General features: G+C 45.4%; 1 protein-coding gene across 2 annotated transcripts; it reads right to left on the bottom strand.

Annotated features, from left to right (window-relative positions):
• Positions 1 to 55,935: 55,935 nt before the first annotated feature.
• On the bottom strand, positions 55,936 to 115,022 carry LOC120924624 (gamma-crystallin-3-like). 2 transcript variants are annotated; one of them, XM_040335620.1, is made up of 4 exons: positions 115,007 to 115,022; positions 112,307 to 112,430; positions 57,445 to 57,687; positions 55,936 to 56,277 (listed from the first exon to the last, which is right to left on the bottom strand). In XM_040335620.1, the coding sequence occupies exons 2-4, from the start codon at positions 112,361 to 112,363 to the stop codon at positions 56,002 to 56,004; spliced, it is 576 nt and encodes a 191-aa protein (XP_040191554.1). In that variant the 5' UTR covers positions 112,364 to 112,430; positions 115,007 to 115,022; the 3' UTR covers positions 55,936 to 56,001. The 2 variants fall into 2 exon arrangements, with proteins under 2 accessions (XP_040191554.1, XP_040191555.1); XM_040335621.1 differs by lacking the exons at positions 112,307 to 112,430; positions 115,007 to 115,022 and adding an exon at positions 65,223 to 65,301.
• Between the last annotated feature and the right edge of the window lie 29,157 nt (positions 115,023 to 144,179).

Below are 144,179 nucleotides of genomic sequence, written 5' to 3'. Positions count from 1 at the left end.
ATGGACTGATGGTGTGTACGCGGCCTTAGACAGGTATCTGCACACCCCTCCCCCCTGAAAGGTGCCGAATGTGACACCGGGTGGGGGGGGGGGGGGGGATGTTGGGTTTGGTCTGATGAGCGGAAGTTCCACTTTAGGGACATAAAAACCAGAAATGGTAGCAGGTACCGTTTCCATTTCATTAGATTAATCCAGGCAAACATTTTTAACCACTTCCCGACGGCCGTACGAATATGTTCGGCCGCAGGGTGGTTCTAAATCTCTAACAGGACGCATATATGCGTTCTCCGCTCTTCCAGGCCACTAGAGGGCGCGCGAGCAACGCTGGCAGCGCGCGCGTGCCCGCCGCATTACTGAGATACCGATGCGCGTGCCTGGCGGCCGCGATGTCCGCCAGGCACTCGCGATCGGCGGCTACAGGGACAAGACGTGGAGCTCTGTGTAATGATGGGGTGTAATCACAGAGCTCCACGTCCTGTCAGAGGAGAGGAGACCGATCTGTGTCTCTTGTACATAGGGACACAGCATCGGTCACCTCCCCCAGTCACCCCCCTTCCCCCACAGTTAGAACACACCCAGGGAATACATTTAACCCCTTCCATGCCCCCCTAGTGTTAACCCCTTCACTGCCAGTCGCATTTATACAGTAATCGGTGCATTTTTATAGCACTGATCGCAGTAAAAATGTGAATGGCGCCAAAAATGTGTCAAAAGTGTCCGATGTGTCCGCCATAACGTCGCAGTCCCAATAAAAATCGCAGATCGCCGCCATTACTAGTAAAAAAAATTAATAATAAAAATTTATAATAATTCTGTCCCCTATTTTGTAAGCGCTATAACTTTTGCGCAAACCAGTCGCTTATTGTGATTTTTTTTTTTTTTACCAAAAATATGTAGAAGAATTCGTATCGGCCTAAACTGAGAAATTTTTTTTTTTTTTTTGTTTTTAAATGGGATATTTATTATAGTAACAAGTAAAAAATATTGGGCCAGATTCAGGAAGCTATTGCGCCCGCGCAACCATAGGTTGCGCGGCGCAATAGCTGTTTTGCTCCCGCGTAGCAAATGCCCCTGATTCAGGAACATCGCTACGCGGACTGCAGCCTAGGATATGACAGACATAAGCCTCCTTATGCCTTCATATCTCAGGCTGCATTCTTGCGTTGGCCGCTAGGGGGCGCGGCCATTGTGATCAGCGTATAGTATGCAAATTGCATACTACCACCGATTCACAAAAGTTGCGCGGGCCCTGCGCACGCAAGGTACGGAGTTTCCGTACGGCGACTTTAGCGCAAGGTTGCTCCTGCTATAGCAGGGGCAGCCAATGCTAAAGTATAGCCGCCCTTCCCGCTCGTGAAATTTAAATTTCACGTCGTTTACGTAAGTGATTCGTGAATGGCGCTGGACGCCATTCACGTTCACTTAGAAGCAAATGACGTCCTTGCGACGTCATTTGCCGCAATGCACGTCGGAAAAGTTTCCAGACGGAGAATGCGCTGTTCGCTCGGCGCGGGAGCGCGCCTAATTTAAATGATTCCCGCCCCCGGCGGGATCATTTACATTAGGCGCCCTTACGCCGGGCTATTTAGCATAGCGCCCGCGCAATTTACGGAGCTACTGCTCCGTGAATCGCGGGCATATCAAAATATTTGCGTGGGCGCAGAGCAAAAATCGTTGCCCTTTGCCCACGCAAATATTGCGCGGATCTAGCTGAATCTGGGCCATTGACTTTTTTTCAAAATTGTCGCTCCTTTTTTGTTTATGGCGCAAAAAATAAAAACCGCAGAGGTGATCAAATACCACCAAAAGAAAGCTCTATTTGTGGGGGAAAAAGGACGCCAATTTTGTTTGGGAGCCACATCGCACAACCGCGCAATTGTCAGTTAAAGCGACGCAGTGCCAGAAGCTGAAATTTCACCTGGTCAGGAAGGGGTATACGTTCCCAGTAAGGAAGTGGTTAAAAGCAAAATAGGAACATCCAGGCCATAAAATTCTGATCTTTGTTTACACAAATGTATCTGCTCATCTCTGATCCAACCAAGACCATGAAACAGAAAATCGCAATTGCTTGCAAATCAGACGGGTAATCTGAACTCTGTCTGTACTTGGCAGGAACTTACGACCCTACAAGACTTTTCCTTTTAGACAAATATAATAACAATCAGATTGTGTCTTTCTGGTTGAGAATAGCATGACAGAGCATGTCCATACAGGCCCGGGTCATTGCAACATGTGTGCCTGATTATACAACCATTTCCCACGGGGCTGGGATTTCTGCACAAATGCTGGACGAGTCCAAGACATTCCAAACTTCTAATTAACAGGCTGATTGGAGGTGACCACGGACAAGTAGATTAGATTACCAGGGTGAAACTCAATCTGGAAAAAGTCAACTTGTACTGTGATATTAATCTGATGGGGTCCTATAGCGGATATGTGGTCAGGGATATTGTGTAGAGAAAACATTGAGGCTACAACAAAGAGTGCTGGGATTGTGACCAATAAAATAAATGACTGTTGGACATCATTCAAAATGAGTAAAGAGTTTAGACTGGTAATGGAAAAAGCAAAAATAAGGGTTGCTTCAGTAGAGGGACCCCCAACAAGAGGAAGGAGGGCCTGCCCCCCATATATAGTGCTTTTATTTATCACTAGAAGGGTAACCAACATGAGTAAAAAGGCCATGATTCCTTTCTATAGATCTTTAGTTATCCTTTGAGGGATGACTCGCAGGAGGAAGGAGGTCCCGATTCCTCTATATAGATCTTTATATCACTAGAGGGATCACCATCAGGAGGAAGGAGGTCCCGATTCCTCTATATAGATCTTTATATCACTAGAGGGGTCACCAGCAGGAGGAAGGAGGTCCTGATTCCTCTATATAGATCTTTATATCACTAGAGGGATCACCAGCAGGAGGAAGGAGGTCCTGATTCCTCTATATAGATCTTATATCACTAGAGGGGTCACCGGCAGGAGGAAGGAGGTCCTGATTCCTCTATATAAATCTTTATATCACTACAGGGGTCACCGGCAGGAGGAAGGAGGTCCTGATCCCTCTATATAGATCTTTATATCACTAGAGGGATCACCAGCAGGAGGAAGGAGGTCCTGATCCCTCTATATAGATCTTTATATCACTAGAGGGGTCACCAGCAGGAGGAAGGAGGTCCTGATCCCTCTATATAGATCTTTATATCACTAGAGGGGTCACCAGCAGGAGGAAGGAGGTACTGATTCCTCTATATAGATCTTTATATCACTAGAGGGATCACCAGCAGGAGGAAGGAGGTACTGATTCCTCTATATAGATCTTTATATCACTAGAGGGATCACCAGCAGGAGGAAGGAGGTCCTGATTCCTCTATATAGATCTTATATCACTAGAGGGGTCACCATCAGGGGGAATGAGGTCCTGTTTCATAGCAGAGGACGAGAAGAGAGGACTGGAGAAGACATTGGGGTGCGTGGAGGACACGGTGGTGGCGTTTGATGGGCACAGTGGTGGCAATTGTTGGGCACATTGGCAGCATTTTGGCACAGTGGCGGCAACTGATGGGTACAGTAGCTGTGTTTGAGGGCACAGTGGTGGCAATTTATGGGTACAGGGACTGCATTCGATGGGCACAGTGACGACAATTGATGGGCACAGTAGCTGCATTTCTAGCAGCAGTCCTCTCCAAGACACATCCACCAATCACTGAGCAATCTAGAGACACCTTTTACATACCTTTCCAAAAGAGTTGCCCCCATTATACCTCGTTAAAATGAGTAGTTTGCATGAAATTCACCTTTAACATTGTGGTTATCATGTATCACAGACTCATTTTAAACTCTTAAAATGTTAATGACTATTTATATGTGCTATGTGATTTAGACTTGATTGATATTCTATATGTAGCGCCCTGCTCCCAAGTGACTGGGCGCTATATTAAATTTAGTGGGTGTCTGAGCCGATAATGTGACTCAGACTGTATGATTTATTCTAAATTAGCCTCTGTCCTGGCAGTGGCTATGCCTGATAGCATTTTCCCACTGTTGCCTGTAGGTGGCGATACCCTCCACAGGTCAGTGTTGGAACACGGGCAAGCCATAGGTCCTTGAGTATCTTTCCTCAGGAACAGCCCAGTGGGAGTGGTGCCCCGCTGTGCATGCCAGGAAGGGATACTTGGGCAGATGCCATTTTTTTAGGTCCTTCGCCTAGTGGCCCTCCTGGAACGAGGTATGTGTTGTGTGATTTCCAGCCCTGGGACCACATTGGCCCGAGGCTGCATCTCTACCAGTTATGCTGACCAGGGTCTACGAATCAAGAGGGATCCCAAGCTATCCTTCATAGTGAAGGAAGCTACATTTAATGAAGGAAACCAGGGGAGGACCTGCCCTGGAGGAGACCAAGTGGAAGGCTTATGTCTTAGGCCCCGTACACACGAGAGGATCTATCCGCTGGAATTTATCCACGGATCACTTTCAGCGGATAGATCCGCTGGTGTGTACAACCCAGCGGATATTTATCCGCTGATTTTTTTCGGGCCGATGGTTTTCCAGCGGATCAAAATTTCTTAGCATGCTAAGAAATCGATCCGCTGGAATCCAGTCCAGCGGATTGATCCGATGGTCTGTACAGATTTACCGGATCAATCCGTCCGAATCCATCCCTCGCATGCGTCGTAATGATTCGATGCATGCGTGGAAGTCCTTATATTACAGCGTCGCGCACGTCGCCGCGTCATCATCGCGGCGACGGCGCGACACGTCACCGCGGAGGGAATTACGCGCGGATTTTGATCTCATGGTTAGTACAACCATGAGATCAAAATCCCCCAGAGGATTTATCCGCGGAAACGGACCTCCAGACCGTTTCCGCGGATCGATCCTCTCGTATGTACTAGGCCTTACAGTTTCGCCGGGTCGCCTTAAAGGCTCTCTAACTGTACGGCTGGAAGTTTGGGTATTACATCCTGTGGCAGAGGATTCTGGACTGTTCATTTTGTTCTCAATCAGTCTGTGGCATAGACTGTTATCGAACTGGTTTGTGCATCATTCCGGCTGCTAGGCCAAGTGAAAGAAGTCTATCCGGGTGAGCAATACCCACTCAAGTGGAGTGGCGAATGACTTTGGAGTTTAAGGGTTTTCCCCCAGTGTTCTGTACCGTGTACCTGAACCTTCCCCTTCCCCTCCATCCTTGTACCTTCTTCACAAGTTTTGAGCAAAAGAATAAAACCTGTCAGTTGGAGGTTTTACATCTTGTGTGGACATTGGAGTTCTTTCAGACTTTCTTCCCCTAGACGACAAATGTTGAGGTAACGTGCAAGGCCCGAAACCTAACCAGCAGCTACATATATAAACAGGAGTAAAAATGTATATATCTACACTAGTTATCTTGTGTAGATGTGTATAAAATATTTATTTACTATGTGTATAATGGTTTTCAGGTGACTTTAGAATCCAGAATGATGGCAAATTTGACTTCAGTGAACCAGTATACAACCTATATTAACAAAACATTGCAAACCTAATTGGAAACGGCCTTGCCCAATATCAACATTGAAAGCCAGTTTGTTGAAAAGGGCCGGGTCACAGTTTTATTCAACTTGACATCACAAAACCATTAACATTAAAGCTAAATTCTGGACTCAGTAAACAGCTTATGTACTTACCAGTCATACACTTTACTTGTTGGTCAAGGAACATCATTTAGAGCCCAACTGAACTTTCAGTTTAAATCACATAATACTTTCCAGGAGGAAGGAGGTCCCGATCCCCCTTAGTAAATCTATATATCACTAGAGGGATCAACAGCAGGAAGAAAGAAGGTCCTGATCCCTCTATATAGATCTTTATATCACTAGAAGGATCACCAGCAGGATGGAAGGAGGTCCTGATCCCCCTTAGTAAATCTATATATCACTAGAGGGATCAACAGCAGGAAGAAAGAAGGTCCTGATTCCTCTATATAGATCTTTATATCACTAGAGGGGTCAACAGCAGGAGGAAGGAGGTCCTGATTCCTCTATATAGATCTTTATATCACTAGAGGGATCAACAGCAGGAAGAAAGAAGGTCCTGATTCCTCTATATAGATCTTTATATCACTAGAGGGGTCAACAGCAGGAGGAAGGAGGTCCTGATTCCTCTATATAGATCTTTATATCACTAGAGGGGTCACCAGCAGGAGGAAGGAGGTCCTGATCCCTCTATATAGATCTTTATATCACTAGAGGGGTCACCAGCAGGAGGAAGGATGTCCTGATTCCTCTATGTAGATCTTTATATCACTAGAGGGGTCACCAGCAGGAGGAAGGAGGTCCTGATCCCTCTATATAGATCTTTATATCACTAGAGGGGTCACCAGCAGGAGGAAGGAGGTCCTGATTTCTCTATATAGATCTTTATATCACTAGAGGGTTCACCAGCAGGAGGAAGGAGGTCCTGATTCCTCTATATAGATCTTATATCACTAGAGGGATCACCAGCAGGAGGAAGGAGGTCCTGATTCCTCTATATAGATATTTATATCACTAGAGGGGTCACCAGCAGGAGGAAGGAGGTCCTGATTCCTCTATATAGATCTTATATCACTAGAGGGGTCACCAGCAGGAGGAAGGAGGTCCTGATTCCTCTATATCAGGGATATGCAATTAGCGGACCTCCAGCTGTTGCAAAACTACAAGTCCCATCATGCCTCTGCCTTTGGGTGTCATGCTTGTGGCTGTTAGAGTCTTGCTATGCCTCATGGGACTTGTAGTTCTGCAACAGCTGGAGGTCCTCTAATTGCATATCCCTGCTCTATATGATCTCTTTAGAAGACTGACAGCAGAAAATGGTGGTCTGTTGACTGGCTGAAGTCTATTCCGAGCAGTGCCTACCCTTTTGTTTATATAATAATTTCTAAGACTAGTTTTGAACTTTCCTCCTGTTAGTTTGACATTATGTCCTTGTGTTCTTCAAAATAAATGCTAATTGTAAATTTACATAGACTGATAAGTGACTCAAAAATAAAGTGTATTCAGTCCTTGAAAAAAGTCCATATAAAAACCACTGTGGCATGCAAGGGCGGATCCTGGGGGGGGGGGGGGGGGGGGGGGCTTCAGCAACGGGTTAGTTGCCCCTCCCGAGAAAATATTACGGACTCCAAGGCTCCCTCCCTCTGCCCTCTCACTACAGCAAAACTAAGAGGTAAGGCTGTAGGGGCATATGTCCCAGATGGAGAGGTGCCCTGTAGCAGCCATCCCCCCTTAGTTTCACCACGGTGTGTGGCAGGGGGAAGGAGTCCCGGATGTAGCACAGGGGTCCCCAACCACTAGGCCTTGGCCTTTACTGCAGCCGGGCTGCACGTGTGGCAAGCCGGCTGGCAGGCCAGAGAGCGGTGATGACTGGTGAACGAACAGGCAGGCCCGTAAGTGGGCAGGCGGCCAGGCCAGTGAGTGGGCGAGCGAGCAGAGAGATAACATCTCTTGATAACATCTCTTACCGCCCAGCCTGCATCACCCCAGTTCCACCCTCACTGTGCAGTTGGGGGCAGCAGGAAGATTACATCATCTCTCACTGCCCACCCTCACTCTGGGACACAGCCACTGGCAAGTGACACTCCACATCTTGTAGCAAGAAACAATCCGCATCTGGTGGCAGGCGATGTGGCAATCATCCTTAAACATGGTGCCATGATGATTGAAGCGCCAACACCAGCAATTGCCACAGCAAATTGCACGTGAATACCGACTTCTGGGTTCCTTCAGCGGTGCTCCTGGCTTCTCCCCTGCCTTGAGTGTCAACATTGGAGAAGCGCTCTCCGTGGTGGACATGCATGCGGGTGTGCTCCTGAGTCCTGCATCTGTCGATTCATGCAGGACTCGCCCCCGACCCCCCCCCCCCCCCGGCACCGCGTTATTGGATTTGATTGACAGAATTTGGACCTGAAACGGACCAAAAGACACGCAGGGCTCCTGTGCAAATTCGCACTGGAGCTGCACCGGCTCCATAGAGAGCGGGTGAAAATCCCCTTCTATTGCGAATTGGATGCAAAGAACCCCGTCTGAAAGTCTTTCCATTCCTGCCAAGTGCTATTGAAGTGAGTTGGTCTGTCTAGTTTATATGAATGTGGTCTACATGTTCTACCCGCTCCTTCAGAGAAGATCTCCAAAGTTTGGAGAGCAGAACTTGTGCTGCATTTATCAAGTGTCTGGATGAGTGTTTGATTGAAGGCCATCTATTTCAACATGGAGTAAGAAGGTTTCTGTGGAGTAAGGGAGGTTCAGATCTGTGACTTGCCTAACCAATGAAGATTTTTTTTTTCCAGGTTTGTAGTAGTAAGCAATAGACATGTGCACACTGAAATATTTTGTTTCGTAATTTCGTTTTCATCCGAAAAATAAATTTATTTAGTTACTCCCGAAATTAGTTTTTATTTATTTAGTTTTTCATTAAAAAAATGCATTTGTCCAAAAATCCAAATTAACTACTTAACCCCCGGACCATATTGCTGCCCAAAGACCAGAGTACTTTTTGTGATTCGGGACTGCGTCATTTTAACAGACAATTGCGCAGTCGTGCGACGTGGCTTCCAAACAAAATTGGCGTCCTTTTTTTCCCACAAATAGAGCTTTCTTTTGGTGGTATTTGATCACCTCTGCGTTTTTTATTTTTTGCGCTATAAACAAAAATAGAGCGACAATTTTGAAAAAAATGAATATTTTTTACTTTTTGCTATAATAAATATCCCCCAAAAATATATAAATAAACTTTTTTTTTCCTCAGTTTAGGCCGATACGTATTCTTCTACATATTTTTCGTAAAAAAAATCGCAATAAGCGTTTATTGATTGGTTTGCGCAAAAGTTATAGCGTTTACAAAATAGGGGGTATTTTTATGTCATTTTTATTAATATATTTTTTTTACTAGTAATGGCGGCGATCAGCGATTTTTTTTCGGTATTGCGACATTATGGCGGACACTTCGGACACTTTTGACACATTTTTGGGACTATTGGCATTTTTATAGCGATCAGTGCTATAAAAATGCATTGGATTACTATAAAAATGCCACTGGCAGTGAAGGGGTTAACACTAGGGGGCGGGGAAGGGGTTAAGTATGTCCCTGGGTGTGTTCTTACTGTGGGGGGGGGGTGGCCTCACTAGGGGAAACACTGATCTTCTTGTTCATACATTGTACAGTATGAACAGAGGATCAGCATTTCCCCTGCTGACAGGACCGAGAGCTGTGTGTTTACACACACAGCTCCCGATCCCCGCTCTGTACCGAGCGATCGCGTGTGCCCGGCGGCGATCGCGCCCGCCGGGCACACGCACGGGAGTCGGGGGCGAGCCGGGGGCACGCGTGCGCGCCCCTAGTGGCGGCTGAGAGAGAGGATGTTATACTACGTGCTCTCGCCCAGCCAAGCCGACCTGCCGACGTAGAACGGCGGTGCGCGGTCGGCTAGTGGTTAAGGTCGAAGCTGTCATTGAATGCTTATGGTGTCTGTTGAATGTTCTAAGGGCTCTTTCACACAGGCGGCCCGTTTAGGTCCGCCTGCCAGTTCTTTAGGCGGACCTGAACGGGCGCTCTGTGCTCCTCTATGGAGCCGCGGATGTCAGCGTTGACATGCCCGCTGACATCCGACCCGCTCCGATCCGCCAAAGTGTGACGGAGGAAAAACCTACTTTTCCATCCGTCTGGCGGATCAGATCAGGTGAACACGGACAGACGGTCCGTGTTCATCCGATCCCCCATAAGGGAGAGCGGAGAAAAGACAGGGCGGTCCTTGCACAGTGTGCGGGGACCGCCCTGTCATCCGCCGGCTCAGCGGGGATCAACTATTGGAGCCTATGGGGAAGCCTATTGGAGCCTATGGATCTAATCAGGCACTTCCAAATACACCCCCGCCGCTGTAATTCAGATGCCCGACGCGCGACAAGGGGACGGACACCTAAATAGTGGGCGGCAGCAGGTACAATAGATAGATTCATTGCATGAATCTATCTATTGTTGATTGACGGGTGCAGGAGAGAGGGGGCGGCACATCACAGTGTCTGCAGCTTTCAAAGTCCCACTCAAGGGGGAACAGTCCTTTTGTTCTATTGCTTTAAGTATATTCTTGTTTTGTAACAACATTGATTCTTTCTTAAAAACGGGGGGGGGGTGCAGTTTGCCATCTTCGCCCTGGGCTCCAAATGGCCTTGTCCCAGCACTGGGTGAGGTAGAGGGAGAGGGGACAGGAGGGAGGAGAGAAGAGAAAGGGGTGATGAACATAATGGGGGGACAGGGAGATAGGAGGGTTAGAGGGCAGAGGGAGGGGGCTTGAGAGGGCAGAGAGGGATAGGGAGAGAGGATAGAGAGGGGGAGTGTAGAGAAAGAGGGATGGAGAGGAGAGAGTGCCCAAAGGGAGGGGGAAAGGATAGGGAGAGGGAAGGGGTGAGAGTGAACAGAGGGAGGGGGAGAGAGGATGGGGGGCAGAGAGAGGGAGGGGGGCAGAGAGAGGGAGGGGAAGCGAGGACAGGGGGAGAAAGGATGGGGAGGAGAGAAAAAAAAGGGAGGGGCGATACAAATAATGGGGGGTAGGAGGAGGGAGGGGAGGTAGAAGGGGGAGGGGCAGACATGTGGTAATTGGGATATGTGGAAAATGTTGTACCTCTGTAGTGTTTCAAATATATATCAGGGTGTTCAAAACTCCTCCTCCGAGTCCCCACACTGCAAAACTATCCAGACACATGTTATCTCACCTACACTGGGGTTGGGACTGATACACCATACTTCCACCTCCAGCCTCACACTAAGTGCACCTTCTCCATAGACATGCTGGACATAGTGGTCCCATAGACGCCCCTCAATGTGGCACACATCTATCCCGCTCAGCCTCCGCCTCTATCACAGACAGCTCTGTACTCACCGAGCATGTCCTTCTTCCTTGGTTACTCCCAAGTCCTGCTACACCGCCCGCAGGTCCTGTTCTCCTGTACCAGCACTCGATGTAAACGTGTCGGGCTGAGATGACTCTGCCTGACAGGAGACTTTGACAGAGAATTGGGCAGCCTCCATGTTCAGTGCAGGCCGTGCTGTCAATCATGTCCCAACTCCCGCATTTGGCTGGGGCATCGGACCCAGGAACAGCGCGGGTCCACTGGTTGCCCACGCTACTCCAGTGCTCCTCCCGTAGCTAAATTAGGCGGCCGCGTCGCCTTAGGCGACCGTTTAATTTGCCTAATTACAGAGCTGTCTCTGTCTGTAGGAAAGTAATAGCGTCCATTTCTTGAGGCCCAAAAATGCCAGGACAGTACACATACCTCCATGGGCGTCCGCTCCATAGGGCAAGGGGGGTCATTTGCCCCCCCCCCCTGGAATTCGCCAGGGAGAGCCAGGAGCAGGGCCAAACTGGCCCTGGGGCCGCTTTAAGCGGTGACTGCAGCGCTCCCCTCCTTCTGTCCTCCGGCGTTCGTATCGTATGTCATGAAGCTGGGACTGTGTGCAAGGTCCCGCCCCCCTAGTTCGGCTCGTCTTATAGTCTTTTAGTGTTCCGCCTATCACACAATCCGAACTAGGGGGGGGCGGGACCTTGCACACAGACCCAGCTCCGTGACATACGATACAAGCACCAGAGGACAGAGGGAGGGGATCACTGTTTGATATTGTTTACTAGGCATGTGCTTTGTTTGTTCCAACATCTGTTGCCACAGGTAACACTAGACTATTTTCTGATGTGTTTTTAGCAAGTCTGGAACTGCAGAGCAAACACAACACAGAGTTGTAGCCTATGGCATAGTTTCTAGTTGTCCCTTATTTAGAGTGCCTGTCCCTCTTCTGGAATCAAATCCATTTGTCCCTCATTCCAAAAGGTTCCTCTTTTAGACCTGAAATAAATATACTGTCAATATAGTGTAGTGTTTCAGTCAAGGGAAAAGGGTGCTGTGTAATGTAAAGGGGCACAGTGGTGCAGGGTGATGTGTAATGTAAAGGGGTCCAGTGATGCAGGGTGCTGTGTAATGTAAAGGGATCCAGTGATGCAGGGTGCTGTGTAATGTAAAGAGGTCCAGTGATGCAGGGTGCTGTGTAATGTAAAGTGGGCCAGTGATGCAGGGTGCTGTGTAATTTGAAGGGGGCCAGAACGGTGCGGTGCTGTGTAATGTAAAGGGGTCCAGAGCTGTGGGGTACTGTGTAATGTAAAGGGGTCCAGAGCTGTGGGGTGCTGTGTAATGTAAAGGGGTCCAGAGCTGTGGGGTACTGTGTAATGTAAAGGGGTCCAGAGCTGTGGGGTGCTGTGTAATGTAAAGGGGTCCAGAGGTGCAGTTGTGGAGAGGGGGTATACAGTAGTGACAAAGAGATATTGAAAGATGCAGGGGGCACAGTGGGGTGTTTTTACATTTTAACGTGGGGGCGCTTTTAACCACCGCTAGCAGTCGAAGAAAGGGTAAAATGCGACTGTGTATCGCCGCTGCCGAAGCGCCCCCCTCTGAAAAAATTTCAGCGGACGCCCATGCATACCTCCCAAATTACCCCTTTTTTGGCAAGTAGACAGTCCAAGGTATTTAGTAAGAGGTATGGCGGGTCACCAGTGCAGTATAGAGTCATTATATAACGGACGTGGCGGTGATCAGGGACACTGACTGGTGACAGTACGAAAAAAAATATATATATATAATTTTTCAATTTTTTTATTTTTTTTGCCTATCTTTTTTAACACACTTTGACCAGAACAATATAACATTCTCATAGTAATATTGTACCACTCTGGGGAAGCGATCAGCATTTTTATTTATTTTTTGTGCACATTGTGGGCTGGATTCAGATACAATGGTATATCTATCCGCCCGGCGTAACGTATCTCAGATACGTTACGCCGCTGTAACTTTGGGCGCAAGTTCTGTATTCAGAAAGAACTTGCGCCCTTAGTTACGGTGGCGTAACGTATGTGTAAGGCCGCCTAATTCAAATGGGGATGTAGGGGGCGTGTTTTATTTAAATTGTAGTTGACCCCACGTTTTTGACGTATTTTTTGAACGGCGCATGCACTGTCCGTAAAATATCCCAGTGTGCATTGCGCCAAAGTATGCCGCAAGGACGTATTGTAATCAACGTGAACGTAAATGACGTCCAGCCCTATTCGCGAACGACTTACGCAAACAACGTAAAAAATTCAAAACTCAGCGCGCTAACGACGGCCATACTTAACATTAGCTACGCCTCATATAGCAGGGGTAACTATACGCCGAAAAAAGCCGAACGTAAACGACGTAAAAAAATGCGGCGCCGGGACGTACGTTTCTGAATCGCCGTATCTACCTAATTAGCATATTCCTTGCGTAAACATACGGAAGCGCCACTTAGCGGCCAGCCTGAAAATGCAGCCTACGATACGTAGGTGTAAGACACTTACACCTGTAAGATCTTAGGAATATCTATGTGTAACCTGATTCTCTGAATCAAGCGCATAGATACTACCTCCCGCACTCAGAGATACGACGGTGTATCAGGAGATATGCCGTCGTATCTCTATTCTGAATCTGGCCCAGTGTTTGCATAGAGCAATGAACTTTATTGCTATCAGTTGTGTCTGATGGACAAAGCCGGTGACAGGGCATGATCATATGACGTCCACCCGGATCGACAAGAGGTTCCCGCCGGCGTTATCTTGCTATAGGCCGGGTGAGGAACCGGTTAAACAAAAATATTTTTTTTATCCTTTTTTTTTGTCATTATGGCAGATTAGGGTGGGAAGGGATGGGACACGCTCACCTCCATTTTTCATAAAAACTTTGGACAAAGGGATACCGAATTGATATCTTTCTATACGCAATTAAGGAAAATACTTGATATCAAGATATCATACTTTTGGCACATAAAATCTTTTGACAATTATCTCAAAGATAACAATAACTCATTTGGTCTAAGAATACAAATTTTTCCAACTCAAGACAACAATCTGGATCCAACATTCAAACAACAATGGGAAGAAAATCTACGGAATTTTGCTACGGAAATCTTCTAATTGAGGAATACAATAAGCAAATTAGTGAACTTTATTGAAGGAGATTGATAAAAATCTATTCCAAAAGGTAATCCCTTAAATCACATCCTACATATTCGCTACAAGAGACTTTGTTAAACAAAAATGTAGCAAAATTAAGATATCTTAATTAAAAAAGAAAATAAATTCCACAGGGAGAAGGTAGCATTTCAAGAAAACTGAGCTTTTCGGGGGCCCTCTTTTCCCGTGTTTTGTAATAGACTTTAATGGAATCACACCAGAAACGCAAGTGTTGTAATTGTGATGCAATTTTTGCCCTGTTTTGCGTTTTTTTGCTAAGGAGCGGGGTCTTATCCGCTCTCCGGGGTTCTTCTCCGCTCTCCGCGGGGTCTTCTTCCGTCTTCTCCGCTGTCGTCTCGGCGCTCCCCGGTTCTTCTCCCGCTCGCTCTCCGGTGCCTTCTTCGGGGCTGAAGCTCTCTTACTAGCGGCGGCCAGCCCGGTCTTCTTTGCTGCCTTCTGCCTTCTTCTTTTCTTCTTATGTTGACTCGACGCTTCCTCCCGCTTCCTCCCACAAGCGAGTTGTGCTGTTCAGTGGGGAGTCGGTCTGAGGTGAACCCGGAGGCAGGCGATCCAACAGGGCTGAAGCGAACCATCGGGGATCTGGGTGACTGGACACTGACAGGTTGTATGCGGCAAACTGTTGGTCGGTGACCCCAAAAGTATATACTGGGAGGATTCGCTCTACTATCTGAACTTTCAAATACTAGGCCTGTGGCAGAGGTCTCATCTTTAAACCTTAAATCCTATTAGAGCCAAGTCTGTGGCAGAGACTTGTTCCTTTCCCAGAAGTTTAAGTGGCGCTCTGGCTGCCAGGCCTGTGAGAGAGGTCTGCACAGGGGGCACTTTACCCAGTCAGGGTGGAGTGGCGACGTGAGAAAGTATAACTATTGGAGGCAGGACTGCTTTCTTTATCCAAGGGCTGAATCTGTGAAGTTGTTCTCTTTTCACCAACCTCTACTGTCTACCTCAAGTTGACAGTTGGTCGTGTTGACCAGGAATAATAAAAGCATTGAAAACGTCAGCCAACTGTCTGGACATTCCATCATTGCTCTCACCGCCATCATCACCCCTAGACACATCACAGAGGTAACTTAAATACGCCGATCCTAAATCTGGTCAGCGGCTCCTCCGGGGGTGGCGCTACATAATCAATGCATTTTTATAGCACTGATCGCTATAAAAATGCCAATGGTCCCAAAAATGTGTCAAACGTGTCAAGTGTCCGCTGTATTGTCGCAGTACCGAAAAAAAAATCGCTGATCGCCGCCATTACTAGTAAAAAAAAATATTAATAAAAATGCCATAAAACTATCCCCTATTTTGTAAACGCTATTAGCTGCATTCAGGTAGCAGGGAGCATCTTTGAGGTGGCGTAGCGTATCGTATTTACGCTATGCCGCCGTAAATCAGAGAGGCAAGTGCTGTATTCACAAAGCACTTGCCTCCTAAGTTACGGTGGCGTAGCGTAAATGGGGCCGGCGTAAGCGCGCCTAATTCAAATGAGGATGAGGGGGCCTGTTTTATGTAAATGATTGGTGACCCGACATGCGCCGTCCGTGTACATATCCCAGTGTGCATTGCTCCAAAGTACGCCGCAAGGACGTATTGGTTTCGACGTGAACGTAAATTACGTCCAGCCCCATTCACGGACGACTTACGCAAACGACGTAAAATTTTCAAATTTCGACGCGGGAACGACGGCCATACTTAACATTGGCTAGGCCAGCTATTTGTTGGAATAACTTTACGCCGGAAAAACCCATATGTAAACGACGTAAAAAAAATGCGCCGGGCGCACGTACGTTCATGAATCTGCGTATCTAGTCATTTACATATTCTACACCGAACTCAACGGAATCGCCACCTAGCGGCCAGCGGGAAAATTGCACCCTAAGATACGACTGCGTAGGAGACTTACGCCGCTCGTATCTTAGCCTAATTTAAGCGTATCTGGTTTCCAGAATACGCTTAAATTAACGCCGGCGTAGATTCAGAGTTACGACGGCGTATCTACTGATACGCCGGCGTAAATGTACCTGAATCTGGCTATATAACTTTTGCGCAAACCAATCAATAAACGCTTATTGCGATTTTTTTTTTTTTACGAAAAATATTTAGAAGAATACGTATCGGCCTAAACTGAAGAAAAATTTTTTTTTTTATATTTTTTTGGGGGATATTTATTATGGTAAAAAGTAAATATTCATTTTTTTTCAAAATTGTCGCTCTATTTTTGTTTATAGCGCAAAAACTAAAAAACGCAGAGGTGATCAAATACCACCAAAAGAAAGCTCTATTTGTGGGGGAAAAAAAAGGATGCCAATTTTGTTTGGGAGCCACGTCGCACGACCGCGCAATTGTCAGTTAAAGCGACGCAGTGCCGAATCGCAAAAAGTGCACTGGTCTTTGACCAGCAATATGGTCCGGGGGTTAGGTGGTTAATAAACATTAAAAATCCCTGGAACTTCCCCTTTAAGTGGTTAACATTGTGGTTATCATGTATCACAGAGTCATTTTACCTTCTTAAAAAAATGTTAATGACTACAAAGTGATTCAGAATGAATTTGTGGAGTGAAAAGTTACAGTATTTATGTACATTAGTTATTTTAATGACCTGTATATAAAATATTTATTTACTATGTGTATAATGGTTTTCAGGTGACATTGGAATCTGGATGGAGACGCAATTTGACTTCTGTAAGCCAATAGAGAACCTATATTAGCGAAACATAACAATCCTAATTGCAAACAGCCTTTCCCAATATCAACATTGAAAGCCGGCTTGTTGAAAAGGACCGGGTCACAGTTTTTTTTTTCAACTTGACATCACAAACCCATTAACATTAAAGCTGAACTCCGGGCTCATTGAAAAGCTTATGTGCCCAACAGTCATGGGCCCGGATTCAGATAGCAGTTACGACGGCGTATCTCCAGATACGCCTTCGTATCTCTGAGTTGCGTTGTCGTATCTATGCGCCTGATTCGTAGAATCAGTTACGCACAGATTTCCCTGAGATCCGACCGGCGTAAGTCTCTTACACCGTGGTATCTTAGGCTGCATATTTACGCTGGCCGCTAGGTGGCGCTTCCGTAGATTTACGCGAGGAATATGCAAATTAGGTAGATACGCCGATTCAGAAATGTACATCCGCCTGGCGCATTTGTTTACGTCGTTTACGTTAGGCTTTTTCTGGCGTAAAGTTACCCCTGCTATATGAGGGGTATCCTATGTTAAGTATGGACGTCGGGCCAGCGTCGAATTTTCCGTCGATTACATAAGTCGTTCGCGAATAGGGCTGTACGTAAGTTACGTTCACGTCTAAAGCAATGACGATTTGCGGCGTAATTTCGAGCATGCGCACTGGGATTTTTTCACGAACGGCGCATGCGCCGTTGGTAAAAAAACGTCAAATACGTGGGGTCACAATTAATTTAAATAAAACACGCCCACATCATCCACATTTGAATTAGGCGGGGTTACGCCGGACCACATACGCTACGCCGCCGTAACTTAGGGCGCAAGTTCTTTATGAATACGGAACTTGCGCCCTAAGTTACGGCGGCGTAACGTATCTGAGATACGTTACGCCCGCCGATAGATACACCATTGTATCTGAATCCAAGCCATACACTTTACTTATTTGTCAAGGAACATTAAAGCCCACCTGAACTTTTTTAGTTTAAGTCATCTTAACCACTTAAGACCCGAAACCATTTTGTTAAATGACCGGGCCACTTTTTGCGATTCGGCACTGCGTCGCTTTAACTGACAATTGCGCAGTCGTGCGACGTGGCTCCCAAACAAAATTGGCGTCCTTTTTTCCCCACAAATAGAGCTTTCTTTTGGTGGTATTTGATCACCTCTGCGGTTTTTATTTTTTGCTCTATAAACAAAAATAGAGGGACAATTTTGAAAAAAAAAACAATATTTTTTACTTTTTGCTGTAATAAATATCCCCAAAAAATATATAAAAAAACATTTTGTTTCCTCAGTTTAGGCCGATACGCATTCTTCTACATATTTTTGGTATAAAAAAAACTGCAATAAGCGTTTATTGATCGGTTTGCGCAAAAGTTATAGGGCCAGATCCAAGTAGATCGGCGTAATTTTAAGCAGGTGTAGCGTATCGTAGTTACGCTACGCCGCCGCTACTTTGAGAGGCAAGTGCTGTATTCGCAAAGCACTTGCGTCTAAAGTTACGGCGGCGTATCGTAAATGTGTCGGCGTAAGGGCGTGGAATTCAAATGACAAAGATGTGGGCGTGTTTTATGTTAATTCTACTTGACCCCACGTAAATGAAGTTTTTTTTTTAACGGCGCATGCGCCGTCCGTGGGGGTATCCCAGTGCGCAATCACGTCGCAAATCATCAATGCTTTAGACGTGAACGTAACTTACGTACAGCCCTATTCGCGAACGACTTACGCAAACTACAGTACATAAAAATTTCAAAATTCGACGCGGGAACGACGTCCATACTTAACATTGGATACGCCTCATATAGCAGGAGTAACCTTACGCCGGAAAAAGCCTAATGTAAACGACGTAAAAAAAAAGCACCGGGCGTACGTACGTTTGTGAATCGGCGTATCTACCTAATTAGCATATTCCTCGCGTTAATCGACGGAAGCGCCACCTAGCGGCCAGCGTAAATATGCAACTAAGATACGACGGCGTAAGAGACTTACGCCAGTCGGATCTTAGGCAAATTTCGGCGTATCTTGCTTTCTGAATACAGAAAGAAGATACGCCGGCGCAGATTTGAATTTACGCGGCTTATCAATAGATACGCCGTCGTAAATTCTTCCTGAATCTAGCCCAATATTTTTTACTTTTTGCGATAATAAATATCCCCCAAAAAACATATAAAAAAACATTTTGTTTCCTCAGTTTAGGCTGCATTCACACCTCCGCGACAAGATACGCCGTGTACGCGGCGTATTTTGCCGCGAGTGTGTTTACTGGAGATCAGTACCAAACTGATGGTGTCAGTAGGGGGAATGGTGCCCCATCATTAATGTCAGTTGGTGGAATAGTACCTAAAGGGCCAGATAAAGGCAAGCAAAGATTGGTTGGAGACTACTGGTGTAAATGTTAAAGTGGAACCCCCTCCAAAAAACAAAAAATGTCATGGGGTCCATCCCCCAAATTTATACCACACCCTTCAAGTCTGGCATGAATGTTATCCTTATCCAAACATGCATTAAAACCATGGTGTCAGTAGGGGGAATGGTGCCCCATCATTGGTGTCAGTTGGTGGAATAGTGACTCAAGGGCCAGATAAAGGCAAGCAAAGGGCCACATCTGGCTCCCAGGCTGCAAATTGGTTGTAGACCACTGGCGTAGATGTTAAAGTGGGACCCCCTCCAAAAAACAAAAATGGCATTGGGGTTCCTCCCCAAAATGTATACCATGCCCTTCAAGTCTGGCATGAATGTTCTCCATATCTAAACATGCAATCTGGCTGCCCAGGATAGGAGGGGATGAGCCTGTGACTCCCCCACCATATCAGGCTTCATGCCCTCAACATGGGGGGGGGACCCAAGTTAATGAATAACAAGGGCCTCTTCCCCACAACCCTGGCCTGGTAGTAGTGAGGGTCTGCATTGCATGGCCACAAGACAACCCAGAAGAAACAATCAGCACCCCTTGGTGATGTCAGAAAAAGATGGTGGCACAGGACCGTGTGTGTTCTGGTGAATTAGCAGATTCCTAGGGAACACCGCTGGATCTCTAGGTGTGAGACTATGCTTCTTTTTTTGCCCTACCCAGCTAAAGAGGGGAAGCAGAACAAGGGAGGGGGCAGTATAGTTTCTCTTTAAACTAAAGTTTAACCACTTGCTTACTGGGCACATATACCCCTTCCTGTCCAGGCGAAATTTCAGCTTTCGGCACTGACAATTGCGCGGTCGTGCGACGTGGCTCCCAAACAAAATTGACATCCTTTTTCCCCCACAAATAGAGCTTCCTTTTGGTGGTATTTGATCACCTCTTTTTTTATATATTTTTTTTCTCAGTTTAGGCCGATACATATTCTTCTACATATTTTTGGTAAAAAAGAAATTGCAATAAGCGTTTATTGATTGGTTTTCCCAAAAGTTATAGCGTCTACAAAATAGGGGACAGAATTATTACATTTTTTTTTCACTAGTAATGGTGGCGATCAGCGATTTTTATTGGTACTGCAACATTATGGCGGACACATCGGACACTTTTGACACATTTTTGGGACCATTCACATTTACACAGCGATCAGTGCTATAAATATGCACTGCTTACTGTATAAATGTGACTGGCAGGGAAGGGGTTAACACTAGGGGGCGAGGAAGGGGTTAAATGTATTCCCTACTAGTGATTCTAACTTTGGGGGGGAGGGGACTGACTGGGGTAGGTGACCGATTTGTGTCCCTATGTACAAGGGACACGGCATCGGTCTCCTCTCCCTGACAGGACGTGGATCTGTGTGTTTGCACCCACAGATCCACGTCCTTGTCTGTGTAACGGCCGATCGCGGGTACCTGGCAGACATCGCGGCCGCCAGGCACGCGCATCGGCACCTCAGTGACGCGGCGCCCGCGCGCCCCCCCAGTGGCCGGAGGAGCCAAGGACGTCAATAGACGTCCTCCCGGCATTTGAGAACCACCTTGTGGCCGTCTATTGTCTATGGCCGGGGCTCCAAGTGGTTAAAAAAATGTAAAGTAATGTGGATCATTGTTGGCTATTTCAAAATTACTACTACTAATATTGTCCTCGTGATCATCAATATATCACTTTACTCAAAACTCACTTTGTTTATAAAATAAATCTAATTATCTAAGAAAGTTTATAGTGGTATAAATCCTCTTAAAGTGGCAACCAAATCCTGATTTATGTACATAGAATCCAGATACATCTTCAAACATATGCAGGGACAGCTGCTTTTGTATGTATACACAATTCAGCCATTAATACCGCCCACTTTTTAACCTCCCTAAATACATAGCCACAATCTCAACCCTAAGCAAGATGAGTTATGCAATTTATATATAAGCCGTAAATCTGAACATACTGTAGATATACGCTATTCCTCTTTTCAAAGGCAACACTGTACATCTCCAGGACAGGAGCATACAAGTTTCCATCAACATTTCTGTAAATCTCTGATACGTGAGCCAACATTATATACTTCATTCCAATGTAAAAATAGGAACAAAGGGCCATATTCTGAGTATAGTTACGATGGAGTATCTCAGGATACTCCGTCATATCTCTCTTTTTTGGCCCGCGTATCTATGCGAGTGATTCTTAGAATCATTTTCGCATAGATACGCTTAAGATCCGACATGTGTAAGTCACTTACACTGTCGGATCTTAAATGTAATTACCCAGCCGGCCGCTAGGTGGCGTTTACGTTCAGGTCTCATTTGTTTATGCAAATGAGCCTGATACGCCGATTCCCGAACGAATTCGCGTCGCGTAACCGTCGCTAACGTCGTTTGCGTAAGCGTAAGGTTACCCCTGCTATATGAGGGGTAACCTTACGCCAGTCCCACGTACGCCATGTTAAGTATTGCGTCGGGTCCGCGTCGTCTTTTCCCGTCGGGTACGTCGTTTCCCTAAGTCGTTCTTGAATACGACTTTACGTCAATGACGCACACGTCGGCGTCATTGACGTTTTACGCCGAGAACTGAAGCATGCGCACTGGGCTATTTTAAAGCCCGGCGCATGCGCAGTTCGTTCGAATCGGGGGCGCGCTTAATTTAAATAGAAGCCGCCCCCTTGGATTTACGCAGGGATACGCCGGGCCAATTACACTACGCCGCCCCAAACTACGGAGCAAGTGTTTGGGGAATACAGCACTTGCTCCTGTAGGTTGGGGCGGCGGAGTATAAATGGCTTACGTGACGCCCGCCCGAAATCTACGGGAATATATTAAATGGTGATCTTTCTGTCTAAATAAGGGAACAAAACAGCAATCTTGTAGGTGTGTAACTAATTAATTTCTCTCCCAACTCCCAAGAGTCTGAGCACTCTTGGGTTTTTGGGAGATATAGTTCTGGGGGCATGGCTGTGTGATAATATCCAGGGCTGTTGCAATGATTTTTGACACCCTAGGCAAAACCTCATGTTGCCACCCCCCCCCCTGCTCCACCACTGACCCCCCCCCCCCCATTTGCCCTGCCCGTGTAAACCCCACCTTTTTAATGAAGTGCCCATCAAATGCAGCCTCACCAGCACCCATCAAATGCAGCCTCACCAGCACCCAACGAATGCAGCCTCTCCAGTGCCCATCGAATGCAGCCTCACCAGCGCCCATCGAATGCGGCCTCTCCAGCGCCCTTCGAATGCAGCCTCTCCAGCACCCATCGAATGCAGCCTCTCCAGCGCCATGGAATGTGGCCTCTCCAGCACCCATCGAATGCGGCCTCTCCAGCGCCCATCGAATGCGGCCTCTCCAGCGCCCGTCGAATGCGGCCTCTCCAGCGCCCATGGAATGCAGCCTCTCCAGCGCTCATCGAATGCAGCCTCTCCAGCGCCCATCGAATGCAGCCTCTCCAGCGCCCATCGAATGCAGCCTCACCAGCGCCCATCGAATGCAGCCTCTCCAGCGCCCATCGAATGCAGCCTCACCAGCGCCCATCGAATGCAGCCTCTCCAGCGCCCATCGAATGCAGCCTCTCCAGCGCCCATCGAATGCAGCCCCTCCAGCGCCCATCGAATGCAGCCTCTCCAGCGCCCATCGAATGCAGCCTCTCCAGCGCCCAGCAATACATTTTTGCTTGCTTCCATTCATTCGGGAGTCGGGACACAGTCCTCCACTGCGCCTCTGACACTATGTGCGAACAGAGTGGCGGCTTTGTTGCTTGCTGCAGAGAAAATAGAGTAGGACCACCAGTGGCAGGGCGCCCCTAGGCAGCAGTGCGCCCTAGGCGACTGCCTAGTTTGCCTAGTGGTAGCCCTGATGATATCACAGGGAGTATTAAAAGATGTTTCTGACTACAGAAACAAGGTAAAAAATACTGCTGTGACAAGATCTAGAGGAGGAGAGGGAAGTACACATTACCACTTAAGCTGCTGACTTTTAATATAAGGACATTTACCTATCCAGGGTGCCCGCAATGTCGGCAGCCGAAGCTGATTTGTCACTCGGCTCTCGGCTGCTGCCGCTTCTAACCTCGGTTCCCTACTGCGCATGCGCAAGTTGTGCTGCACATCCTGACTGGTCCCTGCTGTCTTCTGGGAACTTTTTTCAGGGGAGGACATCATTTTAAGGTCATCCATGCTCGGTCCCTTTTTGACAATGTCATGAAGGGGAGGGGCTTAGTCAATGGTGTGGGTACAGCGTGGCTCTCTGGTTGGTGCGGGTACAGCATGGCTCTCTCTCTGGCTTCCCCCAGCATGAGCACATTATTCTCTTTTCTCCTCTTGTAACCCCCCCAGCAGAGTGCTTGCATGCTGGGGGCTTTAGCATGGTGTCTGTGAACACGCTGGGGGCCGCCACTCTTAAGGGACTACATTTCCCATGATGCCCCCAGTCCCCAGAATCTTCTGATTGGCCCTCTGCTGTGGCCAATCATGGCGAGGAAAGCAGGAAGCAAGGCGGCGGCACAGCAAATCCAAGTAGAGCCGCTCTCTCTCTCTCTCTCTTCTAGCTCCAGCTGACAGAGAGTGGGAGGGGGGCGATCGGGGGAGATATACAGTACAGCCAGCCCGCGGCTCTCCTCTCCCTGTCACAGCGCAGCTGCTCCATTTACCAGAGAACTCGACAGTGGAGCTGTGACAGGGAGAGGAGACGCGGGCTGGCTGTACTGTATATCTCCCCCGATTGCCCCCCTCCCCCTCTCTGTCAGCTGGAGCTAGAAGAGAGAGAGCGGCTCTAATTGGATTCGCCGAGCCGCCGCCTTGCTTCCTGCCTGCTGTTTTTCTCCCCGAGGATCATGGCACTGGTTTCTAGGGGGGGGGGAAGCGCCCTCCCTTGCCCTATGGATCGGACGCCCATGACTGTATGTACTGTATGTATGTGTCTGTCTGTGTGTATACTGTATGTACTGTATGTGTGTGTCTGTATACTGTGTGGCCCCATAATCTCCTATTGCCCATGGGCCTCATAATCTCCTATTGCCCAGGGGCACCATAATCTCCTATTGCCTGGGGGCCCCATGAGTTGTCAGTCTGCCCCTGGGTACATTGACCCTTTAATATGTTCTGGCCAGCATAAGACATCTGTATGTAAATCACACATTGCGGCACATGAGGTCTCAGTCCAGTTCTAATGTCTGTTACGAGATCTGGGATTTCAGACCATTCCAGTCACCACCTGCTCTGCACCTCCAGACACAGCCAGATCTTTATAAGTCCATTTAAATAAACTATTATACAGCAAACACCGACTTTGTCTACTGAGCTATCATCAGCAAATCTAAATATTTAATGACAGTTAATAGTTCATCCAGAGTTTACAGATAACCCTTCCAATCCTCACTAATAAAGTATACAGCCTGAAAAAGAAATTGCTGCACGAAACATGTAATTCCTTTAAACTGGACTTTTTAGGGTATTAAGGCTGTCCGTGATCAAAGGTTTGGAATTTTTCATGAAATAAATAAATCAATAACATCTGCATCCTGGTTGAGCATTGTTTAATCACTTCAGCCCCGGAGGATTTAGCTGCACAATGACCGGGGAATTTTTTTGCGATTTGGCACTGCAACATTTTAACTAACAATTGCACGGTCGTGCGACGTGGTTCCCAAAGTTGACATCCTTCCCCCCCCCCCCCCACAAATAGAGCTTTCTATTGGTGGTATTTGAGCACCTCTGCTGTTTTTTTATTTTTTGCTCAATAAATATCCCCCAAAAAAATATAAAAAATATTTATTTTTCTCAGTTTAGGCCGATACGTATTCTTCTACACATTTTTGGTAAAAAAAAAAAAAATTGCAATAATCGTCTATTGATTGGTTTGCGCAAAAGTTATAGCGTCTACAAAATAGGGGATAGAATTATGGCATTAATATTTTTTTTTTTTACTAGTAATGGCGGACGATCAGCGATTTTTATTGTGACTGCGACATTATGGCGGACACATCAGACACTTTTGACGCTATTTTGGGACCATTGTCATTTACACAGCGATCAGTACTATAAATATGCACTGATTACTGTGTAAATGACACTGACAGGAAAGGGGTTAAGCACTAGGGGGCAAGGAAGCGGTTAAGTGTGTCCTAGGGAGTGATTCTAACTGTGGGGGGGGCTGGGCTACCAGTGACACGACACTGATCACTGCTCCCGATCCCAGGGAGCAGTAAATCAGTGTCCTCTCACTAGGCTGAACAGAGAAATACCTTGTTTACATAGGCATCTCCCTGTTCTGCTGCTCTGTGACACAATCGCGGGACACCAGCGGACATCGAGTCTGCGGGTCCGGCAGGCACAGTCACGGAGCTCGCAGCAGGGGCGCGCGTGTGCCCACACGGAGGCCAAATCAAAGGGATGTACAGGTACGTCCCTTTGCGCAGCCGTGCCATTCTGCCAACGTAAATGTTTGTGCGGTGGTCGGCAAGTGGTTAACCACTTAAGGACCAGCCTCCGCAATTGTACTGTGGCAGGTTGGCTCCCCTGCGCGAATTGGTGTCATTGTACGTCTGTTTGCGCACATCCAGTGTCACATTTGGCACCTTTTAGGGGGGAGGAGAGAGCAGATACCTGTGTAATACAGGTATTTGCTTCCACTTACTGGCATAGATCACTGCGGTGATTGCGGTGACCTATGCCACTTCCGGCACCTACTCTGTCCTGTCCCCCCCGCTGTCTTCTGGGAGACACACAGGTCCAGAAGACAGCAGGGGCCAGTGAGGAAGCGCAGCACGATTCACGCATGCGCAGTAGGGAACCAGGAAGTGAAGCCACAAGGCTTCACTTCCTGATTCTCTTACCGAAGATGGCGAGAGCCGACGAACAGATCAGCTTCAGCTGCCGACATCATGGGCGCCCTGGACAGGTTAGTGTCCATGTATTAAAAGTCAGCAGCTGCAGTATTTGTAGCTGCTGTCTTTTTAAAAAAAAGTTAAGCTGCATTATGTAATATATTTAATTCCCCAAAAATATTTTACATGCAGAACCCCCAAGTTCCTGTCCAAACACGGTCCTTGTTAGGCAAAACAATCCAGTTTAACCGGTTAACGACCGGCTCCTGCACATATATACGTCAGCAGAATGGCACGGCTGGGCAGAGTAACGTATATTTACGTCACCGGAGGTGCGAGCTCCGTGACCGTGCCTGTGTGACGGGCTGGGGTATCACTTGAAAGACAAAACAGGCACCCCATAGCCTACATTCATTTATTTTTATTGTTATTTTTTGATATCCTGCTATTCTATAAAACAACCAGTAGATGGCAGAGAGGGTACCCGAACAGAGTCTATATAAGGCCACATGCACCATGTGACTAAGTGAAACACATTTCACATCATAAAGAAGCATGGTCATATATTTTCCTGTTCGTGTATTTTTGTAGGTATGTACTTTAAACCATTCTCATTCTTACTAAACTGTACTAGAAAGATTCCTAAACATCTAGAGCAGTTGCAGGAGAAAGTTTAAGTAGATGTTGTGCAATAGTTTGGCTGTAATTAGACTTTCAAAGCAGCATGTGTTGAGAGCAGTGAAAATAGCGAAAAACCCTAGGACTATTGTACTGGTCGGAGTAACTGTTTATTGCAAGCACTAGACTGTTATATATGGGTATATTTCAACCCGATTTATGCAAAATTACATATATTAGAAGCACATGTTAAAATTAGATGAATAGCCACATGGAAAGGTTATACACTGCTTGTACATTTATGCAAGGTGCGCCATCTAGTGGTCAAAAGAGAGAATTGCTTCAGGAAATGTATATATTTATAAGCAATGCAGTGTAATTCTCATTATGACACAGCTAAAGTGTGCCATAGAGATAAAGATACGTGTCTATAACACACAATAAAAGGTATGTGTATTAAAATATAAATGATGTTCATTGTTGTAGCTATGTTTTAAAGTATTTCAGTCCAATCTGTACTGTTGTTATGTTGGCAATTATGAACATGTAACTATAAAAAACTGTATGTATTGTTATGTAAAAGTGAAACACATGTTAGTCATAAAGAAGCATGGTCATATATTTTCCTGTTCGTGTATTTTTGTAGTACCCGCCGAGATGATCACATCACATCAGTACATCTACAATCATCGGTTCCCTTAATCTATATTTTGGGACCGGTAACATTTTGGGGGCTCGTCCGGGATTCGTTGTGTACCAGTGAGAGGGAAACGCGAGAGGAGCGTGAGTCGACTGCAGAGCTACAAGGAGAGTCGCGAGTGTCGTCTGCCGTGTGAGTGCAAGTTGTCAGAGTGCAACAGAGATGGCGTCCCCTTGTCGTGCGCTGATGTGGGATATCCGGAAACAAATTCATCTGCTGAGTAAAGAACAGCTGTATAGCCTCGCTATTACGCTGAATGATGAAAGAGACGTGGACGTTCCATCAGTGACTGGTGCAAACGAAATGGAATTCGTTGAATTTATTGAAGACTACATGAGAAGTGATCAGCTGGCGAAGTTAGAAGATCAAGGCATGTCTTACCTGCTCATCATCCAAGACAAGATTGATGAACTAAAACTCAATAAGGAAAGGACACCAACTGTGAACATTGCAACCACTGCTAAAGAAATGAGTAGTGGGACTGCAAGGACTGAACAGGGATCGGAGGTGGTGAGATTAACTGATGTTGTTGCTTTATTGCCACGTAGGGAATTCAAAATGCATGGTGGTGTAATTTCAGATCATGGTTCGGACATGAGTTACAGTAGCGTGTGCCGTCAGATTGACGAGGGTCTAAGTGAAAAATTCACTGAATCTGAAATTATACGCACAGTGTTGAGGATAATCAAACCTGGTCATTTTAAAGATATGTTGACTGACAAAGAGGATCTTACTGTTGTTGAATTGAAAAAGTTTTTGAAGTCAAATATGAGAGAACGAAGTGTTACTGAGTTATTTCAGGAACTTAGCAATGCTACACAGCAAGAAAAAGAGACAGCACAACAATTTGTTTACAGGCTAGCAGGGTTAAAACAAAAAATTCTGTCTACATCACAACATGATAGGCTAGAGTTTAACTATGACAAAAAACTAGTGCAAGGCGTATTCCTTCATACACTGTATCAGGGACTAAACGAGAAAAATTCTAATGTCAGACGAGATATCAAGCCTTACAGGGCCGGATTTTACAGTAACTGATGACTTTGTCATAGAGCAGGTCACCAGATCAGTTGATGAAGAAACAGAAAGGCAGAGATGCTTAAACAGTGCACTTAAACATAAACATCTTACTGTTCATTTGTCACAGACACCAGGGAATAGTGAAAAAGAAACAGTGCAAAGGAGAGTTGAGGGAGATGCTAGAGCAAATCACACTGCACTAATGGAACTAACAACACAGGTTTCGGCTCTCACGAAGAACCTGGAGAAGATGATGAAGCAAACTCCTGTTGTTGAAAACCGAATCACTAAGCCACTAACCAATGTTCAAGTTCCAGATACAGCTCACTGCAAGCCCAGGTGTGATGATTGCATCAAACGAGAGATTCAGAACTGCTACCATTGTTTTTACTGTGGCTGGACAGGACACAGAGCAGTTGATTGCTTGAAGAAAAGAAGGCAGTCGGGAAACGACAGACGGTCACTGGGAAAGGGACAACCAGTGACCACCTCAAATAATCTGTCCCATGCTAAGGTAAATAGGGTATTCACCCACCGGCCAACTAGAACACTCCCAAAAGAAAATGGATGCTCCAAACAACGCGTAGCACAATTAATTGGAGGAAAATGCCTATTGTCTTGTCGGATGAATGGTGTTCCGGTTGACATGTTGATGGACACAGGAGCTCAGGTCAGCATTGTCGGGAAGGCATGGTTAGAAAAGTTTCTACCCAGTGTCTCTATTAGACACATACAAGATTTACTTTGTGACGACAACTTATCCATTACAGCTGCAAATGGTTCTATCATTCCATTCATTGGATGGATTGAAGTCCTCCTGGAATTCGAAAGTAGTGGACATGGAAACTCAGCCATCCATGTGCCAATACTGGTGAGCGACTGCTGTAACGACAATCCACTTCTTGGATTTAATGTTATCGAAGAATTGATTAGAGAAAACCGTGACCGATCAAACAGCACCCAAAACCTGACTATCTTGCTAAGTGAAGCCATGAAAGTAAGACAGAGTGTAGCGAATAACATTGTCAATGCTGTCAGTCAAGCAACTGACCCAGGAGAAATATCCGATAGTCGTGTGGTCAAAGTGGGGAAGAAAGGACTCCAGATCAAAGGAGGCGAGCTTGGTGAAGTCAAATGCAGAATTAGAGCATGGCCGAAAGGAGGAATCATGTCATTTGAACCACTTCCAGAATATCCAGTTGAAGAAGGACTTGAACTATTTCCTTCAGTGGTAGATGTACCAAACGGTTTCTCTAAACTAGTGAAGATACCCATACTGAACCGTGCTGAACATGATATCTACCTTCCACCCAGAACAGTATTGGGTACCATTTCTCCAGCAGCTGAGATTCTACCGTTTTTTCCAAATAAAGACGATGAAAAGGGAATTGACCAGAAGGAAAGAATGTTTCATGTAAACCAGTTGAATCAAGTGGACACTGAAAATCAGCTACCCACTAACGAATTTGTTAAGTGGCACCCACCTGTCAATTTGGATAATCTCTCAGAAGAAGAACAGGAGATAGCGAGACAAATGTTATATGACGAATCAGATGTCTTTGCTCGAGATGAGGGAGACATAGGAAGCATTCCAAACCTGAAACTGAAGATAAATCTGAAAGATGAAACTCCTGTCCAGAAACGCTACAATTCGATACCGAAACCCCTATATCAGGAAGTGAAAGAATATGTCCAAAACCTTCTTGACCAAGGCTGGGTAACGAAATCTTCTTCCGCATACTCGTCACCAGTTGTCTGTGTTCGGAAGAAGGACAGAAGCCTACGACTATGTGTGGACTTTAGGGAGTTAAACCGGAAGACTATTCCAGATAGACATCCACTACCTAGAATACAAGATCTGCTGGATAGCTTAGGAGGATTTACATGGTTCTCAATCCTGGACCAGGGTAGTGCGTATCATCAAGGCTTTGTGCATGAAGACTCCAGACACCTGACAGCTTTCAGCACCCCCTGGGGACTCCTGGAGTGGAATCGTATTCCGTTCGGATTAACTAATGCCCCAGCAGCTTTTCAGAGATGCATGGAGAATGTACTAGAGGGCATCAGAGACAAATGTTGTTCTCCATACCTGGATGACGTACTTTGCTACTCCAAAACTTTTCAGGAGCATGTCGATGATCTTAGGCAAGTGCTTAGTCGAATGCGTGAGCATGGTATCAAACTTAGACCGAAGAAGTGTGAACTCTTTAAACGACAGATTCGATACCTTGGGCGAATGGTGTCAGAAGAAGGCATAAAAATTTACCCAAATGATCTTGAAGCGGTATTGCAGTTGAAAAGGAAAGAACCCAAAACAGTGGGAGGAGTCAGAACTTTGTTAGGATTCCTGAGCTACTACAGGTCCTTCATTCAAGACTTCTCTCGACTTGCTAAACCACTGTATGAACTTTTGCAGAACACTGAGAAAGAATCCGCTACATCCATCACCAAAAACCGGCGCGGGGAACCTACAAAGAGAGGCGGGAATAAAACACAAGTGCCATCTAAAACACCGATCCAATGGACACCCAAACATCAAGCTGTGGTAATCAGATTGGTGGACATGCTAACCAATCCACCAATACTAGCATACCCTGATTTTGACTTACCCTTCATCTTACACACTGATGCTTCCAATGAAGGCCTAGGTGCTGTACTGTACCAACGACAAGGAGAACACCTTCGTGTTATTGGATTTGGCTCCAGAACATTGACCCCAGCGGAACGCAATTACCATCTCCACTCTGGTAAACTTGAGTTTCTAGCTCTTAAGTGGGCAATCTGTGACAAATTCAGAGATTACCTGTATTACGCTCCAACATTCACAGTCTATACAGACAACAACCCATTGACATATGTCTTGAGTACTGCCAAACTGAATGCTGTGGGTCATCGCTGGGTTGGTGAGCTAGCCGATTTCCACTTCGATATCAAGTACAGGCCAGGTAAACAGAATGCTGATGCGGATACACTGTCACGATTTCCGGTGGAAATCACTGAGAATCTGAGTGAGTACACAGAGCTTGTACCATTCGAGGTTGTGTCAGCTATGTGGCAAGGGAGCAAAGCTGTCAACGAAGAAGAGGCACCATGGGTGGCCTCATTGACTCTTCACTCAGAAAGTGATGTGGCAGAAGAATTGCTGAAAGGACGGACAATCTGCCTAGTGACTCAGGAGAATATCAGAGCATTACAAGAAGACGATACCAACATTAGAGAAGTGGTCTGGCTTAAGGAGAACAATTGGACTCCAAACCACAAAGAAAAGGAGAGTATGACCAGTAAAACAAGATGTTTGATACACGAATGGAACAAACTCATAGTGGAGGAAGGAATCCTATATCGACACTCTGGAACCCGAAAACAGCTAGTTCTACCAGAAAAGCTAAAACCATTGGTCTTAAGAAGTCTTCACGATGACATGGGTCACATTGGCACTGACAAGGTAATCCACCTAGCACGTGAACGGTTTTACTGGCCATTTATGCAAAGAGACATTGATGAATATGTGCTGAAGACGTGTAACTGCATCAAACAAAAGCATCCAAATATCCCAGAAAGAGTACCTATGGGTGGGATTACTACCAGTTCACCCTTGGAGCTAGTATCCATTGATTACCTCCACTTGGAGAGAAGCAAAGGAGGATATGAGTATATACTCTTAATGGTAGACCATTTCACACGCTTTGCACAAGCGTATCCAACTAAGAACAAATCTGGAAAAACGGCAGCAGAAAAGATTTTTCAAGATTTCATACCACGTTTTGGATATCCAGAGAAACTCCACCATGATCAAGGAAGAGAATTTGAAAACAACTTGTTTCAGACATTGCAACGATTGGCAGGGATTTCTCATTCAAGAACTACCCCATACCATCCACAGGGTAACCCAGTGGAGAGACTGAACCGTACTTTGTTACAGATGCTTCGTACATTAGCGGAAGAGAAAAAGTCAGATTGGAAAGAACATCTTCCACACATGGTTCATGCATACAATTGCACCAGGCATGAAGCCACTGGATACTCGCCATTCTTTCTATCGTATGGGAGATCTCCTCGTTTGCCGATTGACCTAATGCTCAATCTAAATTTGGAAAGGGAATCAGAAAGTCAACCAACATTTACTCAGAAATGGGCATCCAGAATGCAAGAAGCTTACAAGATCGCATCCGAGAATAGCCAAAAATCATCTGCCAAAGGGAAGAAGTACTATGACAAGAAGATAAAAGGAGCACCTCTCCAACCGGGTGATCGGGTCTTAGTACGAAATCTCTCTGAAAGAGGAGGTCCTGGTAAACTTTGTTCATACTGGGAAGAATCAATACACAAAGTGGTAGAAAGAATCAAAGATGGGCCTGTGTACAAAATTTAGCCTGAAAGTGGTAAAAAGACTATTCGAGTACTGCACAGAAATTTGTTACTACCAGTAAATGACCTACCCATTGAAAGACACATTCCAAGAGTACCGATGAACAAAAGACAATCAAGTAACAGGAAAGAGACTAGCATGGATCTGAACCAGGAGAAGGAAGGTTCCGATGATGAAAGATGGTATTATTCTTATGTACCGGAGACTACAGAAAGTCATGATCACGTTGTGCCTCAACAAAACTCTCAAAACGTACAGAAACCGCCATTAAGAATTTCTGCTCCAGAGTTCTATCCTACAACTACCACACCCAATCTTGAACAAGAACAAAATGATGGAACAGTAGTTGGTGACCAAGTTTGGGCTTCAGACACGGTGGAACTAGACAATGCAGAATTACCCCCATTAAGTCAAGACTTGCCTGTGAGCCAAGATATGCTAATGGAGAATGATGTTGATGGAGAAGACTCAACTCCTGTAAGAAGATCTACCAGGCAAACTAAGTCTAAAGAGATCTTTACATATGATACACTAGGTCAGCCAACCTACAGACCAAGTCAGATTCACACCGTACAAACTCCTACAATGCTAGCTACTCCCATGACATACCAGGTAGTCAACATAGCTCCATGGTGGCAGCGAGTACCTATTTGGGTTTCTTAAATCACTCAATAGAGTTCAGAGTACAATTCAGTGTAATGTCAGGAGCCATTAACTAAAGGAGGGGAGAGTGTGACGGGCTGGGGTATCACTTGAAAGACAAAACAGGCACCCCATAGCCTACATTCATTTATTTTTATTGTTATTTTTTGATATCCTGCTATTCTATAAAACAACCAGTAGATGGCAGAGAGGGTACCCGAACAGAGTCTATATAAGGCCACATGCACCATGTGACTAAGTGAAACACATTTCACATCATAAAGAAGCATGGTCATATATTTTCCTGTTCGTGTATTTTTGTAGGTATGTACTTTAAACCATTCTCATTCTTACTAAACTGTACTAGAAAGATTCCTAAACATCTAGAGCAGTTGCAGGAGAAAGTTTAAGTAGATTTTGTGCAATAGTTTGGCTGTAATTAGACTTTCAAAGCAGCATGTGTTGAGAGCAGTGAAAATAGCGAAAAACCCTAGGACTATTGTATTGGTCGGAGCAACTGTTTATTGCAAGCACTAGACTGTTATATATGGGTATATTTCAACCCGATTTATGCAAAATTACATATATTAGAAGCACATGTTAAAATTAGATGAATAGCCACATGGAAAGGTTATACACTGCTTGTACATTTATGCAAGGTGCGCCATCTAGTGGTCAAAAGAGAGAATTGCTTCAGGAAATGTATATATTTATAAGCAATGCAGTGTAATTCTCATTATGACACAGCTAAAGTGTGCCATAGAGATAAAGATACGTGTCTATAACACACAATAAAAGGTATGTGTATTAAAATATAAATGATGTTCATTGTTGTAGCTATGTTTTAAAGTATTTCAGTCCAATCTGTACTGTTGTTATGTTGGCAATTATGAACATGTAACTATAAAAAACTGTATGTATTGTTATGTAAAAGTGAAACACATGTTAGTCATAAAGAAGCATGGTCATATATTTTCCTGTTCGTGTATTTTTGTAGTACCCGCCGAGATGATCACATCACATCAGTACGTCTACAATCATCGGTTCCCTTAATCTATATTTTGGGACCGGTAACACCTGCGAGACCCGTGGACTTGATGTCCGCTGGTGTCCCGCGATCGGGTCACAGAATTGCAGAACGGGGAGATGTCAGTGAAAACAAGCATCTCCCCGTTCTGCCCAGTGACATGGGATCGTATACTCCCTCTCATCGGGATCAGCGACGTATTACTCGTAGCCACGCCCCCTAACAGATAGAATCACTACCTAGGACACACTTAACCCCTTCCTAGCCCCCTAGTGGTTAACCCCTTCCCTGCCAGTCACATTTATACAGTAATCAGTGCATATTTATAGCACTGATCGCTGTATAAATGTGAATGGTCCCAAAAGTGTCCGATGTGTCCGCCAGTGTGTCGCAGTCACGACAAAAATTGCATATTTCCGTCATAACAAGTAGAAAAAGAATAATAATAAAAATGCCATAAAACGACCCCTATTTTGTAGACGCTTTTGCGCAAACCAATCAATATACATGTAGCGCTACCCCTGCAGGAGCCGCTGGTTAGATTTGGGATCTACTCTCACTAATCTATCCACCCCCTTTAAGTCGCTCGAACCCGCCCTTGGCACACCAAGCAATTTGCAAATATATTGCGAATCCCACGTGTAACTATAATAATACACAAATAAAGTATCTAGAATAACATGCAATATTATTGTTACCTTTCTTTGATTGCAGACTTCAGGAGCAAACACACCTCGCAATAAATGCAGTTAAACCAAGAAGAACTTTATCAGGCCTAGCCTGCTCAAATCCAGAAAGTTCCTCAGCGACGAAGTCTATTTGTAGGCTCGTTGGTGCACTTTTTAATATATTTGTAATCCACAGGGGTCTTTAAACTCAGTCTAATGTGTGATCAACGCAGGTGTAATGTACCGATCCGCCAGTCAGCATCAGTCAACATGGCCAGCGTGACTTTCAGACATTCCTTAACAGATCAGTAAACAGTATACCTTTCTGAGATGTGAGGCGCTGTAAGTCACAAAGCTATTGGCTATGGAAACTTGGGCAAGTGCCCTCTCACCCGAACAGGCCTAGTCCGCCTGTGTTTCTTGCTGTAGATAAACGGTTTAGCGGCCGCGTCACAGCACACGATCTCCGGTGTCCGGCTTTCCGCAGCTCCAGTCGTCAGTGAGTCTGTCCGATCTCCCGGAACACGAGCTGGATACACTTAATCTTGTCCCCTCCGGATGGTTGGTCTTCCGGTGGATCCAGGCCCAGGCTTCAGGCCTAAAAGCTCAGCTGTGGTGCTCTCCACAGCTCCGCAGAGGGAGAGATGCAGACCCCAAGAGAGCGAGTTCGGCTCCACCCAGTCTTTAAATAAACTCCCCCATAAGTCTGTGCGGGGGTGTCATGTGCTCCAGGAAGACAAGGCATTGTGGGAGCTGTAGTCTAGTTGTGCTAATTGTCAATGGAGTCTGTTTCTCCTGGTACCTCTAGTCCCACAATGCATTGGTTTCTTTTTGAAGAGATAAACAAAACAACTAATATATATATATACACAGGTAACTGGAACCCCCGCTACACACGCTAATTGTGATTTTTTTTTTTTTACCAAAAATATGTAGAAGAATACATATCGTCCTAAACTGGAAAAATGTTGTTTTATATATTTTTTAGGGATATTTATTTTAGCAAAAAATAAAAAATATTATTTTTTTTTCAAAATTGTTGCTTTTTTTGGTTTATAGCGCAAAAAAACCCCCCAAAAAAAACGCATCAAATACCACCAAAAGAAAGCTCTATTTGTGGGGGAAAAAAACATAAATTTTGTTTGGGAGCCACGTCGCACGACCGCGCGATTGTCAGTTAAACCGACACAGTGGCGAATCGCAAAAAATGGCCCGGTCATTTGGCAGCCAAATCCTCCAAGGCTTAAGTGGTTAAGATCTAAATGTTCAGTTTCATTCTTAAACCATGTTGGGACTGGTACTCTTTATGTGGGCCCTTCAGTTACATAACAATGCAAAAAAATGAGTTCAGGAACATTCAGAGACGTTGTAAATCCCGATGTTTACTAAGCTGTTCAACGTCTTCCAGATGGATAATATGTTGCAACATTCCTGTTATGTATTTATATTGGTTTCTGGATAGATATAAATCTTTATTATCCGCTTATGTGCGGCAGATACTATAGATGGCCTCAGGGCCGTCTTAATAGCATCATGGGCCCCTGGGCAAAGTGATGCTCTGGGGCCCCTACAATGGAGACAGTGCAGGTAAACAGACATCAAGTAGGTAGGATGCAGACAAGTGGAACTTCCCCTTTTGGGTGGAGCTTCACATTAACTACATGAACAATCATTCTGTACAACAAAGAAACAGTGGGAAAATACTACATACATAAAGTAACAAAGCTGTCCCGTGCATATAATATATCTGCTAGGTTGATGCCTCCCCAGCACTTTTGCCCCTCTAGATCCCAGATATCCCCCCCCCAGCACTCTGACCCCTCTACATCCCAGATATCCCCCCAGCACTCTGACCCCTCTACATCCCAGATATCCCCCCAGCACTCTGACCCCTCTACATCCCAGATATCCCCCCAGCACTCTGACCCCTCTACACCCCAGATATCCCCCCAGCACTCTGACCCCTCTACACCCCAGATATCCCCCCAGCACTCTGACCCCTCTACACCCCAGATATCCCCCCAGCACTCTGACCCCTCTACACCCCAGATATCCCCCCAGCACTCTGACCCCTCTACATCCCAGATATCCCCCCAGCACTCTGACCCCTCTACACCCCAGATATCCCCCCAGCACTCTGACCCCTCTACATCCCAGATATCCCCCCAGCACTCTGACCCCTCTACACCCCAGATATCCCCCCTGCACTCTGACCCTTCTACACCCCAGATATCCCCCCAGCACTCTGACCCCTCTACACCCCAGATATCCCCCCAGCACTCTGACCCCTCTACACCCCAGATATCCCTCCAGCACTCTGACCCCTCTACACCCCAGATATCCCCCCAGCACTCTGACCCCTCTACATCCCAGATATCCCCCCAGCACTCTGACCCCTCTACACCCCAGATATCCCCCCAGCACTCTGACCCCTCTACACCCCAGATATTCCCCCCAGCACTCTGACCCCTCTACACCCCAGATATCCCCCCAGCACTCTGACCCCTCTATACCCCAGATATTCCCCCCAGCACTCTGACCCCTCTACACCCCAGATATCCCCCCAGCACTCTGGCCCCTCTACACCCCAGATATTCCCCCCAGCACTCTGACCCCTCTACACCCCAGATATCCCCCCAGCACTCTGACCCCTCTATACCCCAGATATCCCCCCAGCACTCTGACCCCTCTACACCCCAGATATCCCCCCAGCACTCTGACCCCTCTGCATCCTAGATATCCCCCCAGCACTCTGACCCCTCTATACCCCAGATTTTCCCCCAGCACTCTGACCCCTCTACACCCCAGATATCCCCCCAGCACTCTGCCCCCTCTACATCCCAGATTGGTTTGCGCAAAATTTATAGCGTCTACAAAATAGGGGATAGTTGTATAGCATTTTTATTAATATTTTTTCTTTACTAGTAATAGCGGCGATCAGCGATTTTTATCGTGACTGCGACATTATGGCAGACACTTTTGGCGCTATTTTGGGACCATTTACACTTATACAGCGATCAGTGCTATAAAAATGCACTGATTTACTGTGTAAATGACACTGGCAGGGAAGGGGGCAACCTCTAGGGGGCTAGGAAGGGGTTAAGTGTGTCCTAGGGATGTGTTTTAACTGTTAGGGGGCGTGGCTTACTGTGACACGTCACTGATCGCTGCTCCAGATGACAGGGAGCAAGACGGTCAGTGTCCTGTCACAAGTCAGAACAGGGAGATGGCTCATTTACACAGGCATCCCCCCTGTTCTGCCATTCCGTGACCTGATCGCAGGACACCGGCGGACATCGAGTCTGCGGGTCCCGCGGTCACGGAGACCGAGGCGGGCGCACGCCTGCAAGGCGGCAGATTCAAAGCAATGGAAATTTATACGTTGCTTTGCCTGCCCGTGCCATTCTGCCAACGTATAAGTGCGTGAGGCAGTCGGCAAGCCGTTAATGAGAAAATGTTCATTCACAATAACTTGCCAAAGCGCCAATCACACTTGAATTATTTCAGATAAAAAAAAAGACTAAGCATCATTCCTTCACAATTGAAAGACAATTTTTTTTATGAGTTTAGATTATGGGTCTCCAAACGTACTAATGCCCCGTACACACGATCCGAATATCGTACGAAAAAATGTTGTCCGAGGAAGAATCGTTCGATAATCGGATCGTTGGTACACAGCTTTCGAGAGCCGATTATGATAGTTCATTCTGGGAAACACACTGTTCCCAGGAGAGAGCAGGGACCAGAGACGGCGCTCCGCGCTACTCGCGCATGCGCAGTAGGGAACCGGGCAGTGAAGCCGCGAGAGCCCGTAGTATAACGTTGGCTCTCGAATCGGCCACTAGGGGCGCGTGCGCGCCCCCGCTCACTCCTGACTCCCGCACGCGTGCACGGCGGTCGCGATCACCGCTGGGCACCCGCGATTGCTCGTTACATAGCGGGAATCGGGAGCTGTGTAATGTAATGGCACAGTGAGGCTTGAAAAAAGCCTGTTTCTGTCAGCGGTTGTTCCTGTCAGCGGTTGTTCTGGCTAACCCTCAGCTTCCAGAAAGACTAGTAGGAAGGGGGTAGTCTTATACGGCGAGTATATCCCAAAACCAAAAATTTTCCTGGAAAATTAGGGGGTCGTCTTATACACCGAGTCGTCTTATACGCCGGAAAATACGGTAGTTATCATTTTCAAATTTATTTATTTTTTTCAAATTTGCGAATTTACGAATTTTTATTTTTTACGTTCATAAACAGACAAATTTGAAAGCAAATTACAAAGCCTATAATTTAATAGTTAGTAATAGTTAAGTTATTATTTGTTAGTTATTATTTCAATTTAAAAAATAAATTGGATTTTTCAATTTTCTAATTTTCTAATTTTTTAATTTGTATTCCTTACATCATAAACAGCCACATTTAAAAGCAAATTCCAATACCTATAATTTAATAGTTAGTAATAGTCAAGTTATTATTAGTTAGTTATTATTTCAGATTTTCACATTTTTTGAATCTCGAATTTCAAATTTGAGAATTTATGAATTTGTATTCGTTACATTCATAAACAGTCAAATTTGAAAGCAAATTCCCATACCTATAATTTTATAGTTGGTGATAGTTAAGTTATTATTAGTTGGTTATCATTTCAAATTCTAATATATTTTTTTTTTTTTTTGGATTTTCAAATTTGCGAATTTACGAATTCGTATTTTGTTACGTTCATAATTTGTATTTGTTACGTTTATAAACAGCCAAATTTGAATGCAAATTCCAAGGTCTATAATTTAATAGTTAATAATAGTTAACTTACTATTAAATTATAGGTATTGGAATTTTCTTTAAAATTTGGCTGTTTATGAACGTAACGAATTATGAACGCAACGAATACAAATTTGAAAATGTGAAAATTGAAAAATCCGAAAAAAAATAAAAAATTGAAATAATAACTTAACTAAGTTATTATTAGTTAGTTATTATTTAAAAAAAAAAAATTCGGATTTTTAAATGTTCAAATTTGTATTTGTTGCGTTCATAATTTGTTACGTTCATAAACAGCCAAATTTGAAAGTAAATTCCAATACCTATAATTTATTAGTTAGCTATTATTAGTTACCATATTTATCTCGCTATAACGCGCCCCGGCGTATAGCGCGCACCCCCGAACTTCAAGTAAAATTCCTGAAAAAAAAAAATACTTACAGTTTGGATGCCCCTCGTCGGTGTCTTGCCCGTCGTCCATCGCGTCCTGCCCGTCGTCCATCGCGTCCATCGGCGGCCTCGTCCGGTCCGGTGTCCTTCTGCGGCCATCGTGGTGTCCTCTCCGCTCGATCCCCGCTTCCCGCACTGTGTTTGAACCACTGCGCCGACATATACCGAGCGCAGTACACTCGGGTATAGTCGGGCAGGTTCGGCTCCTCTCGAGTAAAGGACGTACAGGACGCACAGGACGTGACCGCGAGAGGAGCCGAGCCTGCCCGACTATACCCGAGTGTACTGCGCTCGGTATATGCCGGCGCAGTGGTTCAAACACAGCGCGGGAAGCGGGTATCGGCGTATATCGCGCACCCACGATTTTGCCCTGATTTTCAGGGAAAAAAAGTGCGCGGTATACACCGATAAATACGGTAGTTATTCTTTCCAATTTTCTTTCTTTTTTTCAGATTTTAGAATTTACGTATTGCGATCATAACGAATGACCCGAAAAACGAAAAAACAAACAAACAGACAATAAAAACAAATGAAATGAAAACAAACTTTTTTTTTTTAGTAGTGTACGTCTAATAGATTGGGGACAGTGGTAGAAGGGGAGGATCAAACAGCCTTTTTACACAATGTGCAGGATTAACCCCTTAGGTTCCACAGGGAGTATAACAAGCATGTATATACAGACTGATTTTACTGTTGTGGGTTTAGTAACGCTTTATGTGATCTGGCAGATCCAAAAGCACTGTACCTCTTCACTATTCACGCCAATTACGTCGGAATGTTTTCCCGGTAAAGTTTGTCTGCACTCCACGAAAGTGACTGATGGAGCCGATTTGCTGAATATCACTCATCAGTAAACACGAGTAGACAGGAGAAGCAATAATAAATCACACTGTTTATTTTACAATTTGAAGCTCCAAAACATAATATTGGCAGTGCAAGAAGAGTAAGAATATTTAAATTAATATTTTTTTCTTTAAGTATTTTACAGGCCTTTGTTTTACTTTTTTTACATACAGTATCTCACAAAAGTGAGTACACCCCTCACATTTTTGTAAAATATTTTATTATATCTCTTTATGTGACAACACTGAAGAAATTACACTTTGGACCCAATTTGGACATTTTCACTTAGGGGTGTACTCACTTTTGTTGCCAGCAGTTTAGACATTAACCACTTAAGGACCCCTTCACGCTGATATACGTCGGCAGATCGTCACGGCTGGGCACAATCACGTACCTGTACGCGTCTCTTTAAGGCCCAGCCGTGGGGTCCGAAGCTTCGTGACCGTGCCCACGGGACCCGATCGCCGCCGGTTTCCGGCGATCGGTCACTGGAGCTACAGAACGGGGAGAGCTGTGTGTAAACACACCTTCCCCGTTCTTCACTGTGGCAGTGTCAGTTATCTTCGACCGTGGGACCCGCGGACCCGATCTCGCCGCTGTCGCGCAATCGGTCACAGGAGCTGAAGAACGGGGAGAGGTGAGTGTAAACACACCTTCCCCGTTCTTTACAGTGTCAGTGTCATTGTTTGTCTGTTCCCTGATATAGGGAAAGACGATCAATGACGTCACACGTCCAGCCCCGCCCCCCCTACAGTTAGAAACACATATGAGGTCACACTTAACCCCTTCAGCGCCCCCTAGTGGTTAACTCCTAAACTGCAATTGTAATTTTCACAGTAATCAGTGTATTTTTATAGCACGGATCGCTGTGAAAATGACAATGGTCCCAAAAATTTGTCAAAAGTGTCCGTTGTGTCCGCCATAATGTCGCAGTCACGAAAAAAAATCGCTGATCGCCGTCATTACCTGCCAGCTCACGGCTGCCGGCGCTGCCTGTCTACACGTCCTGCTGTTTCTCCAGTGTTTGTTGTGTTTCTGCAACCCCTGTGACTTGGCCTGTGATAAACTGCTGGGAGGCGTGGGAGCAGGCGTTTCCATCTGCCAGAGCCCCGTCTGGGCTCCGCACCCCGCAGGTGGCTCGTTTTCATCAGCCCCACCTGCCCGCCCTTCATAATCTGGGCCAGAGCACTGACGCGCTATCCAGACCTGCCAGCTCACGGCTGTCGGCGCTGCCTGTCTACATGTCCTGCTGTTTCTCCAGTGTTTGTTGTGTTTCTGCAACCCCTGTGACTTGGCCTGTGATAAACTGCTGGGAGGCGTGGGAGCAGGCGTTTCCATCTGCCAGAGCCCCGTCTGGGCTCCGCCTAGGCTCCGCCCCCCGCAGGTGGCTAGTTTTCATCAGCCCCACCTGCCCGCCCTTCATAATCTGGGCCAGAGCACTGACGTGCAGCGGCGGCGCCGCGCCCTTGGCGCGCCGAAGGGCACGACAAAGGGAGCGGCGTCTGCGGGCGTCCGCGACTGGCGAGGGTGTAAAACGCTGCCAGACTGATCTTTCCAAGCAGAAGGGAACTGGAAACACAGCGCGTGTTCTGCGACCGGCGAGGGTGTACACCAAGCGGATGGTTCCCAAAACTGGAAAGAATCTAAGACATTACAGACAGTATTAAAATTGTAAGTGACACCCCGATACATTTATTTGACTCTCTAAAGTACTCTTTTTTTGCCCCTAGGATACAAATATCAGAAATGGACTTGTTACAGTTTTACAAAAATGGCTCAGTGGAGCCAGATGGATTAAAAGCTGCGTTTCTGAATTGCATTAACAAGGGACATCAACATACCGAGGGGGCCTATGGTCCCTGTCGAGGGCTTAGGCCCCATACACACGATAGAATCCATCTGCTGAAAAATCCCAGCGAATGGGTTTCAGCGGATAGATCCTATGGTGTGTACACTCCAGCGGATCTGTTTCCGCGGATATTTATCCCCTGGGATGGATTCCAGCAGATCGAATATTTGCTGACATGCTAAACAAATCTATCTGCTGGAATCCATCCCAACGGATGGATCCGCTGGTCTGTATAGACTCACCGGATCCATCCGTCCGAAGGGATCCCCCGCATGCGTCATAATGATTCGACGCATGCGTGGAATTCCTTATATGACAGCGTCGCGCACGTCGCCGCGTCATAATCGCGGCGACGGCGCGACACGTCATCGCCAGAGGATTTCAGCGCGGATTTCAATGCGATGGTAAGTACACTCCATCGCATGGATATCCGCTGAAATCCTCGAGAGGATTTATCCGCGGAAACGGTCCGCTGGACCATATTCGCGGATAAATCCTCTCGTGTGTATGGGGCCTAAGAACCTATTTAAAAAGCATACGGAAGGAAGCACGTTTGGAGGGGAAAGCTCAGTGTGGCCCTGACAAAGCCCACTATAAAGATTCAGCAGGGAGACTGGTGGGCAATAGTAAATGGGCCTTAATAAATGTTCGCTCCTTAGTGGTCCATGCAAACAATATTTTTGATGTAATTAAGAAACATGATTGCGATTTCCTATGTATAACTGAAACATGGCCGACGGAAGCAAGCACTCCTGCTTTATCTGCAGCAGTACCGTCGGGGTACAAGATACTTACTCAAAATAGGGTTAATGGGCGGGGAGGTGGGACTGCTATTATTTTTAAGGATGTTTTTACTATAAAAAAAAAGGAATGAGACTCAAGGAATGGGTTGTGAAATTCTATCCCTGCAATTAGAATGTGCAGTTAATATTTTTTATGATATACACATTATATATATTTCACCTGTCAGGAAGGCTTTGGCACTAGAGTTTTTCTGGACCTGGGCAGATAATGCCCTTTGTAAATCGGCCCCCACACTTTTGTTGGGTGATTTTAATGTGTGGTTAGACAAACCAGATTTAGCCGAAGCCTGTCTGTTCCGTCAAAGAGGAGATGAGCTGGACTTATCTATCCTGAAGACAGGAATCTACTCATATGCTGGGACACACTCTGGATGTAATACTTTCCAGGGATATAGATATATCCCTGCGGAATGTGGCCCCCTACCCTTGGTCTGATCATGCAATTTTATTGTTTGATATAGATCTTCCAGGTGGGGGCGATAATGAAGGAGTTCAGCATAAAGTTGCTACCTTCCGAAGTTTTAAAGACTTCCCCCAAGAGCTATTTAATCAACATTTAGCAACAGAATTAGCTAATAACTCAGAAGGTAAAACAAAAACTGATGAGTTTTTTCAGATGATGCATTATGGTATAGCAGCAGCCCTGGATATAGTAGCTCCAGTACAGTCCCGAAAAGCAAAAAGAGGTAGAAAACTGGGCTCAGCAGACTGGTTCTCTCCTGATCTGGCTGACTTAAGGAAAAAGGGACGAGCCCTGGAAAGAACGTGGCGGAAAAACCAGTCCAAACCTAACCTTATAAAATGGAGAATCTTCATGCGCGGTTATAAAGCGGCAATTGTACGTGTAAAAAGATCTTATATATCAGCTAGGATTGAGGCTGCAGGTAACAACCCTCAGGAGTTGTTTAGGATAGTGAGGAATTTCGCCAGTCCACAGGCAGCCCAGTTGGAGGTGAAGGCTTCTAAAAAGAAAGCCCAAGAGTTTGCAGACTTTTTTGTGAATAAAATAATTAAAATATATAAGGGCCTTGAAGGCCAGGTAAGTGCTGAACTGGAGATGACGAGGTCACCCCCGTCGGCGACAAGGGTACCAGAAATTCTGGTTTCAGAATTTGATTTTAGGACAGTTTCAGCCATAGAAATCTTGGATTTAGTTGGGAAATCTAAGGCTTCAGCTCCTCCTTCCGACCCGTGTCCAGGCCAGGTGTTTAAAGAAGCCTGTGTGATTTTAGCCCCAGTTTTAGCTGATCTTATCAATTGCTCTCTAGTGGACGGTACCATTCCTAGATTTTTTAAACAGGCAATTGTTACTCCTATCTTAAAAAAAGGTGGTACCGATCCCTCTGACCCGGAGAAGTCTAGGCCTATCACAGGGCTATCCTTTCCAGCCAAGATAATGGAGAAGGTTGTCTGTGGTCAGCTGCAGCTTTGCATGGAGGAGGGCAATCTGTTCGATAAGTGGCAGTCCGGTTTCCGGCCCAAACATGGGACGGAGACGGCGTTGCTGGATGTCATTGACCATCTACTGGTCGACGCGGACCGGGGGGCCCACTCAATCCTCATCCTCTTGGACCTGTCAGCCACGTTCGACACGGTAAATCACCGGATCCTGCTGACACGTCTTCAGGAGGTGGCAAGGGTGAGTGACCAGGCCTTGAAATGGTTTAAGTCGTTTTTAGAGGAGAGGGAGTATAGGGTGAAACTGGGGGACTTCTACTCGGAGCCTATTAAGGTGACTTGTGGGGTGCCTCAGGGGTCCCCGCTTTCCCCTCTTCGCTTTAACATCTATCTTCGCCCTCTACTGGCGGTGATCGCAAATTTGGGACTTAGATTTCAGTCCTATGCGGATGACACCCAGTTGTTCTCCAGAATCTCGACCAACGAGCCAGAGGCGGAGGCCAAGTTGGTTGCAGGTTTAGAGATCATAAAAAACTGGATGGCAGCTAATTACCTGCAGCTAAACCAGGCCAAAACCGAGGTTCTGAGATCAGGCAATATTCCTGGGGGACACTGGGTGTTATCATGGCCTGATGGGGCAGGGGTGTGCCCGCGGACGGCCGACACGGTGGGGACACTAGGGGTCCTAATTGATAGCGACTTGACGCTAATCCCCTATGTCGGTCAGGTTGTCAAGACCTGCCATTTTAAGATGCGGCTTCTTTACCGCATTTTGCCTTTTCTGTCAGACCTGGAAAGGATCTCGGTAGTGCGCGCTCTGGTCCTTCCACATCTGGACTATTGTAATGGTCTCCTGGCTGGACTGCCTCAAGTCCAAATTAGGAGACTTCAAAAAGTCCAGAATCAGGCGGTAAGGCTTGCATTAAATCTCAGAGGCCACTGCCCCACCGCGAGACATCAGGCTGCCCTGCATTGGCTGCCAGTTGGTCAGAGGGTGCGTTTTAAAATTCTAACATTTGTTTTTAAAGCGTTTCACGGGCTAGGACCCGCCTATCTATGTGAGAAATTGAATAGACATGTTACTGGCCGCTCCCTTAGATGGAGCTGCCAATTCCGTTTGGAACAGCCAAAGAGTCGGCTGAAAAAATGGGGGGGCAGGGCTTTTTCTGTCCTTGGCCCGAGAGAATGGAATCTACTTCCCCTAAGTCTTAGACAGAGTCCTGACCTACCTTGGTCTGATCATGCAATTTTATTGTTTGATATAGATCTTCCAGGTGGGGGCGATAATGAAGGAGTTCAGCATAAAGTTGCTACCTTCCGAAGTTTTAAAGACTTCCCCCAAGAGCTATTTAATCAACATTTAGCAACAGAATTAGCTAATAACTCAGAAGGTAAAACAAAAACTGATGAGTTTTTTCAGATGATGCATTATGGTATAGCAGCAGCCCTGGATATAGTAGCTCCAGTACAGTCCCGAAAAGCAAAAAAAGGTAGAAAACTGGGCTCAGCAGACTGGTTCTCTCCTGATCTGGCTGACTTAAGGAAAAAGGGACGAGCCCTGGAAAGAACGTGGCGGAAAAACCAGTCCAAACCTAACCTTATAAAATGGAGAATCTTCATGCGCGGTTATAAAGCGGCAATTGTACGTGTAAAAAGATCTAGCTAATTCTGTTGCTAAATGTTGATTAAATAGCTCTTGGGGGAAGTCTTTAAAACTTCGGAAGGTAGCAACTTTATGCTGAACTCCTTCATTATCGCCCCCACCTGGAAGATCTATATCAAACAATAAAATTGCATGATCAGACCAAGGTAGGTCAGGACTCTGTCTAAGACTTAGGGGAAGTAGATTCCATTCTCTCGGGCCAAGGACAGAAAAAGCCCTGCCCCCCCATACCCACATTCAGGAGGGATCTAAAAACCTATCTGTGGGCAGAGGCAGATTGATAGGATGAGTGAGGTTAGGGTCATTCTAGAGGGAAGCACTGCTAGATCTGTTTGTGTGGGGAATTGTGTGTTGTCTCTCCTTTGGTCTTATGTCATTTCTATGGTTTTTTGTACTGTTTTGGTTTTATGGTGTGATATTGTTGTTTTATGCGTTGATTTCAACAAGCAATATACAAGCAATAAGCAATAAACAGTAAAAAAATTATTAATAAAAATGCCATAAAACTACCCCCTATTTTGTAATCGCTATAACTTTTGCGCAAACCAATCAGTAAATGCTTATTGCAATTTTTTTACCAAAAATACGTAGAAGAATACGTATCGGCCTAAACTGAGGAAAAAAAATGTTTTTATATATTTTTTGGGAGATATTTATTATAGCAAAAAGTAAAAAATATAGAATTTTTTTCAAAATTGTCGCTCTATTTTTGTTTATAGCGCAAAAAAAAAAAAAACGCAGAGGTGATCAAATACCACCAAAAAAGAAAGCTCTATTTGTGGGGAAAAAAGGACGCCTATTTTGTTTGGGAGCCACGTCGCACAACCGCGCAATTATCAGTTTAAGCGACGCAGTGCCGAATCGCAAAAAGTGGCCTGATCTTTGACCACCCAAATGGTCCAGGGCTGAAGTGGTTAATTTTTCTTTCTTTTTTTTACAGAAACATCTAACAAAATTAATTCTAAAGCTAGAGTTGGGCTTTACCCTAAAATAGGCCATCTTCTTCTACAGAGAGCTGCATCAGAAACTGGAAAAGATTTGATATAAGATATCTGTACAACACTGACATCTGCTGGTGGATTCATAAAAAAACACTTCTGTGATGTTTAACTAGAATAAGTATCCATTGTTGACTTTCTCAAAAACCTAGTTGCCTGGCTATCGTGAAAATCCAGCAGCTCCTGTATTTCTGTCAGGGCAAATTTTGTGTTATCCATTGTCACAAATAAAAGTGCACACAAGTGCATGAAGGGTTAACAAGGCATTTTTAACCACTTCCATACCGGGCCTATTTTGGCACTTCTCTCTAACATGCAAAAATCATAATTTCTTTGCTCGAAAATTACTCAGAACCCCCAAACACTATACATGTTTTTTTAGAAGACACCCTAGGGAAAAAAATGGCGGTCATTGCAACTTTTTATCTTGCACGGTATTTGCGCAATCATTTTTCAAACGCCTTTTTTGGGGGAAAAACTGTTTCATGAATTAAAAGATAACAAAACAGTAAAGTTAGCCCAATTTTTTTGTATAATGTAAAAGATTAAGTTACGCCGAGTAAATAGATACCTAACATGTCACGCTTTAAAATTGCGCACACTCATGGAATGGCGCCAAACTTCAGTACTTAAAAATCTCCATAGGCATTGCTTATTTTTTTTTTTTTTACAGGTTACCAGTTTAGAGTTAGAGAGGAGGTCTAGTACTAAAATTGTTGCTGGCGCTCTAACGCACGCGGCGATACCTCACATGTGTGGTTTGAACGGTGTTTACATATGTGGGCGGGACTTACATGTGTGTTCTCTTCTGAACGTGAGCTACTGGGGATGGGGGCGTTTACAAAAATATATATATATTTTATTTTTTATTTTACTTAATTTATTTTATTTTTACACTTCCCTTGTAATAGGAATAGTGTATGACAGGTCCTCTTTATGGAGAGATGCAGGGTCAATAAGACCCCACATCTCTCCTCCAGGCTGGAAAGCATGAGATCATGGAAAAAATTCACAGATCTCATGCTTACGGCCGCGATTGCGGCTTTGTTTACATTCTGGTACCCGGGCGTGACGTCATAACATCGTGCCCAGGCATCCGACGATCATACAGATGACTGGTGACCATCTGGACACCAGTCATCTCAATGCCTCCCATCCGGCATCGGCAGATCGTTTCTCCGGGTCTCCGATGGCACGGGAGAGCCCGGAGAAGCACCGGATGGCGGCTGGAGGGGGGATGTCCCGTCCCGTCGCCTATAAGAACGATCAAGCGGTGGAACTGCCACTATGATCATTCTTCTGGTGCACAGAATCGCCGGCTGAAGAGATGGATATCTGAATGATGCCTGTAGCTGCCCCCATCATTCAGATATCCCCCACTGAACGTCCAGGACGTCATATGACGTCCTTGGGCAGGAAGTGGTTAAAGTCCAAGAAGTTTCCAAAACCCAAGGCTTTTCATTCATAGCAAAAGATTTGTGTTTTTTATTTATTTATTTGTTTATATTTTTAATAATTCTTTTAATTTGTTATTGTAGATGAAGAGTATACGTATTATAAATACATAATTTGTCATGTTTAAAATGTAGACAGCGGCGCATTCTTTTTGGCAAATATCTCCTAAACCGTAAGCCTTAATCTAGACTTACCTGTAGGTAAAAGTAGCCGGAGAGGATATACAACCACTTTAATAATGACAGTAAGATAGGCTGACTGTAGATCAATATGAATTGCTCACTCCAACAGGAGCTCATAGTTTTAGCTCCCTAAGGTTTTTCTCCGTAGTTGTACTGCAGCCAGACACATAATCACAGTCACTTCTTTTGGCTCAATGAATAGTCTAGGGCAGTGGTTCTCAACCTGGGGGTCAAATGGTGATTTGCCAGGGGTCACCAAATCCTGGGCTGTTCTTGAAACCCGCACCACCAGCCTTTTTGCGGCTGCCCAGCAGGGCTGTCTCTGGAGCCTGTGCCACCCACTCAGCCTCTTCGCAGCCACCCATTCAGTTCACGGCATGGCTGGGGGGCAGAGACTAGAGTGAGGAATGTGAAGTGGGAGGGGCTGGAGGAGCCCCTATCTCCTGATTTTGGGATAGGTGTCACTGCTGCAAGACACCACAATATCGGAGACACAGTTATTAACATGAGTAACGTGATCATAGTTGCCATTAAAAGTCCCCACTGCAGTTCTCAGATCAGCAGATGACTTTCATCAAGAGCACCCAAGTTGGCTGATCAGAACCCCCCCCCCCCCCCCGCACTGCCACTCATGCCATTCCCCCCACCCACCACGGAGTAAGAGAAGGACTAAAAATAGAGAATACATGGATTGGAGAGAAAAGAGGGGAAGGAACAAAGAAAAAGGGAGAGAAAGAATGAGAGAAAGAACAAGAAAGACGGCTAGAGAGAGGAATGAATGAATGAATGACTTGTATAGCGCTACTCATGCGAACTGAATCGCCTCTAGGCGCTTTTTCCAGCCCCAGAGTCTGCTTGGCTGGTGCGGTCATTTTACCCCGTAGGATCGTGACACGCTTGGGACACACAGTCATACACACAGATATACATATATATACTGGGCCAATTTGGACAAGATCCAATTTACCTACCAGCATGTCTTGGGATGAGGGGAAAAAAACAAGAAATTAGGATAGAGAGAGATAAAAGGGAAAGAAAGGAGAACAAAGAGAAAGAGGGGAACATCCTAAAATGTACCATAAGGGGTTATAATATTGTACGAGTGGAAGGGACTCGGGGAGAGCTAAATGTCCGCGGGTTAGGGGGCGCAAATTACTTGCCTTGGGTGCTGAAAATAATGTTAGGGGTCCCTACAACCCTTGAAATTCTATCAAGGGGTCACGGCACTAAAAGGTTGAGAACCACTGGTCTAGGGGTATGCTCTTCTGATCAGGAGCGGTTCGTCCATAGAGGGCGCCGGAGCGCCGCCCCTTCTGGCTCTCGCACAGCCACTAAAATATATAGATTCATGCATTGTATGAATCTATATATTTTCGCCGCTGCCGCCCACTATTCAGCTGGCCGGATGTTGAGCGCCAGCCAGCTGAATAACGGCAGCTGGTTGGCTGTGCGGAAGTGCCTATCAGAGCCAGTGGCTCTGATAGGCTTTCCGAGTACAGCCGTGAGGCTGTAGTCGGCTTCCTGAATGCTTATTCTCGGGATAAGACTGACAGGCGTCTCAGCCAATCAGGTAATCTGATTCTGGTAATCGGTAACCTGATTGGCTGAAGCGTCATCGAGGGCGGGACGAGGGACTGGACAAGGGACATTGAGGGATGGTAGAAGCACGGCTGACACCAGAAAGGTAAGTTCCGGGGGGGGGGGGGCATTTTACTGGGCACAGTGGCGACAATTGCGGGGCACAGTAGCGACAATTGTGGGGCACAGTGGTGACAATTGATGGGCACAGTGGTGACAATTGATGGCATGGCATAGTGGTGGCAATTGATGGCAAAGTGGTGACAATTGATGGGCACAGTGGTGACAATTGATGGGCACAGTGGTGACAATTGATGGCAAAGTGGTGACATTTGATGACATGGCACAGTGGTTGCGTTTGATGGCATGGCACAGTGGCTGCATTTGATGGGCACAGTGGGGCTGCAATTGTTTTTTTGTTTTGTTTTTTAGTTTGCGCCCCACCCAAAAATTTTGAGCACCAACCGCCACTGCTATTGATCCTTTATTGCCAAACTTGAACTTGGTCAGGAGTGGGATAACTGTGGAATACTTTAGTAGCAATGTGAGAGCAATAATCTTCCTTCTGTTATAGTGAACAGAGTCCTTCAACAAATAATTAGTGAACTGTGCTCTGCCAGAACACCAGGCACAATGTTCCCTTTGAGCAATACTGAGTTTAGCACCCAGTCTGCTGCACGCAGTCTCTAGGATCACTCACTCCGGTCCATACTCGCTAATGTCCTTTGGATGCCTCCTTCCAAATATCTTTCATACACTTTTACAGTGATACCAGAACAGATCCCTAGACGAAAGTCCCTCAGTCAGCTCCATCAACTGTTGGCCCCTCCAGCTAGCTTAGTTGGGACCTAAATACACAGCAGACACACGGCAAGCCTGTACGGAAGGACATTCCCCTTCCAGGCTTGGATCTCCTCCTGTAGGACAAGAACCTCCCTGATTCCAGTCTCAAGAGTATTTATGTTCCTTCCTAGCCACCATCTGGGCACGTCTCTAGAGGGTATGGCCAGGGCTGCATAAATATTTAGCTGCTAATTTAACTCTCCCGGTCCACTCTTTTCCAGAACCTTTTCAGATAGACAGGGGGAAGCAGTGAAGCACAGCCAGTGAAACACAGAACAGACCAAAACACTCACATGCAGCTCAACTAATTATAGTAAGCCCGTAACTAGATTTACCTAACCTAGCACCTATCTAGGAGGGTGCTACAAATGCAGTGTCACTAAAGTTGTTCAATAGATTTTTTTAAGGCCTTATTCACATGTGCATACTGATCTGTACATTCATGACAAGGTCCATCTTCACCCACTTACAGTCCCCTGTACAGCAGAGCTCAGGTTGCAGGAAGGAGAAGCACCACAAGGAACCAATCTGGTTATTTGGAGTGCAAGGAGTATGCTAATAGGAGGAAAAAGCAAAGTGACAGAGACATGTCAGTCTCTGGGGAGAGTCATACACCCTGTGTAAGCTCTAACTGGAGCCACCTAGGCTCACATATCAGTTTCTTAATTTTTTCCAAACAGTTGAGGAGTGAAGAAAGGATATTTGGAGCTGGCATTAAAGGGACCCTGTTGCTTTTCCCTTTTTGAGCTAAGCACAGGTTCACTTAAAAGAGTACCCAGCATCAGGTCTACGTTTCCTTCCACATGCACCAGTGGCGGTGCATCCATAAGGGGCGCACGGGCGCCGCCCCCTCTCTCCTACCACCTGTCTATCACCATAGATAGTTTCATGCATTGCATGAATCTATCTATGGTTGCCGCTGCCACCCCCTATTTAGGTGCCTGGCCCCTTTTCAGGCGCCGGGCACCTGAATTACAGTGGCGGGGTATTTTTTTAGGTTCTAATAGCTGTCTAAAAAGGTGAACAGCGGGCACCATGCTGGGCGCTCGCAGTTCACTCAGCGCTGTGTTCGGAAAGCAAATGAATATTCGATTTCCTAACACTGAACCGCCTCTCAGCCACTCAGGTGCTCGGGTCTGTTACCTGTCACCTGATTGGCTGAAATGACAGGTGCTGTGATTGGAAGCCTATCAGGCGTCCAATCATAGCAGAGGATGGGAAGAGAGGAGAAGACATCGAGGAGCGTGGCGGACATCGCCGCCGCAACCTGCTGCCCCATGAGACAGGTAAGTGCCGGGTGGGTGGAGGGCACACTGGCAGAATTTGGGCACAGTAGCGGCAATTGATGGGCACATTGGCAGCAAATGATGGGCACACTGGCAGCAATTGATGGGCACAGTAAGGGCAATTGATGAGCACACTGGCAGTAAATGATGGGCACAGTAGCGGCAATTGGACACACTGGCAGAAATTGATGGGCACAGTAGCGGCAATTGATGGGCACAGTGGCGGCAATTGATGGGCACATTGGCGGCAATTGATGGGTACGGTAGCTGCGTTTGATAGGCACAGTGGCTACGTTTGATGGGCACAGTGGCTGCAATTGATGTTTTTTTTTTTTCGTTTGTTTGCGCCCCCAAAAAATTTGAAGCACCAGCAGACACTGACATGCACACTGGGTAATGTTAGATGTAACACATTTCAGGTATTTATTACCTTTCACAGAGATCACAGAACTCCCCCTGATAATGCCTTTGTCTACTTTTCTTTAGAAGGATGGAACAATCTATGTTCAGGCATCTTCCAGGGTCACTATCCCCTTCCAAAGCTGAGATGGATGGCACAATCATGTAAATCCTAGTGCCTGTGCAGTTCTTGATGGTGTTTACAAGTTAGTTTGGAGTTTACCAGATGTGATGTCATGATGTCGTTTTCGGCCTCCGACGGTCATAGAGATGGCCGGGTGACCATCTGGTTCCCGACCATCTGACAGATGACTGTAGCTGCAGGCATCATTCAGATATCTCCACTCAAAGTCCAGGACATAATATGACGTTCTACAGGCAGTAAGTGGCTAATGATAAAAAGGTGGAATTGTCTTTAATAAAAAAAACTGATGGCATTGCCGTATTACGTGTTTAATGCAGGTATTAAAGTTACATAGTTACATAGTAGGTGAGGTTGAAAAAAGACACAGGTCCATCAAGTCCAACATATGTGTGTGATTACAGGCATACCCCACTTTTACGTACACAACGGGACCAGAGCATTGATGTAAAATGAAAATGTACTTAAAGTGAAGCAATGCCTTTTTTCACTTCTAGGCTGTAGTGGGGGTGCCAGGGGCTTTAGTGGGGGCATCAGGGGAACACTCACATGTAAATAAGCTCATCTGATGCAAGGGGGGCCGCTCCAATCCATCCCCCGGACATCGCGCTGTGCACAAAGGACATTGCTATTGAGAGGCTGGATGGCATTCTGTGGCTGACAGGGAAGCCTGAGGGGATGTGATGTCACTGGAGGTGGGGAGGCAGCCAGGATACAGAAAGAGCACACTGGAACTGAGCAGGCTAAGTGCTCAGAACTTCAGTTCCGTCTAATGCGGGTGCACGGCGCGGGAATATTTGTACTTGTGAGGCACTTTACGTACACTCGCGGGCATGTCCGTACTCGCGAGTGTACGTAAAGTGAGTGTCCGTAAAGCGGGGTATGCCTGTATATGTCAGTATTGCTATGTATATCCCTGTATGTTGTGGCCGTTTGGGTGCTTATCTAATAGTTTCTTGAAACTATCGATGCCCCCGCTGAGACCACCACCTGTGGAAGGGAATTCCACATCCTTGCCGCTCTTACAGTAAAGAACCTTCTACCGTAGTTTAAGGTTAAACTTATTTTCTTCTAATTTTAATGAGTGGCCACTTGTCTTTTTAAACTCCTTTCCGCGAAAAAGTTTTATCCCTATTGTGTGGTCACCAATACGGTATTTGTAGATTGAAATCATATCCCCTCACAAGCGTCTCTTCTCCAGATTGAATAAGTTCAGTGCTCGCAACCTTTCCTCATAACTAATGTCCTCCAGACCCTTTATTAACTTTGTTGCTCTTCTTTGTACTCTCTCCATTTCCAGTACATCCTTCCTGAGGACTGGTGCCCAGAACCGGACGGCATACTTCAGGCGCGGCCAGGCCAGAGTCTTGTAGAGCGGGAGAATTATCGTTTTATCTCTGGAGTTAATCCCCTTTTTAATGAATGACAATATTCTGTTTGCTTTGTTAGCAGAAGCTTGGCATTGCAAGCCATTGCTGGGTCTATCATCTACTAGGACCCCCAGGTCCTTTTCCATCCTAGATTCCCCCCAGAGGTTCTCCCGCCAGTGTATAAATTGCATTCATATTTTTGCCACCCAAATGCATTATTTTTCATTTTTCTACATTAAACTTCATTTGCCATGTAGTTGCCCACCCCATTCATTTGTTCAGATCTTTTTGCAAGGTTTCCACATCCTGCTTAGCTTAGTATCGTCCACAAATCCTGAGATTGCACTGCTTACCCCATCCTCCAGGTTGTTTATGAACAAATTAAATAGGATTGGCCCCAGCACAGAACCCTGGGGGACCCCACTACCCACCCCTGACCATTCTGAGTACTCCCAATTTATCACCACCCTTTGAACTCGCCCTTGTAGCCAGTTTTCAATCCATGTACCAATCCATTTCACCCTATGTTCCATGCCGACGGACCTTATTTTGTGTAGCAAACGTTTATGGGGAACTGTGTCAAATACTTTTTACAAAATCCAGATACACCATGTCTACGGGCCTCTCCTTTATCTAGATGGCAACTCACCTCCTCATAGAAGGTTAATAGATTGGTTTGGCAAGAAAGATTCTTCATGAATCCATGCTGATTACTGCTAATGATTCCGTTCTCATTACTAAAATCTTGTAAATAGTCCCTCATCATCTCCTCCAAGAGCTTACATACTATTGATGTTTGGCTAACTGGTCTGTAATTCCCAGAGGTAATGAAAGATCTACTTGGTTTTCATGGTCTTCCCTTCACATGCTCCTAAACGCTACGTTTTGTTTTTTGCATAGTATGTAAAATGTTTAGCATTACAGAAAAAAAGGAATTTTGAAGAAAAAAAAAAGCAGTATAGATTTTGCTTCATGTTTCTTTATTGTCACTGTTTTTTGTTTCAGCAAATGTCTAGATGCGGTTTTATTTTACTGGAAGTAGTGCACTCGTCTGAAAGACCCAATTCTGGGGCTTATGGCTCCCCAGTCGCTGTATCTCCTGTACTCTCCAGGTCTCAGGTAATACTGACGTCCTCTGTAGTTGGGCTCCTCATAGAACATCCAGTAGCCATCATGAACATGAATGGAGTGGATGTCATTGAAGCGGAATTTCTCAAGGACATGAGGGCAATCCTCAGTGAACTCCATCATCTGACCTCTGAAGTCTTCTCTCTCGTAGATCCTGATTCTGAAGGAACCTTCATGCTGTAAAACAAAAATAGGGCCAGAATTTACTTCGGGAAAATCTTTGAAAAATGTACCAAGAATCCTTTAACCACTTAAGGACCGCCTCCTGCACATATACGTCGGCAGAATGGCATGGCTGGGCACAGGCACGTACCTGTACGTTGCCTTTAAGAGCCCAGACGTGGGTCACGCCGTGACCCGGTCCGAAGCTCCGTGACCGTGGGTCCCGCCGACCCGATCGCCGCCAGTGTCCCGCCTGGCCAGATAGGCTGCATGCTCAGATAAAGGGCCTGGTATGGATTTTTAGGGAAAACCCACACATTTTTTTTGTGTGATGTACCCTCTCAAAATCCATACCAGACTACTATGTATAATATGCATTTCAGAGTGCAATTTTTCCAGAGTGCATTGAGGAATCTCCTTCTTGACTGTTGTGTCAGCCACAGGCAGTGCCTGTCATAATATCTAAACAGTGGCTGCATCTCATAGGATGTAGCCACTGTTCAACTGACAATTTACCACCTGGATCCTTTCAATCAAAGGATGCCTGGCAACAGTTTCACCCATGTAGCAAAATGTTGCCAGTTCCTGTGTACCCAAGATAAAAGTCAATTAGCCTTTTAAAGCAGAGCTCCACCAAAAAGGGTAAGCTCCACTTGTCTGCCTCCTTTCCCACCTCTGCTGACACATTTGGCACCTTTTGGGTGGAGGGGGTAGCGAGTACCTGGTTTTGACAAGTACCAGCTCCCGCTTTGCCACAACAAAGTGAGCCAGAAGTTTTCACCCCCCTTCTTCTCCCCACAGTCGGACCATTCACAAAGTGCAATGCAATTTGCTGCAAGGCTTCACTGCCGGTTTCCCATAGCCAAGATGGCGGCGCCAGCACCCAAGAGCCGATTAAAAGATCGGCTTGGGTGAGGACACCACTGAAGGCATGGACAGGTAAGTGCCCTAACATTAAAAAGTCAGCAGCTACAGTAGTTGCAGCTGCTGCCTTTTTTTTGTTTTTTGGTGGGGGGAGGGGACTCCTCTTTACGTTTCAGTTTTTAAATACTGCATACTAGTAGATTGACCCTATTGTGTAAGAATGTTGTAGAGATTTTGGAACCTAAGCTTGCACAATGGTTATCTTGCTGCCATTACAAATACAGCTGTAGCTAAAGGAGTCCTCCTGTATGTTCTTACCTGGGGGCTCAGACGGCAAGACCTAATGGAGTCATTGTAGCCCATCCATTGCTGGAAGTCAGGATAGTCCCCTCTATGGAGGAAGTACTGGTGTCCTCTGTAGTTGGGGAGTTCATACAGGATCCAGTTCCCACTATCCACACGGATGGAGTTGCAGCGTCTGAAGAATGAGGACAGGTCGGCACATTCAGAGTGGCACTCGTAAGAGCGACCCTGGAAGTTCCTGTCCTCGAAGAAGATGATCTATTAAAAATAAAAATAATAATAATATACATTTTGGGCCAGATTCACGTAGCTCGGCGCATCTTTCTACCGGCGTAGCGCATCTCATATGCACTACGCCGACGGAACTCTGAGAGGCAAGCTGAGTATTCACAAAGCACTCGCTCCCTACGTTGCGCCAGCGTAACGTAAATTGGCCGGCGTAAGCCCGCCTAATTCAAAGTAGGAAGTTAGAGGGCGTGATACATTTAAATTAACCGTGACCCCATGCAAATGAAGGGCCGAACGAACTGCGCATGCGCACGCATGCACAGAATCACGTCGCATATACTCCCTAAGATACGACGGCTCAATGCCTATGACGTGAACGTAACCTACGCCCAGCCCTATTCACGTAGTCCTACGTAAACGACGTAAAATACGACGGCTGTTCCGTCGTCCATACCTTTGCATGGGATGCGCCTCCTTTTGCATGGGAATGCGCCTCCTATAGGTGGAATAACTTTACGCCGGACGTACGCTTTACGTAAACGGCGTATACTACTGCGACGGGCGCAAGTACGTTTGTGAATCGGCGTATCTTGGTCATTTGCATATTCAACGCGTAAATCAATGGAAGCGCCCCTTGCGGCCAGCGTAAATATGCGCCCAGGCTCCGACGGCGTAGGAAACTTACGTCGGTCGGATGAAGCCAAAATTCAGGCTTATCTGACTTGCAGAATCAGGCACATAGATACGATGGCGCATCCGTGCACTTACGCGGCGTATCAGTAGATACGTCGGCGTAAGTGCTTTAAGAATCCGGGCCTCTATATATATATATATATATATATATATATATATATATATATATATATATATCTTTTAGAAATTAAGAAACAGTAATATATAGATAGATCTATATTTTACGGTTTCTTAATCTCTGAGAATGCAGTTCTCGTCTTTACTATCATGGGAATGCAGGAGGTTTAAATAAGTAGTAATACAAAATTGCAAAAATATATAAAATAAAAAAAAAACAATTCTAAAGCCTTGTAGGAAACCCTCAAAGTTATGGATTGACTAAGCTCACACCTTTGCCAAGTGCTCAATGACACATTAATTTGTCAACTGAAAATGTATGAAATTATCCTATTTTTTACATCCATCTCCTCTCTCCCCTTGTCACAATTCCCCCTGTTGCTATTACCAACTGACATTTTTGGAATTTGCCTTATTTTTTTTTAAAACAGCAAGAGTGGCTGTCAAAATAAATTCAAAATTCACTCCTGGGTAAACTACATTTGCAGATAGTCTGCAAGTGTTATTGAGTAAATACTATGTAACAATGTATAATGTCACTGTAAAATGACATTTGTAGATGGTCTGTAAGTGTAATTTCATAAATACAATGGGCCAGATCCACAGAATAATTACGCCGGCGTATCTAGTGATACGCCGCGTAATTTCAAAGTTCCCGCGTCGTATCTTTGTTTTGTATCTACAAAACAAGATACGACTGCATCTGGGCTCGATCCGACTGGCGTACGTCTTAGTACGCAGTCGGATCGTAGGTGCATTTTTCCGCCGGCCGCTAGGTGGCGTTTCCGTCGAAATCCGAGTATGCAAATTAGCTAGATACGGCGATCCACTAACGTACGTCCGGCCGGCGCATTTTTTTACATCGTTTGCGTTCGGCTTTTTCCAGCGTATAGTTACCCCTGCTATATGGTGGCGTTCTCAATGTTAAGTATGGCCGTCGTTCCCGCTTCAAATTTAGAATTTTTACGTCGTTTGCATAAGTCGTTCGCGAATAGGGATTTGCGTAGAATGACGTCACCGTCGTAAACATTGGCTTGTTCCGGTTTAGTTTCGAGCATGCACACTGGGATACCCCCACGGACGGCGCATGCGCAGTTGAAAAAAAACGTCATTTACGTCGGGTCAAGACGTATTTACATAAAACACGCCCCCATCACATCCATTTGAATTGCGCGCCCTTACGCCGCCAAAGATACACTACGCCGTCGTAACTTACGGCGCGCTTTCTTTGAGGATACACAAAAAAAATAAGTTACGGCGGCGTAGTGTATCTTAGATACGCTACGCCCGACGCAAATATGCGCCGCTGTACGTGGATCTGGCCCATAATGTTAGTGTAATTTTACCCAGGGCAAATTATAGAATAAAATATATTTTTTAAAATTACAACAATTAAAATAATCGGATATAAAAGTTCTTATGCATGAATAGGATCTTCCATCATAAAAGGGGGATATTAAGAGGGGTCCTAGACTCTAGGACCCCTCTTAATATCCCCCTTTTATGATGGAAGATCCTATTCATGCATAAGAACTTTTATATCCGATTATTTTAATCGCCATGCAACGCTGTTGATTTTTCAACAAGCGCATACTGCATTTTGCCCACTGGAGGGCGCCTAAACTTCTCCCTGCAGTACAGCTGGTTTACTGAGACAGCGTCTCAGACGTGGGACGCTTGCATGTTCACCCAGGGAGAGCGTCCTTTCTGATAGGCTGATCCACCCTGTGTCTCCAGCAGTCACATTTATCGGGTCTGTGAAGCTTCCAGACCCGCATAGGAGAGAGCCTAGGATCCCGGACATTGTTACATCAGCCAGGAGAAGGACATTCGATCAATGTTTACATCTGGCTGGGTAATGTACTGTGCTCACCATTTGCACTAATGATGTCTTGCTAGACAGCCCACAAACTAAAACCGCAAGCTTTAACCATTTGAAGTCTGAAGAGGATGCTGGTCTGATGCAGACATTTGGAAAGTTTTTTTTATACTTTTTTTATTATATTGTGTACATTGTGGAAACTTTCCCTTTTTTAACCATATAAAGGACTGGATCTTCCGAAAATTAAAGTGTTAATGTATGTTTTTTTCTTCACAAACATTAAGTGGATTTATAATTGGTGAACTTTCAGGAGCGCAGAGTTTTCCTTTTTGGTGTATTTGTGTATTTGTGGTACTTCAGGGTATCCGGATCTCTGCAGCACGGACTGTTCTCAGCCCATACGAGGGTTTCAAGTATTTCATGGGATATTAGTTATTTCCCATTGAGCGCCAGTGATTTTTTTGTATCAATACTACTACTTGGTGCCTACTTGGCACTTTCACCCCCTTCCTGCCCAGGACCATTTTCAGCTTTCAGTGCTGTCCCACTTTGAATGACAATTGCGCGGTCATGCAACACTTGTACCCATATGACATTTTTATCATTGTTTTTCACACAAATAGAGCTTTCTTTTGGTGGTATTTAATCACCACTGGGGTTTTTTATTTTTTGCTAAACAAATGAAAAAATCACAGAACATTTTGAAAAAAATTTAGTTTTTCATAGTTTGTTATAAAATTTTGCAAACGGGTAACCTTTCTCCTTCACTGATGGACACTGATGAGGTGGCACTGGTTGTCACTGATGAGGCAGCACTAATGGGCACATTTAGGTGACACTGATAGGTGACACTAATGGGCACTGAAGGGCGCTGATAGGCAGCACTGATGAGCAGCACTGGTAGATTAGGAGGCAGTGATAGGCAGCACTGCTGATCACTGATTGGCAGCACTGCTAGGTGACACTGATGAGGAGGCACTGATAGGCAGCACTGATGAGCATTGATTGGCAGCACTGGTGGGCACTAATTGGCAGCACTGGTGGATACTGATTGGCAGAACTGGTATGCACTGTTGGGACTACACTGATAATCAGGACACTTATAATTAGTGGCCTGATGACCAGTGTAGTTGTTCCTTTCTCACAATCCTGGTTGTTGTCTCTCTTCTTGCGCTGTCATCGTGAGGAAAGGAATGCCGATAACTGGTTTGTGTTTACATCATGATCAGCTGTCATTGGATGCAGCTGATCATGTGGTAAAGGTCTGCTTTGAATGGCCCTTTACCCTGATCTGTGATCATCCTTGTCCGAAGGACATAGCAATCACAGATCCCTGCCACTGCACGCCGCAGGGGGGCACGCAGGCAGCGTGATCGCAGGTGGACGTCCATGGACAGCAAAGTAAGCCTACGCTGTAGCTGTGTTTCAACTATAGCATGTGGTTAAAAAAAATCTAGCACTGGTCAAAACAAAAAATAAAATGTTCCTCTTAATTTTAATGTAATGTTGTCTATTCCATAGAAACTAAAATAACACCCCCCTCCCCTAAAAAAAATAATAATAATAAAAAATATATATATATATATAACATTTGTTATTTTAAGTAAGGTCAAAGTTTTAAAGTTATATTCCAATAAACGGACCCATAGTAGAAATGTAAAAATGTTTCTGGTCCATTTGACATTTTTTAAAATGTAAACATTGTTTTGATGTAATATTACATGGGGGGAAAAAGCGAAGATTGAAATGTATACTAGGTATTAACAAAGTTACTTGTTTTTCTTAAACTAGCAGCGGTCGAATCATAAATAATCTCTTTTAACTAGGGTTGTCCCGATACCACTTTTTTAAGACTGAGTACAAGTACTCGCCAATACCGATTACCGATACTTTTATTTAATCTCATGTGACAGTGGCACATGTGTCAGTATTTTTTTTTTTGCAATTTATTTATTTATTTTACAATGCTTTCTTTTTTTAAGGGGGTTGGGGGGGGGTGTTTTTTTATTTTTTATTATTATTATTTATTACAATTATTTTTTTTTTTTATTTTTTTTTTTTATCAGCCCTGCTGGGGGCTATGGTGAGATATCAGATCTCTGACATCTCCCCTTTGAGACAGGGAAAGTAACTGGGGACACAGATTCCCCAGTCCCTTTCTCAGCAGCCTCCGCTGCACTGAAAATAAATGGAGAGAAGACAGCGGCTCCTCTTTATTTATTAACTGAGACATCGTAATCACAGGAGGTTACGATGTTTCAGCTATGTGAATGGACAGAGTCTGTGATCACAGACTCTGTCCATTCAGAAAACGAATGAGTCGGGTTCACCGGCTCCTACCTCTGCTCTCCATTCTGACAGATCGAGGGGGATGGCAGCACGGAGGGGGAGAAGGGAGGGGGACATATGTACGGAGGGGGAGAAGAGAGGGGGACAGATGTAAGGAGGGGGAGAAGAGAGGGGGACAAATTTAAGGAGGGGGAGAAGAGAGGGGGACAGATGCACGGAGGGGGAGAAGAGAGGGGGACAGATGCACGGAGGGGGAGAAGAGAGGGGGACAGATGCAAGGAGGGGGAAGAGAGGGTGACAGATGCACAGAGGGGGAGAAGAGAGGGGGGGCAGATGCACGGAGGGGGGAAGAGAAGGGGACAGATGCAAGGGCGGGGGGAAGAGAGGGGGACAGATGCACGGAGGGGGAGAAGAGAGGGGGACAGATGCACAGAGGGGGAGAAGATAGGGGGACAGATGCACAGAGGGGGAGAAGAGAGGACGACAAGAGAGGGGGATAGATGTACGGAGGGGGACAGATGCATGGAGGGGGAGAAGAGAGGGGGACAGGTGCACGGAAGGGGAGAAAAGAGGGGGACAGATGCACGGAGGGGGAGAAGAGAGGGGGACAGATGCACGGAGGGGGGAAGAGAAGGGGACAGATGCAAGGACGGGGGGAAGAGAGGGGGACAGATGCACGGAGGGGGAGAAGAGAGGGGGACAGATGCACGGAGGGGGAGAAGATAGGGGGACAGACGCACAGAGGGGGAGAAGAGAGGACGAAAAGAGAGGGGGATAGATGTACGGAGGGGGACAGATGCATGGAGGGGGAGAAGAGAGGGGGACAGGTGCATGGAAGTGGAGAAGATAGGGGGACAGATGCACGGAGGGGGAGAAGAGAGGGGGACAGATGCACGGAGGGGGGAAAGAGAGGGGGACAGATGCAAGGACGGGGGGAAGAAAGGGAGACAGATCCATGGAGGGGGAGAAGAGAGGGGGACAGATGCACGGAGGGGGAGAAGAGAGGGGGACAGATGCACGGAGGGGGGAAAGAGAGGGTGACAGATGCAAGGACGGGGGAAGAAAGGGGGACAGATCCATGGAGGGGGAGAAGAGAGGGGGACAGATGCAAGAAGGGGGAGAAGAGAGGCGGACAGATGCATGGAGGGGGAGAAGAGAGGGGGACATATGTACGGAGGGGAAGAAGAGAGGGGGACAGATGTAAGGAGGGGGAGAAGAGAGGGGGACAAATTTAAGGAGGGGGAGAAGAGAGGGGGACAGATGCACGGAGGGGGAGAAGAGAGGGGGACAGATGCACGGAGGGGGAGAAGAGAGGGGGACAGATGCAAGGAGGGGGAAGAGAGGGTGACAGGTGCACGGAGAGGGAGAAGAGAGGGGGGGCAGATGCACGGAGGGGGGAAGAGAAGGGGACAGATGCAAGGGCGGGGGGAAGAGAGGGGGACAGATGCACAGAGGGGGAGAAGAGAGGGGGACAGATGCACAGAGGGGGAGAAGATAGGGGGACAGATGCACAGAGGGGGAGAAGAGAGGACGACAAGAGAGGGGGATAGATGTACGGAGGGGGACAGATGCATGGAGGGGGAGAAGAGAGGGGGACAGGTGCATGGAAGGGGAGAAGAGAGGGGGACAGATGCACGGAGGGGGAGAAGAGAGGGGGACAGATGCACGGAGGGGGGAAGAGAAGGGGACAGGTGCAAGGACGGGGGGAAGAGAGGGGGACAGATGCACGGAGGGGGAGAAGAGAGGGGGACAGATGCACGGAGGGGGAGAAGATAGGGGGACAGATGCACAGAGGGGGAGAAGAGAGGACGAAAAGAGAGGGGGATAGATGTACGGAGGGGGACAGATGCATGGAGGGGGAGAAGAGAGGGGGACAGGTGCATGGAAGGGGAGAAGAGAGGGGGACAGATGCACGGAGGGGGAGAAGAGAGGGGGACAGATGCACGGAGGGGGGAAGAGAAGGGGACAGATGCAAGGACTGGGGAAGAGAGGGGGACAGATGCACGGAGGGGGAGAAGAGAGGGGGACAGATGCACGGAGGGGGAGAAGATAGGGGGACAGATGCACAGAGGGGGAGAAGAGAGGACGAAAAGAGAGGGGGATAGATGTACGGAGGGGGACAGATGCATGGAGGGGGAGAAGAGAGGGGGACAGGTGCATGGAAGGGGAGAAGAGAGGGGGACAGATGCACGGAGGGGGAGAAGAGAGGGGGACAGATGCACGGAGGGGGGAAAGAGAGGGGGACAGATGCAAGGACGGGGGAAGAAAGGGGGACAGATCCATGGAGGGGAAGAAGAGAGGGGGACAGATGCAAGAAGGGGGAGAAGAGAGGCGGACAGATGCATGGAGGGGGAGAAGAGAGGGGGACAGATCCATGGAGGGGGAGATGAGAGGGGGACAGATGCATGGAGGGGGAGAAGAGAGGCGGACAGATGCATGGAGGGGGAGAAGAGAGGGGGACAGATGCATCGGGTATCGGTATCGGGATCGGGACAACCCTACTTTTAACAAAGTGATTTCTGATTGTATCAATTCGTACAAATTAGTACTTAGGATTTAATAGTTGTTTAAAAAATACATACATGATATGAAGATTTATAACCTTTAAGAATTTCTTGCTCATATTTCATAAACTATAGCTTACCTTTCCCATGTCTGGCTGGATGTTGGATGTTTCCTCGCTCAGGCCACAATCTATGAGCTGTAGTCAGTTCGGGAAAAGCTTTCCTTTATATACATTCCCTTTGCATACATTGAAAGTAACGCTGACTTTTTTTTGTTTTCACCCAGTAAGCAGAATGTACAGCTGATTTTTTTTCTAGTATTATGTAAAGGTCACATTGTCCTGCATTGTATGCGCTCATTGTCTCTACTTGCACCTGTATTTCAAAGCTTTATCTAAACAACTACGTGGAACAAATTTTACTCCGTCTGTCAGGACTTTTTTTTTTTTTTTTTTCTGGAACCCAAAAGTCTGTTTTTATTTTCTACTCTACACTGATGTAAGGATTGCAGAAAATTACATCACATAAAAAAAAAAAATTCTAATACATAATTCTATTACACGATCATCGCATAAAGGAAAAAAAAAAAGAGTTTCTCAGTCTTTTACAAAGTCTATCCTTCTTACGAAAATAAGTTTCAGTCTTTTTATAGTTCACCTAATGAATGATTTTTATTTTTTATTTTTATGATAAAATCTCATTTATTTATATTATTTTTTCCCCCCATCTCAGGGCTGCTATTTATTTATTACAGGTAATTAACCTCCCTGGCGGTATGATTCTGTCTGGAATTACGTACCAAAAGCGGTACAATTATTTTGCAAAGAAATTTGGCGTTTTATACTGTAGGCCTGTAATTTTTAGAAATAACTCACCTAAATCTGACCAAGCAAGAGTCTTGTAGGCATCCCGGGTATGATTTTTTTTTTTAAAACAAAATTATAAATTATAATATAATAAATAATTATAAATAATTATAACAAATAATAATATAATTATAATAAAAATTATTCAATAATGTAATCAACTCAAAATCACTGAAATTTGCAGTTGCAGAATTGTCGCTGTCATTATTTAATTTTTTTTATGACGAATTTCCCCGCAAATCGCTATCGCACATTTCTGCAAGTGATTATAATTTATTATCGCTGTTTTCTAGCTGATCTAAAACCATTTTTGACATAAAGGGACACTTTTGGACAATCTACAGTTTTTAGGCAGAAATGACATTTTTTATTATATAAAAGTACATGCAGGGCACTGGGCAGACCACTAGGGACAAGGGGGGTGTGTATTTTTTACATACAGTACTGTAATCTATAAGATTACAGTATACTGTATGTAAGGTGTTTGTTTACTTTTTTGAATTTGGCGCCGTTCTCCGTCCCCGTGCGTCGTAACGTCGCAGGGAACGGAGATCGGCGGCACACGGGGACACTGTGAATCGAGCGAGGAGGTCCCGCTCGCTCACACAGCGGGGTGGCATCGCTGGATCCAGGGACAAGGTAAGTAAACCAAGCCTGTGGATCCAGCGAAAGGTAAGCCCGTCCAGCCCGAGCGTGACTCGGGTTTACCGATCCTAACATGAAAAACCAACCCCGAGTCACGCTCGGGTTTACCGTCAGGGGGGTTAACCACTTGCCTATTGGGCGTTTTCACCCCCTTCCTACCCAGGCCAATTTTTCAGCTTCCAGTGCTCTCGCACTTTGAATGACAATTGTGTGGTCATGGAACACTGTATCCACACAACATTTTTATAATTTTTTGAAACAGATAAGAGCTTTGTTTTGGTGGTCTTTAACCACTTCAATACAGGGCTTTAACCACTTGACAACCGGGCCTATTTTGGCACTTCTCTCCTTCATGTAAAAATCTATATTTTTTTGCTAGAAAATTAATCAGAACCCCCAAACATTATATATATATTTTTTTTAGCAGACACCCTAGGGAATAAAATGGCGGTCATTGCAACTTTTTTTCTCGCACGGTATTTGCGCAATAATTTTTCAAATGCCTTTTTTTAGGGAAAAAAACTGTTTCATGAATTAAAAAATAACAAAACAGTAAAGTTAGCCAAATTTTTTTGTATAATGTAAAAGATGATGCTACGCCGAGTAAATAGATACCTAACATGTCACGTATTAAAATTGCGCACACTCATGGAATGGCGCCAAAACTTCGGTACTTAAAAATCTCCATAGGCGACACTTTAATTTTTTTTTACAGGTTACTATTTTCGAGTTACAGGGGAGGTCTAGTGCTAGAATTGTTGCACATGCTCTAACGCACGCGACGATACCTCACATGTGGGGTTTGAACGGCGTTTACATATGTGGGCGGGACTTGCATGCGTGTTCGCTTCTGCGCGCAAGCTACCGGGGATAGGGGCGTTTTAAAAAAAAAAAACATTTTAATTTTATTTTTATTTTACTTCATTTTTTTATTTTTACACTTTTTTTTACATTTTTAAATGTTTTAATTTTTTTTTGATCACTTTTATTCCTATTACAAGGAATGTAAACATCCCTTGTAATAGGAATCACTGTGACAGGTCCTCTTCATGGAGAGATGTGGGGTCAATAAGACCCCACATCTCGCTTCCAGGCTGGAAAGAATGAGATCGTAAAAAAAAAAATTCACGGATCTCATTCTTACTAGCCGCAATTGCGGTTTGTTTACTTATGGGTACCTGGGCGTGACATCATCACATCTCGCCTGGGCCTCCGACAGTCATAGAGATGACTGGTGACCATCTGGTCACCAGTCATCTCTATGCCTCCCATCCGGCGCACGGCGATCATCTCTCCGGGCCCCCGATGGCACGGGAGAGCCCGGAGAAGCACCGGATGGCGGCGGGAGGGGGGGATGTCCCCTCCCGCCGCCTATAAGAACGATCAAGTGGCGGAACCGCCGCTATGATCATTCTTATGGTGTGCAGGATCGCCGACCGGAACAAAATGATATCTGAATGATGCCTCTAGGTGCACCCATCATTCAGATATCACCGCACAAAGTACAGGACGTCATATGACGTCCACCCGGGATAAGAGATCCCCTTTTTGGACGTCATATGACGGCGTGCGGTTTTAAAGTGGTTAATCACCACTGTGTTTTTTTGTTTTTTTTTTGCTAAACAAACTAAAAAAGACCGAAAATTTGGGAAAAAAGGTTTTTCTTAGTTCCTATTATAAAATTTTGTAAATAAGTAATTTATCTCCTTCACTGATGTGCGCTGATGGGGCTGCACTGATGGGGTGCAACTGATGTGTAGGGATGAGCCCGATGTTCGAATGGAACGTAAGTTCGACTCAAACATCGGGTGTTCGCCGAATTTCACACGGACGGCTGTTTTGCCGCAGATAAAAGCATGTTTATGTTTTGCTGGAATTCAAGACTCCAGGCACAGCGATCAGCTGCATTTGTACAGTGCTTTTAGCTGCGGTTGCGTTGAGCCGCGGCACGATATGGAACAGGGATACGACTTGGATCCCTGCCAATACCAAGTACTGTGTCTGGTATGAATCTTGAGGGGGAACTCCACGCCAAATTTCAAATAAAAAACAGGCATGGGTTCCCCCTCCAAGAGCATACCAGGCCCTTGGGTCTGCTATGGATTTTAAGGGGAACCCCTGTATGCCGAAAAAACGGCGTGGGGCCCCCCACAAAATCCAGACCCGTATCCAAGCACGCAGCCCGGCCGGTCAGGAAAGGGGGTGGGGCTGAGAAAGCGCCCCCCCTCCTTAACGGTGCCAGGCCGCATGCCCTCAACATGGGGAGGTAGGTGCTTTCCGTCAGGGGGGCGCCCTGCGGCCCCCCCACCCCAAAGCACCCTGTCCCCATGTTGATGAGGACAGGGCCTCTTCCCGACAACCCTGGCCGTTGGTTGTCGCGTTCTGCAGGCAGGGAGCGCACCCCTACCGATTCACCTGGCGGAATAAAAAAAAAAACACACTACACAGGGTTTTTAAAGGGGGGGGCCCGCTCTCTTCTTTAGCTCTTTTACGAGCGGGGGGCCCCGGGCTTCTGTTGCCTTCTGTCGCCTTCTTCTCTACTTCTATGTTGACACGTTGCTTCATCCCGCTGTAATGCCGTGTGCGTGGCTCGCACCAATTTATATAGGCCTCTTATGACGTCACAGTCCCATCATGCTCCGGGTGGTGACGACATAAGGGGGCGGATATCACCCGGTGACCCCGCCCCCTTATATCGTCACCACCTGGAGCATAATGGGAGCCCGGAGCCCTCGGCGGAAGAGAACCAGACGGCGGTGAAGACCGGGACCCCCCCCCGGCAGAAGACGTTGAAGAAGCCCGGGGTGGGCCCGCTCGTAAAAGAGCTAAAGAAGAAAGCGCCCCCCCCCCAGCGGAAGAGAACCAGACGGCAGTGAAGACCGGGACCCCCCCCCGGCAGAAGACCCCATTCTCATTCACCTAGGGTGGGGGGCCGGGATCTGGGGGCCCCCTTATTAAAGGGGGCTCCCAGATTTCGATAAGCTCCCCGCCCGCAGACCCCGACAACCAACGGCCAGGGTTGTTGGGAGGAGGCCCTGTCCTCATCAACACGGGGACAGGGTGCTTTGGGGTGGGGGGGCCGCAGGGCGCCCCCCTGCCCCAAAGCACCTACCTCCCCATGTTGATGGCTAGCGGCCTGGCACGGTTAAGGAGGGGGGCGCTCGCTTAACCCTACCCCCATTCCTGACCAGCCGGGCTGCGTGCTCGGATACGGGTCTGGTATGGATCTTGGGGGACCCCCACGCCTTTTTTTACCGGCGTACGGGGGTTCCCCTTATAATCCATAGCAGACCCAAGGGCCTAGTATGCCGTTTTTTTTATTTGAAATTTGGCGTGGAGTTCCCCCTCAAGATTCATACCAAAACGCAGCTGACACAGTGCACTGCGGTGCCGATAGCTGTGGTACATCGCAGCTGCACGCATTCAGTTCTATTTTTTCTATCCCCACAAAACCGCTGGTAACAAAACCGCAGGTAACCGTAGTGTGTGAAGGGTGTCATAGGAAAGCTTTGTGTTCTTCTAGCTGTGGTAAAATCCATTCTATCCGTCTGTGTGAAAGGGGCCTTAAAGTCTATGGTACACTTACATGAAATTCCAAAAGTGCTAATTTTAAAGGGTAATATGTAAGGTATTGTCATAAAAAGTGTTATAATATAAGGTACAGCGCTAAAAAATTGATATTACAAAAACTTCAATTAAGAGTTAAAGATAAATGGCATGCATGTATTAGAGCAATCGTACATGAATACCAATACTCAGGAAAAAAACATGTGCATAATTACAATAAAGTGAATATAAAATAGTAGAAACATAAGTGAATATATCAATCTAATATAATATAGTGAGTGAGTCCCATAAATCACAAATAAATGTGCATGGATCCTGGAACATCTTTCTTTGGATAAGCAAAACTTTGTGGAAAAACAAGAGAGCAAACTTCCTTCCACCAAGGGGGACACCCAAGTGCTGATGATGCAGTCTCTTTACCATCAGATGTGACCACAATCACGGTGGTCAGTAAAAGCCCAGGGTATCTTCAGCAGGACTCTTCTTTATCCATCCACTACACATCCAGGTAGAAGGCCCAACACTGGGGACTTAGGTTACTTCCGCCCGGGACTGCCTCAGCCTCTTCCCCGCACCCACACGCCGTTCTCCGCTCCCAGCACCAGACACCTCTGCTCAGCACTCAAAGCCTTACCGCGTCCAATCTCCCCCACACAGATGCCACACTGTGTCATAAAAAGTGTTTGGGACCCGGGTCCTGCCCCAGGGGACATGTATCAATGCAAAAAAAAAAGTTTTAAAAACTACCGTTTTTTGGGAGCAGTGATTTTAATAATGCTTGAAGTGAAACAATAAAAATGAAATATTCCTTTAAATTTCGTACCTGGGGGGTGTCTATAGTATGGCCGTAAAGTGGCACATTTTTCCCGTGTTTAGAACAGTCCTGCAGCAAAATGAAATTTCTAAAGGGAAAAAAAGTAATTTAAAACTACTTGCAGCTATAATGAATTGTCAGGTCCCAGCAATATAGATGAAAATCATTGAAAAAAATGGCATGGGTCCCCCCCCCCCCAGTCCATTACCAGGTCCTTCAGGTCTGGTATGGATATTAAGGGGAACCCTGCACCAAAAAAAATGGCATAGGGGTCCCCGCCAAAATCAATACCAGACCCTTATCCGAGCACGCAACCTGGCAGGCCGCACGATAAGAGGGGGGGCGAGAGAACGCCCCCCCTCCTGAACCATACCAGGCCACATACCCTCAACATTGGGAGGGTGCTTTGGTCTTTGGGGTAGTTTTTCGGTCATTGGGCAGCGTGGATTTACATCGGTGGACCTTTTTTAAAAAATAAAGGACTTGTCCCAAGGTCTCTCTTGTCTTTACCATTTTTTACACTTTTTTTGTGAATTGGTAGGGGTACAATGTACCCGTTACCAATTCAAATGGGGGGGCAGGATCTGGGGGTCCCCTTATTAAAGGGGGCTTCCACATTCTGATAAGCCCCCCACCTGCAGACCCCCACAACTACCAGGCAAGGGTTGTAGGGAAGAGGCCCATGTCCCCATCAACATAGGGATAAGGTGCTTTGGGGTCAGACCCCAAAGCGCCCTCCCCATGTTGAGGGAAAGTGGCCTGGTACAGTTCAGGAGGGGGGGGGGCATTCTCTTGCCCCCTTTTTCCCTGCAGCCTGCTAGGTTGCATGCTCAGAAAAGGGTCTGGTATGGGTATTTGGGGGGACCCCTACGCCATTTTTTTTCAATTTTGGCTCAGGGTTCCCCTTAATATCCATACCAGACCTGAAAGGCCTGGTAATGGACTGGGGGAACCCATGCCGTTTTTTTTCAATTACTTTTATCTGTATTGCCGGGACCCGACAATTCATTACAGCCGCAAGCAGTTTTAAATTACTTTTTTTCCTTTCGAAATTTCATTTTGCTCCGGGACAGTTCTAAACATGGGAAAAATGTGCCACATTACAGGCATACTATAGACACCCCCCAGGTATGATATTTAAAGGAATATTTCATTTTTATTGTTTCACTTTAAGCATTATTAAATTCACTGCTCCCGTAAAAAAACAGACGTTTTTAAGCCCCCATTCACACCTAGGCGTTTTGTCGCCTGTAGTGTGACGCCGCTGCCGCCAGAGGGATGATTTAACATTGCCCTCTATGGAGATGGTTCACATCTCCATGCCGAACGCCGTACGCCTGCCGCCTGAAAAAAGGTCCCGGACCTTTTTTTCAGGCGGCTTTCGGCGTTCGGCATAGGAGATGGAAACCATCTCCATATTGGGACAATCTTGGGGCACATCTAGGCGGACAATCGCTGCGTTTTGTCGCCGCAAATCGCGGTACAAAACGCCGCTATTTGTCGCCGCAATTCGCGGGACAAAACGCCGCGAATTTGTCTGCCTAGATGTGAATGGAGCCTAAAACTTTTTTTGCATTGATACATGTCCACTGGGGCAGGACCCGGGTCCCCAAACTTTTTATGGCAATAACTTGCATATAAGCCTTTAAAATGAGCACTTTTTGATTTTTCATGTTGACATTAACAGTATTTGTCCAAATTTTTTGCCTGTTTGCAAGTTCTGGTGGGAACCAAACCGGGGGGTGTTCGGCTCATCCTAACTGATAGGCACTGGTAGGTGGCACTGATGGGTACTGATAGATGGCACCGATAGGCAGCAATGATAGACGGCACTGACAGGCAGCACTGATGGTCAGGGCCGCTGATAGGGCAGTACAGCCAGCCCTCCAGTAGGGGGCCCGAGCAGAAGAGGGGCCCGGGAAGGAGAGCTAGCTATACTGCCTTGTGACTCCTGTGGATCACCTTGCAGCGCAGCCTGCTTTCTCCCCCCTGGCAGCTATGCAGGGGGATCGATTCTACATACTGCAAAGTGTCCCAATTTGAAGCAGAGGGAGACAGCTGCAGAGTCTCTGCCTGTGCCTCTCTCGGGTCCTGAAACTCCCCTTCCATCAGTCGGCAGTGTTATCTCTGGTCAGCGTGATGAATGAGCAGGAAGTTTGCTCCACCTCCTCACTGAGTCCTGACCTCTGATCCCCCTCCCTTCAGATGGTGCCCTCTCTCATCTGTGCACTGTGTTCACGGTGAACTCCAGGGTTTGCATTGTGCAGTCCTTCTGCTGAAAAGGGTAAGTGGGGGGTGGGGGGGGGGGGGGGTTGCTGATGCAGTGAAGGGACAGTAACTTCAGGATTTTGGAGAGAAGTAAAAATGGAGCCAGCCTAGAACTCAGGTAGCTGTCACTGCAGTATTAAGCTATGAACCAGTGTACACATTTCTCCCTCCAGCTGACAGACATATCTGCCAAAACATTTCTATACATCAGCCCTAAGGCCCCCTTTGTACTTCATGTAGTGGGAAAACATATTCCTGCACATGTTTTGTTTTTGTTTTTTTGCTTGTTTTTCGCATGACTATAGTATAACAGATGTACTATTAAACCGACCTTGTTACCCCCCCAAACCCAACCCCAACCTTCCTCCCATTAAATGGAGACCACACCAGTTGTTGTTGGGTAAAATTATAGGCCGTAGCAGCCTTCTTTATTAAAGGTAATAATTTAACATTTTAAACGTAAAACACACCTGTCATACTAACTAAACTGACGTTGGTCTCCGCAGGCAAAAGCCTCTAACTGTAAAACACTATATATATATAAACATATATATACAAATAAAACCCTATATATATAAACATATATATACAAATAACTCCTCTATTGCACTGCGGTCTCTCGTGCCCTTCTGACTGGCCTCAAGCCGATGCTGGCTCAAAGACCCTCCCGACCGCAGTGCTCCATACCATTCCCTCCAGGTAACCTCCGTTATCTGGGCACCATAATTTTCCCTGTCACCGACAGGTCTTAAATCCCTTATTTAACCGGCTCCTCCTTCACCCGCAGAGACCAAACCACGCTGCCACGACAACCTTATCAGAACCTATGGATGAAACAAGCAAACACAAACAAAACATACAACGCCACAACACTGACATACACCTTAGACCAACATAAAGAGAACAACCACAAAACAGGGGAAAAGTGGGTGGGAACTTTCCTGCGCGCTGTGCTTGCCAGGGGGCGGGAACTTGTCCTTTTATCAACTCCTCCCCCTCGCCCCCTGGCCAGCCAATCATTAATTTCGTACCCTGTTCCCTTAGTCATGTGGGCCCTCCTCGGAGTCCCTGCGTTCCTTGCTCCGGGCTTTCTTATAGGGGAACCCATTCACTTGAATGGGTGTCGCCATTTGTGTGACAGGCTCGAGAACCTTTTAAAGCATTCAGATTTGCCACATGACACAACGCAGGTCTGCTAATTGTATTCAGGGTGCCATCAACAATTAATGACACCACAAGCGCTATGTGCATTTAAATGCACTGAAAAACGTCCGCTACCTGTGAACTTTATCCCACATTCATGAAACGTCAAATGTGAATACAGCCTAATGCCGAGTATACACTGCTAGTTTTTTCCCATTCAACCCCACAGGCTGTACGAAACAAACCTGACACCTCAGGTCGGAGCCGATGTACTAACAATCCAATGTTAGTACTGAAATCTCCCCTACTGTTCTATTGTGTTCTGACAAGGGGATGCCCCCACCCCATCAGAACACTCTGGTCAGTACTCTCAGCCATTGGCTGACAGCACTGGTGAGTTGACAGACCTTTTTTGGTCATGCCCCTTCAACAGAAGCCAGCTGTCATATAGTCAGACAATACATGCCATTGATGCAATGCTTTACTTCAGAGCTGCAGTATTTTTAGAGCAGGCTGCAGAGTTTGACAGGCAGCACCGCCTGTCAAATTTCTCATCGAGTTCAATGTGGCCGCTCTGCACCTTGAAGCCAAATAATTATTTTACAGTTGCAACGCGGTCTTGCGATGTAAAATTGCCATTCAGCAATTTAAAAAAGTAAAAGTTTCTGCCATGGCTGCAAAGCACGCCATTGCGACCATGGCATTTTAGCAACTTGATATTTCCCGGGGGGGGGGGGGCCCTGTCAGGTAAGTTGTCTGGGGCCCCGTGATTTCTAACAGCGGCCCTGCTGATGGTCACTGATTGGCAGCGTTGGTAGACACTGTTGGGCTGCACTGATGATCAGGACACTGATGATCATTGGGGTAAAAGTGCCCGGTATTGAAGTGGTTAAACTAATATATGTTTTTGAAGTTTTGTAAGGTCAAAAACACAATACTTTGACATATAGACTGCATTATTAGCTTCTCAATGTTGTCAGAGAGAGTCGGAGGCTGGAGGTCATGTGATTTACAGATATTGGGCCAGATTCAGAGAGAGATACGACGGTGTATCTCCTGATACACCGTTGTATCTCAGAGTTGCGTCAGTCGTGTCTCGCTGATTTACGCGATAATATGTAAATCAGCGAGATACGCCAATTCACGAACGTACGCGGGCCCGACGCAGTCACTTTACGCCGTTTACGTAAGGGTTTTCCCGGAGTATAGTTACCCCTGCTTCTATGAGGCGCAGCCAATGTTAAGTATGGCCGTCGTTCCCACGACGAAATTTGATTTTTTTTCATTGTTTGCGTACGTCGATTCTCAAAAGCGCTGGACGCAAGTTACGCTCACGCCGAAACCAATGACGTCCTAGCGACGTCATTTGGAGCAATGCACAGGTCCACTAGAGCACAAACAGGGATCCCACAGGAAGCTTGAGCCCAAAATTCCCCAGGGCGCGGAGTCTAAGATTCAGCAGGTATTCACCAGAGCCTCTAGTGGTGAGGATGGCCTTAGCTGCAACTGAATCCAGGTCGCGACCCCCAGAGTCCCCCAGCTCACGCTCCGTAGGGCATAGAGGAGAGAGGGGAAGCAGCCACTCAGGATACAAGAGATATCATGATATGGCCTGGGGTGGAGCTATACAGGGAGGAGAGATGATAAAACAGCCAGGTGAGAGTGTCTGGCCTCTACGATGAACACATGGAGAGGAAGGTAAGCTGCCAGACATTACTGCATATCCATGACAGTACCCTCCCTCTTACGAGGCCTCCCCCGGTTAGGACCAGGCTTGAAGGAGGACTTCGAATGGAACTTCCTGAGAAGATGAGGTGCAAAGATTTCAGATACAGAAATCCAAGACGTCTCCTCAGGACCAAACCCTCTCCAATGCACACGGTACTGAAGAATGCCTCTGCAGAGCCGAGAAACCAGAATTTGACTAACCTCATACTTTAGATTATCCTCAGAGACCGGAACCGAGGTAGGGAGAGGACGAGAGGATTTATTGAGGACCAAAAGCCTTTTAGGAATAAGCAAGGGAATGAGAGGAGCAACAGGAATCAAGAGGGTCCCTCAGACCCTTAAAGATGAACTGGGCATCTAGCACTGTACCATCAGACTGGGCAGTGGTCAGTGGAACCCTGAGGTCAGGTTGGTTAGAAGGTGACATAACATAGGAGTCAAGCTGGATAGCTGAAAGACCAGCAGAATGCAGAGAGCCCTGAAAAAAAGGTTGAAAACCCCACCTGGCCAAATGAGGCAGTCTATCCAAAGGATGGATTGAGCCCCTTAGACAGGTTTGAATGGACGTAAACGTATTAGGATGAGGCGAGGTTACAGAAGGTCCTGAACAAGAAAAAGTAGGAGGCTCACTGGGCATGGACTGAACTGGCATAACTGATGTAGAGGCCGAGTGAATAGCATAGTCAGGTGTAGCTACTACCTGAATCTCATCACAAGGCGTAGCGACTGCAGAACTTGCAGACAAGTTAGCCTGGCTGTGAATCCAAGGGTGTTTAGGGACAGACAAAGGTAAATGGTTATGCAAACTGGAGTGAATGATCGGCTCAGGTTCACAGGTGGGCTCCTCATCCAGAGTGCCACATAAGCTAGAGAGTGCATCAGCCTGACTATTGCAGGACACATCCCGGAAATCACTACATGCAGTAGGAAAAGAAAAAGATACTGGGGTGGTGGCATAAGGGAGTTTATCTTTTGGGGCAACCTTGGGTAGGCAGGACGAGGAATAGGAGGGACTTCAAGCCAGGATCTGTCCTGCAGTCCAGTCAACGTGTGGAGAATGGAGCCGTACCCAAGTAAGATCCAAAACGATAGGAGTTGAGGCTTTAGGTAGGATAAGGAAGGATATCCACTCCTGGTGGAGTGTCCCTACTGACATCTTAACAGGGAGAGTCTGGAAGCATATAGGACGCCCTGGGAGAACAGTGCCATCAATCGCCAAGACCACCAATGGCGTGGTGAGAGGCAAAGGGGTAAATCTCATGGAAGATGCAATTTCCCAGTCCATGAAATTGCCAGCAGCTCCGGAATCCAGATATGCCGAGACTGAATGAGAAGAAGCGCCAACATGAAGAAACACAGAAATAAGAAGACAAGACGGTGAAGGTGATATTTCAGGGTCCAATACGCCACCTTCCAGATGTATTGAACCCGAGCATTTCTCCGGGCGAAGAGAGCAAGTGTCACGAAAATTACCTTTGCCCCCCAAATGTGACAGACTCACCCATGACATCCCCGGACCCTCTTATGTCTAAAATCGTCCACTAGGGGCATAGGACGACTGAGAAATGATATCTTGGACTACCTGAGATGGGATTATTGGGCCAGATCCTCAAAAGAGATACGGCGGAGTAACTGCTGTTACTCCGTCGTATCCCTGGTCCTAACTATGGAACTGATCCACAGACTCAGTTTCCCATAGTTAGGACGAAGATCCGACATGTGTAATTGAATTACACTGTCGGATCTTAAGGATGCAATTCTAGGCCGGCCGCTAGGTGGCGAGGCCATTCCGGCCGGCGTAGAATATGCAAATGACCAGTTACGGCGATCCACGAACGTTCCGACGGGCCCGTCGCTCTAAATCTACGTCGTTTACGTCGAGTTCCGCCGTGTAAAACTAGGGCTAAGCCCTAGTTGTCTTAAGCCATGTTAAGTATGGCCGTCGTTCCCGCGTCGAATTTTAAATTCTACGTCGTTTGCGTAAGACGTCCGTGAATGGCGCTGGACGCCATTTACGTTAATGTCTAAGCAAATGACGTCGGAGCGACGTCAGTTAGCGCAATGCACGTCGGGTAATTTACCCGACGGAGCATGCACAGTACGTCCGGCGCGGGAGCGCGCCTAATTTAAATGGGACTCGCCCATTTGAATAGGAACGCCTTGCGCCGGACGGATTTAAGTTACAGCGCCGCAAAATTCCAGGTAAGTGCTTTGTGGATCGGCACCTAACTTTAGAATTTTGCGGCGGAGTAACTTAAATCCGAAAAGTTACGTTGCGTCGCGGCTTTGTGGATAACCCCCATTATGTAATTATTATCCACAATATGTTCCAGGATATCTGTAAATAACTATTTACGCAGTCTTTCCTCCCAAGCAAAGATCCGTGCATCTGGGAGACAGTACCACAGACCTGTTGTCCCAGCAGCCAGATTAGGGAATGGAAAAGGAAGAAGCCAGCTCAACTCCCCAATGGCAGCTACACAGTTTGGGAGTGGAGGAATCCAGCCTCCTTCCCCAAAGGAGGGAATGATGTGGAGTCCCCAGCAGAAGTGCTGGCAAAAGGGCAGAGCTCTGCTGGCCCATGCCTAGCACCTACAGTGTCTCTACAGCTTCAGAAAGCTGGGGCGGTTGGACCCTCTGCCCAGCAGCAGACCAAGCCCCAGAATGTTAAAAAACACCCAGCTGAAGCACTGACAGCCAGACAGAGTCAATGACCTCTGCCCCACACCTACTCCTGTCAACTACTCCTTGCAGCCAAGATTGGCGGTCATGCGGACAGACTATGTGAGTTCACTTTGTCCGACTAACGCATGTCCAGACCAGGTGGGGGTCTGGGACCTTTTTAGTCGACTTTTGATGGGGGAGAAATGTGACAGATTCACCCGGGACATCCCCGAACCCTCTTATGTCTAAAATCATCCTATGTCCACTAGGGGCATAGGATGACTGAGAAATGATATCTTGGACTACCTGAGATGAGATTATTATGTAATTATTATCCACAATATGTTCCCGGATATCTGTAAAGAACTATTTACTGTTTGTTGATTCTGAACTCAACTGGTTAATTGTAAGAGTGACTCATTCATAATGTTGGGACACATACTGTTAGATGCTAATGTCACCAACTCCAGCCATCTGTCTGTTCTCTTTGCTAATTGACCCTGCTATTGCGTGAAGATGTCCTGTGTTTACACTTATGATAATGTGTATTGTATAGCAGGTGAGCGAGGAGACGTGACGTCTACCCTAAAACATCATATCTATGAGTCGCCTAGTCTGGGTAAATGATTAGTTAATTAGCTCATGTTAATTTATGGTCTGGTTACCTCCTCTTTAACTGTATATAAGGTTGTATTCTTGGTTTTAAAAAACACTCCATGTTCAGCAGACAAACAAGTCTCGTCTCGTTGTGTGCTTGAGAGCAGCTGGAATATCTGATATCTATATCCAGACTGATAGGAAGTGGTATATGACGAAAGCACTCAAGCGGAGTGTGGGACGTTCCGTTACATTGGTGATCAGCAGTGGGATGCTTCCTGCAGTCTGGGACATCCAACCTCCACCTGGATCCAAGGTTCGGATAGCAGAAGAGGAGAGGTACAGACACCAGCCGCCATGGAAGAGGATTTCGGAAGGAGATTGTGAGAGAAGCAGTTGCAGCACAGAGGACCAGTGTCAGAGCAGATCCTGCTGGGATGGTTTGATTCGATCCACTGCGAACTCTGGAAGGAAGCGCTAGCCCATGAGCAGCGACACCAGGGAAAGTTCTCCCCTCCAACCAGGAAAGGTACTGGTCGCAGTATGGATTGCGGGTGCTGTTGTTGAGAGAAAAACCGCACAAGGAACAGACAGCTGAATTAAGCAGGCCGGTCTGGGCAGAGATGCGGCTGGATGAGAGCTACAGAGCCCTTCGGTGGCATGTATCCCAAGCATGTCCCTGGATAGCGGATGACAGCCCAACGGAAGGCTTAAGCTACGGCGGCCTGGGACTGTTGTATGTGAAGCTGACAGGGGACTCTAACTTTGGGAGTGATTTGGAGTAGCGGTTGGATGAAATCATGGATTTCAGAGAAGGGCTACTGAACGTCTCGGAAGTGCACTGGGCACTGGAAGATATAGAGTTTCTGGCCGTTCAGCAATGGGAGCTGGAGATTGCCTACAGACGGCTGCTAAACTCTGCTCAGCGCCAGGGCTAGGCTCCCTTTGCCTGGGACTATCAGGAAATACCAGTTGACAACTCTGAAGTCCTGGCTGAAGAGTCGGCAACGTGGCAGAGTAACAGTGTGCTTTGCCAACCTGCCCCCGCAGCTATGGACGCGGAGGTCTTATGGCAGATGCAGCAAGTGCTGACTGACCTTGATGATCCTGTTTCTGCATAGGATGATCTTGAATAGAGGAATGTGCCTGTCCAGCAGTAGTGTTGAGCAGAATACGCCATATTCGATTTCGCGATATATCTCGAATATATAGTCGAATATTCGAGATATATTCGCTAAATTCGAATATTCGTGATATTTTATCGAAATGAAATGATTGCGAATTTTCGCTATTGCGAATGCGAAAATAATTGCGAATTTTCGATAACCTCGGTAGGAGCACTCTGATTGGCTCAGAATATTCGTGATATTTTATCGAAATTTCGCAAAATGCGAATGCGATATTGATGGCGAAATTTCGACAACAGCGCTAGGAGCACTCTGATTGGCTCAGAATATTCGTGATATTTTACAATACAAAATAATTGCGAATATTCGGCAAATGCGGAAGGAGCACTCTGATTGGCTCAGAATATTCTTGATATTTTACAATACAAAATAATTGCGAATATTCGGCAAATGCGGAAGGAGCACTCTGATTGGCTCAGAATATTCTTGATATTTTACAATACAAAATAATTGCGAATATTCGGCAAATGCGGAAGGAGCACTCTGATTGGCTCAGAATATTCTTGATATTTTACAATACAAAATAATTGCGAATATTCGGCAAATGCGGAAGGAGCACTCTGATTGGCTCAGAATATTCTTGATATTTTACAATAGAAAATAAAAAGTGTTTTGCATTGGTGGTGATTCTTTACTCTATCCATCTGTCACAGCCGTTTGTCAATCAAACACCTTGAAGATTGAACACGTTCATGCTGCATGCTTTGGACTTTTTTTCACTTCACATATCAAAGACATTTTTATGAAAGATTATTTTTCTATTATTGGGACTATATTTCTTTATATATTTGTTTCACTGTGTATTTCACAAGTTATTTGCGCTTGCTTATTTTATAATTTGCCCACATGTCTTGTCACTAGACATATTTTTTATTCTTGTAGAGCGACTCCATTTTCTGTCTTGTATTAATTTATGTTGTATAACATTTTTGAGTTGCTGCTGTATTCTCCCCTTTTTTTAAGGTATGCGCAATTTTTTCCTTCTTACAAAAAAAAATAATATCAAACATACAAATATTCATAACAGAAACATACACAAAGCCCCCCCCTTTTGCATCAGAGACAATCAGAGTTCTCCTACCACAGTTATCGAAAATTCGCAATCATTTTCGCATTCGCATTAGCGAAAATTCGCAATTTTTTTTTTTTCAATTCGGCAACATAAAAGGATCGCCTCAGCTTAGCTACTCGGCCCAGGGTCTCTAATCATACCAGCAATGCTTTTAGACGTCGATAGGATGTGATCTGTTTTAAAAATAAAATTTAAAAAATGCGAATATTCGGAATTGCGAATATTCACCGCGAAATTCGAAATATATCGCGAATACTCGAATATGCCATATTCGAGCCGAATATTCGCAATACGAATATTCGTGAGCAACACTATCCAGCAGCATGCCAGAGAATTGGCAGTGGAAAATCTGGAGATTGCCATTCCCAAAGCTGAAGTGCTGACCACAGGGCAGAGCCCTGCTAACCTCTGCCCAGTACCTATAGCATCTTCTGGGTTCCATGGACAGGAGATGGTGAACCTCTATCCCCAGATACCAGTTGCAGAGACAGGGGATTTGATAGACTTTTCTGCTGAGGAAGAACAACCTGGTGAGCCTCCAGCAGAAGAGCTGGTATCAGGGCCAAACTTCACTGTGCTCTGCCCAGCACCAAGGGCAGTATCTGTGGAGTTGCAAGGAACTTCCCCAGCTGAAGCGCTGGTCACCGGACAGAGGGTTCAAGACCTCTGCCCCACACCTGTGGCAGTTCCGGAGGCTCAGGGTGAGAAGGGCGATCACTTCCCAGCAGCAGATACAGGGGGAGAAGGGAGAGGAAGTGCTCATCGTCCCTCCCCAACTGTTGGCCAGGGTGGAGAATGCAGTCTTTCCTCCCCAGCAAAGATCTGTGCATCTGGGAGACAGTACCACAGACATGTTGTCCCAGCAGCCAGATGAGGGAACGGAAAAGGAAGCAGCCAGCTCACCTCCCCAATGGCAGCTACACAGTTTGGGCGTGGAGGAATCCAGCCTCCTTCCCCAACGGTTAGCCAGAGCGGATGATGTGGAGTCCCCAGCAGAAGTGCTGGCAAAAGGGCAGAGCTCCGCTGGCCCCTGCCTAGCACCTACAGTGTCTCTACAGCTTCAGAAAGCTGGGGTGGTTGGCCCCTCTGCCCAGCAGCAGACCAAGCCCCAGAATGTTAAAAACCACCCAGGTGAAGCGCTGGCAGCCAGACAGAGAGTCAATGACCTCTGCCCCACACCTACTGGTGTTAACTACTCCTTGCAGCCAAGATTGGAGGTCATGCGGACAGACTATGTGAGTTCACTTTGTCCGGAAAACGCATGTCCATATCAGGTGGGGGTCTGGGACCTTGTTAGTCGACTTTTGATGGGGGAGAAATGTGACAGACTCACCCGGGACATCCCCGGACCCTCTTATGTCTAAAATCATCCTATGTCCACTAGGGGCATAGGATGACTGAGAAATTATATCTTGGACTACCTGAGATGGGATTATTATGTAATTATTATCCACAATATGTTCCTGGATATCTGTAAAGGACTATTTACTGTTTGTTGATTCTGAACTCAATGGGTTAATTGTAAGAGTGACTCATTCATAATGTTGGGACACATACTGTTAGATGCTAATGTCACCAACTCCAGCCATCTGTCTGTTCTCTGTGCTAATTGACCCTGCTATTGTGTGAAGATGTCCTGTGTTTACACTTATGATAATGTGTATTGTATAGCAGGTGTTAATTAACTCATGTTAATTTATGTTCTGGTTACCTCTCTTTAACTGTATATAAGGTTGTATTCTTGGTTCTGGTTCTAGTTCAGCAGACAAACAAGTCTTGTCTCGTTGTGTGCTTGAGAGCAGCTGGAATATCTGATATCTATATCCAGACTGATAGGAAGTGGTATATGACGGAAGCACTCAAGCGGAGTGAGGGACGTTCCATTACATCCCCCACAGTAGAGACACAGGCCCAGAGTTCTGCGATAAGCATGTTCCTTGGGGATTAGTCTGGTCCGACCCAGCTGCATGGGTTCCTCAGCTGGCAGGAGATGCTCCACGGGTCGAAGAGAGGGGAGCTTAGGCTGACTAAGGACCAAGAGTGCCGGCGACGCTTTCCTAGGGTCCTTTCCTGAAAACGAATATCGATCTGGGTACACAAGGATATAACTTTGTCCAGATTAGTGGGGATGGTTCTTCCTGCTAATTCATCCTTCACTCTATCAGAAAGGCCATGCAAAAAAGGTGCGACTAAAGCATCATTGTTCCAGCTCAACTCAGCCATCAGTATGTGGAAATGAAGAGCATACTGTCCCACAGAAGCAGACTCTTGGCGGAGACGTAAATGGGCGCTGGCCGCTGAAGAGACACGAGGCGGTTCTTCGAAGATATTCTGAAAAAGTTTCAAGAAGTCAGACAGGCTAAAAACCACTGGATCATTCAGTTCCCACAGAGGGCCTGCCCAGGCTAAAGCTTCACCGGAGAGGAGGGAAATGATATAGGCTACCTTAGCCCGATCAGACAGAAAGTTTTGAAGCTGGAGCTCAAAATGAATAGTGCATTGGCTGAGGAACCCCCTGAAGGCCTTGGAGTCCCCAGAGAAATGGGACATAGCTGGCAGTTGTAGTGAATGTGTGCCTGCGACTGGAATAGGTGCAGCCGCTGATTGTACTTAAGGTTGGTGATTCGGGGTTCCCAAGGAGGCCTGGAGCTGCTCGAAGTGGGAAGCCAGATCCGGAAGGAATCGCATCACCTGAGTCTGATTTGATTCCTGAGTCTCAAGTCTGCAGACTATGCCCTGAAATGGATCGTCTGCGGGAAGCGGCACGTCAGCCGGGTCCATGGCTGATCAAACTGTCAGGTCACCTGTGGCCACATGACAGATGCACCCCATTGGAGTCAGGAGTGCAGCACAAGTTAGTAAACCCTATGGCAGACTGCTGCAGATGGAACACAGTGTGGATATGGAAGGCAGGTCCACTAGAGCACAAACAGGGATCCCACAGGAAGCTTGAGCCCAAGATTCCCCAGGGCACGGAGTCTAAGATTCAGCAGGTATTCACCAGAGCCTCTAGTGGTGAGGATGGCCTTAGCTGCAACTGAATCCAGGTCGTGGCCCCCAGAGTCCCCCAGCTCACGCTCTGTAGGGCATAGAGGAGAGAGGGGAAGCAGCCACTCAGGATAAAAGAGATAGTGAGGGGTAAGCCAAGGTCAGTATGACAAGCAGACAAGGATAAACAAAAGACAGGCCAACGGCCAGGGTCACAAGCAAACAGGAATATTCGGGGATAAGCCAAGATTGGTACACAGAGATAAACGTAGCACACGGCAAGCAGGAACACAATGCTTAACAAACACGTTGATCAGCAAGGTAGACCTGTAGTGCACTGGTTAATATAGAGTTCCTGATATGGCCTAGGGTGGAGCCATACAGGGAGGAGAGATGATAAAAGCAGCCAGGTGAGAGTGTCTGGCCTCTAAGGTGAACACATGGAGAGGAAGGTAAGCTGCCAGACATTACTGCATATCCATGATAGGGGCACTGAAAATGGCTGTGAAGTATATATTTTTTTTCACCAAAAAAAAAAGATGTTATACTAACCTGCTCTGTACCAGGGTATTGCACAGAGTGACACATCGCCCCCTCTTCTGGTGTCTGCTGTTGCTGCCGCTGCTCTGCCTCTTCTCTGTGTTTCTGTAAGGTACCTGTGGTAGGTAGTGTCCGATGTTGAGCTTGTGTGCTGAGGATTCAGCGAAAACTTAGTCAGGCAGGTCAGGTCGGCAACAGAACAGGTAAAGCGGTACACAATCAAAATGCAGAGAGTGGTCAGGCAGGCAGAGGTCATACACGAGCTGGCGGTGAAGTACAAAATCTGCAGGCTAGAGAATAGTCAAGAACTCAGGCAGAGTCACAAAGCTACCACTACACCAAGGGAACTAGTCCACACAAACGGGTACTGAGAAACAGGAAATGCTGCTATTTATGGGCTGCTTGATTGTACATTGTCCACAGCTGGCAGCAGGCGGGGCTAGTGAGTCCAAGGTAATGCATCAAGCTGAGAGAAAATTGCCATAACTCCAGAGCTCCTCCGAGGCACAACAGGTAAGACTGCAGTTGTGGGACCAGGAACATACCGGTTCGAAGACACCAAGGTACATGACAGTTTCACCTATGGTGCCACACTTTTAGGCACACTCACAACTCAGGCTGTGGTTTTACATAGAAACACACAGTGTGGCTCAGCCCCACTCTCCCAACACTCCTCTGCTGCTATTGAATTACATTGAAGATCACAACTTCTGATGGTTCGGTCATCGGATGCTCCGGGATACGAACTGCAGCTATGTGCCGTTCGAATACAGTTGTGATAGCTCAGAACAAACACCAGGCAGGCTGCATGTAAGTTCAAACAGGAATCTCACCTTTATTGGATGCACACAACAGACTTTTATATGTAGCAGTTTGAACACCCCACCTAAACAACCACTTTCCTATCATTCAATTGTAGAGTACACTCTAGTCCTCACTTAGGTCCTCTTGGCCATGCAAATGAGGACTTGAAACAGGGTCAGCAGGGATTGGTCCGATAGCTTGAATTGGAGGACTGATATGTGTAATGACACAGAGAAGTCCCAGAAGATAAAGTACATAAACAAAGGAACGGTCAAACACAGAACAATGCCTTCCTTCCAGACCATGGAGCCATCTGGAGAGGGTTAACCTTAAGACAGAGCGGAGGACCCACCACTGTGTAATAGAATCAAAGGAGAAATACTTTAGTATTCCAAGGATCATGACACCCAGGATTTGGGCTATCAAGGGGGATAATTAGTGAATGGCAACAGTTGTGAATCTACATTATAAAATGGAATTTGCCAGTGCTCCCTCTTCCATCACAAAGTACAAACCTCCCTGGAAATGGGGCACATCTGTACAGTGTATAAACCTACTATATCAGCGGTTTTCAACCTCAGTCCTCAAGTACCCCCAACAGGCCATGTTTTGGGAATTAGATAAAATAGCTGTCCAAAATATCAAGCCATTGACTCTGATTTAAAGCACCTTTGTAAGATAAAGGAAAACCTGCATACATGGCCTGTCGACAGGGCCGGACTTACCATTGGGCTTGACTGGGCTCAATAGGGGGCCCTTTACGTTTAAGTTTTTCAATAATATGCCAGTCATTTAAAGCGGTTGTAATGTAAACCTTCGGACACAACATTGTCTTAAAAAATAACACAGGCAGCTGATCATTTGCATAACGTCACCGCGCTTGCGCACATTAGCCCCTCTAAACCGGCATTTAAAGCTTGCTGGAATGCAGTCTGTTAGAACTTCCCTTCTGTCCGGCACAGAGGAGAAGTCTTGTGGTGTTTAGCTCTTTCCACTCTTCCTGATACCCCCTCGTGTGACTAAAGAAGATGTCACAAAAGGGGAGTGAAATAAAACAGCAGCCGCAGACACAGCAACGAATGGTTATGGCGCAATGGCGCATGCGCGAGATTACCGACAGGGACACAGTAAGGGCGGAAGCGACGTCATAATTTGAATCGCATAACAGCAGTACGAATGGCGCTTGAGATACCCAGAAATACAGAGAACAAAACCATCCTAAAAAAGGTATTTGCAGGCCTTGTTTTTGGGGAATATATATATATATATATATATATATATATATATATATATATATATATATATATATATATATATATATTGCATTGCGATGAGCTGTTATAACTTAATAATTGAAAAAACTGCAAAAATCGCCCGGAGTTTACTTCAGAATCGTGATCTCTATTTTTATTCTCAGTTTATCCAGAATTGTGTAGCTCTAATACATGTGTATGTATCATTTTGTTCTATTTAAAGTAATGTATAGAAGCTAGGGCCCGAAAGTGACTCAAGCCCTGCCTGTCAAGGGTACTTGAGGACTGAGGTTGAGAAGAACCACTGTACTACAGCATAAATGAGAGTTTCTTGCCCGCTGCTTCCTTAGCAGTCAACGACAGTAGGAAGCTGTCATGTTTGTCCACCAAGGCCGAACAGACGTTGTTCAGTCCGAACTTTTATTCATTCAGAATAGGGATGAGCCGAACACCCCCCGTTCGGTTCGCACCAGAACCTTCGAACGGACCGAACGTTCGCGTGAACATTTAGAATCCCATTGACGTCTATGGGACTCGAACGTTCGAATTCAAAAGTGCTAATTTTAAAGCCTAATATGCAAGTTATTGTTGTAAAACGTCTTTGAGAACCCTGGTCTTGCACCAGGGAACATGTATCAATGGAAAAAAAGTTTTAAAAACTGTAGTTTTTTCAGGAGCAGTGATTTTAATGATGCTTAAATAGAAAAAAACAAAAAAATGAAAAATTCCTTTAAATATTGTACCCGCTGGGTGTCTATAGTATGCCTGTGAAAACGTCTTTGAGAACCCGGGTCTTGCCCCAGGGAACATGTATCAATGGAAAAAAAGTTTTAAAAACGGTTGTTTTTTTCAGGACTCCTGAATCTTTAGGTGCAAACTACAGAGCACATAGCCAGTACACTCCAAGTAGCTTTAGGTGCAAACTACAGAGGACACAGGCAATAAACCACGTAAGAATACTGCAGCTAGCACAATCACCTGCCTGCCAGTAAATTAGGAAGAACTGATCTAGCTAAACTATACAGTGTATAAATATATGTACAACACCTGGGATGTATATATATCCTCTACACACTGTAACATTAACTGACTAGCCTGCCTGCTCTATCTACCTAGAAAAAATGACACTCTCTCTGTCCTCTCGTAACCACAGCAACACACTACACAAGGCCGACCTGCAGGCGGCCTTTTATAGTGTGGGACGTGTACTAAACCCCCTGAGCCATAATTGGCCAAAGCCACCCTGGCATTGGCCAATTATGGCTCTCCGTTTTTTGCAAGCTGTGATTGGCCAAGCATGTGGGTCATAGTGCATGCTTGGCCAATCATCAGCCAGTGTTGCCGCAGTGAGTTATGGTCTGTGAAACGTAACTCGAATTTGGCGCCAACGACCCGTTTTGTTCGTATTTCGACAAACGATCGAACATACGATGTTCGAGTCGAACATGAGGCAAGGTCTGGGGTAGAAGCAAGGTGATAAGGCAAGGTCTGGGGTAGGTGCATTGCCTCTACTGCATTGTATGGGGGAGAAAACGTTTTTTAATACATTTTTTTTATATTTTTCAATGAGGTCAACTCATCATTTAAAATGTAAACTTACTAAGTTACTAACATGTTCTTATAAACTTTAAAGTGGTTGTAAACCCACTTTTTTCACTTTTGCCTACAGGTAAGCCTATAATATATAGAATATATATAGGTATAAACAGAGCTTTTTTTCTCAGAAAATAGGTGCAGGAACTCAACCGCGACCCCGTTCAGATTTCGCAAACAGTAGAAGGGTCTTAAAGGGGCATTAAATACCAGGATTGCATTTCATACAGAGTGTAGAGTTCAGGGGGGGTTACACACAGAGTGCAGAGCTGTCACTTGTAAACACAGAAACCATAATTCTGTGTTTACAAGTGATTGTGGTGAGCAGGCATCAAAGGGTCTGAGCCAGAGGTGGTGGAACTGAGTTCCCCCAAGTTCCCCCTGAAAAAAAGCCCTGGGTATAAAGAATATCTCCTAAACCTGTACGGTTTAGGAGATATTCCCCTCGCAATGCGCCGTTGATTGCAGCGGCGCATGCGCAGGGGAGATCCTCGGCTGAAGGGCCGGCCCCGCCGACCCATGCCGGAAAGGAAATCTCCCACGCGCATTGCGCGGGAGTGACGTCATCGCCGCTCCAGCCAATCACAGCGCTGGAGCTGCGATACCCGGAAGACACGCTCGGCTCGACGTGGACCAGGTAAGTTCCCTACCTCGTTCCAAGGTAAGTATTTCCATAATGAGCTAATATGCAATGCATACTAGCTCATTATGGCTTTTTCCTTGCAGGTGTCAAAAAAAAAAAAAAATGTATGCGGGTTTACAACCGCTTTAAGTAACATAAAAAATGATTTAAGAATATGCCATGCAAAATGTATTTATTAATAACATCTACATACAATATATTTGAATTGATCCCATCCCTGAAAAAAAGTACAATACAAGCATCCTTTAAAAGAAAATATTTCATATTTATCTTTCTGGAAGGTGGTGAGTGAAACCTTGACTCTCTTGAAGTGCTATGGGGGTGGAATTAGTACCTTACATTTTGTGATGATTTAAATCCCCCTAGTGTGATTAATGTGATTCCTACTCACTATGTGATTTCTTTATTCCATAGTGATGTAGCAGCGGTGGGAGGAAACACTACCCCCAACAGGGGACAAAATTCCCAACAAATCCAAATGTCACATACCAGTGATGTCCATAGCTCTTCAAAAGAAAAAAAAATAGACTCACCTTCCAAAAGATAATGATTAAATATTAAAGGGGTTGTAAAGGAAAAAAATGTTTTCCTAAATATCTTCCTTTACCTTAGTGCAGTCCTCCTTCACTTTTACCTCATCCTTACATTTTGCTTTTAAATGTCCTTATTTCTTCTGAGAAATCCTCACTTCCTGTTCTCCTGTCTGTAACTCCACACAGTAATGCAAGGCTTTCTCCCTGGTGTGGAAAAGGCCTCTTGAGGGGGCGAGCAGGAGTGTCAGGACGCCCACTAACACACAGCTCCTTTCTCTATCTGCAAAGTAGAGAGTGTCCTGACTTGCCAGCTCGCCCCCTCCCCCCCTCAATAGGCATTCTCCACACCAGGGAGAAAGCCTCACATTACTGTGTGGAGTTACAGACAGAAGAACAGGAAGTGAGGATTTCTCAGAAGAAATAAAGACATTTAAAAGCAAAATGGAAGGATGAGGTAAGTGAAGGAGGACTGCACTAAGGTAAAGGAAGATATTTAGGGGAAAAAAATCCTTTACAACCCCTTTAAGCTTTGAGTTTTCACTCACAATACACTAGCAAAATTGTTTGCAATAATATTGATATGCTGCACGATTCTGGCCAAAATGAGAATCACAATTTTTTTGCTTAGAATAAAGATCACGATTCTCGCGGTGTAAAATCTTTCACATTATATAAAAAAAATGTGGGTCAACTTTACTGGTTATTTTTATTTATTTTTTTTGATTCATTAAAGTAATTTTTCCCAAAAGAATTGCATTTGAAAGACCGCTGCGCAAATACAGTGTGACATAAAATATTGCAACAACAACCATTTTATTCTCTAGGGTCTCTACTAAATATATACCGTATTTTCCGGCGTATAAGACGACCCGGCTTATAAGACGACCCCCTAATTTTCCAGGAAAAATTTTGATTTTGGGATATACTCGCTGTATAAGACTACCCCCTTCTTACTGTCTTTCTGGAAGCTGAGGGGGAGCCAGAACGCTGACAGAAACAGGCTTTTTCAAATCTCACTGTGCCATTACATTACTCACTGTGCCATTACATTACTCACTGTGCCATTACATTACTCACTGTGCCATTACATTACTCACTGTGCCATTACATTACTCACTGTGCCATTACATTACTCACTGTGCCATTACATTACTCACTGTGCCATTACATTACTCACTGTGCCATTACATTACTCACTGTGCCATTACATTACTCACTGTGCCATTACATTACATGCCCAGACTGTGCCACTGTGCCATTACATGCCCCCACATTGCCATTGTGCCATTACATGCCCCCACATTGCCACTGTGCCATTACATGCCCCCACATTGCCATTGTGCCATTACATGCCCCCACATTGCCATTGTGCCATTACATGCCCCCACATTGCCATTGTGCCATTACATGCCCCCACATTGCCACTGTGCCATTACATGCCCCCACATTGCCACTGTGCCATTACATGCCCCCACATTGCCACTGTGCCATTACATGCCCCCACATTGCCATTGTGCCATTACATGCCCCCACATTGCCATCACTTGCCCCTCACATTGCCATTGTGCCATTACATGCCCCCACATTGCCATCACTTGCCCCCACTGTGCCTGAACTTGTTGCCCCCCCCCCCCCCAGTGCAATAACACTCACTTTTTTTCCCCAGCGCTGACAGTCTAACATGCTGCGATTGCGAGCGTGAATGATTTCAAAGCCGCGCCTTCACTGCAGAGTGTTCTGTGATAGGAGGAACAAAAATCTTCCCAGCAGCGCCTCTGTTATGTTTCCCGCCTATCACGGACGTCTTCTCATCTCGTCCGAGGATGAGAAGGCATCTGTGATAGGAGGAACACAGAACAGAGGCGCTGCTGGGAAGATTTTTGTTCCTCCTATCACAGAACACTCTGCAGTGAAGGCGCGGCTTTGAAATCATTCAGGCTCGCGATCGCAGCATGTTAGACTGTCAGCGCTGGGGAAAAAAAGTGAGTACTGAGACTGTACCCGGCGTATAAGACGACCCCCGACTTTGGATGCATGTTTTGGCATCCAGAAAGTCGTCTTATACGCCGGAAAATACGGTATATATATATATATATATATATAATATTTGGGGGGTACTACAAATTCTCGATAAAAAAATAAAATATATTTTAACTTGAAAACAACAACTGTCAGAAAAAGGTTTAGGGCCAGATTCTCATACATTTACGTTGCTCCTGGGCAGTGTAACGTATGTGATTTACGTTACACCGCCGCAGGTTTACAGGTTTACATCCTGATTCTCAGAACACTTACCTGTAAACTTGCGGCGGTGTATCGTTAAATCGCTCGGCGCAAGCCCGCCCCATTCAAATGGGGCGGGCACCATTTAAATTAGGCGCGCTCCCGCGCCGAGCGTACTGCGCATGCTCCGTCGGGTAAATTACGCCCCGACGTCATTTGCTTAGACGTTTACGTAAATGGCGTCCAACGCCATTCACGGACGTCTTACGCAAACAACGTAATTTTTTTAAAATTCGACCCGGGAACGACGGCCATACTTAACATTGGTTGCCCCTCCTAATAGCAGGGGCAACCTTACGCGTCGTGTACGCTACGGAAACGACGTAAATTCTCAGCGTCGACCGCGCGTATGTTCGGGAATCTCGCGTACTTACCTCATTTGCATAGACGACGGGGAAAACGACGATGCGACACCTAGCGGCGGGAAAAAAAATTCCTTTTAAGATCTGACAGCGTAAGAGCCTTACGCCTGTCAGATCTAATGGGTATCTATGCGTAACTGATTCTAAGAATCAGTCGCATAGATACCCGGGGCCAGATGAGGAGTTACGACGGCGCAAATGGTGTTGCGCCGTCGTAACGCCTTTGAGAATCTGGGCCTTAGTGTTTAAAGGGGTTGTAAAGATTTTTTTTTTCATAATAACCATCCTTTACCTGCAGACATTCCTCTTTTCACTTCCTCATTGTTCATTTTTGCTCAGAAGTTGCTCTATTTCTTCTCTGTTCTGTTCACTTCCTGCTTGCCTGATTGTTACTCACCACCGTGAAGGGAGGCTTTACTGCGGTGGTCAGTGACGTGCTCGCCCCCTCCTGGGGCGGGCACCATTTGTGCGGCAGGACGCTCTCTACATGTTAGGCCTAGTACACACGAGAGGATTTATCTGCGGATACGGTCCACCGGACCGTATCCGCGGATAAATCCTCTCGAGGATTTCCACGGATTTTGATCCGATGGAGTTTACTCACCATCGGATCGAAATCCGCGCCGAAATCCCATCGCGGTGACGTGTCGCGCCGTCGCCGCGATGATGACGCGGCGACGTGCGCGACGCTGTCATATAAGGATATCCACGCATGCGTCGAATCATTACGACGCATGCAAGGGATGGGTTCGGACGGATCGATCCGGTGAGTCTGTACAGACCACCGGATCGATCCGCTGGTTCCGATTCCAGCGGATAGATTTGTAGACATGTCTACAAATTTTTATCTGCTGGAATTCGGAAATATCCGCGGATAAATATCCGCTGGAATGTACACACCAGGGGATCTATCCGCTGAAACCGATCCGCTGAGATTTTTCAGCGGATGGATCCTCTCGTGTGTACGGGGCCTTAGAGACTTCAAGTAGGTGTGAATTACTGGGTGTGCCGCAATGCATACTGGGAAATGTAGTTCTTACATGAAAGAGCGCCGCAAACCAGGAAGTGAATGAGAGAACAGAAACTAGAACGCCGGAGGTGATATAGATGAAGGAATTTAATAGGTATTTACTGTTTTTTTAACAGAATCATTACACTATTCAGTCTGTCTACCTTGCAGACATTAATTTTAGGCAAAACATTTTTTTCCTTTACAACTCCTTTAAGTGAAAATAAAGTAAAGCCTCTACACAGATATATAAATATAATAAATAGTAGTTGGTCGTTCCATCATCCTGGAAGTTTAGATATAGAAATGTCTAGTTTTTGGTCCCCAAACCAAAGGGACAGGGGGCATGGGCAATAGGACTATCGCGGTACAGGTAACCAATTAGAATCACATGTGAAAACACATATATAAAGAAAATTAAATAAAGTTTTTTATAAATACAAAATCAATAAAACATACAAAATCATAAACAATTTAAAAGCATAGTGACAACCATACAGATCACCAATATAATGGTCCCCAGAGGGGGAAGATCACAGTGGGATTGAGGGTCACACAGAACGTCTCAACTAGTTTCGCAGTCTTGCCGCTTCGTCAGGAGAATATCTGCAATTTGATTAACAATTAATCAATGGCTATACAATTTACAAAGTAAAGGTACAGTCGTGCCTTCCCCCATCCCCAAGTATATATGTTTATCATTGTTATGCACGACTGTACCTTTACTTTGTAAATTGTATAGCCATTGATTAATTGTTAATCAAATTGCAGATATTCTCCTGACGAAGTGGCAAGACCGCAAAACTAGTTGAGACGTTCCATGTGATCTTCAATCCCACTGTGGTCTTCCCCCTCTGGGGACCATTATATTGGTCATCTATATGGTTGTCACTATGCTTTTAAATTGTTCATGATTTTGTATGTTCTATTGAGTTTGTATTAATAAAAAACTTTATTTAATTTTCTTTATATATGTGTTTTCACATGTGATTCTAATTGGTTACCTGTACCGTGATAGTCCTGTTGTCCATGCCCCCTGTCTTTTTTGGTTTGGGGACCAAAAACTAGACATTTCTATATCTTATTGTTTAAGTGGTTAAACTTTCCTAATTTACATACAGAAGTCTATTCCTTTGATGTAAAAGACAAATTGATACCATGTTTAGACTTATGCCGCGTACACACGATCATTTTTCAGCATGAAAAAAAAAACGTTGTTTTTCAGCATGTAGAAAAAACGAAGTTTTTCCAACTTCATCATTAAAACGACGTTGCCCACACACCATCGTTTTTAACCACTTCCAAACCGCCGTGCGTCTTTATACGGCCTAACTTTAAAGATGGATATCTCGGTAACGGCAGCAGCTGCTGCCACAACTGAGGTATCCATCTTTAGTGTCAGCGGTTCTGTTAACGATAACGGCGGTCTCCGCGGCGGATTTGCCGCGAGATCGCCGTTATCGGCGGCGGGAGAGGGGCTCCCGCCGCTCTCCCGCGCCCTCCGCCACTTACCGGAGCCGTCGGTAGCGGCGGAGGAGATCGGGTGCGTTCGGCTGCTGACTGGGGACGAGACTGAAGGAAAAATCTCCTTCACCCGTCCCCATAGCTCTGCTGGGCGGAAGTGACGTCAAAACGTTAGTCCCGCCCAGCCTCTTAAAGAAACATTTTTTTTTGTCATTTGAAAAAATGACAGTTTCAAATTTTTTTTTTTTTTTTTTGCATTTTAGTCTAATTATAAGATCTGAGGTCTTTTTGAGCCCAGATCTCATATTTAAGAGGACCTGTCATGCTTTTTTCTATTACAAGGGATGTTTACATTCCTTATAATAGGAATAAAAGTGATCAATTTTTTTTTTCCAGTGTAAAAAATAATAAAATAAATAAAAATAAATAAGAAATTTTTTTTTTTAAAGCGCCCCGTCCCGACGAGCTCGTGCGCAGAAGCGAACGCATACGCGAGTAGCGCCCGCATATGAAAACGGTGTTCAAACGACACAAGTGAGGTATCGCCGCGATCGTTAGAGCGAGAGCAATAATTATAGCCCTAGACCTACTCTGTAACTCAAAAAATGCAACCTATAGAATTTTTTAAACGTCGCCTATCGAGATTTTTAAGGGTAAAAGTTTGACACCATGCCACGAGCGGGCGCAATTTGTAAGCGTGACATGTTGGGTACCATTTTACTCGGCGTAACATTATCTTTCACAATATATAAAAAAATTGGGCCAAATTTATTGCTGTCTTATTTTTTAATTCAAAAAAGTGCGCTTGTAGGACCGCTGCGCAAATATGGTGTGACAAAAAGTATTGCAATGATCGCCATTTTATTCTCTAGGGTGTTAGAAAAAAATAAATATATAATGTTTGTGGGTTTTAAGTAATTTTCTAGCAAAAAAAACAGTTTTAGTCTTGTAAACACCAAATCTGAAAAACACCCAAAGTAGAGAAGTGGTTAAAAAATTATCTAGCAAAGCGCGGTGACGTACAACACGTACGACGGCACTATAAAGGGGAAGTTCCATTCGCCTTTGGGCTGCTTTAGCCGATTCCGTGTTAGTAAAAGACGATTCGCACTTTTTTGTCTTTTACAGCGTGATGAATGTGCTTACTCCATTATGAACGGTAGTTCATAACTTGCTTCTGAGCATGCACAGGTTTTTAACGTCGTTTTAGCCCACACACGATCATTTTTTACAACCCGAAAAACGACATAATTTAAAACGACGTTAACTAGTAGCCGACCGCGCACCGTCATTATACGGCGGCAGGTCGGCTCTCCTGGGCGAGAGCCCGTAGCTATACGTGCGTGTGCCCGGCGGGCGCGATCGCCGCCGGGCACACGCGATCGCTCGGTACAGAGCGGGGAACGGGAGCTGTGTGTGTAAACACACAGCTCTCGTTCCTGTCAGCAGGGGAAATGCTGATTTTCTGTTCATACAATGTATGAACAGAAAATCAGTGTTTCCCCTAGTGGGGCCCCCCCCCCCCCCCCCACAGTAAGAACACACCCAGGCATACTTAACCCCTTCCCCGCCCCCTAGTGTTAACCCCTTCACTGCCAGTGGCATTTTTATAGTAATCTAATGCATTTTTATAGCACTGATCGCTATAAAAATGCCAATGGTCCCAAAAATGTGTCAAAAATGTCCGAAGTGTCCGCCATAATGTCGCAATACCGAAAAAAAAATCGCTGATCGCCGCCATTACTAGTAAAAAAAATATTAATAAAAATGCCATAAAAATACCCCCTATTTTGTAAACGCTATAACTTTTGCGCAAACCAATCAATAAACGCTTATTGCGATTTTTTTTACGAAAAATATGTAGAAGAATACGTATCGGCCTAAACTGAGGAAAAAAAATGTTTTTTTATATATTTTTGGGGGATATTTATTACAGCAAAAAGTAAAAAATATTCATTTTTTTCAAAATTGTCGCTCTATTTTTGTTTATAGCGCAAAAAATAAAAAACGCAGAGGTGATCAAATACCACCAAAAGAAAGCTCTATTTGTGGGAAAAAAAGGACGCCAATTTTGTTTGGGAGCCACGTCGCACGACCGCGCAATTGTCTGTTAAAGCGACGCAGTCCCGAATCGCAAAAAGTACTCTGGTCTTTAGGCAGCAATATGTTCCGGGGGGTAAGTGGTTAAAAAATGCAGCATGTTCGCATTTTTTTTTTTGTCTTTTTCAGAACCTGAAAAATGATGTGAAGCCCACACACGATCATTTTAAATTACATTTTTTAAAAACTACGTTTTTTTTCATGATGAAAGATGATCGTGTGTACGCGGCATTAAAGTTCCACTGAAAAAGAATGTTGTAAAACTTGGCAGACTGCCCAGACTTTTGAAGGCTGAGAGCAGAGAGAATTCTCTGCATATAAAAGATCGGGAAATACTTTGTCAAGATCGCAACGGGGGAAAAAAATTGCGATAACGATTCTTGACGATTAATCGTGCAGCTCTAATATATATATATCTAGATATATATGTATATTACAGTAAATTTATGAATAATTATTTAATTTAGGTAATTATAATATATATATATATATATATATATATATATATATATATATATATATATATATATATATATATATATATATATATATATATATATATATTATCCTCTATTTTCAAGTAAACCTGCTTTTGTATTAAGGTCGGGTCTAAACAGAATTATGTAACATTTTGAGAAAAATATACAACCAAGAAGTCCAATGCTTGATGCCATTATAGCAAAAATCTCCACAGCCACCATGTCTTTCCCTTTAGTGCTCAGATAGGCCGGGATCATGGCAATCCAGACACTGCAGAACACCAGCATACTGAAGGTGATGTACTTTGCCTCATTAAAACTGTCCGGTAATGTCCTGGCTAAAAAAGCTATAATGAAACTCACAGCTGCCAGGAGTCCCATATATCCCAGGACAGAGTAGAAGCCGATAACTGAACCCTCATTACACTGAATGATGATCTTCCCCTGATAGGAGTGAGTATCTTCATCCTGGAAGGGAGAAGACTTCGACAACCAAGTGACACAGATCATTACTTGAACAAGGGAACACACATACATAATACAATTGGGCAGTTTGGCTCCCATCAATTTCCTCCAGGGACTCCCAGGTTTGGTGGCTTTAAATGCAATACACACCATGATACTTTTGGCAAGTAGAGAAGAGACGGCGACTGAGAAGATGACGCCAAAAGAGGTGACACGCAGCATGCAGGTTACATCTACTGGACGGCCGAGGAACAAGAAGACACAGAGGAAGCTCAGCATGATGGAGACCAGGAGAAGATAGCTCAGGTTCCGGTTATTGGCTTTAACGATGGGGGTGTTCTGGTATTGTATAAATATTCCCAATATTAAACCAGACAGAAGACAACAGAGGATGGAGACAGCTGAAAATACTACAACAATTGCATCATCAGTGTAGGAGAGAAATTCCACCAGTTTGGGAACACACCGATCCTTCTTCTCATTTGGCCATTCATCATCAGGACATTTCATGCAGTTTTCACTGTCTGCAGGCAGAAAAATATGAACACAATCAGCATCTGTGCCAACATTTCTGAGATAAGTTGTCTTGTAGACATGTGCATTTGTTTTCGTCCGAAAGCATTTTCGTCCGAATTTCAGGTATTTTCGTTATGGTTTTAACAAACGATAACGAAAGCACAGAAAGTGAAAACCGAAAGATCCGACATAAACAAATGCTTTATTTTCATTTTCGTTGCGGTCAAATGTGCCTAACCTTAACTCTATTAGTCCAATATTATTCTACATAAAGAGAAAAGATTCGACATAGAGAGACATGAAGATTCGACATAGAGAGACATGAAGATTCGATATAGAGAGACATGAAGATTCGATATAGAGAGACATGAAGATTCGACATAGAGAGACATGAAGATTCGATATAGAGAGACATGAAGATTCGATATAGAGAGACATGAAGATTCGACATAGAGAGACATGAAGATTCGATATAGAGAGACATGAAGATTCGACATAGAGAGACATGAAGATTCGATATAGAGAGACATGAAGATTCGACATAGAGAGACATGAAGATTCGATATAGAGAGACATGAAGATTCGACATAGAGAGACATGAAGATTCGATATAGAGAGACATGAAGATTCGACATAGAGAGACATGAAGATTCGATATAGAGAGACATGAAGATTCGACATAGAGTCTAAAATTTTTTTTTAGGATTCTATCAAATCTTCTTTTTTTCTTCTTCTTCTTAGAACATTCAACAGACACCATAAGCCTTCAATGACAGATTCGACCTTAATTGTGCCTAACCTTAACTCTATTAGTCCAATATTATTCTACATAAAGAGAAAAGATTCGACATAGAGAGAAAAGATTCAACATTATAGAGACATGAAGAAGAGTCGACATAGAGAGAAAAGATTCGACATAGAGAGACATGAAGATTCGACATAGAGAGACATGAAGATTCGACATAGAGAGACATGAAGAGTCAATTTTTTTTTAAGATTCTGTCGAATCTTCTTTTTTTCTTCTTCTTCTTCTTCTTCTTCTTCTTCTTCTTCTTCTTCTTCTTCTTCTTCTTCTTCTTCTTCTTCTTCTTAGAACATTCGACAGACACCATAAGCCTTTAATGACAGATTCAACCTTAATTGTGCCTAACCTTAACTCTATTAGTCCAATATTATTCGACATAAAGAGAAAAGATTTGTCATAGAGAGAAAAGATTCGACATAGAGAGAAAAGATTTGACATTATAGAGACATGAAGAAGAGTCGACATAGAGAGAAAAGATTCAACATAGAGAGACGTGAAGATTCGATATAGAGAGACATGAAGATTCGACATAGAGAGACATGAAGATTCAACATAGAGAGACATGAAGATTCGACATAGAGAGACATGAAGATTCGACATAGAGAGACATGAAGAGTCAACATTTTTTTTTTTTTTTAAGATTCTGTTGAATCTTCTTTTTTTTTTTCTTCTTCTTAGAACATTTGACAGACACCATAAGCCTTCAATGACAGATTCTACCTTAATTGTGCCTAACCTTAACTCTATTAGTCCAATATTATTCTACATAAAGAGAAAAGATTCGACATAGAGAGAAAAGATTCAACATTATAGAGACATGAAGAAGAGTCGACATAGAGAGAAAAGATTCGACATAGAGAGACATGAAGATTCGACATAGAGAGACATGAAGATTCGACATATATAGACATGAAGATTCGACATATATAGACATGAAGATTCGACATAGAGAGACATGAAGATTCGACATAGAGAGACATGAAGAGTCAACATTTTTTTTTTTTTTTTTAAGATTCTGTTGAATCTTCTTTTTTTCTTCTTCTTCTTAGAACATTTGACAGACACCATAAGCCTTCAATGACAGATTCGACCTAAATTGTGCCTAACCTTAACTCTATTAGTCCAATATTATTCTACATAAAGAGAAAAGATTTGTCATAGAGAGAAAAGATTTGACATTATAGAGACATGAAGAAGAGTCGATATAGAGAGAAAAGATTCGACATAGAGAGAAAAGATTCGACATTATAGAGACATGAAGAAGAGTCAACATAGAGAGAAAAGATTCGACATAGAGAGACATGAAGATTCGACATAGAGAGACATGAAGATTCGACATAGTTAAACATGAAGATTCGATATAGAGAGACATGAAGATTCGACATAGAGAGACATGAAGATTCGACATAGAGAGACATGAAGATTCGACGTAGAGAGACATGAAGATTCGACATAGAGTCTAAATTTTGTTTTTAAGATTCTATCGAATCTTCTTTTTTTTTTTCTTCTTAGAACATTCGACAGACACCATAAGCCTTTAATGACAGATTCGACCTTAATTGTGCCTAACCTTAACTCTATTAGTCCAATAATATTCTACATAAAGAGAAAAGATTTGACATAGAGAGAAAAGATTCGACATTATAGAGACATGAAGAAGATTCGACATAGAGAGACATGAAGAAGAGTCGACATAGAGAGAAAAGATTCGACATGGAGAGACATGAAGATTCGACATAGAGAGACATGAAGAGTAAAAAAAAAATTTTTTTAAAGATTCAATCGAATCTTCTTTTTTTTTTTTCTTCTTCTTCTTAGAACATTCGACAGACGGCAGGGGATGGAGGCGTGCACGTGCACGTGAGGACGCGCGCGCTCGTAGGTGGGGAGGAGAGAACATCATGGGATTGCACGGATGCGAGGACGGATCACCATAGGGGAATGAAGGGAAGAGAGAGCAGCTTTCACGCCGGCGGGTCATATGCTGAACACCGCGCCACAGACATCCTAACACCACAGCAACGGAGGGCATATTAACCCCGCGGCACAGCAAAAACAGTTAGTGAGGAGTGGGGACGGAGGAAGGAAGCAGGACACGCTGGGGAGAGATCGAATCTGCCGAGTCCAAAGACCCTCACATCTCCGGTATCATACACGCCAGAGAGAAGCACTGAGGTAAGGTAGGGGAAACTCCCTCTGGGAGAAGCAGAGGAGGAGCTGTATACACGATCAAGCTGCTAAGGAGAGCTGAGAAAGGTTGGATATTTGCTACTTATTGTACTACCATTGAAAGAAATAAGTATATATTAGAAAGGGAAGATCAGTGATTACTAATATGACACAGCAAACCCTGAAACTTTAAAGTATAAAATGACATGATTGAAAGTGATTGAATATGGAAAAAAAAGTGTCTGTTTGCATATAGTTCTGTTAAGCACTGCATGAGTTGTAAGTGAAGAGCTGGCCCGCAACTGAGGGACAAGAAGGGGTCAAAAAGTAAACCCCTGAATTAAACAAGTTTCTGTAAGGGAAAGAGAAGGGAGAGAGAAGGAGGAGAGGGAAGAAAGAAGAGGAAAGGACGCAACACTATGCCTGCTGAAAGTTCATATAATATCACTGACATCTGAAAGAAAATAGACAGTGAAACCGCGGGACACCTAAGCTAGCGTCTGGGCACCATTGAACTCAGCTCTTGGTAAATAACTGTGACACCTCGGACACCGGTATATATCTTCATAGATGGAAGTATAGTTATACATATACAAAGGGAGAGACTAAGAGGCCATTAAAAGATTAGCGAGATCTAAAGGACAGGGGAGACTAAGCAAATTAACTCTCTAAATGAAGGACAAAGTCTCATCCTCTGTATAGGACACTTGGCTCCCAACTCAGCAAATTTAAATTTTTTTATAAATCTTGAATCCTGAACTCTGTTCGGCGGGCCCAGCCGCTCTCTCTTTTCGCGCCCTATTTTTTTATTTTTTTTGGTTTCTTTCTTTTCTTCTCTGTGCGACATATTTTTTGGCCCTCTTAATTTTCGTTATTTTCTGTTGACACTTCCGATACTCCAGAGATCGGTTAAACACTCGATTTGTATGATTGTTGTAGCATACATAGCAACATTAATACATGAGGTGTGCCTGAGAAAGATAACAGAGACCTTTAATGGGGATAAGACCCCGCTTGGAAAACTGACTCGATTAGCTCTATAAACTCCCCCTTTCCAAAAACGCAGCCATCGGGAGGCAATAGCTCAGGGACAGACCCCAGAAGAAGAGAGTAAATTAGAAAAGAAGGGATAAGAGGGGAGGCCGAGCTGGGTAAGAGAATCAGAAAGAGGGGGGGGGGGAATGCACAGGATGGCAAGCAGATCTACAAAAGGGGGACCCCCGAAGACACCAAGTGACAAAACAACTACAAGCTCCATCAGATCGTTCATGATTAAAGACGACACCCCAAGATCACAAGGAGCAAAACAACAACAGTTAAAAAAGGATAAGGAAAAAAGACTGTAAACAAGAAGCCTCCAAACGGTGACTCAAGAGAAACATCAATGGAAACAAGAGAAGGGGGCACTGAGAGCGACTCAGAAACTAGTAGGATGGATGAACACCGGCCAGCCACACATACCTTATCCAAGGAAGAAATGGAAGAGATGTTGTTGAGACTAGAAAATGCAATCAAAGGGATTTTGGACACTTATTCTCAAGAGTAGAGTCAGTCGAAGAGAAGACGGATAAGCAAGAGCTGGAACTTAACACTTTAAAGGTCCAACTCGAGCAGGTACAACTCCAGCAGAGACAGACCATGTACCGACTGGAGGACCAAGAGAACAGAAATCGAAGACAGAACTTGAGAATAAGATCCATACCAGAGGAGAAAGGAGAAAAGCTTAAGATAACAATACAGAAGATTTTTAACCCCTTATTAGGACGTGCACCAGAAGAACTAATTAAGATTGAAAGAGTACATAGAGTGGGAAACCCTAGAAGAGCTGAGACCGATCGAACTAGAGATGTGATTGTAAGGTTCCAGCTATATGAAGATAAAGAAATGATCTGGAAAAAACTGAGGGGATCCCCCCCAATAGTGTTTCAAGGACTAGAACTACAGATATTCGCGGACCTAGCCCCAGATACATTGGCAAGACGGCGACTCTTAAAACCGCTCCTAAATCAGTTGGTTGCTCAGAGAATTAAATATAACTGGGGGTTCCCCGCTTGCCTAATAGCAAAAAAAGAAGGGAGGTCCGCAACTCTAAGATTTCCCGAAGATTTGAAGGATTTCTGTAATAGACTAGAAATTCAGCTCCCCGATCTACCTGGCTGGGAGTAGACCCCAGAGTGGGGAGGTCTCAGACTCTCTTTCATAATCCTTCCTTGTCTTTTTTCTTTGTTTTCTTTTTCTTTTCTTTTCTTTTCTTTTCTCTTTCTCTTTCTTCTCTTCTCTCCCTTCCTCACCACCTTCTCCTTTTCTCTCTGTATTATTGGGGGGGAGGGGAAGGGAGGTCCGTACCCCATTAGGAGGGGAAAGTCCGATCCCCTCTATCCCATTCGAAATAAACGAGTGGGAGGAGGCAATCCCAGACCCCACCTAGAGAGATCTGGACCAGGATATGGAAGCAGGTTCAGAGGTCAATAGGTGGCCAAAAAGGGGGAGAGGGAGGGGGGATGATGGGAGATGGGAATGGGGAGGGGGGGGGATGGAGGGACCTCACCAGATTGCCCAACAGGAGAAAGCCCAGGGAAAACGAAATGTTAGCCACAGGGAGGAAGGCAAGTAAGAAAAATAAATGCCAGTAGTTAAATGCATATCTTATAATGTAAAAGGCCTCAATAGCCCCGGCGAAGAGGCATAAAATATTAAAGGAATTTAAAAGTTACAGAACAGACATAGCATTTCTACAAGAGACCCACCTTACAATGGAATCCAATATTAGGTTATACTCTCAAGATTATCCAACCTGGTATTATGGAGATACGATCTCAAAAAGAGCCAGAGGAGTGGCAATAGGGATAGCCAAGGGGACACGCTTTAAACTATTTGACAGATTGACAGACCCAGATGGGAGGTTTCTTTTCTTAAAAGGGAAAATAGAAGAAATGGAATGCACCCTTGTGAACATATATGCGCCAAATGACCGCCCAATAAAATACATAGCAGAGATTCTGGGAAAGTTAAGAGACTTCAGGGCAGGAAAGGTGATCTTGGGAGGAGATTTAAATTTCTGCATGGACCCAAAGATGGATAAGACCTCACAGATACAGGAAATCAGGAACACACAGATTAGAAAGATAAAAAAACAGCTTATATAGAAGCCAACTGATAGATGTATGGAGAATTTCTAATCCTGGACATAGAGACTATACTTTCTATTCACCGGTTCATGGAAGTTACTCACGGATCGACTATTTTCTCTTAGACCACAGTATATTGGAGATGGTAGTCGAAACAAGAATTGAAGCGATTACAACATCTGACCACGCGCCAATTAGTGTCTCCCTGAGAATTGCAGGAAACCAGAAGCCGAACCTGATATGGAGACTCAACGAGGGGTTACTGACGGAGGAAAACAGCCTAAAAAGGGTAAAAAATAACCTAGAAGAATATTTCAGGATAAATGACACAGATGGAATATCAACAGCAACCCTTTGGGACGCCCACAAAGCGGTAATTAGAGGGACCCTAATATCAGAAGGAGCCAGGAAAAAAAAAGAAAAAAAACGCAAAAGGGAAAAATTAATAACGGAGATACATGGGCTGGAGCAAAAACATAAAGCAGTGGAAACAAATCAAGAACTATACCAGGACTTGGTGATAAAAAGAAACGAACTTAAAGAACTTATGGACCAGGAAACGAGAAGAGAGTTTAACCTTATTGCTAAAGAAAGATACAAGTGGGGAAACAAAACAAACAAACACCTTGCCAGGATGGTACAGAAAAAGAAATCAAGGAACTACATCGAGAAGATCAAAAATGAGAAAGGGAAGGAGGTACACACAACAAAAGACATCGCGGAAACTTTCAGAACATACTATGAAAAACTGTATGCAGTGGAGCAGGCGATCCGACTAGGAGAAGAGAAAAGAGACAAGATTTCAAAATTCCTAGAAAAAGCAGGATTGACAAGAATGAATCAAAATGACAGGAGACTGATGGACCGACCTATTACAGTCAAAGAAATTCAAACGGCTTTGACAGGCAGCGCGTCAGGTAAAAGCCCAGGACCGGACGGCTTCACCGCCCTATACTACAAAAAATGTAAGGAGATCCTTCTCCCAGTACTTTGTAGATACTTTAATGGCATTGGGAAAGATTATAACCTGAGCAGAGAAGCCTCGGAGGCAACTATCACAGTAATCCCCAAGGAAGGCAAAGACATAAAAAGCTGCTCAGGCTATAGACCCATGTTTCTGCTAAATGCAGATATTAAATTGTTCTCGAAAGTACAGGCAGAAAGAATTAAAATAGAGATGGGTAATCTGATCCACCCAGATCAGACGGGGTTCATTAACCACTTGCCTACTGTGCACATACACCCCCTTCCTGCCCAGACTAAATTTTAGCTTCCGGCACTGCGTCACTTTAACTGACAATTGCGCGGTCGTGCGACGTGGCTCCCAAACAAAATTGACGTCCTTTTTTCCCCACAAATAGAGCTTTCTTTTGGTGGTATTTGATCGCCTGTGCGGTTTTTATTTTTTGCGCTATAAACAAAAAAAGAGCGACAATTTTGAAAAAAAACACAATATTTTTTACTTTTTGCTATAATAAATATCCCATTTTTTTTTTATCTCTGTTTAGGCCGATACATATTCTTCTACATATTTTTGTTAAAAAAAAAAAAAATCACATTAACCGTATAGTGACTGGTTTGTTATATTGCCTACAAAATAGGGGGACATAATTATGATTTTTTTTAAAATTTATTTTGTACTAGGAATGGCGACGATCTGCGATTTTTTTTCGGGACTGCGACATTATAGCGGACACATCGGACATTTTTTTACACATTTTTGGGACCATTCGCATTTATACAGTGAACAGTTCTATAAATTTGCATTGATTACTGTATAAATGTGACTGGCAGGGAAGGGGTTAACCACTAGGGGGCGGGGAAGGGGTTAAGTGTGTAGCCTGATCAGTGTTCCAACTGTGGGGGAAGGGGGGTGACTGGGGGAGGGGGACGATCTGTGTCCCTATGTACAAGAGACACAGATCGGTCTTCTCTTTCCCTGACAGGATGTGGAGCTCTGTGTTTACACACAGAGCTCCACGTCCCCGCTCAGTTACCGGGCAATCGCGGGTGCCCAACGCCCCTAGCAGCTTCTTAATGACAGGACGTCATATGACGTCCTGTCAGAACAACAGGGGATACCGCCCGCCGTCATTTGACGGCGTGCAGTACTAAGGAGGTTAAAGGGAGAGAGGGAAGGGACAACGGACTTAGAGCCTTGCTGATCCTTCAAAAAATGAAGGAAAATGGGTCCCCAGGTCTATTCCTGTCGATTGACGCCGAGAAGGCATTCGACAGGGTAGACTGGGGACTCATGATACAAACCTTGGAAAACATGGGCTTCGGCCAGAGAATGTTAGAATGGATCAGAGCCCTCTATCGGTCCCCAACGGCAAAGATAAAAGTAAATGGCAGCCTTTCTAAATCATTTGTGATGAAGAACGGTACAAGGCAGGGATGTCCCTTATCCCCCCTCCTGTTCGTATTATCTCTCGAACCTCTATTGGCTAGGGCCCGCAAAAATCCGAGCATAGAAGGAGTAAAAGTCGAACAAGAGGAACATAAGTTATCTGCATTTGCGGACGATGTCCTCTTCTATGTGGTGAACCCCATAACAACAATACCAAAGTTGATGAATCTATGTGAACAATATGGGGAAATCTCAAACTTTAAATTAAATCTCTCTAAAACAGAAATCTTAAATGTAAATATCAACAGAATAGAGGAAAGACTTCTAAGAACAGTGTTCCGACTCCCATGGGTGAAAGAACTTAAATACCTAGGGATCCGGCTGGCAAATACAATTAAGAAAATCTACGAGATCAATTACTTACCCCTACTGGATGAAATAAAGGATGAAATCAAAAGGGTAAAGAATCGACCAATCTCATGGATCGGGAGAATAAATTTTTGTAAAATGGTCATACTGCCTAAAATTGTATATAAATTTCAAATGATTCCCATAGCCCTTCCAAAGCCCCTGCTTAATATGCTGAAAAAACTGACCATGAATTACGTATGGAACTACAAGAAATATAGAATCTCCCTACAGACTCTAAAACAACCAAAAAATAGTGGGGGACTCGCCGTACCGGACAGAAAAAAATACTATGAAGCAGTTGTCATTTCCCGGGTAGTGGAGTGGGCCAGAGTCAACAAAGAAAAAAGGTGGGTTAGTCTGGAGAATGCACTTTCTAAGGTGAGACTAGACACAATAATATGGAACCCCCCCCAATATAGAAAATTAAGCACGAAAATACACGCGATGACAAAAAATGCACTTAGAATCTGGGACACAGTAAATAAAAAAATGGAGAGAAATTTTAACTCACCCCTCATAGCACTTAAAAACAACGAATACTTTGCACCAGGGAAAATACAAGTGGGAGGAAATTGGATAAAGAAAGAATCAGCAAAATTAAGAGATATAATTAAAGATGGACACTTGGTAACATATGCGGAGCTAAAACAAAAAGAAAGTCTGATGGAAATCAATAAGTGGAGATATCAACAACTCAGTCGGTTTGTCCAGAAATTACCACCCCCATTGAGGTCAGGGGAACAGCTAACAGAATTGGAAAAAATATGTTCAATGGAAAGCGGCAAAGGTACCATATCAAAGGTATATAGAATGTTATTGGAGACCGACGAGAAGGAGATACCACCATTTATTGAAAAATGGGAAAAGGAGCTCAAAATACAGCACGACAAGACCCAACTAAAGAAAATGTTGAAACTGACACACTCCTCAGCAGTAGATAGCCGAACGGCGGGAAATAAATTACAAATGCATCGCCAGATGGTATATAACCCCGAACAAACTAAGTAAATTTAAAGAGGGTCAATCAGAAAATTGCTGGAGGGGCTGCGAGACCCCAGGAACCATGGCACACTTATGGTGGGAGTGCCCCAAAGTTAAGATATTCTGGGAGAAGATCTTGGGCTTTATAGAAAAGATAACAAAAAATAAAATAAAAAAAGATCCATGGACGGTGTTATTCCACGGAGGTGAAGTAGGGTTAAGAAGATATAAGGAATCAATGGTCCCACACTTACTGAACGCAGCCAAGAGGCTAATCCCCAGAAAATGGCAAGAGACAGAATGCCCCATGACATGGGAGTGGATCGACGCCGTCGAAGAGACATACACGATAGAAGATCTAAGGGAAGGGCTAGAGGGGAATGATATAGGTAAAAGTAAGAAATGGGATGATTGGAGGGTATTTAAGAGGTCATGGAGCTATGCTGAAAACCTGAGGGCTAACATAGGAGTCCCTGAGGAAATTCTATAAAGTGGCTATATCTGGTGGGGGTGGGGGGGAGGTTAGGGGAAATTTAACAGGACAGCATATTCTGTATTCTTGTATAAATTAAAAAAAAAAAAAATAACAATATAAAAGACAAGAAAGAAAGAAATGTGTATATAATAATTAAAAGCACACCTTTACTAATGATGTAAAACCAAATAGAGACGCTATGTGGGCTGGCAAAAATAAAAGCTGAGCGCTCTAAAGAAACTCTACGAGGTGGAACCTGAAGTAAAGAAAAAAAAAAAAAAAGAACATTCGACAGACAAGCCTTCAATGACAGAATCAACCTTAATTTGGATTTTCGGACGAATGCATTTTTTTTTACGAAAAACAAAATGAATAAAAACAAATTTCCGGAGTAACTAAATACATTTATTTTTCGGACGAAAACGAAATTAAGAAACAAAATATTTCAGCGTGCACATGTGTATTGTCTTGTATTACCTTGCAGCTACAAATTGTATTTTCAGCAGTGCATTTTGGGAGAGTAAAACAAATATATAATAAATTAACTAAATATATCATATTTAAATGTTGATATGGAGCTAGCCAGATAGATAGATACTGTTGAAAAAGTTATCGTTTTTTAGTGAAACAAAAACAACAGGTGAGTGAGTCTCTGTTAAAAAGCAGGCCTGGAGCAAAGGGAACCTAATGCTGCGTACATTTCCGACAAGAAAAGTTCGATGTGAGCTTCTGGTCAGAAATTCCGACCGTGTGTAAGCTCCTTCTGACTCTTTCTGTCGGAATTTCCGACCGCAAAAAATTGAGAGCTGGTTCTCAACTTTTCAGACAGGAAACGTTCTTGTCGGAAAATCCGATTGTCTGTATACAAAAAAAAACACGTATGCTAAGAATCAATTCGAAGCTCGGAGTCATTGAACTTAATTTTTCTCGGCTCGTTGTAGTGTTGTACGTTACCGCATTCTTGACGGTCGGGATTTCAGACAACATTTGTGTGACCGTGTGTATGTAACACAAGTTTGAGCCAAAATTCCGTCGAAAAAAAATACACGGTTTTCTTGTCGGAATTTCCCATTGGAAGATGCACCAGGAAGTTTGGGTGCAGGAAGAAGGAAGGACAGGCTGTGGGCACAGGGCGGTGCTAGTTAGCCCGTCCTGTGTCTATTAGGAGGGGCAGGGGTGGAGCCTGGTATTCGGGAGCCAACCAAGGAGGTAACACACAAGCATAGCAATTTCATTCCCTCCCTCCCTATAGGCAGCTGTGTGGTATGCGTGTTTGTGTTTTTTCTGTTTTTGTTGTTTCAGGTACTGGTGACAGGGGTCTCTGGTTCCTGAAGGTCAGAATGGTGGTTATATACAGGTCATTCTCAAAAAATTAGCATATTGTGATAAAGTTCATTATTTTCTGTAATGTACTGATAAACATTAGACTTTCATATATTTTAGATTCATTACACACAACTGAAGTAGTTCAAGCCTTTTTATTGTTTTAATATTGATGATTTTGGCATACAGCTCATGAAAACCCCAAATTCCTATCTCAAAAAAATAGCATATCATGAAAAGGTTCTCTAAACAAGTTCTTAACTTAATCATCTGAATCAACTTATTAACTCTAAACACCTGCAAAAGATTCCTGAGGCTTTTAAAAACTCCCAGCCTGGTTCATTACTCCAAACCGCAATCATGGGTAAGACTGCCGACCTGACTGCTGTCCAGAAGGCCATCATTGACTCCCTCAAGCAAGAGGGTAAGACACAGAAAGAAATTTCTGAACGAATAGGCTGTTCCCAGAGTGCTGTATCAAGGCACCTCAGTGGGAAGTCTGTAGGAAGGAAAAAGTGTGGCAGAAAACGCTGCACAACGAGAAGAGGTGACCGGACCCTGAGGAAGATTGTGGAGAAGGACCGATTCCAGACCTTGGGGGACCTGCGGAAGCAGTGGACTGAGTCTGGAGTAGAAACATCCAGTGCCACCGTGTACAGGCGTGTGCAGGAAATGGGCTACAGGTGCCGCATTCCCCAGGTCAAGCCACTTTTGAACCAGAAACAGCGGCAGAAGCGCCTGACCTGGGCTACAGGGAAGCAACACTGGACTGTTGCTCAGTGGTCCAAAGTACTTTTTTCGGATGAAAGCAAATTTTGCATGTCATTCGGTAATCAAGGTGCCAGAGTCTGGAGGAAGACTGGGGAGAGGGAAATGCCAAAATGCCTGAAGTCCAGTGTCAAGTACCTACAGTCAGTGATGGTCTGGGGTGCCATGTCAGCTGCTGGTGTTGGTCCACTGTGTTTTATCAAGGGCAGGGTGAATGCAGCTAGCTATCAGGAGATTTTGGAGCACTTCATGCTTCCATCTGCTGAAAAGCTTTATGGAGATGAAGATTTCATTTTTCAGCACGACCTGGCAACTGCTCACAGTGCCAAAACCACTGGTAAATGGTTTACTGACCATGGTATTACTGTGCTCAATTGGCCTACCAACTCTCCCGACCTGAACCGCATAGAGAATCTGTGGGATATTGGGAAGAGAAAGTTGAGAGACGCAAGACCCAACACTCTGGATGAGCTTAAGGCCGCTACCGAAGCATCCTGGGCCTCCATAACACCTCAGCAGTGCCACAGGCTGATTGCCTCCATGCCACGCCGCATTGAAGCAGTCATTTCTGCAAAAGGATTCCCGACCAAGTATTGAGTGCATAACTGAACATAATTATTTGAAGGTTGACTTTTTTTTTATTAAAAACACTTTTCTTTTATTGGTCGGATGAAATATGCTAATTTTTTGAGATAGGAATTTTGGGTTTTCATGAGCTGTATGCCAAAATCATCAATATTAAAACAATAAAAAGGCTTGAACTACTTCAGTTGTGTGTAATGAATCTAAAATATATGAAAGTCTAATGTTTATCAGTACATTACAGAAAATAATGAACTTTATCACAATATGCTAATTTTTTGAGAATGACCTGTATATACCACGGATAACATCTGATATATACAAAGGCCTGGGTCTCCCAGGTAATATCATTGGCCATATGTGGAAATAACCATATGTGGTCAATGACATCACTGAGATCCTTGTGACGGGGTGGCATAATTTCCGGTGATTTCAGTCAACAACTTCCTGTGTGTTGTCAGCCTTACAACAGAATTTAGGAGCTAAGTGCATTCCCACCAGGATCAGAAGGTATCTTGATGTACGTCTAGGATTTTTTCAAAGGGATAAACATGGGCAAATATCCATACATAGCAGAGATGTATTAAATATACATAATGACACTATAGATATAACTTTCAACGACTTCTTTACAAGTACAAAACTCTACCAGAAATTTGGGATATCTCTCCTTCTGGACACGTGACACATTCATAGCAGCATTCATGAATTGAAGACCCAAACTTTTTTCTGGTACCAGGTAAACAGGGTTCTGCGCATCGAGATACTGGTACCTAAAAAAGCAGATATTGCAATATTAATAATAAATATTTTTATTCTGTAAATATCCATCATATCCTATGAGGCCTTACGCACTAAGGCCCGGATTCAGGTAGATCGGCGCATCTTTGTTCCGGCGTAGCGCATCTCATATGCGCTACGCCAACGTATCCCAGAGAGGCAAGCTGAGTATTCACAAAGCACTCACTTTCTACGTTGTGCCAGTGTAACGTAAATCTTTCGGCGTAAGCCCGCCTAATTCAAAGTAGGTGGACAGTGGGCGTGATTCATTTAAATGAACCGTGACCCAATGCAAATGATGGTCCGAACGAACGGCGCATGCTCAGAATCATGTCGAACATACTCCCTAAGGTACGACGGCTCAATGCCTACGACGTGAACGTAACCTACGCCCAGCCCCATTCACGTACGACTTACGTAAACGACGTAAAATACGACGGCTGTTCCGTCGTCCATACCTTTGCATGGGATGCGCCTCCTATAGGTGGAATAACTTTACGCCGGACGTACGCCTTACGTAAACGGCGTATACTACTGCGACGGGCGCAAGTACGTTCGTGAATCGGCGTATCTCGGTCATTTGCATATTCGACGCGTAAATCAATGGAAGCGCCCCTTGCGGCCAGCGTAAATATGCGCCCAGGCCCTGACGGCGTAGGAAACTTACGTCGGTTCGGATGAAGCCAAATTTCAGGCGTATCTTGTATTAAGAATCGGGCGCATAGATATGACGGCGCATCCGTGCACTTACGCGGCGCATCAGTAGACACGTCGGCGTAAGTGCTTTAAGAATCCGGGCCTAGGTGTATTAAATCAGGATGAGGTTTAGGTTCACCAATACCATAAGTTCAAGGCAAAACCTGCATTTCCAAGATTTTGTGGTCCCAACAAATTTTTGTGCAGGTTCACTCACTTAGAAGGGGCAATAAGGGGACTATTGGATGAGCCAGCCTCCTTACTAAAAAAAAAAGGGAGCACAAAGTAGCCATAGGGGTCTATTTATTAAAAGATTAATAAAAAATGCTGCGCCAATGTCCCAGCATTCCTTCAAACGTAATGAATAATACCTGTAATGTTTGTAATTAGGGATGGGCGGCCTGCCAGGTTGCGTGCTCAGATATGGGTCTGATATATATTGGGGGGACCCTACGCCATATTTTTTTTAATTTTGGCACACGGTTACCCTTAAAATCCATACCAGACCTGAAGGGCCTGGTATGGAGTTTGGGGGGACCCCCACGCAATTTATTTTACATTTTTGGTTCTGGGTTCCCCTTAATATTCATACCAGACCCAAAGGGCCCAGTAATAGACTGGGGGGGGGGGGGGAGCCCATGTCGTCAATATCAATGAGTTTTATGTATATTGCCGGGACACAGTAATTCATTACAGCCGTGATCAGTTTTAAATTACTTTTTTTCCTTTAGAAATGTCAATTTGCTGTGGTAATGTTCTAAACACGGGAAAAATGCGCCACTTTAGAGGCATACTATAGACACCCCCCAGGTATGAAAATTTAAAAATAATATTACATTTTTATTGTTTCACTGTAAGCATTATTAAAATCATTGCTCCCGAAAAAACAGCCTTTTTTAAAACTTTTTTCTTGCACTGATACATGTACCCTGGGGCAGGACCCGGGTCCCCAATCACTTATTATGACATTAAACTTTTTAAAATTAGCACTTTTGGTTTTTCATGTTCATGTCCCAAAAACTTTAACATTGGCCCGGATTCAGAGAGCAATTGCGCCTGCGTAACCATAGTTACGCAGCGCAATTGCTTAGTTGCCCAGGCGTAACGAGTTCTCCTGATTCAGAGAGCTCGTTACGCCGACTGCAGCCTAAAATCTGCGTGGCATAGGGCTCTTATGCCACACATATCTTAGGCTGCATTCTTGCGATGGCCGCTAGGGGGCGCTCCCATTGTGCTCAGTGTATAGTATGCAAATTGCATACTAACACCGATTCACAACGTTGCGCGAGCACTGCGTACGCAAATTACGTAGTTTGCGTACGTCGGGTTTTGCGTAAGGTTGCACATCCTAATACAGGCGCAGCCAATGCTATAGGATACCCGTCGTTCCCGCGTTGCGACGTTCGAAATTTACGTGATTTGCGTAAGTGATTAGTGAATGGCGCTGGACGCCATTCACGTTCACTTTGAAGCAAATGACGTCCTTGCGACGTCATTTGCCGCAATGCACGTCGGGAAAGTTTCCCGACGGAGCATGCGCTCTACGCTCGGCGCGGGAGCGCGCCTAATTTAAATGATTCCCGCCCCCTACGGGATCATTTACATTAGGCGCCCTTACGCAGGGCAAGTTTACACAGCGCCCCCGCAATTTATGGAGCTACTGCTCCGTGAATCGCGGGTAGCGCAGTAAATTTGCGGGGGCGCAGGGCAAAAACGCTGCCCTGTGACTCCGTAAGAAAGGGGCAAATTCTACCTGAATCTGGGCCAGTGTTCATAAGTGCGATCCGAACCGGGAGGTGTTCGGCTCATCCTTATTTGTAATATGTGTTGGTGTCATAAGTTAGCCTGCAGTTTCCTTCTTGTGTACTCTTACCTCCTTGCTGCAGTGTTTCTCTACCTGATTCCTTCACACATGTGGCATGGCTGTGCTCTCCTATGGGCGTCGTCTGCTATTCTGTGGACCTTTATTTCCTTCCCTTCCATCACTTCCTGGCCCGCCTCCTAGTTTGCTTGACTATGTAAGACATGGCCAGTGTAACCCACATTGCCTGAGAAACTTCACAGTTCTCTAAGCTTCCGTTTGTCTATACTGTGTCTGTGTACCGACCACAGCTTCATTTACCATCTGTGCTTATTCGCTGCCCACTCTGACCTTGGCTTGTCTCCTAGATTTCCTTTTGTCTGCTGCTTGCACTCTGCACACGCGAGTGGTCTCCACATTCTCAGCTGGGCGTACCTTGGAGTCGCAACCTGGTTCCTGCTTGCTGCAGGTCCATCTCTACCATCAGGGGCCCTGGTGAAGAGGCATGCAGGGGCCCTGGGTAACCCTGAGATCTGCAAGAGCTCACTAATACAGACTCCTGACCGTTGGTTCCTACAATAAATACTAAATAGATAGTTCAAGCTTCAAAACTGTGTGCGCCTGTAAAATAGTGCAAAATTATAGTGCCTGGTTATCAATAGTTGAGGCCTTAAAGGGGTTGTAAAGGAATATATTTTTTTCCCTAAATAGCTTCCTTTACCTTAGTGCAGTCCTCCTTCACTTACCTCATCCTTCCATTTTTCTTTTAAATGTCCTTATTTCTTCTGAGAAATCCTCACTTCCTGTTCTTCTGTCTGTAACTTCACACAGTAATGGAAGGCTTTCTCCCTGGTGTGGAGAAAGCCTCTTGAGGGGGCGAGCAGGCAAGTCAGGACACTCTCTACTTTGAAGATAGAGAAAGGAGCTGTGTGTTAGTGGGCGTTCTGACACTCCTACTCGCCCCCTCCCCCCTCAAGAGGCTTTCTCCACACCAGGGAGAAAGCCTCGCAATACTGTGTGGAGTTACAGACAGAAGAACAGGAAGTGAGGATTTCTCAGAAGAATTAAAGCGGAGGTTCACCCAAAAATCCACTTTTTGACATTAGCTCCAGCATACTGCTAACACCTGCGGTATGCTGTTTTTTTTTTCTTGTACTTATCGTTATATGAGCCCTTGTTATCCGGCTCCGAGCGGGGAATCCTGCGGGGAATGGGCGTTTCTAAGCGAAGAGGAGTTGATTAACGGCTGCTAAGGCACGTCACGCCTGCCGAAAATACCCGAAGTGACAGTCGGGCATTTACGGCCCCTGCGCCTGCCGTGTAGAGCTGACTGCGCAGGCGCCGTAAACACCCGAGCGTGACTTCGAGTATTTTCGGAAGGCGTGACGTGCTTTAGCAGCCCGTCAATCAACTCCTCTTCGCTTAGAAACACCTATACCCGGAAGTAATCCCCCGCTCGGAGCCGGATAACAAGGGCTCGTATAACGATAAGTACAAAAAAAAAACCCAGCATACTGCAGATGTTAGCAGTATGCTGGAGGGATGTAGCTAATGTCAGAAAGTTTATTTTTGGGTGAACCCCTGCTTTAAGGACATTTAAAAGCAAAATGGAAGGATGAGGTAAGTGAAGGAGGACTGCACTAAGGTAAAGGAAGCTATTTAGGAAAAATAAAAATTCCTTTACAATCCCTTTGTACTGACGGGTGGCCCCGCCCTCGGCTATACAAGAGCTGTCAGGCTGGAGCACGTCATTAGTTGGGTGCCAAATATATATATATATATATATAAAAAAAAGAATTCCTCAGTTTAGGCCTGCGCGAGAGCCGACGTATAGCTACGGGCTCTCGCGCAAGGGAGCCGACCTGCCGCCGTAAAATTACGGCGGCTGGTCGGCAAGTAGTTAATAATCCAAGCCCTAAATGTTTACATTTTATTATTAGCTCAATTTTATATTATGAACCTACCTCATTCCCAAACCTCCAGGTTATGGCTTCAGTATTAATTTGAATTTGCTGATCTTCTGGTAACCAGGATGTAAAATTTCCCACATCATTAAAAGTCACAGTATCATGATGGTTATATATCCGATTTATTATTTTGTAATGATAAACAAATTCTCCGTATTCATTAAAAAATGGTGCTGGCTCATTTGAACCAAATGCATATTTAATTTCTTTTAAATGGTGATGCAACTTGAAAAATTAATATATAAAAATAGGTTGTTAACTTCCGAAAAGCAAAGTTTCACAGGGAAATCAATATTTAAAGTCTAATTCTGAGCTTTATATCTTACTCCTTCCAGCCTTCACCCTCTATTGTGTTGGTTGACCAGGGAAAGCCCCAAATTCTAATGCTGCGTACACACGATCGGAAATTCCGACAAGAAAACCGTGGATTTTTTTCCGACGGCTCAAACTTGTCTTGCATACACACGGTCGCACCAAATTCCGACCGTCAAGAACGCGGTGACGTACAACACTACAATGAGCCAAATTTTTTTTTTTTTGCGCATCGGAATTGCATGCAGACGATCAAAACTGCCTACAAGAACTTTTCTTATTGGAAAATTTGAGAACCAGCTCTGAAATTTTTATTGACGGAAATTCCGACAACTCTTGATTTCCTAAATTTAAACCAGGATGGTCCCAAAAAATTTAATGAACTACTGAGCTTTACTGCTTTTTTAAAGACCTTACAACTAGAGATGGGCTATCTGTTCGCGTTGAACATGAGTTCGACTCAAACATTGCCTGTTCGCCCGTTCGCCCGAACAGCGAACAATTTGGGGTGTTTGCGGCAAATAAAAAAAAAGCCACGGAACACCCTTTAAAAGTCTATAGGAGAAATCTAAAATGCTAATTTTAAAGGTTTATTGTCATAAAAAGTGTTTGGAGACCGGGTCCTGCCCCAGGGGACATGTATCAATGCAAAAAAAGTTTTAAAAACTGAATTTTTTTCGGGAGCAGTGATTTTAATAATGCTTAAAGCAGTGTTTCTCAATTCCAGTCCTCAGGCCCCCCCAACAGGTCAGGTTTTCAGGATTTCCATTATTTTGCACAGGTGATTTGATCAGTTTCACTGCCTTAGTAATCACCACAGCCTTTTCATCTGAGGGAAATCCTGAAAACCTGACCTGTTGGGGGGGCCTGAGGACTGGAATTGAGAAACACTGGCTTAAAGTGACATATAAAAGTGAAATATTCCTTTAAATTTCGTACCTGGGGGTGTATATAGTATGCCTGTAAAGTAGCGCATGTTTCCCGTGTTTATAACAGTCTCTGCACAAAAAAACATTTCTAAAGGAAAACAAGTCATTTAAAACTACTCACGGCTATAATGAATTCCAGGATCTTTAGAAACAAGCTACAATATCTGGTGCAATGGGAAGGATATGGGCCAGAAGAAATTTCTTGGGAGCCTGAGGAGAACGTTCATGCCCCTGGATTAACAAGAGAATTCCACCAGAGGTATCCTCACAAACCCAGCTCTAAGGCCTTGTACACATGGTCGGTCCAAACCGATGAAAACAGCCTTAAGTCCAGTTTCATCGGTCAAAACCGACCGTGTGTACGGCCCATCGGTCCGTTGTCCTTCAGTCCAAAATTTTAAAACATGCTTTAAAATCGAACCGATGGACCGCTGCCCGATCAGTCCAAACCGATGGTTAGTACAGAAAGCATCGGTTCAAAACCCACGCATGCTCAGAATCAATTTGACGCATGCTTGGAAGCATTGAACTTTGTTTTATTCAGCACGTCGTGTGTTTTACGTCACCGCGTTCTGACCCGATCGTTTTTTGGAACGATGGTGTGTACACACATCAGACCATCAGGCCACTTCAGCGGTGAACCAATGGAAATGGCCCGTCGGACCATTCTCATCGGTTTGGAAAGACCGTGTGTACGTGGCCTAAGACATCCAGAGGACGTCCTGAGAGGAGGGGAGTACTGTCGGGACCTGGGCTTGAACCTGTGACTTCTTCTGTGTCTGGCACTGACTCTTTCCACTTAGCAATCTGGGATGCTGGACAGGTCTCTGCCTGATCTATTGGACAATCATATCTAATCCAATGGACAACCCTGCCTTGTGTCTTTATTGCTGTTAAACCTTGAACTCCTTGCTCCTCCCATGCACTTCTTATATAAGCCTTGTCTCAGCACTTCCTCTTTGCCAGAATATTGTGCCTTCTTAGCCAGTGCCTTGCTCTTGTCTTCCCTGCTGCCGTCTGTATTGCTACCACTCGTGATCGCCCCTTTGCTTGTTCCTTGACTACTCTACTGCCTGATCCCAACCTGCAACTACTCGTTACCGAACCTTTTGGCTTGTTTACTGACCATGCTGCTGTTTGATCCTTGTGGGGCAAACCTGAGGACCGCAACCTGGTACTAGCACACAGCTAAATTCATCTCCACCATCAGGAGCTCTGGTGAACACCGGCTAGTACTTAGACTCCGCACCTCAGGTGAGCCTGTGTCATCTGCCAGATTGACTGCCTGTTCACCTATCCTGCTGGTCGGTGGTAGTCCTGCAACTGCTATAGCAACTGGTCTTCAAGCCTGATCGTGACACCCCCTCAGCTACCCTAATACTTACCTGAGCCCAATCTTTGTCCAGTGATGTCCACGAGTGTCTTGGCCATCCAAGACTCTCCCTCCTGGTTGGCTGAGACACAGCAGCAGTGCCTTTGACTCCCGCTGCTGTCAATCAAAGTCAGTCAGCCAATCATGAGAGAGAAGGGGCGGACCAGGCCACAGCTTCATTTCTGAATGGACACAGGGAGTTGTGACTCAGCTTGTGTGCCCCCATAGCAAGCTGCTTGGTGTGAAGGCATTCAAAAGGAAGGAGCTACTAGGAGCACAGAACCTGAGAACCTGATAAGAGGATTCGGGCTGCTCTGTGCAAATCCACTGCACAGAGCAAGTAAGTATAACATGTTTGCTATTTTTATTGGGGGAAAAAACAGACTTTACAATCACTTTAAGCATGCTGCAGAGGTACAGCTTGGTTAAAGCGGAGGTTCACCCATAGCGAACACATTTTCCCCTTAGCTTCATGCTCGTTTTGTCTAGGGGAATCGGCTATTTGTTTTAAAATATGATCCGTACTTACCCGTTTTCGAGATGCATCTTCTCTGCCGCTTCCGGGTATGGGCTGCGGGACTGGGCGTTCCTTCTTGATTGACAGTCTTCCGACAGGCTTCCGACGGTCGCATCCATCGCGTCACGATTTTCCGAAAGAAGCCGAACGTCGGTGCGCAGGCGCAGTATAGAGCCGCACCGACGTTCGGCTTCTTTCGGCTACGAGTGACGCGATGGATGCGACCGTCGGAAGCCTCTCGGAAGACTGTCAATCAAGAAGGAACGCCCGCTCCCGAAGACCCATACCCGGAAGCCGACGGAGAAGATGCATCTCGAAAACAGTGAAGTACGGATCATATTTTAAAACAAATAGCCGATTCCCCTAGACAAAACGAGCATGAAGCTAGGGGGAAAATATAACAAAAAAAAACGAATCGGGTGAACTCCCGCTTTAACTGTATGCCGTCCGCCGCACGCAGATGTACGTCTGCAGCATGGCATGGACAGGCAAAGAGACGTATATAATAACGTCCCCTTTCAGAAGCGGCGTTGTGGACGCGCACGTCGCCACAAGCTCCGTGACTCCGACCGCGGGTCCAGGTGAGTGTCATGGTGAGTGTCATGGTGAGGAAGAAGGGGAAAATGCTTATGTAAACAAGCATTTCCCCAGTCTTCCTAGTGACAGGACAATGATCACAGCTTCCTGTAATCGGAAGCAGTGATTACTGTCGTGTCACACACAGCCCACCCCCCCTACAGTTTGAAGCACTCCCTAGGGCACAATTAACCCCTTCAGGGTTCGATGTGTCCACCATAAAGTCGCAGTCACGATAAAAATCGCTGATCGCCGGCATTACTAGTAAAATAAAAAATAATAATAATAAAAATGCCATAATTCTACCTCGTATTTTGTAGACGCTATAACTTTTGCGCAAACCAATCAATATACGCTTATTGCAATTTTTTTTTTTTTTACAAGAAATATGTAGAAGAGTATGTCTCGGTCTAAACTGAGGGAAAAAAATGTATATATTTTTATATTTATATATTTATTATAGCAAAAATTAAAAAATCTTGATTTTTTTTCAAAATTGTCGCTCTATTTTTGTTTATAGAGCAAAAAAATAAAAACCGCAGAGGTGATCAAATACCACCAAAAGAAAGCTCTATTTATGGGAAAAAAAGGACGTCAATTTTGTTTGGGAGCCACGTCGCAGGACCGCGCAATTGTCAGTTAAAGCGACGCAGTGCCGAATCCCAAAAAGTGGCCTGGTCTTTGGCCAGCAATATGGTCCAGGGCTTAAGTGGTTAAAATACATAGTTTTCCCACCCTCTTTTTTAAAAAAAACATACATTTAACAGTTGTCTCACTTAAAACTGATCTCCATATTGTATGGTATTTAATTGCAGGGGAAATGCCGTAGACTTTGTCAAATCCAGGGGCAATGGCCAGAGACATTCCAGATATGGATGAGCAGCATTGGGATATGCCTACTAGAGACAGACTCATCCAAGTATGGAATTTCCTTCAGGTCTACTTTACACCAAAGAAACAGTTCAAAATGGGGAAGAGGGACACCCCTCTATGTCATAAGTTTCAGGGGGCTGATAGGGATCTTTTACAAATGATCTGATATTGGCCTAAGCCGTAAAAGGGCCAAATTGCTGTGTTTATTCCCCAGGCCAAAAATGCCCAGTCCTTCTATGTCGTCATCTTCCAAAAAAAATATTCTACTGCAGACCAAAACATTGTTTTTTTTTTGTAGAGGGGCAGGGCCACCATCAGGAATTATGGGGCCCCATACACAGCTTCAGGCATGGGCCCCCTTGATCAGAGAAGTGGGGGAGAATTGCTGCCGCCTCAAATTGAGAAGTGGGGGGGGGGGGTCGTTAATTGAGAAATGGGGGGGAGTGTCAAAAAACAAGTTGAAAAAAAAGGGGGGTTGCCCTGGGGACCTCTGGGCCCCTTACAAAAAAAAAAGGGGGATAGCAATCTGGGGACCTCTGGGCCCTTTAATAAAATATATATATATATATATATATATATATATATATATATATATATATATATATATACATATTTGTTGGCGTATAAGACGACTGGACGTATAAGACGACCCCCTAATTTTCCAGCTAAAATGTTGGTTTTGGGATATACTCGCCGTATAAGACGACCCCCTTCCTACTAGTCTGACAGGAACAACCGCTGACAGACCGTGCCTCAATGTGCCATTACACGTGCCCCAATGTGCCATTACACATACCTCACTATGCCATTACACGTGCCCCAATGTGCCATTACACATACCTCACTATGCCATTACACGTGCCCCAATGTGCCATTACACATACCTCACTATGCCATTACACGTGCCCCAATGTGCCATCACACATGCCCCAATGTGCCATTACACGTGCCCCAATATGCCATTACACGTGCCCCAATCGTGCCGTCTATCACGGATGTCCTCTCGTCCGAGACCGAGAAGGCATCCATGATAGGCGGAACACTGAACAGAGGCTCTGCTGGGAAAATTAGTGTTCCGCCTATCACGGATGCCTTCTCGGTCTCGGACGAGAGGACATCCGTGATAGGCGGAACGCTGAACAGAGGATCTGCTGGGAAAATTAGTGTTCCGCCTATCACTGAACAGCATGGAGGAGGAGGCGTGGCTTTTGAATAATGGATGCCCGCAGCCTGAACACACAGGTACCCGGCGTATAAGACGACCCCCGAGTTTTAAGGCATTTTTTTACATGCCAAAAGTCGTCTTATACGCCGGAAAATACGGTATATATATATATACAGTATATATGTATATTTATACATATATATACATATATACATATATATATAAATATACTTTTTTTTATTTTTTATTAAAGGGCCCATATGTCCCCAGATTGCTATCCCCCTTTTTTGTAAGGGGCCCAGAGGTTCCCAGGGCAACCCCCCTTTTTTTCCAATCGTTTTTTCATTTGTGGCACTCCCCCATTTCCCCCACTCCCCCATTTCTCAATTAACGACCCCCCCTCCCCCGCTTCTCAATTAACGGCGGCACCCCCCCCCTTCTCAATTTGAGGCGGCAGCACTTCCCCCCCTCTGCTTTGATCAAGGGGGCCCATGCCTGAAGCTGTGTAAGGGGCCCCATAATTCCTGATGGTGGCCCTGCCCCTCTACAAAAGAAAAACAATGTTCGGTCTGCAGTAGAATATTTTTTTTGGACGATGCCGACATAGAAGGACTGGGCATTTTTGGCCTGGGGGATAAACACAGCAATTTGGCCCTTTTACGGCTTAGGCCAATAACAGATCATTTGTAAAAGATCCCTATCAGCCCCCTGAAACTTATGACATAGAGGGGTGTCCCTCTTCCCCATTTGGAACAGTTTCTTTGGTGTAAAGTAGACCTGAAGGAAATTCCATACTTGGATGAGTTTGTCTCTAGTAGGCATATCCCAATGCTGCTCATCCATATCTGGAATGTCTCTGGCCATTGCCCCTGGATTTGACAAAGTCTACGGCATTTCCCCTGCAATAAAATACCATACAATATGGAGATCAGTTTTAAGTGAAAAAAACTGTTAAATGTATTTTTGAAAAGATAGAGGGTGGGAAAACGATGTCCCGAATTCTTAAAGCACTTACGCCGACGTATCTTTATATACGCCGCGTAAGTGCACTGATGCGCCGTCGTATCTATGCGCCTGATTCTTAAAGCTAGATACGCCTGAATTGTGGCTTCATCCGACCGACGTAAGTTTCCTACGCCGTCGGAGCCTGGGCGCATCTTTACGCTGGCCGATATGCAAATGACCGAAATAGGCCGATTCACAAACGTACTTGCGCCCGTCGCTGTAATCTACGCCGTTTACGTAAGGCGTACGTCCGGCGTAAAGTAATTCCACATAAAGCAGGTGTAAGTCATGTTAGGGTACGGACCAGGGAACAGCCGTCGTATTTTACGTCGTTTACGTAAGTCGTACATGAATGGGGCTGGGCATAGGTTACGTTCACGTCGTAGGCATTGAGCCGTCGTATCTTAGGGAGTATATGCAACGTGATTCTGAGCATTATCGCGCATGCGCCGTTCGTTCGGCCCTTCATTTGCATTGGGTCACGCTTCATTTTAATAGATCACGCCCACTACCTTCCTACTTTGAATTAGGCGGGCTTACACCGGCCAATTTACGTTACGCCAGCGCAACAGAAGGAGCGAGTGCTTTGTGAATACTGTTCTTGCCTCTCTATGTTACGTCGGGGTAGCGCATATGAGATGCACTACGCCGCTCTACGTGAATCCGGGCCTATGTCTTTTAACCACTTAAGCCCTGAACCATTTTGCTGGCCAAAGACCAGGCCACTTTTTGGGATTCGGCACTGCGTCAATTTAACTGACAATTGTGCGACGTGGCTCCCAAACAAAATTGACGTCCTTTTTTCCCCACAAATAGAGCTTTCTTTTGGTGGTATTTGATCACCTCTGTGTTTTTTATTTTTTGCTCTATAAACAAAAATAGAGCGACAATTTAAAAAAAAAAACAATATTTTTTACTTTTTGCTATAATAAATATATATATATATATATATATATATATATATATAAAAATATATAATTTTTTGTTTCCTCAGTTTTGACTGATATGTATTCTTCTACATATTTTTGGTAAAAAAAAAAAAAATTGCAATAAGCGTATATTGATTGGTTTGTGCAAAAGTCGTAGGGCCAGATCCACATACATGTAGATCGGCGCAGCGTATCAGAGATACACTACGCCGCCGTACCTTACCTGGCGTATATTCGAATCCTCAGCGAGTTTGCGCCGTAAGTTACGGCGGCGTAGTGTATTTGTCGGCGGATTTCAAATTGGGCGGGTTGGGGGCGGGTTTCATTTAAATGAAGCGCGTCCCCGCGCCGATTGAAATGCGCATGCGTCGTCGCGAAATTTCCCGCCGTGCATTGCGCTAAATGACGTCGCTAGGACATCATTTTTTTAACTTAGACGTGAGTTACGTCCATCCCTATTCACGGACGACTTACGCAAAAAAAAAAAAAAAATTTAAATTTCGACGCGGGAACGACGGCCATACTTAACATGGCAAGTCTTTCTATACGCCGCAAAATACCAGCTTTAACTATACGCCGGAAAAAGCCGACTGCAGATGACGTTAGAAAATGCGACGGCCGCGCGTACGTTCGTGGATCGTCGTAAATCGCTAATTTGCATACCCGACGCGGAAAACGATGCGAACTCCACCCAGCGGGCGCCGAAGTATTGCATCTAAGATCCGAAGGCGTACGAAGCCGTACGCCTGTCGGATCGAACCCAGAAGCCGTCGTATCTTGGTTTGAGGATTCAAACGCGGGAAATTTGAAAGTACGCCGGCGTATCAGTAGATACGCCGGCGTACTTGCTCTGTGGATCTGGCCCATAGCGTCTACAAAATAGGGGGTCATTTTATGGCATTTTTATGATTATAATTTTTTTTACTAGTAATGGCGGCGATCAGTGATTTTTATCGTGACTGCGACTTTATGGCCAGGGCCACTGGGGACCTCCGGGCCCCTTACAGGTGTACTGCCTGTACCCCACTGATGGTGGCCCTGTAGAGGGGTTGACTATTTGAAATTGCAATGTAATACATTTATTATGTAACATTTCAAATGATCATCAACTCAAGTTTGGTATTATTATATATGATACTCTACCTGATGTCTGTAATGATGAGGTTGCATATTACACAATTTTCCTTTATAGAACAGATTCATATCATGCAGTGCTTTGGCCATCGCTTCTACCGCATAATAAATTCGTGGACAGAGTCCTTGGTGCAGAAAATGTAAAAAGTTTGGAAACATTCCTTCTTCTATAGAACCATTATAGATTTGATATAGACACGCTATAGTACTATTTCTATTTGCCTTGTTTGCAGACATACACTTTGCAAGTGATAAAATATTCCAGGAAATTGTTGAATTATTTAATCTATTTGTTTTGTCAATTCCATCAAAAAAATTTTCTTTATTTGGAAAGAATAAAGGGTAAAGTTCCACAGCCAAACTACCATTAAATTCATTTATTGGCAACGGTATATAAAGTCCAGGGGACCGCAAAGGAGGAAAAATTAATGTTTTGTCAGAGATAGCAAAATTATCTCCAAAATCCTCATAGAAAAAGTCAAAAAATAGAGAGTGACTCATATGAGAACCACAGAATACAATGACTTTAGCTCTGGAGTTTTTAATAATTCTAAGACTGTAATTCTTTATATTTCCCCACACATATCTGTCATAATTAAGCATATATAGTCCGAATGGTATTGTATAGTCAACACAAATGCCATTACTTTTCATGTACTTTATTAATATCTCTTTATCTTTGTCTCCGGCATCATCTTGTGTTGTAAATATTCCAACCCACGTCCAGCCAAAATGTTTCAACAACTTAATTACCGCCATATAATGAACATGGTCATTCTGAATTGTCCGGAATACATGAGGATAGAGAAGCCTATTGGTTAGAGAATAGTCCGTAGCTCCGTAACTGATCTTAAAAAAAACAGAAAAAAATGTCATTATTCTCCATAGACATGCAGAAAGAGATGATACTTTTAATGCCTGTGGCCTGGATTCAGGTAGATTTGCCCCTTTGTTACGGAGGCGCAGGGCAGCGTTTTTGCCTTGCGCCCCCGCAAATTTCCTGCGCTACCCGCGATTCACGGACTCCGTAAATTGCGTGTGCGCTGTGTAAACTTGCCCTGCGTAAGGGCGCCTAATGTAAATGATCCCGTAGGGGGCGGGAATCATTTAAATTAGGGCGCTCCCGCGCCGAGCGTAGAGCGCATGCTCCGTCGGGAAACTTTCCCGACGTGCTTTGCGGCAAATGACGTCGCAAGGACGTCATTTGCTTCAAAGTGAACGTGAATGGCGTCCAGCGCCATTCACGAATCACTTACGCAAATTATGTAAAAATCGAACGTCGCGACGCGGGAACGACGGGTATACTTTAGCATTGGCTGCCCCTGCTATTAGAAGGGGCAGCCTTACGCTAAACACGCCGTACGGAAACAACGTAAATTGCGTACGCAGGGCTTGCGCAACATTGTGAATCGGTGTTAGTATGCAATTTGCATACTATACACTGAGCACAATGGGAGCGCCCCCTAGCGGCCATCGCAAGAATGCAGCCTAAAATATGCGTGGCATAAGAGCCTTATGCCACGCAGATTTTAGGCTGCAGTCGGCGTTACGATGTTCCTGAATCAGGAGCATTCGTAACGCCGGGGCAAGTAAGCAATTGCGCTGTGTAACCTATGGTTACACAGGCGCAATTGCTTCTTGAATCCGGGCCTGTGTATTTTGCAATTTACCGTATTTATCGTGCTATAACTTAACAGTTTGGATGCCCCTCGTCGGTGTCTTGCCCGTCGTCCATCGTGTCCTGCCCGTCGTCCATCGCGTCCTGCCCGTCGTCCATATCCGGTCCGGCGTCCTTCTGCGGTCATCGTGGTGTCCTACCCGCTCGATCCCCGCTTCCCGCACTGTGTTTGAACCACTGCGCCCGGCATATACCAAGCGCAGTACACTCGGGTATAGTCGGACAGGCTCGGCTCCTCTCGCGTAAAGGACGTACAGGAGGTGACCACGAGAGGAGCCGAGCCTGCCCGACTATACCCGAGTGTACTGCGCGCGGTATATGCCGGCACAGTGGTTCAAACACAGTGCGGGAAGTGGGTATCGGCATATATCGCGCACCCACGATTTTGCCCTGATTTTCAGGGCAAAAAAGTGCGCGGTATACGCCGATAAATACGGTACATTTTATACCATGCAGGGGGGTACAGGCAGTACACCTGTAAGGGGCCCGGAGGTCCCCAGGGGCCCGGATGGCAACCCCCTTTTTATTTTGTGAGGGGCTCGGAGGTCCCCAGGGCCCCGAATGGCAACCCCCCTTTTTCAAATTTTTTTTATATACATGTTTTTTAATATTTTTATTTATTTATTTATTTTGTTTTTATTAAAGGGCCCAGAGGTCCCCAGGGCCCTGGATGGCAACCCCCTTTTTTTTTGTAAGGGGCTCGGAGGTCCCCAGGGCTCCGGATGGCAACCCCCCTTTTTAAAAAAAAATTTATATACATTTTTTGAATATATTTATTTATTTATTTTGTTTTTATTAAAGGGCCCAGAGGTCCCCAAGAGCCCGGAGGTCCCCAGGGCCCTGGATGGCAACCCCCCCTTTTTTTTTATATATTTTTTTTATATTAAAGGGCCCAGAGGTCCCGAGGGCCCCGGATGACAACCCCCCCCTTTTTTTTATAATTATTTATTTAATTTTTCTTTTATATATTTTTTTTCTTATTAACCTGTTCCTTACCGAGCCATAGTGAAATGACGTCGGCAGGAACCTTTCGTCCTTCAGAGTGGACGTCATATGACGCTCACCGCTTCTCGCTGCTACTTCCCTCGGACACAGCCCAACCCCGCACAGCACAGTCCAACCCAGATCAGGTGCTTTACCTAGTTAATCTCCTTTGTTTATGTGACCGGCAATCACAGCCGGTAACATTGCATTAATCCAGCGTGCACGCCGCTCGTGTGCGCCCCCGGGGGCGCGCAGCGTGGCGATCGGGGACGAGGCTCGTCCCTTGGACAAAGCCCAGCCCCAATCAGTGTAAAGAACCAATGAAATTTGGCTCTTTACCATGTGACCGGCTGTGTCCAATCACAGCCGGTCACAAGTGTAAACAAAGCAGACTGTAACTGCTGTTGCTGTGTTCTCCTCCTTACACACCGATCCTGTGTGAGAAGGAGAAATCAGGAAAAGTGAGTTACAGTGTTACAAGTGTCATCTACTGTGCCCAGATTGCCCCCCCTGGAATAAAGAGTACCTGCACCCCCCATCAACAGTACCTGTCACACCCCATCAAGAGTACCTGAGTACCTGCACCCCCCCCCCCATCAAAAGTACCTGAGTACCTGTCACCCCCCATCAAAAGTACCTGATTTAAAGAATGTATATTTGTATATGATGCACATATACTACTGCGCTGATACTGTGCAAAAATTTACTTTTTTACCCCTATAAATATAACACTTTCAATTTCTTTATAACATAAATCATTTAAATATACAATAACACCAGCGTGCTCAAAAACGTGCCCCGCGATATACAATCACGGATAATTAAACCAAATGAAAACCAAACAAACCATGCACAAAAAGAAAAAAGAAAAAAAAGAAAAAAAGTCCAATATTCAAACTTTTCCAAGAGAATATATATATATATATACATACATGGTGCCAGTGTTCTTGACTAATAATTCCGTGACTTTTTCATCCTCTGTGTGATGCCGCCACCTCTTATGTGCTAAACTCTCACCAGATAATGGTAGGTATATAGCCTGTAATCAGTATCCTAGGGCCAGATTCAGGTACATTAGCGCCGGTGTAACGTAAGCTGTTTACGTTACACCGCCGCAAGTTTTCAGTTTTAGTGCCCGATCCACAAAGCACTTACCTGGAAACTTGCGGCGGTGTATCATAAATACGTCTGGCGCAAGGCGGTCCAAATCGAATGGGCGGGTAACATTTAAATTAGGCGCGCTCCCACGCCGGACCTACTGCGCATGCTCCGTTTCGTAACTCCCGCCGTGCCTTGCGCGAAGTGATGTCATTTTTTCGAACGGCGACGCGCGTAGCGTACTTCCGTATTCCCAGGACATGTTACGCAAACGACGTGAAATTTAAAATTTCGACGCGGGAACGACGGCCATACTTTAGACAGCAATACGTTTGCTGACTAAAGTTAGGGCACCCAAAACGACGACTAACTTTGCGACGGGAAACTAGACTAGCAGCGACGTAGCGAACACGAAAAACCGTCGTGGATCGCCGTAACTCCTAATTTGCATACCCGACGCTGGTTTACGACGCGAACTCCCCCCAGCGGCGGTACTGCATCCTAAGATCCGACAGTGTAAAACAATTACACCTGTCGGATCTTAGGGATATCTATGCGTAACTGATTCTATGAATCAGCCGCATAGATACTCTGAGAGATACGACGGAGTATCTCCTTTGTGAATCTCGGCCCACGTGTGCATCTCCTCAATGGTATGGCAATATTTCCGTCTCTCCTTTTAGATGTATGCTAGATCAACATGCAGGAAAAAACTTTTGCATCCACACCAGCTGCTTTCCCAATAATTGGTACACTTCTTCTTGATCCAGGGATTTCCAGGGGATGTAGCGATATCTGGAGGGCTAAATTAACTCCATGAACTCAAAGGGAAGCCCGAGGCTTGGCCCGGTAAATGTCCGATAATCCAAATGTTGTATTGGGAACCCTGTGAAAGTCAAACCTATGCCGAGAGCAAGATCCACCATGAAGTCTGCAGCAGCGTGATTTTTTTTGACATATTATAAGAATGTCTAATCTGTAGTTTGATGCCTTTTGGAGATTTTTCCATCTTTCTTAGGCTTCGTTATGCACATTAATACAAACTGTTACCTGGGGTGCCCAAACTTTCGATCCCCACTGTAAGTGTAAATTGCTTATAGGCCTTGTCCTAAATTATTGAACATATTCGCTCTAACTTTATCTATGCTAAGGATTGATGGTATTTCCATACCAACTCCCTTAGTGGTCTAATGCATCAGTATATGTTTAAGTGATATGATGTAGAGAGCCCCCAAACTCCTGTTTGTGTGGAGTGACGGCTGGGGTCCCTTACTGATAATCACTTGCACATACAGGTGCATTGGAAACGTTTTTTTTTCACAATCAAAGGTTTTATTGAAAATTTGTAAATACAAACAGTTGACAATGTAGCAAAGATTGATATGAAACATAAACTGAAAAACAATGGCCCAGATTCAAGAAGCACTTGCGCCCGCGCAACCATAGGTTACGCAGCGCAAGTGCTTACTTGCTCCGGTGTAACGAGTGCTCCTGATTCAGGAACCTCGTTACACCGACTGCAGCCTAGGATGTGACAAACATAAGCCTCCTTATGCCTTCACATCCCAGGCTGCATTCTTGCGTTGGCCGCTAGGGGGCGCGGCCTTTGTGATCGGCGTGTAGTATGCAAATTGCATACTACCACCGATTCACAAAAGTTGCGCGGGCCCTTCTCACGCAAGGTACAGAGTTTCCGTACGGCGCCTTTAGCATAAGGTTGCTACTGCTATAGCAGGCGCAGCCAATGCTAAAGTATAGCTGCGCCTCCCGCTCGCGACGTTCAAATTTAACGTCGTTTACGTAAGTGAACCGTGAATGGCGCTGGACGCCATTCACGTTCAATTACAAGCAAATGACGTCCTTGCGACGTCATTTGCCGCAATGCACGTCGGGAAAGTTTCCCGACGGAGCATGCGCTGTTCGCTCGGCGCGGGAGCGCGCCTAATTTAAATGATTCCCGCCCCCGGCGGGATCATTTACATTAGGCAGCCTTGCGCCCGGCTGCTTAGCATATTGCCCGCGCAATTTACGGAGCAACTGCTCCGTGAATCGCGGGCAAAGCGCAATATTTGCGTGGGCGCAGAGAAAAAAATTTGCTCTTTGCCCACGCAAATATTGCGCGATTCTACTTAAATCTGGGCCAATGTCTGTTGACAAGGGCATTGGAAACTTAAACACTTCGCTATAATTTTAAACACTAAGCTCTGATCGCATGTTGTAATGCGTCCTGGCTTAGTAGCTCAACGCCTTTCTTTATGTGAGAGAGAGATGATGTAGAGCAGGGGTCATCAACCCCCGATCCGCGGCCCACTACCGGGCCGCGGCACTTCTGCAGCCGGGCCGCGAGCAGGCGGCATAAGAGAGCCCCACATGCGGACCGTGGCACTCTGCCATTCGGACCGCGAGGAGACTTTTCTTCCTCCTGCCGTCGCTCTGTATTCCTCACAGAGCTGACAGAGGGAGGCAGAACAATTCTGGGTGGAGGGTGGAGCTGCCTGAGGTTATCAAACAGGCGATTGGCTGCTAGGACTGTCCTTCATCCTAGCAGCCAATCACCTGTTTGTTACCTCGGCCCTCCATCCAGAACTGTCCTGCCTCCCTCCCTGCAACTCCTCTCCTCATGCTGTGCCTCCCTCCGATCTGTCTCTGAGTGTGGGGGACGGAACTAAGGACTGTCATGTGTGGGGGACGGAACTGAGGACTGTCATGTGTGGGGGACGGAACTGAGGACTGTCATGTGTGGGGGACGGAACTGAGGACTGTCATGTGTGGGGGACGGAACTGAGGACTGTCATGTGTGGGGGACGGAACTGAGGACTGTCATGTGTGGGGGACGGAACTGAGGACTGTCATGTGTGGGGGATGGAACTGAGGACTGTCATGTGTGGGGGGCAAGGCTGAGGACTGTCATGTGTGGGGGGCAAGGCTGAGGACTGTCATGTGTGGGGGGAAAGGCTGAGGACTGTAATGTGTGGGGGGGAAGGCTGAGGACTGTAATGTGTGTGGGGGGGGGAGGCTGAGGACTGTAATGTGTGTGGGGGGGGGAAGGCTGAGGACTGTAATGTGTGGGGGGGAGGCTGAGGACTGTAATGTGTGAGGGGGGGAAGGCTGAGGACTGTAATGTGTGTGGGGGGAAGGCTGAGGACTGTAATGTGTGTGGGGGGGAAGGCTGAGGACTGTAATGTGTGGGGGGGGAGGATGAGGACTGTAATGTGTGGGGGGGGAAAGGCTGAGGACTGTAATGTGTTGTGGGGGAAGGCTGAGGACTGTAATGTGTGTGGGGGGGAAGGCTGAGGACTGTAATGTGTGTGGGGGGAGAATGCTGAGGACTGTAATGTGTGGGGGGGGGAAGGCTGAGGACTGTAATGTGTGGGGGGGGAAAGGCTGAGGACTGTAATGTGTTGTGGGGGAAGGCTGAGGACTGTAATGTGTGTGGGGGGGAAGGCTGAGGACTGTAATGTGTGTGGGGGGAGAATGCTGAGGACTGTAATGTGTGGGGGGGGGGAGGCTGAGGACTGTAATGTGTGGGGGGGACTGAGGACTGTAATGTGTGGGGGGGGGGGAAGGCTGAGGACTGTAATGTGTGGGGGGGAAGGCTGAGGACTGTAATGTGTGGGGGGGAATGCTGAGGACTGTAATGTGTGGGGGGGGGGGGGAAGGCTGAGGACTGTAATGTGTGGGGGGGACTGAGGACTGTAATATGCATTATGGTGGGTTTAACTTTATTTATTACTACAATGTAATAAATAGAAATAATGCGCTGACAAATTGCCCGCGAAAAATCGCTTCCCCCCCCCCCCGCATGCCATCCCCAACCTCCCCCCAACCGGGCCTTGGCAAAATTTTCTTCCATGCAGCCGGTCCCCAGTGCCAAAAAGGTTGGGGACCACTGATAGAGAACTTCCAAACTACTGTTTGTGTGGAGTGACGCCTGGGGTCTATACTGAGTTCTCACATAGAGAAGCGCATTGAAATCCTTGCTAACCGCAGTTGTGGTTCACTTTGTTCACCAGTGCTGTTACAACTAGGGATGAGCTTGTCGTTTGACTCGAACATCGTCTGTTCGTACGTTCGACGAATTTCGAACAAAACGTGTCGTTCGTGCCAAATTCGAGTGACGCGCGTCGGCCCATAATTCACTGCGGCGTTGCGCGCTGATGATTGGTCAATCACAGCGCCCAAAAAATGAAGAACCATAATTGGCCAAAGCCAGGGTGGCTTTGGCCAATTATGGCTCAGGGTTTAGTACACGCCCCACACTATATAAGGCCACCTGTAAGGCGACCTCGTGTAGTGTGTTTCGGCTTTGTTAAAGAGAAGTTAGTCAGACAGTTAGCGAGAGAGAGATAGATAGAGACACAGGGGCAGATCCTCGTACAATTGCATGGGCGCAGCGTATGTGAGATACGCTACGCCGCTGTAACTTACTTTTTAAATCTTTGAATCCACAAAGAATTCGCGCAGTAAGTTACGGCGGCGTAGTGTATCTCTCGCAGCGTAACGGCGCGTAATTCAAATCGGCGAGTAAGGGGCGTGTTTCATTTAAATGAAGCGTGTCCCCGCGCCGAACGAACTGCGCATGCGCCTTCCCTAAATTTCCGTGCATTGCGCTAAATGACGTCGCAAGGACGTCATTGTTTTGACGTGGACGTAAATTACGTCCATCACGGACGACTTACGCAAACAAAATAAAATATTTTCAAATTCGATGCGGGAACGACGGCCATACTTAACATTGCGTACGCCACCAAATAGCAGCTTTAACTGTACGCCGAAAAAAGCAGAACGGAAATGACGTAAAAGAATGTGACGCCCGCTCGTACGTGCGTGGATCGGAAATAGCTAATTTGCATAATCAACCCGGAATACGACGGGAACGCCACCCAGCGGACGCCGAAGAATTGCATCTAAGATCCGAAGGCGTACGAAGACGTACGCCTGTCGGATCTAACCCAGATGCCGTCTTATCTTGTTTTGAGGATTCAAAACAAAGATATGACGCAGGAGATTTGAAAGTACGCCGGCGTATCAGTAGATATGCCGGCGTACTCTCTTTGTGGATCTGCCCCACAGTGTCTTTTCTACCAGATAGATAGATAGATAGATAGATAGATAGAGCAGGAAGGCTTGTGAATTTAGTTAAATTTACAGTGTGTAGAGGATATATATACATCCTAGCGTTGTACATATATTTATACACTGTATAGTTTAGCTAGATCAGCTATTCCTATTGTTAGGCAGTAGATTGTGCTAGATGCAGTGCTCTAACGTGTTGTATTGCCTGCATAGGCCCAGATTCTCAAAGGGCTTATGACGGCGCAACGCCATGTACGCCGTCGTAAGTCCTAATCTGGGACGTCGTATCTATGTGACTGATTCTTAGAATCAGTTAAGCATAGATAACCATTAGATTCGACAGGCGTAAGTCTCTTACGCCGTCGGATCTTAAATGCAATTTTTTTTTGTCCGTTAGGTGTCACAACCGTCGTTTTCCCCGTCAAGTATGCAAATTAGCTAGATACGCGAACTCCCGAACGTAAGCGTGGCCGACGCAGTAAAGTTACAACGTTTACGTTAGGCTTGTCCCAGCGGAAAGTTGCCCCTGGGTATATGAGGCGCAATCAATGTCAAGTATGGCGTCGTTCCCGCGTCAAAATTTGTAAATTTACGTTGTTTGCGTAAGTCGTCCGTGAATGGGGCTGGACGCCATTTACGTTCACGTCGAAACCAATGACGTCCTTGCGACGTCATTTGGAGCAATGCACCCTGGGATATTTTTCGGACTGCGCATGCGCAGTACGTTCGGCGTGGGAACGCGCTTAATTTGACTGCTAAACGCCCCCTACCCGCCTAATTTGAATTAGGCGGGCTTGCGCCGGGTGATTTACGCTACGCCGCCACAACTTTACACGCAAGTGCTTTGTGAATAAAGCACTTGCCTGTAAAACTTGCTGCGGCGTAACGTAAATGAGATACGTTACGCCCGCCGACATTTACGCCGATCTACGAGAATCTGCCCCATAGTGTTTAGTTTACACCTAAACATAGTACTCAGTGTTAGTGGACGTGTGCTATTTAATTGCACACATACACACAGTTGCTGTTACTGTACGTGTGCTATTTGCACATAAACACAGTCGCTGTTAATCCACGTGGGCTATTTAATTGCACATAAACGCAGTCGCTCTTACTGCACGTGTGCTGTTTTTTTAGCCCATAAACGCAGTCGATCTTACTGCACATTTGCTGTGTTTTTGGCCATAAACGCAGTCGATCTTACTGCACGTTTGCTGTGTTTTTGGCCATAAACGCAGTCGATCTTACTGCACGTTTGCTGTGTTTTTGGCCATAAACGCAGTCAATCTTACTGCACGTTTGCTGTGGTTTTGCCCATAAACGCAGTCGATCTTACTGCACGTTTGCTGTGGTTTTGCCCATAAACACAGTCGATCTTACTGTACGTTTGCTGTGGTTTTGCCCATAAACACAGTCGATCTTATTGCACGTTTGCTGTGTGTTTGCCCATAAACGCAGTCGATCTTATTGCACTATTGCTGTGTTTTTGCCCATATACACAGTAGATCTTACTGCACGTTTGCTGTGTTTTTGCCCATAAACGCAGTTGATCTTACTGCACGTTTGCTGTGGTTTTGCCCATAAACACAGTCGATCTTACTGCACGTTTGCTGTGTTTTTGCCCATAAACGCAGTCGATCTTACTGCACGTTTGCTGTGTTTTTGCCCATAACCACTTAAGCCCCGGACCAATATGCTGGCTAAAGACCCAAGGTGTTTTTACAGTTCGGGACTGCGTCGCTTTAACAGACAATTGCACGGTCGTGCGACGTGGCTCCCAAACAAAATTGGCGTCCTTTTTTCCCCACAAACAGAGCTTTCTTTTGGTGGTATTTGATCACATCTGCGGTTTTTAGTTTTTGCGCTATAAACAAAAATAGAGCGACAATTTTGAAAAAAATGCAATATTTTTTACTTTTTGCTATAATAAATATCCCCCAAAAACATATATATTTTTTTTTCCTCAGTTTAGGCCGATACGTATTCTTCTACCTATTTTTGGTAAAAAAAATCGCAATAATCGTTTATCGGTTGGTTTGCGCAAAATTTATAGCGTTTACAAAATAGGGGATAGTTTTATTGCATTTTTTTTTTTTTTTACTACTAATGGCGGCGATCAGCGATTTTTTTCGTGACTGCGACATTATGGCGGACACTTCGGACAATTTTGACACATTTTTGGGACCATTGTCATTTTCACAGCAAAAAATGCATTTAAATTGCATTCTATATTGTGAAAATGACAGTTGCAGTTTGGGAAATAACCACAGGGGGCGCTGTAGGAGTTAGGGTTCACTTTGTGAGTGTTTACAACTGTAGGGGGGTGTGGCTGTAGGTGTGACGTCATCGATCGTGTCTCCCCTATATAGGGGATGACGCGATCGATACGCTGCCACAGTGAAGCACGGATAAGCCGGGACCCGGAGCTTCGGACCGGGTCGCGGGAGCGCGCCGCGGGCGCGTGCCCGCGACCCACGGCTGGGTACAAGTACAGGACGTATATATACGTGCTTGTGCCCAGCCGTGCCATTCTGCCGACGTATATGTGCAGGAGGCGGTCCGGAAGTGGATAAACACAGTCGATCTTACTGCACGTTTGCTGTGGTTTTGCCCATAAACACAGTTGATCTTACTGCACGTTTGCTGTGGTTTTGCCCATAAACACAGTCGATCTTACTGCACGTTTGCTGTGTTTTTGCCCATATACACAGTCGATCTTACTGCACGTTTGCTGTGGTTTTGCCCATAAACACAGTTGATCTTACTGCACTATTGCTGTGTTTTTGCCCATAGACGCAGTCGATCTTACTGCACGTTTGCTGTGTTTTTGCCCATAAACACAGTCGATCTTACTGTGTTTATCCTGCAAAGCCTGCGTAAGGATCCTCGTGTTCGTGGTATCAAGGAGAGGGATCATTATTGGCTGGCAACTCTCCTTGATCCACGTTACAAGAGTAAGGCCCCATACACACGAGAGGATTTATCCGCGAATACGGTCCAGCGGACCGTTTCCGCGGATAAATCCTCTCGAGGATTTCAGCGGATTTTCATGCGATGGAGTGTACACACCATTGCATTGAAATCCGCGCCGAAATCCTCTGGCGATGACGTGTCGCGCCGTCGCCGCGATTATGACGCGGCGACGTGCGCGACGCTGTCATATAAGGAATTCCACGCATGCGTCGAATCATTACAACGCATGCGGGGGATCCCTTCGGACGGATGGATCCGGTGAGTCTATACAGACCAGCGGATCCATCCGTTGGGATGGATTCCAGCAGATAGATTTGTTTAGCATGTCAGCAAATATTCGATCTGCTGGAATCCATCCCAGGGGATAAATATCTGCGGAAACAGATCCGCTGGAGTGTACACACCATAGGATCTATCCGCTGAAACCCATTCGCTGGGATTTTTCAGCGGATGGATTCTATCGTGTGTATGGGGCCTTAGGTTGTGGAGCTTATCTTGCCGTCGCAGAGGGAGCAGAAGATGAAACATCTTCGGGAGGCCTTGCAGAAGGCTCTGTGCAACGCGTTCCCAGAACCTGGGGGATTACCAAATCCTGTTCCTGGACAACGTGTTGCTGAGGCTTCGGTGAGTCACAGAAGGAGCGGTGGAGAAGGTGGCCGTCTGACCGATGCGTTCAGAATTTTTTTTAGTCCGCAGCCCCAAGATATGACCGGTTCCAGCAACCATCGCCAGCGTTTGGTTTACATGGTGCGTGAATACCTAGGGGCAAGATCAGATTTGGACACCTTCCCCACCGAAAATCCTCTGGCTTACTGGGTCTTGAGGATGGATCACTGGCCAGAGCTTGCACAGTACGCAATTGAGCTACTGGCTTGCCCTGCATCCAGCGTTCTTTCAGAATGCACATTCAGTGCTGCTGGAGGCTTTGTGACCGATCACAGGGTGCGCCTCTCCACCGACTCCGTTGATCGACTGACCTTCATAAAAATGAATCAGGCTTGGATCAACACCAGCTACCAAGCACCTGATGCAGATGTAACTGAATAATTGTTTTTTAAATGACAGATCCCTTGGAGACTGCCTATGCTGATGCTGAGTGACTGTCCTGTTATGCTGCTGACTGAATATCCTTTTCCTCCTCACTGATCTTGCTGATAGCTAGTAAGAAAATGTTTGTTTCTGGGCTCCGCCACCAGTGCCTAAGGCCCAATGTTTCTGCCCCTGTTTAACAGGGGCGTCTAATAACAATTTTTATTGCAATACTTTGCATGTGGCTCTTTGCTGCGCTTCAATTACAATATCTGAGGGGTTGCAGTGTTGTGTTGTGCCTAAGGCCCAATGTTTCTGCCCCTGTTTAACAGGGGCGTCTAATAACAATTTTTAATGCAACACTTTGCATGTGGCTCTTTTCTGCGCTCCAATTATTTCTTCAGACTCTTGCATTGACCGACTGAAAAGGGGCGTGTCAATCACTAGAACGATCGTCATGGGCGTGGAAACGTGCGGAGCTTCTCACATGCGCAGTGTATAAAGGGATATTGCGTGAATGAGAACGTCGTTCACAGTCGGTAGAAAACGTCGGAAAAACGATCGTGCAATACGACGATACGAAACTTGATTTTTGGACTTTATGATCAGTGGATGAGTTTGTGGGTTAGATATGGGGAGAAAGCTAAGGCTTGACTGACATTATTTTTTTTTGCTAAATTTTGCCTTGCAGAAATAATGGAGGCCTTCAGAGAACAGGAGTTCTTCACAGAATTTGTTCAAAGGAGGCCCCGGATGGCAACCCCCCTTTTCTCTAGAATTTTTCTTTCCCAAAAAAATAATTTATTGAGCCAAGATCTGGCATTGTAATGGCCCCCCCCACCCCTAAAATAATCAACATATTTTTGGTAAATTCACAAGGGGTGTCCTAACTTTGCGGCGGCGTAGCGTATCGAGTTTACACTACGCCGCCATAAGTTAGCGAGGCAAGTACATGATTCTCAAAGTACTTGCCTGCTAAGTTACGGCGGCGTAGTGTAAATCGGGCGGTCGTAAGGGCGGCTAATTCAAATTTGGCTGAGGGGGCGTGTTTTATGTTAATGGGGCTTGACCTGACGTGATTGACGTTTTTTTGGAACGGCGCATGCGCCGTCCGCCTACATATCCCAGTGTGTATTGCGGCAACGTACGCCGCACGGGCCTATTGGTTTCGACGTGGACGTAAATGACGTAAATCCCTATTCACGGATGGCTTACGCAAACGACGTAAAATTTTCGAATTTCGAAGCGGGAACGGCGGCCATACTTTAACATTACTATTCCAACTATTTGATGGAATATCTTTAGGCCTGATAATGCGTTATGTAAACGGTGTATCTGTACTGCATCGGCCGGGCGTACGTTCGTGAATAGGCGTATCTAGTGATTTACATATTCTACGCCGACCGCAATGGAAGCGCCACCTTGCGGCCAGCCTAAATATTGCACCCTAAGATAGGACGGCGCAAGCCATCCTATCTGAGATAGGTTTAAGTGTATCTCTGTTTGAGAATACACTTAAACTTAGGTCAGCGCAGATTCCTAACTCTTACCTGAATCTAGCTAATTGTTGCCACACAGCACGTGCACTTTGGGGGGCCAAGCCTGTATGGACAGTCTCACGGGCCACCACCACTGGAACATCAGTGGCCTCATCAGGCACAAGTGTCATGTAGTTTGTTGAGGGTCTCTTTAGGAAATTGTGCAATATGCAGGAGCAAAGTATGACATGGTTCTGATTCTACTTAAGAAACCTACAGTCCTTATCTTGTTTGCAACGCCTGTATACTGATGTTCAAAGTATATAGGGCCAAAAGGTCTTGTCAGGGCCGATCCTCGCTATAGGCTCACTATGCAAGCCGCTTAGGGCCCCGCAAAGCTGCGAAGGGCCCCCCAAATTACTAGAGCCCCCGACTGGTGAGAAGTCATTTTCGCCCCCTTACCCCGCTTCTAAACTCGCTGGCTGAGTCATTTCCGACAGCAGAACACCCCCTCCCCCCGCTTCTCAACTTTCTTTAATGTGACATGTCACTGTCGTCAGGGCCCCCCCCCCCCGCTTCTCATTTTTATTGTGCCATGTCATTTTGCTTAGGGCCCCAGGGAGGTCAGGATCGGCACTGGGTCTTGTAATGACCTGGGGGTAGTGGTGGCGGGGAAACTCATGCTATTTTTTTCAATGATTTTTATCCATATTGCAGGGACCAAACATTACATTAAAGCCGCAGACAGTATTAAATTACTTTTTTCTGAGAGTAATCTCATGTTGTGCAGGGACATTTCTAAACCCGTGCCACTACTATAGACACCCAGCAGGTACCATATTTAAAGGATTTTTTTTTCCACTTTAAGCATCATTAAAATCGCTGCTCAAGAAAAAACTACAGTTTTTAAAACTTTTTTTTCCATTGATACATGTTGCCTGGGGCAAGACCCGGGTTCTCAAAGATGTTTTCCAACAATAACTTGCATATTGGGCTTTAAAATGAGCACTTTTGAATTCGAACGTTCGAGTCCCATAGACTTCAATGGGGTTCTAAATGTTCGCGCGAACGATCGGTCTGTTCGAAAGTTCTGGTGCGAACCGAACGCGGGCATGTTCGGCTCATCCCTAGTTACAACCATTCGCCCATCCCTAGTCTTGATGGTAAGGATGAAAGGCTAAACTCCTACCTGTGTATATCCATAGCTCCTGAGTATTTCTGCCATTGGAATTGTTGTCGCTGAATAATGATCTCCAATAAATCCCACCAGTTGACCTTCTCCAGAACATGAGTAATTAGGGACTGTCGTCCGATGTCCAGATAAAATGGTAAGAACATTCCTTACAGCAATACCAGGATGTAAACATGAATCTAGCAAATGAAATCCCAGTGTAACATTGGGAAAAATTTCTGGATTCTGGTTAATATTGCGAATAGCAGAAAGAAAAGCCATGGCATTTAAAGATGTGTCTTCACTATATCTGTAAAGGCACAAATATATAAGGTAAACAAGGGTGCATTTTAAAATGGGCTTGTTAAAGTGGTCTTCCAGATTCTGATAAGCCCCCCTGCCTGCAGACCCCCACAACCACCGGCCAGGGTTGTGGGGATGAGGCCCTTGTCCTCATCAACATGGGGACAAGGTGCTTTTCGGGGGGGCCCCAAAGCACCCTCCCCATGTTGAGGGCATGTGGCCTGCTACGGTTCAGGAGAAGGGGGGGCGCTCTCTCGTCCCCCCTCTTTTCTGCGGCCGGCCAGGTTGCGTGCTCGGATAAGGGGTCTGGTGTGGATTTTTGGGGGAACTCCACGCCATTTTGTTTTTAAATTTGGGGTGGAGTTCCCCTTAAAATCCACACCAGACCTGAGGGGCCTGGTATGGATGTTTGGGGGGAACCCCACGTAATTTTTTTTGACGGCAGGGTTCCCCTTAATATCCATACCAGACCTGAAGGGCCTGGTAATTGAATTTGGGGGGACCTCACACTTTTTTTCTTTTTTTTTATGAGCAATGACTGTATTCTTTATAGCCATGAGTACTTTTAAATTGCCTTTTTTTTTTTCCATAAATGACATCTTGTACAGGGACAGTTCTAAGCACGGGAAACATGCACTACTTCACAGGCATACTATACCCTCCCCCCCTGTATGAAATTTAAAGGAATATTTAACTTTTATTGTTTCACTTTTACCACTTCTATACCACACCTATTTTGGCAGACTGGTGGTAGACGGTAACGATGTGACCGCAGGTACACAGACAGGTCACACTCAATGCCAGTGGCACTGTGATGATCAGGGGCACACAGGGGATGTTTTCTTTCCTTCCTCCATTCCTCCACCGCTGCTGTGCCAGCGCCTCTAACACTGTACGGAGGGACTCTATAGTGGAGAGGCTGCCTGTTGAGTTAGTTGCAGATAGGGAGTAGGATCACCGGTGGCCGGGCGCCCTGGGTGGTAGTGCCACTGCCTCTCTCCAGTGCGCCCTAGGCGGCTACCTAGTGGTAGCATCGGCCCTGACTCCAAGGAAAATTGTAACCACTTCCATACCGTACTTCAGTGGGGGATATCTGAATGATGGGTGCAGCTACAGGCATCATTCAGATATCCTTTTTTACAGGCGGCAATTGTTCGCACCATAAGAATGATTATAGCGGCAGTTCCGCCGCTTGATCGTTCTTACAGGCAGCGGGAGGGGACATCCCCCCTCCCACCACCATCCGGTGCTTCTCCGGGCTCTCCCGTGCCATCGGAGGACCAGAGAAGGAATCGTCCGCCGCCGAATGAGGAGCATAGAGATTTAAAAACATAAACAAAGCTGCAATCGTGGCTGAAAGCATGAGATCAGTGTTTTTTTTCCAGATCTGATGCTTTCCAGCCTGGAGGACAGATGGCTTATTGACCCCACCTCTCTCCATAAAGAGGACCTGTGACACACTATTCCTATTACAAGGGATGTTTAGGTTCCTTGTAATAGGAATAAAAGTGATAAAAAAGAAAAATGGAAAAAAAAAGTGCAAAAAGAAAAAATATTACGTTAAAAAAAGAGAAAAAAAAAATAAAACGCCCCTGTCCCTAGTAGCTCGCACTCAGAAGCGAACACGCATGTAAGTCCCGCCCACATATGTAAACGCAGTTCAAACCACACATGTGAGGTATTGACGCTTGCGTTAGAGCGAGAGCAATAATTTTTGCACTAGACCTCCTCTGTAACTCTAAACTGGTAACCTGTAAAAAAAAAACAAGCATCGCCTATGGAGATTTTTAAGTCCCAAAGTTTGGCGCCATTCCATGAGTGTGTGCAATATTAAAGCGTGACAAGTTAGGTATTTATTTACTCAGCATAACATCATCTTTCACATTATCACAAAAAATTGGGCTAACTTTACTGTTTTGTTATTTTTTAACCACTTCAGCCCCGGACCATATTGCTGGTCAATGACCGGGCCACTTTTTGTGATTCGGCACTGCGTCGCTTTAACTGACAATTGCGCGGTCGTGAGACGTGGCTCCCAAACAAAATTGGCGTCCTTTTTTTCCCACAAATAGAGCTTTCTTTTGGTGGTATTTGATCACCCCTACGGGGTTTTTTTCTTGCACTATAAACAAAAATAGAGCGTCAATTTAGAAAAAAAAATAATATTTTTTACTTTTTGCTATAATAAATATCCCCCAAAAATATATAAAAACTATTTTTTTTCCTCAGTTTAGGCCAATACGTATTCTTCTACATATTTTACGTAAAAAAATCGCAATAAGCGTTTATTGATTGGTTTGCGCAAAAGTTATAGCGTCTACAAAATAGGTGATAGTTTTATGGCATTTTTATTAATATATTTGTTTTACTAGTAATGGCGGCGATCAGCGATTTTTTATCGGTACTGCGACCTTATGGCGGACACATCGGACACTTTTAACACATTTTTGGGACCATTGGCATTTTTATAGTGATCAGTGCTATAAAAATGCATTGATTACTATAAAAATACCACTGTCAGGGAAGGGGGTTAACACTAGGGGGCGAGTAAGGAGTTAATTATGTTCCCTGTGTGTGTTCTAACTGAAGGGGGGTGAGACTGACTTGGGGAAATGACAGATCGCTGTTCATACATTGTATGAACAGACGATCAGGCATTTCTCCCCCTGACAGGAC

This window comes from Rana temporaria, chromosome 1, assembly GCF_905171775.1.
Source record: "Rana temporaria chromosome 1, aRanTem1.1, whole genome shotgun sequence".
Lineage (NCBI taxonomy): Eukaryota > Metazoa > Chordata > Amphibia > Anura > Ranidae > Rana > Rana temporaria.
The sequence above is the reverse complement of the archived record's forward strand: the minus strand, read 5'-3'. Positions and strand labels throughout refer to the sequence as shown.

Bases quoted from the DNA above. Each gene is read 5' to 3' on its own strand.
- LOC120924624 (XM_040335620.1), bottom strand. From the start codon at position 112,363: ATGAATGCTGCTATGAATGTGTCACGTGTCCAGAAGGAGAGATATCCC. The intron at 57,688-112,306 runs GTAGAGTTTTGT...TATTTTTAATAG, and splicing joins AGAGATATCCCAAATTTCTG to ATCATCTTCTTCGAGGACAG. The intron at 56,278-57,444 runs GTAAGAACATAC...TTTGTTTTACAG, and splicing joins CTTGCCGTCTGAGCCCCCAG to CATGAAGGTTCCTTCAGAAT.